At 48.1% G+C, this 144,179-nt stretch overlaps 2 protein-coding genes across 3 annotated transcripts; both read right to left on the reverse strand.

Moving 5' to 3' along the window:
* Positions 1-7,819: 7,819 nt before the first annotated feature.
* On the reverse strand, positions 7,820-9,564 carry LOC140201710 (protein FAM187B-like). The gene has a single exon (XM_072266257.1). It carries the CDS (start codon positions 9,430-9,432, stop codon positions 8,209-8,211), a length of 1,224 nt encoding a protein of 407 aa, XP_072122358.1. The 5' UTR covers positions 9,433-9,564; the 3' UTR covers positions 7,820-8,208.
* A 21,950-nt stretch (positions 9,565-31,514) lies between these two features.
* On the reverse strand, positions 31,515-100,797 carry lsr (lipolysis stimulated lipoprotein receptor). Of its 2 annotated transcripts, XM_072266255.1 has the most exons (10): positions 100,661-100,797; positions 72,608-72,949; positions 59,393-59,512; positions 56,697-56,753; positions 55,609-55,755; positions 54,779-54,958; positions 47,837-47,890; positions 45,160-45,288; positions 35,712-36,388; positions 31,515-34,757 (listed from the first exon to the last, which is right to left on the reverse strand). In XM_072266255.1, exons 1-10 carry the CDS (start codon positions 100,701-100,703, stop codon positions 34,722-34,724), a joined length of 1,785 nt encoding a protein of 594 aa, XP_072122356.1. In that variant the 5' UTR covers positions 100,704-100,797; the 3' UTR covers positions 31,515-34,721. The 2 variants fall into 2 exon arrangements, with proteins under 2 accessions (XP_072122356.1, XP_072122357.1); XM_072266256.1 differs by lacking the exon at positions 56,697-56,753 and having other exon boundaries at positions 100,661-100,796.
* Between the last annotated feature and the right edge of the window lie 43,382 nt (positions 100,798-144,179).

Raw genomic sequence — 144,179 nt, forward strand, 5'->3', positions numbered from 1 at the left:
AAACACATTCTAAGGCCCTCTATTGGTTGGGGTTGACCATGCCTGTTGCGTCCTATCTCTCTACGTGATATGCAAGCCAAGGCAATACAATATGGTGAGCAAGCTGTTGAGGGGGGAATGTGTCAGAATAACAGTATTGCATATACATCTCCCATGTATTTCTTTCTTGTGTGACGAAAGAGGGTTACAACGAGTACACATAGATTAAGATGTTAACTGTCCTGTGCTGGCACCAGTGGGATCCACAGTTGATCTGCCACCTGTCTTCAGGAGAAAGAGAGCTAAGGAAGACAATGGAGCAGCATTTGGAAATGTTAATGAAGAGACAGGAGAGTTTAACGGAAGGAGACACGGTCTGAGAGCTGTCAAGATCGGCTCCTTTTTGAACCCTGAACTGTTTGAAGTGTGATGGACAAGCGATACACCAGCAGGGGGATAAAAAGGGACAGGTTCGCTAAGGCAACACACACACGACACCACGAGGTAACGAGACCCTGTAAGTGGTGCACCTCCCACAAGTCGGTGGGAGTTTTGGAGGGCTGTTCGCGGGACCAAGCCATAGACGCACAGGGTGGAAAGGTACGATCGGCAGGAACCTGGTGTGCGTCCGCCCTTGCCTGGGTGCCAGGTTCACTGCAGAGGAACGATCGAATCTGAAACAGAGGGGTCACAGTCGGTGACCTCAGAAGACATTACAAAGGGCTCGCCTGAAAGCTGACTGCGAAGAATATCGAAGGTCTGTTTGGAATCCGATTTGAATATTCATTCACTCTCTCTCTCTCTCTCTCTCTCTCTCTCTCTCTCTCCCACGGCAGTGATTACTGTGAACTGAACTGAACTCAATTGAACTGAACTTTGCGTCACTTTGAAACTGGTCATTTACCCCTAGTCGACGATAAAGCTTGATTGATCCTATTATCCTAGTTCTGTGTACATGTGTGTTTATTCATTGCTAACCTGTTGCATTTATACCCTTACTATTAGAGTACTGTGTTGCTTATTTCTTTAATAAAACTTTCTTAGTTCCAGTAATCCAGACTCCAACTGAGTGATCCATTTCTGCTGGTTTGACAAACCAGTTACGGGGAACGTAACTCTTGTATTACGAAATAAATATAAATCCTGCTCTTCCAGACCATCCTTCCCTTGTAATAACTTTGTGTAATCTGACAAATGCCTGCACTGTTATGAACAATAGATCCCTTTGTCTTACTGACATTAAGAACAAGATTGTTGTTGCAACACCACTCAACCAGCCGATCTACCTCACTCCTGTACACCTGTTCCTCACCTGATCATGTGTCTTTTAAAGGTCATCGTTGTATCTGAGGGGACCCAATATCCTGGCAATGAGGTTTACTAAGGCTATCGGGGAGAATTTAAACTAAAATTGCTGGGGGCTGGCAACTGAACTGAAGTGAGGAGGAAAGGAGGTTGACTCACAAATAGAGAAAGCTTGGAGATAGTGCGAAAGGGCGGACAGGCAGGTGATAGAGAAGGGACGCACTCAGTCTGATGGTTTGAGATGTGTCTATTTTAATGCGAGGAGTATTATGAATAAAGTGGATGAGCTTAGAGCGTGGATCAGCACTTGGAGCTATGATGTTGTGGTCTTTATGGAGACTTGGATGGCAGGGGCAGGAATGGCTACTTCAAGTGCTAGGCTTTAGATGTTTCAGAAAGGACAGGAAGGAAGGCAAAAGAGGTGGGGTCGTGGCACTGTTGATCAGAGATAGTGTCACAGCTGCAGAAAAGGAGGAAGTCACGGAGGGGCTGTCTACGAAGTCTCTGTGGGTGGAAGTTAGGAATAAGAAGGGGTCAATAGCTCTACTGGGTGTTTTTATAGACCACCCAATCGTAACAGGGACATCGAGGAGCAGATAGGGAGACAGATTCTGGAAAGGAGTAATAGTAACAGGGTTGTTGTGATGGGAGATTTTAATTTCCCAAATATTGATTACCATCTCCCTGGAGTAAGCGGTTTAGATAGCGTGGAATTTGTTAGGTGTGTTCAGAATGGTTTCTTGACGCAATATGTAGATACGTCTACGAGAGGAGAGGCTGTCCTTGTGTCAGGTCTCTCAGTGAGAGAGCATTTTGGAGATAGTGATCACAATTCTATCTCCTTTACCATAGCATTGGAAAGGAATAGGAACAGATAAATTAGGGAAACGTTTAATTGGAGTAAGGGGAAATATGAGGCTATCAGGCAGGAATTTGGAAGCAGAAATTGGAAACAGATGTTCTCAGGGAAACGTAGGAAAGAAATGTGGCAAATGTACAGGGGATATTTGTGTGGAGTTCTGCATAGGTACGTTCCAATGAGACAGGGAAAAGATGGGAGGGTACAGGAACCATGGTATACTGAGGCTGTTGTAAATCTTGTCAAGAAGAAAAGAAGAGCTTACGAAAGGTTCAGAAAACTAGGTAACGATAGAGACCTAGAACACTTATGAACATTTGAAGAAGAATACTATGATTAGGAATAGTCAGCATGGCTTTGACAAAGGCAGGTCGTTGATGGTGTGGATAGTCAGAGACTTTTTCTCAGGACTGAAATGGCTAGCGAGAGAGGGCATAGTTTTACCGTGCTTGGAAGAAGGTACAGAGGAGATATCACGGGTAAGTTTTTTACACAGAGAGTGGTGAGTGCATGGAATGAGCTGCCAGTGGCGGTGGTGGAGGCCTGGATAGGTACATGGAGCTTAGAAAAATAGAAGGCTATGGGTAACTCTAGGTAATTTCTAAGGTAAGGACATTTTCAGCACAGCTTTGTGGGCTGAAAGGCCTGTATTATGCTGTAGGTTTTCTGTGTTTCTGTGTAAGTGCCAGAACGTTTTCTGTCTGGTGGCTTGTTCCATATACCCACCATCCTCTGTGTGAAGCGCTGTACAAGATATTAGTGTGACAGCACTTGGTGTACTGTGTGCAGTTCTGGTCGCCCAGCTTTAGGAAGGATGTCATTAAGCTGGAGTGGGTGCAGGAAAGATGCACGAAGATGTTGCCAGGACTGGAGGGCTTGAGTTATAGTAGTCCCTGAATACACTGGGACTATTTTCCTGGAGTGAAGGCAGCTGAGAGGTGACTTTATAGAGATTTATAATATCATAATGGATGTATATAAGGTGGATGGTCACAGTCCCGTGGAAAGGGAGTCAAAAACCAAAGGGCATAATTCTAAGGTGAGATCAGAGAGACTTAAAAAGGAGGGACAATTTTTTCACTCAAAGAGTGAACTGTGCATGGAACAAGCTGCCAGAGAATCTAGTTGAAGCAGGTAGAATGACTTGGAGAGGTACATAGATATGAAATATTAAGAGAGATATAGGACAAACGCAGGTAGATGGGGTTAGATTGGATCAGAATCTTGGTCAGCAAAGAGCAATTGAGCCAAAGGGCTTTTTTCTCTGCTTTGTGACTCTGTCAGTGTCTGGGGAGTGAGGTGGATCGACATTGCCCTCTGGTGGCAGTGTAGATTGTGGCTCCTGGCTCCTGGTATTAATATAACCTTGCTTTTTCAGAATCAGAATCAGGTTTATTAGCACCGACACTTGTATGAGATTTGTTGTTTTTTTTTTTGTGGCAGCAGTACTCCGCAAAACATAAAAGTGTACAAGTTACAAAAATAATTAACATGCAAAATATGAATAATGAAGCAGGGCTCATGGGTTCATGGTCCATTCAAAAGTCTGATGGCAGAGGGGAAGAGGCTGTTCCTGAATTGTTGAGTGCGGGTCGACAGGCTTCTGTACCTCCTTGCTGATGATAGTAATGAAAATAGGGCATGTCCCAGATGGTGAGAGTCCATAGTGATGGGTGCTGCCTTCTTGAGTCACAATATCTTGAAGATATCCTCGATGGTGAGGAGGGCTCTGCTTCTTCTGCACTCTCTCCAAAGCTTTCCTGCAATGGCATGACCAGAACTAAATGCAATACTCCAGATGTGGCTTGACCAGAGTTATATAAAGCTGTGACATAACTTCTCGACACTCTTGATCTCATTCTGTGAGATTACAGCCGAACTGCCCGTCGCTTCAACTCCTCTTCTGTTCCATTTATCCTGCTCCCTCTGCCAGTCATCCAGCCTACACCTACACCACATGCCGGGGCAGAGAATTGCCGAGATTCCCCAACATCTGTGTAAAGTTCTGATGTGTCCCAATTATAGATGACCACTCCCTGATCTTGCAACTGTCCACTTGGTTGAGACTCTCCCACTGGGGAAAGCAGATCTTCATCTCCCCTATCCTGTCCCTTTTGGGACTGGGATGTTTCAGTAAGGTCACCATTCAGTTTACGAAACCCTGACCAATGTAGAGTTAGAGAATTATACAGCACAGGAACAGGCCCTTCAGCCCACATCCTCCATGCCGACCAAGTTGTCTACCTGAGCTTTTCCCATTTTCTCAGTTTGACCCATATCCTTCTAAACCTTTCCCATCCATGGATCGGATCAAATATATCTTAAACATTGTAATTCTACCGACATCAATCACTTCCTCTGGCAGCTTATTCCATACACACAACGCCCTCTGGGTGAAATTTCTTCCCCATTAATTCTTACCTCTCCCACCTTAAACCTGTGTCCTCATGTTTTAGACTCCCCTACCCTGGGGAAAAGACTGTGAACATTCACCTTATCAACACCCCTCATGGTTTTATAAACCTCTAAGCTCACCCCTCAGCCTCCTTCACTCCAGGAAAAACTGTCCCAGCCTGTCCAGTCTCTCCTTATAACTCAAGCCCCCCAGTCCCAGTAACATCCTCGTGAGTCTTTCCTGCACTCTCTCCAGTTTAATAACACAGAAACAGAATTAGGCCATTTGGCCAATGGAGTCTGCTGTGCCATTCCATGTCTGATGATACCTTCAAGCTGAAAGGTCTGAAGGAAGATAAGTCACCTGGACTAGGGTTCTGGAAGAGCTGGCTGAAGTAGGCATTGGTAATGATCCTTCAAGAATCTCTTGATTCTGGAATGGTTCCGGAAAACTGGAAAATTGCAAATGTCACTTCTCCAATCAGCAGGCGCCTGACACAATTACCAATGGTAGGTAATGTAGATGGTTTGGATATGATTCAATGCAGGACAACATACCACCAATCAATAGACCAATGGTAGGAACATTCTTGCTTCCACAACATTACATTTGGATTGAACAAAACACCTCAGTGTGTTCATTGTCCAAATTCCGGAAGAGTGTTCGTGTGTAACAGTAGCAGCCTCACACCTCCCAGGCTCCCTAGAATTAGATTCCAATCTGGGAATGTGTGCCAGCATCCAACACTTCGTACATAAACCCCTCAAAACTGGACTGTCTACTATTCCATTTCTCAGTATAAACTCACAATCCCCTCGATAAGATCCCAGCCTGTAACCCACTGCCGTGGATCTGTTACTCTCCATATAAACTCCCACCCCACACCTCCCCCGAACCCATGGATTAGATCTGAGACTGTAACTAACTCCTGGGGGCTATGTTATTCTATATATAACAACCCCGCCCAAGCCCTGGATTAGATCCTGCTGTTTACCCTACTTTCTGGCATCTGTTATTCTATATATAACACCCCCACCCAGCCCTGAATTAGGTCCCAGCCTGTAACCCATTCTGGAAATCTGTTATACTATATATAACCCCCCTTGAAACCCTATATTAGATTCCCTACTCCCAGGAATCTGTTACTCCATATATAAACTGCCTGAACCCTTGGATTAGATCCCAGACTGTTACTCTACATACTGAGTCACCCAGAATGTAGATGCTAATAGGAGGATTGTTACAGGGAAAAAAAACAGGATTATATTGCAGTTGAACAGGACATTGGCGAGACTGCAACTGGAGCACTATATACAGTTTTGTTCAGCCTGTTATAGAATGTATAGGATAGAACTGTACAGCACACCGGGCCGTTCGACTTATATAAAACAGCTCCACAATCAACGTAACGTTTCCCTCTGACACAACCGTGAACTCTGTTGTTTTTCTTTCATCCATGTGCCTATCTAAGAATCTCCTAAATGTCCTCAACGTATCTATATGCCTCTATCACCACGCCCGGCAGTGTGTGCCATGCACTTAACACTCCCTGTAAAAAACAATCTAACCCTGACATCTCACCTAAACTTTTCTCCACTCACTTTTCCCGATGTCCTCTGGTATTACCCACTGCCAGCTTGGAAAAAAAAGGCTCTGGCTGACCACTCTATCTGTACCTTATATAATCATATACACCTCTATCAAGTCACCTCTCACCCTCCTTCACTCCAAAGAGATTGGCCGTCACTCCCTCAATCTTTCCCCATGAGATATGTTCTCTTATGCAGGCAGCATCCTGGTAAACTGCAAAGCTCTCACATCTTTCCTAAAATGAGGTGACCAAAAATGAATACAATACTCAGTGTGGTCTCACCATTGTTTTACAGAGCTGCAGCATTCCTCTGTGCAGCTTGAACTCAATCACCACACCTCTATCAAGTTGGCTCTCATCTTTCTTCACTCCAAAAAGAAAAGCCTTAGCTTGCTCAGTCTTTCCTTTTAAGGCAGGATTTTGCAATCCAGGAAGCATCGGGGTAAAACCCCTCTGCAACCTCTCTGAGGCCTCCACACCACTCCTATAATGAGGTGACCAGAACTGAACACAATGCTCCACGTGTGGTCTAACCAGAGTTATATCGAGTTGTAACATCACCACGTGGCTCTTGAACTCAATCATCCAACTAGTGAAGACTAACGCACCACATGCCTTCTTAACCACCCGATCAGCTTGGCATGGCAATTTTGAGGGATCTATGGACGTGGACCCCAAGATCCTTCTGTTCCTTGACACAGCCAAGAATCCTGTCATTAGACTTGTAATCTGTGTTCGGCAGTACGGTAACGCCGAGGTTAGCACAATGTTTTGCAGTATAGGTGACCCGGGTTCAATTCTCGCTATTGCCTGTAAGGAGTTTGTACGTTCTCCTGATAACCACATGGATTTCCTCCCACAGTCTAAAACCTACCAGTTGGTAGGTTACTTGGTCATTGTAAATTGTCCAATGATTAGGCTAGGATTAAATTGGAGGATTGCTGAGTAATGTGGCTCGAATGGCCGGCAGAGCCTTCTTCACACTGTCTCCCAAATAATTAATTAATAAATAAATAAATAAACAAACAAACAAACAAACAAATAGAGAGATAGATCTGACCGTCTAAAGTGCATCACTTCTCACTTTTCTGGACTGAACTCTATCTGCCAATTCTCAGCCCGGCTCTGCATGCGATAAGAACAATATCATTAAACTGGAAAGAGTGCGGAGATTAACGAGAATACTGACGGGACGTGGGGGCCTTGGTTGAGAAGTTGAACAGGCTGGGTTTTTATTCAATGAAGTATAGAAGACTGAAGGATAACCTAAAGATGTTTCTACCACCACTTCCAGCAGTGTGTTCCATGCATTTACTACTCTCTCTGTGGGGAATATTGACAGGGGAAATGCACACAGTCTAAAAACTAAAAACTAGAGGGCGAAGTGAGAGCACAAAATTTACAAGGGGAAACTTCTTCACCCAGAGGGTGGTTGGTACTTGGAAATCGTTAAGGCAGATACATTAACAATGTTTAAGTCATACATGGCTGTAGGGGGAATATGGGCCAACTGCAGGCAAGTGGGATTAGTTTAGATGGGCATCTTGGTTAGCAGGGACGAGTTGGGCCAAAGCGCCTGTCTCCAAGCTGTATTACCTTAAAGGGTAAATTACCTTCTCCTGAGTTGCAAGTAGTTAATAAAAGTGTACATTCTCAATTAACCACACTCTTTAACATAAGAGAACTTTAATGAAGTGGAGAGCACTGATTAATTAAGACCATCCTGGGATAAAATTTCAATGAGAAAGTTGAACGTTGTTTGTGAAGGCAGCCACGCATTCAGTTCAGAGTGGGAACTAGGGAGCGGAGATCCGTCCCCTCGTAAGGAGCTTTTGCCCGCGTGTGTACGCGAGGAATTTTCTCATTCTGTCTGTGGGATTACTTCTCACACTCCAACAAAAAGTGTGTTTATTATCCTTGAGAGTATTGCGTGAATGGTAGAGAGCGGGGCAAGATGAGAGAGACAATAGGCTACAGGGAGGGAGGGAATCGATGCTACCGTTTTGAGGGCTGGCAGGAACTAAAACGGGCTGAATGCCCTTCTGAATTACAACCGGACAACTCGTTACGGGCGCACTGCTACCAGTGCACGACCTGGTGCCGCCGCACTTGGCTGTAGTAGATGTACAGAAAGCTCAGGAATCCGAGGAGAACGAAGGTAATCGAGACGGCAGCCAAGAAATACCAGACAGCGATCATGGCGTTGCTCTCTGCCGCCGCTCCTCTCCCGTAAGGATCTAGCACTTTCAGGTGGAAAGAAGCGGCCAGTTCACCGGACACGTAGCACCTGTACGCCCCCTCGTCGTCCTTCTGCGCTCCGGCAATGGTGTAGGTGCTGCGCCCGGTGAGCTCGTCTAAGGAATGGGCGCTCCCTCGCCTTCCAGAGAGCTCGTCCCGCGTTATGTAGACGGAGTCCTTCCGCCAGGAGACCGGCGTGAAGGCGGAGGCGCCGGGACACCTGAGGCTCGCGTTTCCGTTGACGTAGACCAGGTAAGTCTCGATAAGGAGGGTGCGGGGTAGGTCGAGCGGAACGAATCTCCGACCCGGCAGTTCCAAGCGCCTGACGTGCGCTCCGTAAGTCGATTCTGTGAGGCACGGAACCTGGCAGGGTTCCAGCGCTATCTCGGGACCCCGACTGGCCAGCTCGGGACGCCCGGCTGAATCCGAGAGTCCGCAGGGCACGGCTTGCTCCTGCCCAACGACGGGACGGGCGTAGCAGAAACCAAGGCGTCTCCTTTCCCCCGGGGCGCCGCACCGGTCGCAATCTTGCCAGGCATTCCAGACGGTGAAAAGTTTCCAGTGCTGCCCTTTTACTTCTCGGAAGGTGCTTGGTAGCGCCGGGACTCCGACGGACTTGCCCGAGAGGTGCGCCTTCTCCACATCCTGGACGTCCGCCTCGTAGTAAGCCAAGGTCTTGCCGTCCATCTGACACAAGTAGACGCCGGAGTCCCGCACAGTGGCGGGTCGTATGGAGATGTGCGGCGGGGAGAACCGGCAACGGGACTGCAGATCGCCAAAGTGTCCTCCCCTGAGCGGAACGGCCCCCGCTCCCACCAGCACCACCGCCACGGAGCCGGGCTCCGAGCTGTTGGAGTACGCCCAGGTCACCTCTCCGGGCTGGGACGGGACGTTGGGACAGATCAGAGTGGCCGGGTTGCGGCTCAGAAACGGGATTAGGCACGACCGGTTCGGGTCGCAGGAAATCGAAGAACCAGCGGACGCCGAGAGAGCACTGGTCAGAAACAGCGTGACTGGAAGGATTGGGGACACCACCAATGTGACCCAGCTCAGCCGTCTTTCCATCTCCCCAGAGTCCTAAAGCAAGAGGAGGGTGATCTGGTTCCCTACCGCATCCCCCCAAATCGCCTTCGTTACATCTCCGAGAGACGAACAATGGTCTTTTACCTCAACAATGGAAACAGTGCGTACGGTTCGACGACATCCTGGGGCAGAACTAGAGGCGGGAACATCACACTGCACGTGTCCTGAAAGGGAAAAATAGCGCTGATTTCTGACCCGGTTTTAAGACAGTCCTTTCCAAATTTGCACGTCCAAAACAAAGTACCCACGACCGAAACAATCCCTTTGACAGACCCTTGACTGGGTTACAGTCTAGGATCAACTCTATGGATTTCAAGGGGGTTATATATAAAATAACAGATCCCTTGGAGTGGGTTACAGTCTGAGATCTAATCCATTGATTCTAAGGTTTATTTGCAGGGTAGGAGTTAGTTACAGGCTAGGATCTAATCCAGTCGTTCGGGGGTTTATATATAGATTAGCAAATCCCCAAGGGCGGGTTACAAACTGGGATCTAATCCAGGGGAGGTTATTTTGTAGGCGGTTGTAATTTGTGTAAGTGTACATGATTTTCAACCACCGACATTAGAGTCGGCGTTTCACTTTAAGAGGCTGCTATGACGTGATGACGTACAGACGTAAAGGGCTTTTGCCGCGCTTTGTGTTCAATTTTTTGGAGTGCAATAAATCAGCTGTACGGTTTTTCTAAAACTAAACATGAAATAACTTATGTCGTTTTATTTGTGAAAACCTATATTGGTGACCCCGATTCCAGAGTTATTACGCATGTCGGCCAACGCAAACCTCACTAAGCCCACATGCTTCACTACAGTTTCAAAACAGGGTGTTGAGCGCCACATTCCCATAACTGGCCCGCCAGTCCGTGCCGCACGCGTAGAATGGGCCCAGAAAAGGTGGCACCGCGAGGGCTGAGTTTGCCAACATCGTACGTTGGTCGAATCGCCCCTCCTTATAGTTCTTAAATCCGATGGGGGTTGCCGCCTATGAGGCGATTACCGACGCCCTAACGAGACCAGCACTCCGATTGTTACCAGCTGTCTCAAATCCTAGAATTTCGGCACGGTCAGCCGGAAATTTATTTTTGCAAAAGTCGATCTAGTTGGGAGCTGCCATCAGGTGTCTGTGTGCTTCGGGGACCTTCCAAAAAACGGCTGTGATAACCCCGTTTTGCCCTCTTTTTCTGCACATGCTGTTGGGGCTGAAAATGCAGCATAGACTTTCCAACGAATGATGGACTCTCTATAGAATCTCTTAGCTTTTCTTTTTGTTTACCTGCATGATATACATAGGCCATTGATATAGGCGTAGAAATAGGCCATTTGGCCCATCGAGTCTCCTACATTAATTCATCATGGTTAATCCAATTGTCCTCTCAGACCCAAACTCCTGCCTTCTTCCTGTAATCCTTCTTGCCCTGACCAATCAAGAATTTCTCAACCTCTGCCTTAAATGTACATAAAGACTTGGCCTCCACAGATTCACTACTCTCTGGCGAAAGAAATTCTCCCTCATCTCCATTCTAAGAAGATGCCCCTCTATCCTGAAGTTGTGCCCCCAGGTCTAGACTCTTCCACGTCCACTCTATCAAGGCCTTTCACCATTAGATAAATTTCAATTAGGTGACCACTCATATCTCTGAATTCTAGTGAATACAGGCCAATAGCCATCAAAAGCTCTTCATATGACAAGCTATTCAATCCTAAAATCGTTTTTGTGAACTTCCTTTGAATCTTCTCCAATTTCAGCACATCCTTTCTCAGATAAGGTGTCCAAACATGCTCACAATACTCCATTTGAGGCCTCAGCAGTGCTTTACAACGTTTCAACATTACATCCATTACATCTATTATGCTTGAAATGAATGCCAACATTGAATTTGCCTTCCTCACCACAGACTCAACCTGAAAATTAACCTTAAGGGAATCCTGCACAAGGACTTCCAAGGCCCTTTGCACCTCAGTTTCTGTTTGTATTTCTTTCCATTTAGAAATTATTCAACCCTTTCATTTCTTCTACCAAAGCGCATACACTTCCTGACACTGTATTCCAGCTGCCATTTCTTTGCCCACTATCCTGATCTGTCTAGTAAGTCCTTCTGTAGCCTCCCTACTACCTGCCACTCAATTTATCTTCAGACTTTGCAACAAAACCATCAATTGCATCATCCAAATCATTGACATATAATGTAAGAAGAATCAGTCCCCGCACAGGCCCCTGTGGAACACCACTTATCAGCCGCATCCGTTCAGATAAGTCTCCCTTCATTCCCACCCTTTGCCTACTGCCAATCGGCCACTGCTTTATCCATGCTAGAATCTTTCCTGTAACACCATGGGGTCATAGCTTGTTAAGCAGCCTCGTGTGTGACAACTTGCCAAAGCATTCTGAAAATCCAAGTACACAACATCAACAGATTCTCCTTTGTCTATCCTGCTTGTTATTTCTCCAAAGAATTCCAATAGATTTGTCAGGCAAGATTTCCCCTTGTGGAAACCATACTGAGTTGGGCCTCAGTATGCTGACATGTGCAGTAACTCTGGAATTGTCCTAGGGAACCGGGGTCACCAATATAGGTTTTCACAAATAAAACGACATGTTCTGAAAAACCATCACATAGGTACTCTAGAAATTCCCTCTTCTGGAAACCAGCACCACACTGATTTTCCTAATCTGCCTACATATTGAAGTTCCCCATGACTATTGTAACACTGCCCTTTAGGCATGCATTTTCTATCTCTCATTTTAATTTGTAGCCCACAACCTTAACTCTGTTTGGGGGTCTGTATACAACTCCCATCAGGGTATTTTTACCCTTGCAGTTCCTCAGCTCTATCCACAATGTGTCAACACCATCCAACCCTATGTCATTTGTTTCTAATGATTTGGTTTCATTTTTTGCCAACAGAGCAGCGCTGCTCCCTCTGCCTTCCTGCCTGTCCTTTCGATACAACGTGTATCCTTGGACACTAAGCTCCCACCTATAATCTTTCAGGCATGATTCAGTGCTGTCTATAACATCAGACCTGCCAAACTGAAACTATGCTGCAAATTCATCTACCTTTTACCGTGTACTGTGCGCATTCAAATAGAACACCTTCAGTTTTCACCCTTTTTGATTTTGCCCATCTTTTACAATGCAACTCATCTTGTTGACTACAATTTCTCCCTATCCTTGATACACATCGCCTCCGTTTGTAAACCAGCTGCCTCATCTTCAGCACTATCATCCACCTTTCCTACAATACTTCTTGCGTTGCAATACAGGCAGCTCGGACACCACACCAGCTCAACCTTTTGATTCCTACCTCTGTCTGAGGTCTTACCAACCTCTGCCTCCACAACCTTTCCTCTAACTGTTCTGGCACTCTGGCTCCCATCCACCTACAACTCCAGTTTAAACCCCACCTTCCAGCATTAACAAACCTTCCTGTTAGGATATTTAACCCCCTCCAGTTCAGATGTAAACCGCATCGTCTGTATAGGCCCCACCTTCCAGCATTAACAAACCTTCCTGTTATAGTACTTGTCCCCCTTCAGTTCAGGTATAAACCATATCGTCTGTATAGGCCCTACCTTCCCTAAAAGAGAGCCAATGATCTGAAAATCTTATGTCTTACGCCCCCCCCCCCCGACCACACCAACTCCTTAGCTGCATATTAAACTGTATAATCTTTCTAGTTAGGCATCATTAGCACATGGAATGGGTAGCAATCCTGATATCACAACCCTGGAGTCTCTGCTCTTTAACTAGCACCTAACTCCCTGAACTCCCTATGCAGAACTTTGTTGTTCATCCCACACATGACATTAGTACCTATGTGGATCACAACTTCTGGCTATTCACTTAAGAATGGTGAGGACTCGATTCAAGATATCACAGATCCTGGCACCCGGAGGCAACATACCATCTGGGAATCCTGTTCCCGCCCAAAGAACTTCCTGCCCATTCCCCTAATTAATCACCCTGTCACCACAGCCTGCCTCTCCTCCACCCTACCCTTCTGAATCAGACTCAGCGGGATGATTATTAATGCTGCTCATTGCCTGTTTAGGTTGTCAGTCACAAACAGGAGAACATTTACAGACGCTGGAAATCCAAGCCACACACACAAAATGCTGGAGGAACTCAGCAGGCAGGCCGCATCTACAGAAAAGAGTAAACAGTCGAGGTTGCAGGCTGAGACCCTTCAACAGCACTGGAGAAAAGAGGTGAGAAGTCAGAGTAAGAAGCTGTGGGGGGGGGGGGAAGGAAGAATACAAGATCGTAGGTTGTTGGGTGAAATTGAAAGGGGGTGAAGTAAAGAGCTGGGAAGTCGATTGGTGATAAAGGGATGCAGAAGGGGGAATCTGATAGGAGAGGACAGAATGTCATGGAAGAAAGGGAAGGGGGAGGAGCACCAGAGGGAGGTGATAGACTGGTAAGGTGTTAAGGTGAGAGAGGGAAATTGGATTGTGGAATGGTGAAGGTGGGGAGGGGGGGGCGCTCATTGCCAGAAGTTCAAGAAAGTCGATGTTCATGCCTTCACCAGGTTGGAGGCTACCCAGTGAGAATATAGGGCGTTGCTCCTCCACCTAAGTCTCCACCATATCCACAATTTCGCAGTGAGCCATGCCAGACCTAATTCAACCAACTCTGGACCCATGTTATGTCCGACTAACAGCATGACTTGCATGGTCACACCTATCCTTGCTTATTGTCGGCCACGTCTGAACAGTCTATGTTCCATGCCTACACTGGTCTAACTTCCCAACTTCTACACATTGCATCTCATTTTCCACCCTGCACCCATGCAGAGCTCACGACTTCATCAACTTTGCCTCCAGTTTCACCATGCCTTCAGATTTACCGCGTAATTTCTGACACCCTTCCTTCTAAACCCTTTCACAAACCTGACAACTTACCACTGATGTCTTAGATACATCAGCATTACCCTCCACGTCTATCATCACTTCAAACAGATATCACTATTAACTTACTTTCGCCAACAATGGTACTAGAACGTACATCATCACAGCGATATTCATCTAGCACAATCACACTCCCAGCTTACAATATTAAATATAAAATATTAAAAATAGTCTAAATAGAATATTAAAAATTTACTAAATCATAATATGATCTTGAAAATGGAAGTAAGAGAGCCTCTTGAGATAACCACTGACTCACAGCTACCTGAACTATACCTCTTCCCCACCCCGTTACTTGTAAAAATGCCATTCCCTTCTCTTAATTCCTCCATCTCCACCGCATCTCTGCCCTCGATGAGACTTTTCATGCAGAACTGTCCTCCTTCTTCAAAGAATGGGCTTCCCTTAGTCCACATCAATGCCCTAACCCGTCCAACCACCCCTCCACCGACACTACTCACCAGCCTCCATGCCTTCCCCCCACCACCCACCAGGTATAGAACTCTTCTTCAGCCACCACCTAACTGCCTCCGCATCCAGCACATAATTCCCCTTAACTCCCGCCACCTCCATTGGGATCCCACCACCAAGCACATCTTTCATTTCCACCCCCCCACCACCACTATCTGCGTTCTATAGGGATATCTTCCTACGTGACTCCCTTCTCCATTCATTCCCCCCCCCACCCCAACACATCATTGCAAGCAGAACAAGTGCGACAACTGCCCCCGTTACTTGTCCCTCACTACCATTCAGGGCCCCAAACAGTCCTTCCAGGTGAGGTGACACTTCACCTGTGAGTCTGTTGGGGTCATCGACTGTATCCAGTGCTTCCAGTGAGGCCTCCTGTATATCAGTGAGATCTGAGGTACATTGGGAGACCACCAATCACCTGAGCTCTGTCGCCAAAAAAAAAGAGGCCACCCATTTTAATACCACTTCCCTTTCCAATTCCGATATGTCAGTCCATGGCCACTGTTGTGATGAGGTCACACTCAGGTTGGAGGAACAACACCTTACATTCCACCTGGATAGCCCCAACCTAATGGCACTTCTCGAACTTCCGGTCAAGCGCCCCTCCCCCCCCTTACAATTCCCCATTCACATTTCCGTCTCCCACCTTATCACCTTACCTGCCCATCAGCTCCTCCTCTGGTGCTTCCTCCCCTTTTCTTTCTTCCACGGCCTTCTCTCCTCTCCCATCACCCCCGTGCACTTCTCGGTCAGAACATCGCTCAGGGATCTCAGAAAGCTTGCGTGGCACGGCCTCTGGAAGGACATGTATGACTGGGCTGCAGCCTGTGTGGGGTGCCAGTGTTCAAATATTAACCAACACACCCAGGCGCCATTAACACTTTTTGAGGCCCCTGAGCGACGTTTTGACCACGCCAATGTGCACCTTGTTGATCCTCCCACCCCCCACCCACAGTTTCACGCACCTCATTACCATGGTTGAGGGTCATCCCTCCAGCATGAACGACCCCCGCAGACGTGGCTCGGCCATTCATCAACACCTAGTTCGTTCTATTTGGCACCCCATCTGATACTTCCTCTGAGCCCAATTCATATCAGACCTCTGGGCTGCGATGGCCTAGAACCTCGGCTTCCCATCACAGTGTACAGCACATGTGGGTTCCTGTTGACCGACACTTCGCCTCCCTTGTTTTCGTCCGCCATTATGTACGCCAGTATCCTCTTAGGCCCCCTTACAATGGTCCGTTCCGCGTTTTGGAATGAGGAGAAAAGACTTTTATCATTGTTACAAATCTGCAGGTGCTGGAAATCCGTGCAGCTGGTGGAACTCAGCAGGCCAGGCAGAAGTATTTCGGTACGTCGCCAGAAACCGGTCCACCAGGATTTGGAGGCATCCGCTACCATGCCCCTGGCGACACAACATAACCATGACACACCTCTAGACTAGCCAGAGGCACCCGCTGTTTCTCCACCCTTGGACCATAGGACCCCGAGCCGGGCAGCTCGTCCGAGCTCCGGACAGGCTCACAAATGCCGGTTTTAGTGAACTCTGGGGGCGGAGGGCAATGTGGGGTAATGTAATTTGTGGAAATGTACATAATTTACAACCACCGACTTTGAGTTGGAGTTTCACTTTAAGGGGCTGGTCTGGCGCGATGACGTAATTACGCCGAGCGGTTTTACCGCGCTTTGTGCAGAGGTTTTTTTTTGGCGTTCAATGAATGAGCTGTACTGTTATTTCCTAAATATAAAACACCTTATATTGTTTTATTTGCGAAAACCTACAATATATACAATAAAAGAGCCCCGGAACTAGGTTACAGACTAGGATCTGATCCAGGATTCAGGGGTTTATATATAGAATAAATCCCCAGGAGTGAGCTATAGGCTGGGATCTAATCTATGGATTGAAGCGTTTATCTACACAGAATAACAGATACCCAGGAATTAGTTACAGACTGGTGTCTAATCCAGTGGTTTGGGTGTTTAAATATTAAATAATAGGTCCCCAAGGGTGGGTTACAGGCTGGGATCTTATCGAGTTCAGCAGGGTTTATATAGAGAATAATATATTTCCGGGAGAGGATTACATGTTGGGATCTAATACAGGGGTTCTGGGGGTTCATATATAGGATAACAGATCTCCGGAAGTGGCTTACAGACTGGGATCACAGATCCTCAAGAGTGGGTGACAGGCTGGGATCTAATGTGGGGTTCAGGGAGATGGGTCTTATACAAAGAATAACAGATCTCCGGGAGAGGGTTACAGGATGGGATCTAATCCGGGGCTCATTTGGTTTATATATAGAATAATAGATCCCCGGGAGTGGTTTACATGCCGTGATCTAATCCATAGGTTCGGGGGTTTATCTATAGAATAACAGATCCAGGGAGTGGATCACAGACTGGGATTTCATCCCGGGGTTCAGGAGGTTTATATATAGAAGAACGGATCTCTGGGAGAGAGTTACAGGCTGGCATCTAATCCAGGGGTTCGGGGAGCGGGGGGCGTTATAGAATATTATAGATCCACGGGAGTTAGTTATAGCTGGGATCTAATCCAGAGGTTTGTGGGTTTCTATTTATAGATAAGCTAGTGGTCAGCCCGATTTCGAGGTGTCTATCTACGGAGTTTCCGATGCTGGATCGGTCCCAGACTGGAATCTAATTCTAAGGAGTCCGAACGGTGTGAGCCCTGGTATTAGGACACTGAACACTGAGGTGTTTTGTTCGGTCTAGATTAAATATTGTGGAACCAAGAATGTTCCTGAGTTTGGCGATTAGACTAAGAGTCTGTTGATTGGCGGTATCTCCTCCTGCCTCGAAACCGTCCAACCCGTTTGCACCACCTCCCAGTGACTCCAATACGACCACGGACATCCGTTGCGACCAACTGATACTTCCGCGGGTTCTGATATTCCGCAAGTGTGTTCATTTCAATCTCTCAATCTTCTACTAAAAATATTCAGCTCGGATGGACAGCTATAGTCAAAGAATCGAGACTTGACCGCCGTTCACAGGAATCAATCTGTCGCCACTCCGGGAGACCTCGCTCCCCTTCTCTTGCCACCGAACACTTGTATAAACCTCCACAGATATCCTGTTCAAAGTATCCTGACTGGTTGCGTCACCGTCCGTTACCGCAAGTCGAATGCACAGGAATTTAGGAATATCCAGGGTATGGTGGATTCAGCACAATACATCACAGGCACATCCCTCCCCCTCCCCACTGTCGGCAGAATCTACAGGAGGCACGGCCTCAACAAGCAAAGATTCCCGCCGTATGAGCCATACCTTCTTCTCGCTGCTCCGTCCAGCCAGGAAGTGCAGAAACCCGAGGTTCCACATCACCAGGCACAGCTACTTCTCTTCAGCCATTCAGTTCCTGGACCAACCAGCACAACCCCAATCACCACCTCAGTATAGCAACACTAGAACTACCTTGCACTACACTGGGCTTTTTCTGGGTCTTGTAAATTGGTGTATAATTTGTGTTTATTATATGATACAATTATAAACAATATTGTATATGTACATATTAAATAATATAAAATATAATTATATAGCTATGTTCTTCTTGTGAATATCGTGTCTCTGATTCTGTGTGACTGTAATGCTGTTGCGAGTGATCTATTCATTGCACCTGTACATACATGGACTTGACAGTAAACTTGATAATCCATGGCCTCCTCTACTCTCAAGATGAAACCACACTCAGGTTGGAGGAACAACACCTTATATTCCGTCTGGGTAGCCTCCAACCTGATGGCATGAACATTGATTTCTCCAGCTTCCGTTAATGCCCCTCCTCCCCTTCTTACCCCATCCCTTATTTATTTTTATTTCCTCCCCCTTTTTTCTTCTCTCTCTGTCCCTCTCACAATCACTTCTTGTCTGCTTTCCATCTTTCTCTGGGCTGCCGTCCCCCTTTCTTTCTCCCTAGGCCTCCCATCCCATGATCCTCCCCATTCTCCAACTCTGTATCCTTTTTGCCAATCAACTTTCCAGCTCTTAGCTTCTTCCCTCCCCCCTCCTTATCATTTCGGATCTCCCTCTCCCCCTCCCACTTTCAAATCTCTTACAATCTCTTCTTTCAGTTAGTCCTGACGAAGGGTCTCGGCCCGAAACGTCGACTGTACCTCTTCCTATGGATGTTGCCTGGCCTGCTGCGTTCCACCAGCATTTGTGTGTGTGTTGCTTGAATTTCCAGCATCTGTAGATTTTCTCGTGTTTGCGCAGTAAACTTGACGTTGACTTTTTCTGCCTACTTCATATCTTACCTGCTGCATATTATTTTTGAACGGCAAATTAGTCCTCAACACACATGAATTTCTGAAGGCATTAAAGAGGCAATTGATTTATTACTGTCACTAGTCACGTGGAGGCGCTACCATGGCATAGCTGTTAGTGCGACGCTATTACAGCTCGGGGCGCCGGAGTTCGGGGTTTCATTCCGATGCTGTAAGGACTTTCTACATTCCTTCTCGTGAACATGTGGGTTTCCTCCCACAGTGCAAACCCCGCTGGTTAGTAAGTCAAAATACTGCAGGAATTCGGCAGGTCAGTCAGCATCTATGGAAATGGATATACTGTCGGCGTTTTAAGCCGAGGCCCTTCTTTAGGATTGAAGAGGATGGAGGAAGACGCCAGAATTAAAAAGTGGCTGCCGGGGAAGGAGGGCCAGCTGGGTGACGGATGAATCCAGGCGGGTGGAAAGGTAAAGGCTGGAAAGAAAGGGATTCGAGTAGCAAGTTATTGGTCGTTGCATATTGTCCTATGATTAGGGTAGATGGTGCGACTTGTTGAGCCGCGGGCCTGTTCAACCCGGAACCTCTACATAATTACATAATGCAAACAAATGTATGTCCATAGGTACAGCGAATAGCTCCACTGATCCTTTCAAAACATCTGTGCATCAAAGGGAAAGGAGGAACAAAATAAAGTATTACAGTTACAAAGTGCATTGCAGGTACAAAGTAAGAAGCAGGAGCCACGATGAGGCAGGTTGGGAAGACAAAAGACAGAAGAGGTTCGTTTAAATCTGAAAACAGCAGGGTACCAGCTGCCCTTGAGCCTGGTGGTACGTACGTTTTTATCTTCTGACCGGTGAGAGGGAGAGAAGGGTGAGAGGCCGTGTGTGTGGGGGGGGGGGGGTGAAGTTTTTAATCATGCTGCCTGCTTTACTGAGGCAGCGAGAAGTGGAGCGAAGTCTGGTTTCCGTAATGTGTCTGGAACTCTCTGCAGTTACGTGCGGTCACGGTCGGAGCAGTTGTCGTACCATCCCGTGATGAATCTGGATGGAATGCATCTGTTAAAATTGGTGCGGGTCGACGGGGGCATACCGACTTGCGACAGACATCGTTTTCAGTGATGGTCAATAAGTTGTGCAAGACAATGGTGAGGCCGCCGCTGTGTAGTTTTGGTCACCCTATTATAGGAAAGGGTGCAGAGAAAATTTATGGAGATGCTAAGAAGGTTTGAGGGCCTGAATTAGACGCAGAGATTGGGAAGGGTAAGCGTTTATTTCTTGGAGCATAAAAGACTGTGGGGTAACCTTTTCGAGGTGAATAAAGCCGGGAGAGAGACAGACGGGGTGAATGAACAGTCTTTTCTCGGAAAATACAAATTTAAAAAACTAGAGGTTACAAGTTTAAGATGAGAGGGAAGAGGTTTAAAGGGGATCTGATGCGGTAATTTCTTGACACTGGGGGTGGTGGGTAAGTGGGTGGTGGAGAGGCCAGAGGCAGGTATACAATGACAATATTCAAAAGACAGTTGGATAAGAACGTGGTTTAGTCTGGAGACACAAGGCCAGAGGTACATGAGAGTGCGAGAGTGACAAAGAAAGAGAGTGGAGCATTGACCTATTGTGATGATGATGCATAGTCTCAATTATTAATCCTTTGCACCGTTTCAACGTCTTGATCTTTCCTTCTCCCTCCCTCTCCTTCCCCAATCGCCCCTCGATCCTTCTCTCATCTCTCTCGCTCATCCTCTCCCCTGTCCTCTTCCCTTTCGTCCCTCCCTCCTCACTTATTGCTTTTCCTCCTCTTTCCACCTTCCCCTCCCCCCATCCTTCCCCATCTTCTCCTTCTCCCCCTTTCTCTTCTTCCTCCCTCCTCTCACCACAAGGCGATTCTGCTACACATAGTTCAAATGGGAACGAGCAGCAACAGCTGGTGATCCGCTCTCCACAGCTGCTCGGTCGGGATCCAGTCCAACCCCCTCTCAAGCTTCCAGCCAGTCTGAATACCAGCCATCTTTCACCCCGCGCTGGGTCTCGAAACTCCCTGACTTTTCACAGTGCCTTTGTCTTCTCCACTTGCCTGGCTGGATTTCGCCTCAAAGCACCAATGCGGAGCAGTGGGTAGAGCTAGTGCCTCAGTGATCCAGAGACAAAGACTAGAAATTAACAGCTGGAAGGTAAGGGGGGGCGGGGGGGGGGGGAGAGAGAGAGAGAGAGAGACTCCACCAATGAGGGTCGCTCACTATGAGTGTGTGTGTGTGTGTGTGTGTTTGTGAATGTGCCTGTGTGTGTGAGTGTGCCTGTGTGTGTGTATGTGAGTGTGTGTGTGTGTGTGTGTGTGTGTGTGTGTTTGTGAATGTGCCTGTGTGTGTGTGTGAGTGTGCCTGTGTGTGTGTATGTGAGTGTGTGTGTGTGTGTGTGTGTGTGTGTGTGTGTGTTTGTGAATGTGCCTGTGTGTGTGTGTGACTGTGCCTGTGTGTGTGTGTGTGTGTGTGTGTGTGTGTGTGTGTGTGTGTGTGCGCGCTCTCCTTGAGAGCCCCAGTTTTCACAGGGAGCTCTGGTTTCCTCCCACCCACATCCCAGAGACAAAAGACGTGTAGGAGTGGTAGGTCAATTGGTTGCTGTGTATTACCCCGCCCCCGCCCCCGGTGTGTGGGTGAGGATTACAATCTGTGTGTGTGTGTGGGGGGGGGGGGAGGAGTTGTGTAGTTGACAGGAATATGGGGAGAGTGTAATGGGTTTGGGTGCAAATGAGGGACTGAGGTCAGAAGGACTTGATGGGCTGATGAGCCTACTTACGTGCTACATTACTCTATAAAATTGGACAGGCCATTTATACCTCTATTAACCCGTTCTACTTTAACTAGTTTTACATCTTCTCACCTCAGCTTCCCGACAGGAGTACACTCTGCCTTCTTCCTACTGTCTGGCATGGGGCATGTCTCCTTGAAATCTAGCAAGAGTGACTGTCTGGACCCCCGTCAGGTCCCGGCCTCATCCCCCTCTGCTTAAAGTTAACGTTGTTTATTGTCAGACGCACAAGTCCCTGTGTGCATAGGTGCAATGAAAAACTTATTTGCAGCAACATAATAGGCACAGAGTATCAGAGACACAATATTCATACGGAAAATATGAATTGCACATCAATTACAAGAAAACAGAACTGGAACAAAAAAAAAAGATCATTTTAGTGTTTTGCTATTCTTAGGTAGTGATTAGCATCACGCCAGTTGGGTCAAGAACCAAATGATTAAAGTGAAGTAGTTGTTCCCGAATCTGCTGTAGAGGGACTTCAGGCTTCTGTAAATCCTTCCCAGTGGAAGCTACGAGAAGGCATGACCCAGATGGTGGGGATCTTTGAAGATGGATATTACCTATTGAGGCAGTGCCTTATGCAGATACTCTCAATGGTGAGGACAAACGTTATAGTCATGTATTGGGCTGAGTTCACAACTCTCTGCAGCTTCTTATATTCCTGCATATTGGAGCTGCCGTACTATATCATGATTCAACCAGCCTGAACACTTTCAAAAAAAACATCTGTAGAAGTTTGTAAGGCTGTTCAGTGACAAGCCAAACTTCCTTAACCTAAATTAGGGAAAGCAGTGCAAGAGGATGGGCAGCTTGTGCTTGGTAGGGTTGAAGGGGTGTAGCTGGACAACACCTGCAGGAGAATGAAAGATGGAGGCAGAAAAAGAGAGAAGGTTTGTGAGACCCATCCTGATTCAGGGCTTCAGCTACTCTCAACAACTCCCTGCTTCCCCAACAGATGCTGCTCAATCTGTTATGTTTCCTCCAGCCGCTGGTTTGATAATCCAGTTCAAGAATCAGGAGATTATGTGTCCACTTTATGAAACTCTGGTTAGGCCACATTCCCTGTATTGAAATTCTGCTCTGGTCACCATATTACAGGAAAGTTGCGAAGGCTTTGGAGAGAGTGCAGAAGAGATTCTCCAGGATGCAGCCTGGATTTAGAGGGCATGAGCTTCTGGAAGAAGTCAGACAAACTAGGTTGTTTTCTTTGGAGCAGTGGAAAGTGAGGAGGAAATCTCACGGACTCCTAAGTGACAGAGAAAGGTTGAACAAGTTGGGTCTTTATTCTTTGGAGCGTAGAAGGTTGAGGGGGGGACTTGATAGAGGTATTTAAAATTATGAGGGGGATAGATAGAGTTGACATGGATAGGCCTTTTCCATTGAGAGTGGGGGAGATTCAAACAAGAGGACATGAGTTGAGAGTTAAAGGGCAAAAGTTTAGAGGCAACATGAGGGGGAACTTCTTTACTCAGAGAGTGGTAGCTGTGTGGAATGAGCTTCCAGCAGAAGTGGTTGAGGCAGGTTCGATGTTGTCATTTAAAGTTAAATTGGATAGCTATATGGACAGGAAAGGAATGGATGGTTATGGGCTGAGTGCAGGTCGGTGGGACTAGGTAAGGGTAAGAATTCGGCACAGACTAGAAGGGCCAAGATGGCCTGTTTCCGTGCTGTAATTGTTATATGGTTGTATGGTTTTATAAAGTTATGAGGGAATTTCCGAACTACTGGATGTTACAACTGTTAATTGCCAAACACACCTATATCTCATTTATATTTTTACATATTTTACTGTAGAATATAAAACTGTACAGGGAGCCCACCGAGTGTAAAGAGTGACGAAATTATACCAGGATTCCGGACACTGGATTTGGCTGCACTTTCAGGCCCAGAATCCAGAATCTGGCTCTGTACACAGTATTGAGTACTGGGTCGGAGTTCAGACTAATTCAGGAGTTCCAAAGTACTGGTGGGTTGTTCTTAACAGAACAGAGCTTCTGAGGTTTACAAGTTTCCAGTTTCATGTAGACAGGGTGGTGAAGAAGGCATTTAGCACACTTGCCTTCATCATCCAAGGCACAGAACAGGGGTCCCCAACCTTTTTGCATCGTGGACCGGTTTAATATTGACAATATTCTTGCGGACCGGCCGACCGGGGCTGGGGGGGGGGGGGGATGGGGGGAGTGTTCAAGTAGAGTTAAACTCACCTCAACATGTCTTTTACAGTTAGGGTTGCCAATTTTCTCACTCCCAGATAAGGAACAAAAGTAGCAGTCAAATCCTGGGAGACTTTACCCCAGGAAAGACTACCATGACCATGAAGCCTTGTGTGGGCACCTGTGTGTGCATGTGATGTGTGCATGCATGTACGTGCTGATTTTTCCCCCTCACGCATCGCTTTTGCCTTCATCTTCCCGACTATACTGTACATACATTATTTCTACTTTATATAGGCTGTGTATTTATCATATCATCCTGCTTTTACTATATGTTAATGTTATTTATTTTCGGTTTTATGTGTTATTTGGTATGATTTGTTAGGTTATTTTTTGGGTCTGGGAATGCTCAAAAACTTTTCCAATATAAATTAATGGTAATTGCTCCTTCACTTCACGCCATTTTGGCATGAAAGGTTTCATAGGAACGCTCTACCTTAGCGGAGGAAATACGGGACAAACCAGTTTAGCCCAGTATACGGGATGTCCCAGCAATACGGGACAGCTGCAACCCTATGGTCAAGTTCAACAGTGCGTGACAGGGAATGAGGAAAGGTGAAGCTGACTCATATCGTTTCCTCACGGCCTGGTAGCACATGCTTTGAGGCCCGGTACCGGTCCGCGGCCCGGTCGTTGGGGACCGCTGGCATAGAATACAGGAGTTGGGACGTCACATCACAGCTGTACAAAGATGTTGGTGAGACTGTGCTTATGTATTGTGTGTAGTTCTGGTTGCCCAGCGATAGGAAGGGTGTCATTAAGCTGGAGAGGGTGCAGGAAAGATTCATGAAGATGTTAACCTGGACCAGAGGGCTTCTGTTATAAGGAGAAGCTGGGGCTGTCTCTCCTGGAGCAACAGAGGCTGAAGAGGATCTTACAGAGCTTTTTAAAACAATGAAGGGGGTAGATAAGGTGGATGGTAAGTCTTTTCTCCCACAGGGTAGGTGAGTCTAAAACTGGAGGGTACAGGTTTAAGGTGAGAGGGGAAAGTTCTTTCTCTCCAAGAACAGGCGCTAGTTTACAATATACATTAATGATTTCAATGCAGGGATTAAAAGTAACATTAGCAAATTTGCAGATGACACAAAGCTGGGTGGCAGTGTGAAATGTCAGGAGGATGTTATGAGAATGCAGGGTGACTTGGACAGGCTGGGTGAGTGGGCAGATGCATGGTAGATGCAGTTTAATGTGGATAAATGTGAGGTTATCCACTTTGGTGGTAAGAACAGGAAGGCAGATTATTACCTAAGTGGAGTCAAGTTAGGAAAAGAGGAAGAACAACGAGATCTAGGTGTTCTTGTACATCAGTCACTGAAAGCAAGCATGCAGGTACAGCAGGCAGTGAAGAAAGCTAATGGCATGCTGGCCTTCATAACAAGGGGGTTGAGTATAGGAGCAAAGAGGTCCTCCTGCAGCTGTACAGGGCCCTGGTGAGACCACACCTGGAGTATTGTGTACAGTTTTGGTCTCCAAATTTGAGGAAGGACATTCTTACTATTGTTGGGAGTGCAGCGTAGGTTCACAAGGTTAATTCCTGCGATGGCGGGACTGTCAAAAGTTGAAAGATTGGAGCGACTGGGCTTGTATACACTGGAATTTAGAAGGATGAGAGGGGATCTGATTTAAACACATAAGATTATTAAGGGTTTGGACACGCTGGAGGCAGGAAACATGTTCCCGCTGATGGGTGAGTCCAGAACCAGAGGCCACAGTTTAAGAATAAGGTGTAGGCCATTTAGAACGGAGTTGAGGAAAAACTTTTTCACCCAGAGAGTGGTGGATGTGTGGAATGCTCTGCCCCAGAAGGCAGTGAAGGCCAAGTCTCTGGATGTTTTCAAGAAAACGATGGATAGAGCTCTTAAAGATAGTGGAATCAAAGGTTATGGGGATAAGGCAGGAACGGGGTACTGATTGTGGATGATCAGCCATGATCACAGTGAATGGCGGTGCTGGCTCGAAGGGCCAAATGGCCTACTCCTGCACCTATTGTCTATAGTGTGTATATGCAACAAGCTGCCAGAGGAAGTGGTAGAGGTGGGAGAGGAAGAGTTTAAAGCAGAGGTTCCCAACCTGGGGTACACAAACCATTTGCTTAATGGTGTTGGTCCATGGCATTTAAAAGGTTGGGAAATCCTGTTTAGAGGGATATGGGCCAAACACAGGATAATAGACATTTTGGTCAGAATGGACGAGTTGGGCCAAAATGGCCTGTTTTGAGTGCTGTAAATACTTTGTGACTTTCACTCCACCATTACTGTGTGCACACCAGCACCCTAATGCTCCCAATAATACAAATAAGTTGCTCATACTGTAAATGTGCATGAACCTCAGTTGTTTTAATCAGTTATCGCAGCCATCTATAAGTCTATTCTTGGGAGAAGCATCCTGTGGTCAATATCTGGAATCTGGGAATTGGTCTCATCGTTCGAGGTGCTTTGACAGCTCAGAACAATTATTAGGGTCCAACTGGTATTGGGCATGGTGATACCTCTCCAATGGGTCCTGGGCATGGTCCGCAGCACAAAGCAAGATCTTGGGAATAGCTTCATCAGTTCTGGTGACACTATGCATTGCTGAGGAATTCGAGCAAGACGCAGTCTGGCGCCAGGAGATTGCCCACCAGAAGTGGCACGAGCTGGCTTTTCCAGCAGGACAGGCACTCCCCAGTGCATCTCTACATGCGGTGAAATTGTTCTCCAGAGCCTCCCATGCAGCCTAGTAAAGTGTCGACCAGTGCTCACCCTCAACGGAGTTTGCATTCAATGCAACTTTCCAAGGCAGGCCGGGGACCTTCCCTCTCCAATGCATACAATCTTGGTATCTCCTAATGCAGCTCAGTCGAGGCATCTCCACTGCATCTCAGCCTTGGTGCTCAGCAATGAGACCCCCAGCTCAAGCTCACTTTCACCAACGCACATGCAGCTGCTTCATACATTGCGATGTCACTGAGGGTTTGTGGCTGCATCAGATCCTATCAATGGACCTCAGTCCTGTCTATAGGCCAGTCTCAGTGCCACCAATACAACCATGCAGCCTGCATGTAGCATGCTGTCATGCTCCCACCAATGCAGCTACCAACATTTGTAAGTATCTTTACTCATCTCAGTGTGATCACCTGCTCAGATCTTTTAACCTAAGACTGAAGCTCTTCCAAGGTAGCTCAATGTTGGCATCTCGTGCAGCTCTGAGGCCAAATGTCAAATGCAACACAGTTCCATTGCACCTCTGTCCTTCCAATAGAGTGTCTTTCCTCTCATGCAGCTGCTGGCTCAGTCCAGATCACTTTGCATCACAATGCAACACAGCCCCTTCAGTGCAGCTCTTCCAAATGCAGACCAGTTATCTGATGTTGCAGTTGAGAGCTGGTGTTCTAAATGCAGTTTGCAAATACACCTCAGCGTGCCATGTGTGGTCCATGCAATCTGGTCTCTGGAGCAGAATAGTGGCACCAATGCAGCTCAGAAAATCACCCTAATCCAGCTCTCCTGCAGCCAGTTTGATCAGTACCTTCAATGCATAAAACTCACACCAGTGCATCCAATGCTGTGCTCTCCCTTGGGCGGATCAGCAGTGGTGTACTTCGGGGACAATGGCAGTGCTCCCAGTGTAGCGTGCACCAAAGCAATTTGGTCTCTCTGATGCAGCACAGTTACACCAACACATTTGGTCCCTTCCAATGAAGCTCCCTGATGCCGCTGACGTCTGGCGTCTTCTCACCTAGGTCTGCCTTTGTCAAAGCATCCGCCCAGACACTCCAACGCATTCTGGTGTCTGGCACAGCCACTCAGGTGCGCCAATGCATGCCTGCCTCTTCCCATGTGGGACACTCAAGGCTTGCTGCTCAGATGCACCGACCTCTACCCAAGCAGTCCAGCGACACTGGTGCACTCCCACATCTCACAGTCTCTGTAATGCACTCCCCCCCCCCGTTCTTCTATTCCCATTCCCAGTACGACCCTCTCCAAACCCACCCTCTGCACCTCTCGATCCCGGGTGAAGAAGGGGCTGAAATCACATTATCTCGCACCAGCAGGCGTGCAGCAGTTCGGCCAGCGCGCCAACCGTGAAGGCCAGGATGAAGGAGCCGATCAGGGCACGGACAATGGCGAGCAGCTGGCGGATGTACCGGCGTCGGCTGCCGTCGACGACCAGTGGCTCGGGTAGCTCGAGGTGGAAGATGGCGACGCGGCGCCCGCTTACCCAGCAGCGATAGACGCCGCTATCGGAGGCGCGCACGCTGACGATGCGGTAGACCCCGCCGCCCGTGGCGTCGTCCAGGCGATGGCGGCTGCCCTTGCAGGGGTGCAGAAGCTCATGCCGGGTGAGCGGAGCGGCGTCGCGTTGCCAGGAGACGGGCGTGTACACGGAAGCGCCCGGGCAGGTCATGCGTGCCTCCTCCTGCGGCTCCAGCAGCATCGTTTCCAGGAGCAACGTGCGGGGCTCCAGCCAATCGAGGGAGGAGGAGCCGGCGTCCGTCGCTCCGGGCAAGCCCAGGCTCCGGTCCGCAGCACATGCGCGCCGGCAGGTCTCATAGCGGAGCTCCGGGCCGCGCCGGGGCAGTGCCTCACCGAGCCGCAGTTGCATGAGCCCACAGGGCAGGGCTTCCGCTTCTTCCTCCTCTTCTTCATCTTCATCGCCGGCTCCCACTAGCAGCGCGTAACAGAAGCCGAGCCGCTTGCGCTCGCCGGCGGCCCCGCAGCGGTCGCAGTCCTGCCAGGGCGCCCAGTGGGTATGCAGGTGGAGGGTGCTGAGGCCGGGCGCCAGCTGCACGCTCTGGTTGTCCAGCGGGGCCTGGTCCAGCGCCCGGTGCGAAACGTGCAGCAGCGCCGAGTCCTGCACGTCAACACGGTAGGCGGCCAGGGTGGCGGCACCCGCCTTGCACAGGTAGAGACCGGAGTCAGTGGGCCGGGCCCGCGACAGCAGCAGCACACCTCCCCGCATCGTGGCCCGGCTGCCCAGTTTGCCCAGCGGGCCCCGCACGGTGCGCAGGCCGTGCGGCCCGGCGATGGTGCGCGGCTGTGATTCCGACGACGGACTCAAGTTGAGGTACTGCCAGTGTACCGTGCCCTCCTCGGCCTCCGACGCCCCCGGGCAGTGCAGGCTTAGCGGGTTGTGCGAAAGGAAGGCCAGGGGGCAGGGTGCGCTCCCGCGGCTGGCGCCCCGGTCCCAGTTGCCCCCCGGCCCCGGGCACTCGGCCACGCCGCCGTTCCGTTCCAGCAGGTGCGGCAGGCCACCGAACAGCGCCAGCATTGCCAGCGACAGCAGCAGCGGCGCATGGCCATACATCGGGGAGGAGGGTGCACGGGCTGGGGTAGCCCTGATCACTCAGAGGTGCCCGGTGACGTCAGCGACAGCAGGGCGGGGGCACTGTGACGTCATCAACGGACTGGGTTGACGCTTCCAGGTTGCTGTTATTCCGAATTCTGCTTCTTCCTCCTCTTCTTTTTCCCAGGCTGCCACAAGAGGGCACAGGTTTAAGGTGCTGGGGAGTCGGTACAGAGATGTCAGGGGTAAGCTTTTTTACGCAGAGGGTGGTGAGTACGTGAAATGGGTTGCCGGCGACGGTGGTGGAGGCGGATGCGATAGGGTCTTTTAAAAGACTTTTGGATAGGTGAATGTAGCTTAGAAAGATAGAGGGCTATAGGTAACCCTTATGATTTCTAAGGTAGGGACATGTTCGGCACAACTTTGTGGTTGTATTGTGCTGTAGGCTTTCTATGTTTGTGTTGGCGCGTGGCCAAGTGGTTAAGGCATTCGTCTAGTGATCTGAAGATCGCTGGTTCGAGCCTTGGCTACGACAATGTGCTGTGTCCTTGAACAAGGCACTTCACCACACATTGCTCTGCGACGACACCGCCAAGCTGTATCGTGCCCTTCCCTTGGACAACATCGGTAACGTGGAGAGGGGAGACTTGCAGCATGGGCAACTGCTGGTCTTCCACACAACCCTGTCCAGGCCTGCACCCTGGAAACCTTCCAAGGCACAAATTTATGGTCTCACAAGACTAACAGATACCCATTAATTTCTATGTTTCCATGAATTCGGCGTTTCAACGGGTGTGGCGGGGGGGGGGGTCAGAGTCGCACTGTGACCCATGGTACCATGGTGACATCAACGTGGGTGAGTACCGTGACGTCAACGCTGGTGGGCAGACCTTGTCGTTGATGGGGAAGAGCTCGAGTGGTGTTGCTGCGCAGTGCAATGAGAGATTTGGGCTGCTGTCACAATGGGCTCTGTGATGACAACGGGGCAATGGGTAGATGGGTTACTCTCAGGGGTGGGGATACTTCCATGATGGCAAGGGCCAGCACTCACGGCAGCATAGATGTGCACTGGGACAGTGATACCACGTCATGGTTGAGGCTGCTGTTCTGTGGTGACATCACAGTTGGGAAAAGTGACATCACTGCAGACACGCCACCATGATACCATTAGTGGACACTCAAGTGGAGGATGTCCCTGGAGCTGGAGGACCCATCCGATTAAGGACATGGTTGAAGATCGTGGGCATGTCCAGTAGGTGGTCAAGGGTGGAGGGAATGAGAACTGCCCTGCCTGATGCACCATCCTTGGGGTTTGACACCCCTTACATGACACCATTGTTCTGGTGCACACCAATACGTGGCAGCACAGGCTCCTGGATGCGGCAAAACATTGCACTCAACATCTGCAAATCAAAGGAAACGATTGTGGACTGCAGGGAGGGGGAAGTTGGGAGAACACACACCAGCTGTCATGGAGTGGGGGTGGTGTGGGTGTGCAAGGTGAGCGGTGTCAGGTACCTGGGTGCCAATAGCTCAGACAATTTAGCCTGAGTTCATGCAAAAGGCACACCGGTAGCTCTTCTTCATTAGCTTGAGGAGATTCAGAATGTCATTAATAATCTTTGGCATAATTTATTTTTGGAATTTACAGTCATTTTAATGTCTTGGACTGTACTGCTATTGCAAAATATGACATCTAATTCTGATACTGAAGATGGCACATGGAATACTTGCCTTCATCAGCTTGGGCACAAAATAATTAAGAAAATTGGTTACGACCCAACACGCTGGCCAAGCCACAGCTCGAATACTGTGTGCATTTCTAGAGGAGTTGACTGCATCCGAAAGGAGAAGCCTGGATCACAGCACTCCACTGATGAAGAGTTGAGAGCGGAGGAGGCGGAGGGTGACCTGATACAGGTGTACACCGTATGTTGGGGGAGGGGTGTATAAGGAATCTCTTGCACTACAGCAAAGATGTCTAAAACCGATGGGCATATGCTTAGGAAGAGGGTTTAAAGAGGGATCAGAAGGGCCATAATTTTGCCCCCGAGTAGGGGATCAGAGGGGTTGGTTGAGACAATGACTTTCACAGCACTGACAAAGTATCCTGATGTGAATGAAGTGAATGGTTAAGACATACAGAATGTGAATCAAGTTTATTATCTCTGACTCAAGTTGTGAAATATTTCAATTTGTGGCAGCAGTACAGTGCAAGACAAAAATTACTACAAGTTGTAAAAATTAATAGTTCAAAAAAGGGATAGTGAGGTAGTGTTCACAGTCTTAAACACAAAATAATCTGCAGATGCTGGAGTCAAAGCAACACTCACGACACGCTGGAGGAACTCAGCAGGTCGGGCAGCATCCGTGGAAAAGAGTCCTGACGAAGTGTTCTGGCCCGAAACGTCGACTGATCTTTTCCACGGATGCTGCCCGACCTGCTGAGTCCCTCCAGCATGTTGTGAGTGTTCACAGTCTGTTTGGAAATCCGATGGTGGAGAAGAAGAAGCTGTTCCTCAATCATTGATTGTCGATCTTCGGGCTCCTTTTCCTCCTTCCCGATGATAGTAATGAGAAGAGGGCATGTCCCAGGTGGTGAGCGTACTTACTGGGGCATTGCATCTTCAAGATGTCCTTGACGGGTTGGGAGGGTAGTGCTCAAAATGGATCTGGCTGAGTCCATAAACCCCTGCAGCTACTTGTGATCCTGTGCATTGCAGCCTCCATACCAGGTGGTGATGCAACCAGTCAGAATGTTCACTGTAACATATGTAAACTTTGCAAGTCTTTGGTGACATACAAATCTTAACCTCTAAATGAAGTAGAGCCACTGGTATGCCTTCTTCGTGATTCCATCAACGTGTCTGAAACCGCTCACGCTTTCTACCGGTGACGCCTTGGTGAGGGTGGTGTGCGTTCTCCTGCCTTCCCTTTCCTGAAGCCCACCATCAATTCCTTGGTCACAGTGCACTCATGTTGCTGCAACTCCACTCGGCCAGCCAGCCGGCTTCTCCCCTGTGCACTTCCTGGTTTTGCGAACAATATTGTCATCAGCAAATTTATAGATGGCATTGGAGCTGTGCCTAGCCATGTAGTTTTGAGTGTAGAGGTTGTAGAGGAGTGGGCTAAGCATTCATGCTTGATTGTTAACAGGGAGCTGTCCCGATGAGAATGTCAAAGGTCCAGGAGCCCAAGTTTAGATTAATACTGAGTGGTGGTGTTGATTGCCGAACTGAAATCAATGAACAGCAGTTTGGCGTAGGTACTGTTGTTGTCCAGGTGATCTCAGACCAAGTGGCGAACCAGTGAGATTACATCTGCTGTAGATCTATTGTGGCAATAGACAAATTGCAGTGGGTCTGGGTCCTTGCTTAGGCAGGAATTAATTCTAGCTATGAGCAATCTCTCAAAGCGCTTAATCACAGTCGATGTGAATGCTACCGGATGATAGTTGTGAGGCAGCTTGCCCTGCTCTTGGGCACTGGTACGATTATCGCCCTTCTGAAGCAGGTGGACTGGGTCAAGCAGGGAACACAGCAGGCTTATGGCCTCACACAGCTCTGGAACAGCAAGATCTCAGGCACAGGGCAGTCCAGTACGCAGGTACTCGTCTACACCAGAGCTGCTGGTCAGAGTCCCAGGGGTTTCCCTGCATGCTTCTGCTCTCCTACAGCCACACTGCCCCCACCCCACGTCCTCACAGCCCACAAGACTACAGATCACCAGCTGATACAAACCCTCTCTTTATTTTTACCAATTCTACAATGGATCAGGAAAACCTCTTACTGTAGAAAACCAACATGAAATAAAATATATCTTTAATATACGCAGGCACTCTCCAGCGTCCAGTCACTTGATTCGACAGGTTCTGGGGGTGGGGGAGGGGGTATTCCTGATTCTACTGATGGCTCTAAATCTTATCCTCCTACCAGCTACACCCCCAACACATATACACACTGACCTTCACTGGGGGAACATGTCACACACACACACACACACACCTTCAGTGGGGTATGGGTCCCACTCATTAAAACAAACATACGCATAACACCAACACCATACGCACAACCTGAGTCAGTTCCCCTGAAGCCTACAGGCACAGAAGCCCCTCACAGCTCTGTCGGCATGACCATGACCCTGCCCCACTCCGCACACGAGCAACTCCACCTGTTGCAGGATTCCATCCCCTCTGCATTTGTGGGCCTGGGGAGATTCACACACAGCCTCGTTATAAGCCCCCACACGGTGACGGATCAGTTGGTCAGTGGACAGGGGAAGCCTCCAGCACAAGGATCAGTGCCCTAGAACTGTCCCACCCTCTCCTGGGACACTGGAGAATGCACAGGACTGCAACACACCCATCTCCATGCCCTCAGTCACAATCTCACCCTCAGAGGAACCAGCGGTAGATCTGTACATTTAAAAAAAAATTAAGTTCTTTTTCTTTCAAAAAGTTTTAAAAAACACATTTACAAAATAAAGAAACCATCAGTAATCTCACTGTGCTATACAAGTGTTTGCAATTAAACATGCGCACAGAAGTTTCCATAATGTCTCAGTCCGGAAGTTGCTGACGTACAGATGATATCTCAGGATATCACTGGCATTTGAGAATGGCCTCCAGCAATTAAATCCCTCAGAATATTGTTCCAGTGCTCTGAAGTTTCCTGGGTCGTGCCTCACCCAGAGTGGGTCACACGTCACGTAGAGTCCTCCGGGAGGGAGGGCAGGATGGTACAGTGGGTGGAGACACAACCTCAAGAGTCCAGAGATCTGGGTTTGATCCCAGCTTCCGGCACTGCCCGTGTCTGAGGAATTATCATAGGGGTAGGGGAAGGGAGGAGGGGGAGAGAGAAAAAGCTGAGGAAAGAAGTTGGTGAAGGAGAGGGAAGGGAGTGGGAGAGGTGGGAGTAAGGGTAAAAGGGAGACTGAGAAATTCAGTGGGGTTGTGAGGAAAAGATGAAAGAGAAGGGGAGAGAGAAAAAGGGAGTGTGAGAGAGGGGGAAATGGACTGGGAAAGTGGGAGTGGGAGGTGGGAATAAAAAGAGGGGAAGGGGAGAGAGGAGGGTGAAGGGAAAAGGAGAAAGGGGAGAGAAAGTAAGTAGGGAGGCGGGGGAAGGCAAATGTGGCTTGAGAAAATATCCAGTGGATCTTGTTAGACTCCAGTTTGAGGAAAGTGAAACTGATTCTTGGCAAGTACCCTTGCTGGAACTAACAGACGGCATGTTGCTGGTGACAGAAAGGGCAGGTGTGGATGGGATCCTGCTGTGTATAAAAATATTGGAGTCGAACAGAGCTGCCTGAAGCTTTAACTTGGGTTGTTCCACTTGATCTCACCCATCCACTTGCTAAACCACCAAACTCTCCCGGCTGACTGCGTCATTCTGTAAACAAACGAGGAGGATCGTTAAGCATGGCAGGTAACAAATAAACTGCCCCAACACCTCGCACACTATCAACTCTCCACTCTCCTCCTTCCTGTAGAGAGACAACAAGCCATTTAGCCTGAGTCCCTGCTGACCCTCACATACCCATCGACACTTCCTGTTTCATTCATCCTTGCATTCCTGTCAACTTCACCCCCACCCCCCTCCCAGGTTCTACGCCTCACCTGTACACACTGGGGGTGGGGGGAGGGTGGTTTAACTCACCTGTCTTTTTCGGGGGACACAGGAGGAAACTGCAGAACTTAGGAGAAACCCACTGGGTCCCAGGGAGAAGATGTAATTTCCACACACACATTCAATGCCAGAGGTTGGGATTAATCCCTATCTTTAGAGGCAAGAAGGAATGTGTGTCCCAGACCACTATGCTCCAGCACCAATCTTATCAGTAATGCTGATCCCCTACCACGTCCATAATCCCAACCCCATTCTCAAAACCACAATCTCCTTTCTACTCCCATCTCTCACTTCCTAATCCCACTACCTTCAACCACAAACCTAAATTCTAAAACCCAATGCTAAACCTTCCTCAACCCAACACCATTTCCATCACCTTTGCCAGTACCGATCCCAACACCACCCTATTCCCGACTCCAATGTCCAAACACAACTACCAATGGTCTACCCCATTCCCAACATTGAACCCATTTCATTTCCCAGACCAACTCAACTGCAAGACAACTCATTACATTTCTGAAACCCCAAGTACCAACCCTAATCCAATTCACGACCTAACTGGCAGTTTCAACCCAATTCCGTTTGCCAAGACCAATGGCCAACCCCAACCCAGTTCACAAACCTTACCAGCACCTAATGGACAACCAATCTGCCAGCTCCAACCCAAATCTAAACCCCAATCCCACACTCACCATATTCCCTCCATCCAGTCCTTACCTTTCTCAGTCTCCTCTCATTCCTTCCTCTGGCTGAGGATGTTACCGACTCAGTCTCGGTGTAGGGTGGGGGCAACAGCAGCGCCTCCTCCTCCTCCCTCGGCCTCCTCCGGTTCCCTGAGTGGGCAGTGGAGGTGCTGCCGTTATCCGAGCCCCTTCGCCCTCCTCCTCCAGCCTTCCGGCGCAGCACGTCATCCAAGAAGGGGTCACCGTGGTGGGAATACGGGGCAGAGACGCGCCCACGATCCCGTTCCCTCTCCAGCTCGGTCAGGTCGTCTCGACTCCTGCTCCTCCTGGCATAGGGTCCTCGTCGTTCGGGGGAGCGGTCCCGTGGATAGCCGCGGTAACCGCTGCCCGCCTCGCTGTCTGACTCGAGTCGTCCCCGGCCTCTCTCCCTCTCTCGGTGGTAGTCCCGGTCCCGGTCCCGGTAGTGACGATCCCGCCAGCTGATGTCGTCTAGGCTGTCCATGGAGCGAGCACGTTGGCGGTACCCGCTTCCACTGCCCCCCCACCGCTCACGATCCCGGCGGGGCGTCCAGCCGCTGGCCTCGCTTTCCTCATCCACATCACGGAGTGGCGGCAGCGCCCCCTGCCTCACCCGGCCCAGCTGCTCACGCAGATGGTCCCGGCCAGGGGCGTGGTCCTCGTGGAGGGAGGAGATCTCACTCATGGCAGAGGCTGGTGGGGAAAGGGGAGGAGAGGGAGACATGATCAGTGATTGTATCAGGGTGGTGTAGACAGAGCTTCACTCTGTGCCTGACCCCCAGAGAGTGTGATGGGACGGTGTGGAGGGAGCTTCACTCTGTGTCTGACCCTGGGAGTGTGTGATGGGACAGTATGGAGAGAGCTTCACTCTGTGCCTGACCCCCAGAGAGTGTGATGGGACGGTGTGGAGGGAGCTTCACTCTGTGTCTGATCCCGGGAGTGTGTGATGGGATGGTGTGGAGGGAGCTTCATCCTGTGTCTGACCCCGGGAGTGTGTGATGGGATGGTGTGGAGGGAGCTTCACTCTATGTCTGATCCCCAGAGTGTGTGATAAGACAATGTGGAGGGAGCTTCACTCTGTGTCTGACCCCTTTTTTTTTAAACAAAATTCTTTATTACAAATGTCGGTGCTATACAATATGTACAAAAACAGTGACTAACACATTTACTTAACTACAAATAGACAATACATGTTAAACCAATATATTACCATCTTCATCAATGATGGCATTTACACCCCGCAGAGCCCAACGGTCCCGGAACACCTCTACGGTTGCCGTGGCTGTGCGTATTCCTTTTCAATGTTCACCCGGACACGAACATACCCTCTAAATATAGCCAGGCAGTCCGCCCAGGGAGATCCTCCTGCCACCCTTTTCCAGGAGCCACGGATGGCAATTTTCGCCAGCCCCAGGAGCAAGTTGACAAGGACATCCTCATCCCTCTGTGCCCCCCTCCTTACTGGATGACCATATATGACTAGGGTGGGACTGAAATGCAACCAGAAGGCGAGAAGCAGCCCACGCAAATACGCGAAAAGGGGCGGCAGTCTCGCGCACTCCACGTACATGTGGTACACGGTCTCCTCCAGCCCGCAGAGGTGACACGCGGCTGGGAGATCCGTGTACAGACTAAAGAACTTATTGCAGGGCACCGCTTTATGCAGCACCCTCCAGCCGAGATCCCCAAGGTGCATGGGAAGCACTCCCTTGTAGAGGGACTTCCACTGGGGACCCCCCTCACCTCCAGGTGGAAAGACCGACTGCCATGGCGTGTCGGGACGGTGGACAAATGCTAGGAAGTGGAGGGTGTGGAGCAGCAGCCCATAAAGGTACCTCCTGCTTGCATCCCTGAATGGGATTGTGGGTGTCAATGAAAGACAGCTCAAGTTGTGTAGATTCGGCTCCCGGGTAAGGCTGCGGGGCCTGGGCCCGACGAGCAACTCAGCTTGAGTCGTTCCACACACCTGAGCCGCACCGACATGCGTTGAGACAGGACAAGGGTCGGCCAGGACCCCGCCCTCTGCCAGAGGAGGGGATTCCCGGCCTGAGGCAACCATGTTCCAGACTCTCAGTAGGCCCTGATAGAAGCCGGGCAGACTCCACAAAGCAGCACGGCTGACGCCCGCCGGTGGTAGCTGCATATCTTCGTGAAGACAGCAGCCCCTCCGGAGGAAGAAAGTCGACAACACGTGCCACCTGGGAGGGTGCTCAGCGTACAGGAATCTCTGCAGAGTCCTGAGGCAGAGAGCCGCCAGTCGTGTGCGTACACACACCAGCGACTGTACGCCCTCTCCTACTGGGAGACTCAGAACCGCTGCAGAGACCCAGTGTTTCCTGTTACCCCAGAAGAAGTCCACTAGCTTCCTCTGCATTCTCACGACAAAAGGGGCAGGAGAGGCCAAGGTAACCATCCGGTACCACAACATGAAGGCCACCAGCTGGTTTATGACCACCACCCTGCCTCGATAGGAAAGCACCCTGAGAAGGCCTGACCAGCGCCCCAGCCGGGCCATGACCTTTGTCTCCAGGTCCTGCCAGTTCGCCAGCCAGGTCTCCCCAGAAGGACTCAGGTAGACTCCCAGATAGAGAAGGCGTCTGGTGCTCCACTCAAAAGCTCTCATCTCCTCCGACAGGGAGTCCACCTGCCACTGGCCTACTAAGTGTCCGGAACATTTCGCCCAGTTGATCCTCGCGGAGGATGCCGCCGAGAAAACATCTTGGCACTCGCGCATCCTCCGCAGGTCACAGGGGTCTGTCAGCATGAGGAGTACGTCATCGGCGTAGGCCGAGAGGATGACCTCCATGTCCGGTTCGCGCAGAACCAGACCTGTCAGCCTTCGCCGAAGAAGGCTGAGGAATGGCTCGACACAGATCGCATACAGTTGACCGGACATGGGGCACCCTTGACGCACTCCTCTTCGGAAGGGAATAGGTGCTGTCAGTAATCCGTTAATCTTAACTAGGCACTCTGCAGCAGAGTACAGGAGCCAAACTCGGGCCACAAAGTGTGGTCCGAGCCCAAAAGCCTGTGCTCTGCCCAGTCAAATGCCTTCTCCTGGTCAAGAGAAAGAAACGCTGCCGGGGACCCAGTCTCCTGGAGCAGGTGGATCAGATCCTGTACTAGGTGGATATTGTCCTGGATGGAGCGGCCCGGGACTGTGTAAGATTGGTCAGGATGGACCACCTGTCCAATTACCGAACCCAGATGGTTGGCCATTGCCCGGGCGAAGATCTTGTAGTCCGCGCACAAGAGGGAGACTGGCCGCCAGTTCTTTAGCAGGCGGAGGTCTCCCTTCTTGGGCAGTAGGACCACAACAGCTCTTCGCCATGAGAGGGGCATTTCTCCGGTGGCCAGGCTCTCCCCTAGGACAAAGCTGTAATCATCCCCCAGGACATCCCAAAAAGCTTGATAAAACTCAACACTCAGTCCATCCAAGCCAGGGGACTTACCCCTTCGGAGTTGCCGAAAGGCAGTGGACAGCTCCTCCCGAGTCAGGGGGGCATCCAGACGCACTGCGTCCTCTGGGCTGGCCTTAGGCAAATCCTTCCAGACCTCGTTACACACCTCCGCATTTGACGGACCAGGCGAGAATACGGACCAATAGAATGAATGGACTTCATTGTTAATTTCTTCAGGGTCCGTGATGGAGGAGCCATCGGCAGCCAGCAGCTCCACTAGCTGCTTTTGAACTCCCCGCCACCTTTCCAACGAGTAGAAGAAGGGTGAGCCACGGTCCAAATCCTGCAGCATTTGGATCCGTGACCTCACGTACGTACCTCGGGACTGCTGGAGCAGCAGGTTCCTTAGTGCGTCCTTCTTCTCCTGGTATTCCTGCCACAGCTGTTGGTCTCCAGCAGTCGAACTGAGGCGGGACTCCAGGTCACGCAATGCTCTCTCAAACCGCTCAACCTCAGAGCCCCGCCTCTTTGTCGACCCCCTAGTGTACTCCCGACATAAAAACTGGATGTGGGCTTTGCCCACATCCCACCACAGCCGTAGGGAGCAGAACTCTCTCCACCTCTCCTTCCAGATGACCCAGAACGCTTGGAACGAATCCTGGAATCAGCTGTCCTCCAGCAGCCGGTTGTTAAAATGCCAGTACCCGGATCCCACCCAAGGGTGTAGTGGAATAAATTCCATCCGAACAAGGTGATGATCCGAGCACGACACTGGCCGCATGGAGGACGCCGACCCGTGGGAGACATAGGCCCGAGAGATATACATGTGGTCTATCCTGGAACCTCCCTCTCTAGTCCTTCTCGAAAAGGCGCTAGAGTCGGAGTGAAGATTCCGCCAGCTGTCCACCAAGTCAAAGGAGCCGACTAGCTCCTTTAACTTTTTTGCCGATGCTGGGTCGCGTTGGAGGCCCAAGCGGTCCTCCGCCTCGAGGGTACAATTGAAGTCTCCCCCAAGGATGATGCAGTCCCCAGGATCGATGGAGCTCAGCGGGGTGGACAGCTGACAGAATAGGCGCGTCTGCATCACACCGCGCCTCGGAGCATACACATTGATAAGATGCAATGGTACACCATCCAGGCGCACAACCAGGTGGAGCAGACAGTCGGGCACAACGTCTTGGACCCTTTCGATTTCTGGCTGGAAGGTCGGGGCCAACAGGATCACCATCCCGCTAGAGTTGGAGCTGAGGTGGCTCATGTAGACCTCGCCCTGCCACTCCAGGAGCCAAGCAGACTCGTCCCCAGGGATGGTATGGGTTTCCTGCAGGAAACTCACCGCATACCGCCCATCCCTGAGGACTGATTGTTGTGCCTGTGAAGAGGACCCCTGCTGCCGTTTACATTGAGACTAGCTATGGTAAGCTTCATGTCGGGAGTACACTAGGCCTCAGCAGCTGTGCCCATTCCGGTGAGAGCGGAGGCGCCCTCTACCACACTGGCCCGAAAGAAAGCAAGGATACTTTTTGCTTTCCGGGCTCGAGTGGTACCAACGCCACCCTGTGACCCACCATCCCCCGTAGGAGTGAGGCTGCTTCTCCCTCTGATGTCCCTTACCAGGTCATCCAGGAAAGATTTTAGTTGCCGTCTGTCGTTCCCCGACACCATATTCCTCTTCCCCTTTCCCTTCCGTCTGAGGATGACTCTCAGGGACTTCACCAGCCTCGGCATGCTGGGCCAGCATAGTGAGGCTAGTTGAGGCCGGTGCTTGGCACCCTCAGAGGTGAGAATAAAATGCTTAATTTCCTCTACAGGTATCAGTGGGGACTTCTCAGGAGGGGTGAGGATGTCCATCGTCTCACTATCGAAGGAGTCCCCCCTCCAACCCTTCACTGCAGATATATTCCCCATCGTCCTCCCCGCATGCTCCAATAGATGGCCGCGCTTGTGACCCACACTGCGCAGCGGGTACCTCGCTCTTACCTGCCCGCTCCACCGTCGCATCAGCCTCATCCACATTTGCGACAGTGGAGGGACAATCCCCAGGGACTCCCTGCAAGCCATTAATTGCTGGGGTCGACGTGCATAGAATATCGTCCTCCCCAGGGGGCAGGTATGAAGGGGAACCCGGCACTTTTGGTCCAAGGGATTCACAAGCAGCCTGGTGCTGAGAGTGAGAGAGCTTTGTCTCGTCTCCTCTTACACTATTCGATACACTTGCCTCCAGGGAGGCGCTGACTAGTAAGTCCTGGGTGGAGGCCTCCAGGGCTGTCTCATTTGTGCAAACAGGGCTATCACAAGCTTTCTGCACAACCACACCAGCTACCCCAGGACTGGTGGCTACATCTGGGGACTCAGGTTTGGAACTAACATCCGCCCGGATTCCCACCCCTTCCTGGGACTCCCCCGCATCTACATCCCCTGCCCTCTTGCGGGAACATTCCCTTCTCCTCTTCACGCCGGAGGAGCACACAGGTGCAAGATTCACCGATGGGGCGGTGCTCTCTGTTTCCATCACCCCGTCTGCTTGCGCACCTCCCCGAGCCCCATGCTCCACTTCAGGGGAAATGGGCGTGAGCTCTGCGGCCTCAGAGGCCGGCTTCTTAGGGTGTTTGGATTTCTTCTTTGCCTTCTTACTCCGCACAGACTCCACCCCGTCCCCCACCTGAACCACAGGGGGAGGAGCAGGGACCAACCCAACCGTAGGAGTAGGAACAGAGGTAGGTGCAGGGTGAGGGGCCGGGGCAGGATCAGGGGCAGGGGAAGGGTCCGTTGCAGGCGCAGGTGCACGCGCAGGAGTAGGATCAGGGGCAGAGGTAGCTGGGCCACTGGTGCCCAAAGTGGGCTCCCTCGGGTTCCAGGTGGTAGGACAGTCCCTCCGAAAGTGCCCCATCCCCCTGCACGCATGGCACCGTGGGCGCTCGGAGCTCCAATACACCTGATAATCTATCCCCTCATGCCGGACAGTAGACCGGCCCTCAAAGTTGTCCTCCCTTTACAGCTGCATGAATACCTGACGCCGGAAAGAGATTACGGTGCGGAGGGTGCGTCTCTTAAATTTGTGTCGGATGGCAGTTATTTCCGACTTTACTTGCCCTAAACGGGCCAGTGGGGGAAGCAGGTCCTCATTGGGAATGAACGGCTTAACATGACCAAGCACGATACGTTGCGTGGGGGCCGACAACAGCTCCATTGGTAAAAAGATGTTCTCTACCATGACTCCCCTGCTTAGAGCCCGGTGCACTAACTCTTCAGTCGCCAGAGAGAACACTGCCTTTCCGAACTCCTTTTCAGTGGCCAAAATACCGCCTTTCCCCACCAGGTCCTCCATGGCCTCCGCACACTTTTCTAGTGTCATTCCAGGGCGCAAAATACATTGCACCCCGCGTTCCACCTTCACTGACCGAAACAGGGCGTTGTCCGAGGCCGGGGAGGCAGACGCCCTTGCGTAACTCCCCGAAGGCCCGCGACTCCCTGGAGACTGGTCCGCCATGCTGGCGCTCTTTCCAGTCCGCGAATTTTACAGCGGTGCCAGTTAGAAGTCCTGGAGCAAGTCCAATAACTGGCTGGGAAAGTCTGCAGTCGACAGTACCTTGCTGGCTTGGCGCCAGAAATTCCAGCGCCAGGAAAGGTTCTGTCGAACTTGCAGAAACCCAGGCCGGGAGAGGTCGAAACGTCCTTTCAGATGCTCCGGCCCCTACACCGGACAAAAATCAGGAAGATAAATGAGGAGGAACGTTGCCCTGATGTTAGTGGGGGGAACGACGGCGTTCGTCTCTGGCTTTGGAGCGAACCGGCTTCCTGGCGAGTTGCCAGCGGCCGCAGCTGGGAGCTACGCAGTTAGCAGCCACCAACAAACCTAGTCCAAACTGGCAGTAAAACTCCACACCGAGCTTCCACACCAGCGCCGTCACTCACTCAGTTGTCCAAGAGACTTTTAGAGCCACCTCCAAAGTATTCCACGAACTTTATCCAGTAGTTTTCCCTCGATTTCTCCCAGCTCAGTCAGCACAGCTCCACTCTGTGTCTGACCCCGGGAGTGTGTGACGGGACAGTGTAGAGGGAGCTTCACTTCGTGTCTGACCCTGGGATTATGTTTTGGGATAGTGTGTAGGGAACTTCACGCTGTGTCTGATCCTGGGGATGTGTGATGGGACAGTGTGGAGGGAACTTCACTCTGTGTCTGACCCCGGGAGTGTGTGACGGGACAGTGTAGAGGGAGCTTCACTTCGTGTCTGACCCTGGGATTATGTTTTGGGATAGTGTGTAGGGAACTTCACGCTGTGTCTGATCCTGGGGATGTGTGATGGGACAGTGTGGAGGGAACTTCACTCTGTGTCTGATCCTGGGAGTGTGTGATGGGACAGTGTAGAGGGAGCTTCGCTTTGTGTCTGACCCTGGGATTATGTTTTGGGACAGTGTCGAGGGAGCTTCACTTTGTGTCTGACCCTGGGATTATGTTTTGGGACAGTGTCGAGGGAGCTTCACTCTGTGTCTGATCCTGGGAGTGTGCGATGGGACAGTGTCGAGGGAGCTTCACTTTTTATTTGTTCATCTCCGCTGCACTCTTTCTGTAACTGTAGCACTATATTCTGCATTCTGTTTTCCTCAATGTACTTCCCTATGGCATGATCTGTACGGATGGAATGCAAATCAAAACCTTTTCACTATAGCTCAGTACAATAAAACAGACCATGTGAAAAATGTTGTCACAGCAGGATCTAGATCAACAGGGGAAGTAGGCCAGGAAATGGGAGATGGAAATTCAACAGACGAGTGTGTGGTGTTGTAACTTGAGAAGTTAAATCAGGGCAGAATGTACACAGTGAACGGCAGGTCCTGGGGAGTGTTGTAGAATGGAGACCTCGTGGTGCAGGTACATAGCTTCCTGAGAATGGTACCACAGGTCGACAGGGTGGTAAAGAATCTGTTTGGGACGTTAGCCTTCGCTGGTCAGGGCAATGAGTACAAGAGCTGGGATGTCACGTTACAGCTGTAGAAGACATTGGTGAGACTGCATTTGTGGTATTGTGTGCAGTTCTGGTCTCCCAGCGATAGGAAGGGTGTCATTAAGCAGGAGAGGGTGCAGGAAAGATTAACCAAGATGTTACCGGGACTGGAGGGCTTGAGTTATCAGGGGAGGCTGGACAGGCTGGGGCTGTTTTCCCTGGAGTGAAGAAGGGTGGGGAGTGACCTGATAGGGGTTAATAAAACCACAGGGGCATAAATAAGGCAGATGAGCACGCATGGCCTTTATCCCTCAGGGTAGGGGAGTTTAAAACTGGGCACCGGATGAAGGTGAGAGGGGAGACATTTAAAGGGGACCTAACGGGCAAGATTTTCTACAAACAGGGTGGTGGGTGTATATAGGCATGTAAAATAAAGGGGTCGTGGGGTTCCCTATGAGACGGGGTAGGTTGCACGGGTACAGAGGGAGTGTGGGACAGAGATTTGCTCCACCCAGTGGGGTGAATGGTCTCTCTCCGCGTCTGTATGAGGTAACAAGTCCCACAACCAGTATTCCACCCCACAAGGTCCAGCAAGCAGGACTGGAGAGATCGAGTCAGGACTCAAGGCACTGATTGCGGGGAGAAACTGGGGCTTTGTTCCCTGGAGTACAGGAGATGGAGGGGTGTTCTAACAGAAGAGTATCAAACCGTGAAAGGCGCAGATAAGGTGAAAGTACAGTCTTTCTCCCCAGGGTTAGGGAGCCTAAAGCTCGCAGGCACAGATTGAAATTGAGTGGGGACAGATTTCAACTGAGGCCAATGAGTACCTGTAATAAGCTAACAAAGATGTGGGCACAGTTGGAATCAGAATCAGGTTTATATCACTGGTATGCGTCATAAGATTTGTCATTTTGTGGCAACAGTACAGTGCAAGGGAAAAGAGAACTACAAGTTACAAAACCACACCTAAACAGTGCGCAAGAGGAATAGTGAGGCAGTGTTCGTGGGTTCAAGGGACATGGGTACGTGGAGGGCAAAATGTGATGAGCTGATGGGAGGAGGAGGGAGGGGCAGTGGGAGGCATCAGCCCACATCCACCTCCCAGTCAAACACTCACCGTTCTCATACTTGCTGCTGGGATCTCCAGGCGAGCGAGGGTCGAAATGCGCCAGCTCCTTCTCCACATAGTAGAGCACCCGCATGTCGTCACTCTGTTGGTTGGCCTGGATCCGATAACCACTGCGGACTGGGGTGTGGGGGGGAGGACAGCAGATGTCAGGATGATTCCATTGGGGGGGTGGAGAAACGGCGGAGGGAGAGATGGACAGAGGGTGGGAGAGAGAACAAGCAAGCGACAAGGATGGTGGGTACAGCGGGTTAGGAAAGACGCAGTGTGGAGAAGGGACAGAATGGGGAGGGGACATGGGATGTGGACAAGTGATGGCGAAGAATAGGAGAAGGCAGAAGCGAGGACGGGGGAGAGAGGATGGATGAATGGAGAGTGGAGGGAGGGGAGAGTGGAGGGAGGGAAGAGGGGAAGGAGAGAAGAGAGGAGGGAGGTGTTAGAGAGACAGGAAGGTGTTAGAGAGAGGAGGAAGGGTGTTAGAAAGAGGAGGGAGGTGTTAAAGAGAGGAGAGAGGGTGGGGGTAGAGAGGAGGGTGGGGGTAGAGAGGAGGGTGTGGTTAGAGAGAGAGGAGAGAGGTGTCAGAGAGAGGAGGATGTGGTTAAAGAGAGAGGAGGGGGGTGGTTAGAGAGAGGAGGGAGGTGTAAGAGAGAGGAGGGTGGGGGCACAGACCCAGCTCTCAACAGCTGGCTGCTGTCGTTTTGTATCTCCTCCCACTACTTCCGTGACCAGACTCCATGATCCAGCGCTTCACGACGGCCGCAAGAACTGAGCTCTGCGCAGCCTTCTGCACGGAGCTGCTCTCTGCACCTCCCGCAGCAAATATTGCCTGTCTCCAGGCGCGCGCGCGCGCGCGCACACACACACACACACACACACACACACACACACACACACACACACACACACACACACACACACAGATTTTCTCTCTCTCTCTCTCTCTCACACACTCACTTGGGGAGGGCAGGTCAGAGGGCTGTCTTGCTGAGCTAGAAACGCAGAGGGGAACAGGTGCATCACCCAGCTGTGATGGAGGGGGACACTCTGGAATCCTCCTGTGCAGTAACCAACACTTCAGAGGAACCTATGCTGGGGTTTTGGGAATGCCCTGCTGCCCCTCCCTCTGAGCTGGGTCAGACACACAGATCTCCCTGGCTTGGGGAAGTGTCTCACAGCTGTGCTTGTGTTGGGTTTAGCTCAGAACTCAGAAACAGGGAAATGGCCACTGTGGTTTGAGTGAGGCGATCAGCCGTGGGATACTGACTTAGGGGGCAGTTTGTGTACGTGCTGAACTGGAGGGGTGGTCAGAATGGTATCACAGCAGTAGGACCAGAGTTAAGCTACCTGACCCATTGAGCTTGCTCCACCATTTGATCATGGCTGATTTATTATCCCTCTCAACCCCATCCTCCTGCCTCCTCCCCCAGCCCCTCTAACCTTGGACACCTTGACCTATCAACCTCCACCTTAAATATACCCAACGACTTGACAGCCATTTGTGGGAGTCAGTTCCACAGATTCACCACCCACTGGCTAAAGAAATTCCTCCTCATCTCTGTTGAAAAGGGATGTCCCTCTATTCTGAGCCGTTGGTGCGTAGCTGTTACAGCTCAGGGTGTTACGAGTCTGGGGTTCAGTGTCCATGCTGTCTGTAAGGAGTTTGTACGTTCTCCCCTTGAACCATGTGTGTTTCCTCTGGGTGTTCCACTGTCCTTCCACAGTCCAAAGACATACCGGTCAGTAGGTTAAGTTATCCTGTGATTAGGCTAGTGTTAAATAGTTGGGCTGCTGGGTGGTGTGTCTTATTGAGCCAGAAGGGCTTATTCCACACTGAATTTCTAAAAAAAAATGAGACCTTTATTTCCCCAGGGTCAGAGTGTTTAATACTAAGAGGTGTGTGTTTAAGGCGAGAGGGGGAAAATTCAAAGGCGATGAGTCAGGCAAGTTTTTTTATGCGGAGGGGAGAGTGTCTGGAATATGCTGTGGAGGCAGATACAGTGGAGGTGTTTTAAGAGTCGACAAGACAGACATATGAAAGTACTGAGAATGGAAGGATCTGGGTGTCATGCAGGCAGAAGGGATTAGTTTAGTTGGGAATTTGATTGATTCAGTGAGCTGAGCACAAACATTGGGTGTTGTACTGTCTGTTTTGTGTTATAGGCCACAGGTTTACGGTGAGAGTGGAAAGTTCTAATCGGAACTGGAGGGGCAATGTTTTCAGCCAGTGCTGAAGTGTGGAACATGCTGCTGGAGGAAGTGTTCCAGGCTGGTGGATTAACAACATTTTAAAAAAGCATTTGCACAGATACGGGAATAAGAAAGGTTGGAGGGACGTGGGCAAACAGGAGTAGTTTGTTTGGCCAACATGGACTGGTTGGGCAGAAAGGCCTGTTTCCAATACAGAGGCCAACATAAAACCAATCACTCCGATACACAGCCCAACGCACACGCTGCCTCACTCCAACACGCAGCCCCGCGTCCACCTCACTCCGATATCCGGGCTAAGCTAATGTAACACAAACTTATTCCGATACGTGGCCCAGCATACATACAAGCTCACTCCAGCAAGACACAATCTCACTCCAGCGTAAAAGCGGCCCCACACCAATACACAGTCCGCAGTAACGCAACCTCAATTCTATACGTGATCGGCCACATACGCACTCACCTGAACTGGCAGCGTCCTGGTCGTGGAGGAGAGGAACGCGGCTGTGGTTCCCAACTGGAGGACAACAGGTCAGAAGAGGAGAGAGTTGTCAGGGCCGCTGCGCGAGTGATGGCAGGACAAGTGAACAGCACAACCCCCAAGCGATCGTCGGCGCTCCCCAACCCCATCTCCCGCAAGCCCCTTCACCTCCTCCCCGCCCCCTCCCGAGACCCTGCACATCAGCTTTCGCGGTTCCGATGTTTCGCACAAGCGGGACAGCGAGATGCAGGCAAACGGTGCTTGGACTCTTGACAATACAAGCAACACTTGGACGCACACTTCCAGAACGGGAGCTGACCACGCTCCTGTCTGCGTCAGGGGTTCTGAGGTCAAGAGGGTTGGGAGCTTCAAGTTCCTAGAGATTGAACATTGCAAGTGGCCTGTCCTGCACCAACCACAGAGATGCCACAGCCAAGAAAACTCAGCGGCCCTTGTAGTTCCTCCGGACACTAAGGAAATTTGGCATGTCCTCGTTGACCCATAATGATTTTTATCAATACCCGATAGAAAGCATCCTCATCTGAATGCATCACAGCTTGATCTGGCAACTGCTCTGCCTGTGACAACAAGAAACTACGGAGAGTTGTGGACACAGAAACCAGCTTCCTCCCTATGGACTCCGTCTACACTTCTCACCGTCTCTGTAAAGCAGCCAGCATAATCAAGACCCCCACCCACACCAGACATTCACTCTTCTCCCCCCTCCCATCAGGCAGATGATACAAAAGCTTAAGAGGATGTACCACCAGGCTGAAGGACAGCCTCTAAACTGCTGTTATAAGTTCCCTAGTACGATAAGATGGACCCTTGACCGTACAATCTACCACATTATGATCTTGCACCTTTACCTACACCACACTTTCTCTGCAGCTGTTACACTTTATTCTGCATTCTGTTGTTGTTTTACCCTGTTCTACCACAACACACTGTGTAATGCTCTGACCTGTATGAACAGTGTGCAAGAGCAAGAAAAGTTTGTCACTGTACCTCTGTACATGTGACAATAACGAACCAATTACATTTCCCCCTTAGCACTCATCAGCCCCTCTTTCAGTCCAGATGAAGGGTCCTGACCTGAAACCATGACTGCCCATCTCCCCTCCCCAGATGCTGCCTGACCTGCTGAATTCTTCCAGCACACTGCATGTTATTTCTCTCCCTTTCCCAGTCCTGACAAAGTGCCTGTCCTAAAATGCTGAACGCTTACATGTGGTTAAACTGGAAAGTTTATGAGGATGTTGCCGAGACTAGACGGGCTGAGTTATCAGGAGGTGTTGGCCAGGCTCCGTGATTATTCCCTGGGACATACAGTGCTATAAAAAGTATTCACCATAGAACATAGAATAGTACAGCACATTACAGGCCCTTTGGCCCACAATGGTGTGCCGACCCTCAAACCCTGCCTCCCATATAACCCCCCACCTTAAATTTCTCCACCTTAGAAGTTTTCATGTGTTATTGTTTTACAACATTGAATCACAGTGGATTTAATTTGGCTTTTTTGACACTGATCAACGGAAAAAGGCTCTTTTGTCTCAAAGTGAAAACAGATCTCTACAAAGTGATTTAAATTAATTACAAATATAAAACACAAAATAACTGAATGCAGGGTATTCACTCCCCCCCCCCCCACCGGCTTTTAATATAACACACCAAATCATCACTGGTGCAGCCAACTGGTTTTAGAAGTCACATAATTAGTTAAATGAAGATCTGTTTTTGGAGACCAGTGTGCGGTCAAGGTGTTTCAATTGATTGTAGTAAAAATACACCTGTACCTGGAAGGTCCAACTGCTGGTGAGTCAGTATCCTGGCAAAAACTACACCGTGAAGACAAAAGAACACTCCAGGTGACTCCGTGAAAAGGTTATTGAAAAGCACAAGTCAGGAGATGCATACAAAAAAATTTCCAAGTCACTTAATATCCCTTGGAGCACAAAAAGTCAATCATCAGGAAATGGAAAGAATATGGCACAGCTAGAGCAGGCCATCCTCAAAAACTGAGTGACCGTGCAAGAAGGAGGCCTCCCTCACAAGTCCTCAAGAGACCTAATATAACTCTGGAGGAGTTACAAGTTTCAGTGACTGAGATGGGAGAGACTGCACATACAACAACTGTTGCCTGGGTGCTTCATCAGTCGCAGCCTTATGGGAGAGTGGCAGAGAGAAAGCCATTGTTGGGGAAAAAAAACTTGCATGAAAGCTCTGCTGGAGTTTGCCAGAAGGCACGTGGGAGACTCTGAAGTCAGCTGGAAGAAGGTTCTATGGCCATCATACTAAACACTGTTTGGTGTAAGCCAAACACTGCACATAATTAAAACCATATCATCCCGACTGTGAAGCATGGTGGTGGCTGCATCATGCTGTGGGGAAGTTTCACTGTGGCAGATCCTGGGAGGCTTGTGAAGGTAGGGGGTAAAATGAATGCAGCAAAATACAGGGAAAATCCTGGAGGAAAACCTGATGCATTTTGCTTGGGACTTGGGAGAAGATTTGTTTTCCATCAATGACTCGAAGCATAAAGCCAAAGCTACACAGGAATGGCTTAAAAACAACAAAGTTAATGTCCTGGAGTGGCCAAGTCAGAGTCCAGACCTCAATCCAATTGAGAATTTGTGGCTGAACTTGAAAAGGGCTGTTCACTCACAATCCCCATGCAATCTGACAGAGCTTGAACAGTTTTGTAAAGAAGAATGGGGAAAGATTGTAGTGGCCAGATGTGCAAAACAGATAGAGACCAATCCACAGAGACCCAAAGTGGTAGTTGCTGCCAAAAGTGCATCTACTAAATAGTGACTCGAAAGGGGTGAATACCTATGCAATCAATTATTTTGTGTTTTATTTTTGTAATTAATTTAGATCACTTTGTAGAGATCTGTTTTCACTTTGACACAAAAGAGTCTTTTTCTGTTGATCAGTGTCAAAACAGCCGAACTAAATCCACTGTGATTCAATGTTGTAAAACAATAACACATGAAAACTTCTGGGGGATGAATACTTTTTATAGGCACTGTAAGAGAATGAAGGTTAACGTTTTAGAAGTGTTTAAAACTAGGCGAGGTATAGTAAAGGGAGAAGGTAAAGTAAAGGTCTTTCCCCAATACAAAACTAAGGGGTATAGATTTAAATTGAGAGTGGAAAGATTTGAAAGAGATCTGAGGGGGCAACTTTTTCACATTGAGGGTGGTGAATACATGGATTGAGCTGCCAGAGGAAGCGGTCAAGGCAGGTAGAACAGTATTGTTTAATGATAAGAGGGTAGGGGTTTGGAGGGACCGAACACAGGAAATTGGGACTAGCTGGGTGGGTGCAATGGCCAGCATCAACTGGATGGGCCAAAGGGCCTATATCTGTGTTATATTGCTCTGATGACTCTTGCACTATCTCTTCCCTCCTCCTGGCCATCTCCCTTTACCATGTTCAGTCTCAGAGCAAAGGGTTTCAAATCTGAAACGCCCCTCCCCAACAGATGCTGCCCAACCTTCTAAATTCCTCCAGCACCTTGGGCAACTCTTTTCTCCTCCCTCCACTTTTCCCTCCTCATTCTGAAATGCAGACACTGAACATACACTTTCTAAACCACTGAGTGTCTGCAGATTCAGCCAGCTCCATTCACAGAAGCAACTCTTCTCATTATTGAGGATACCTTCAACAGGCAGTATATCAAGAAGACAGCATCCCTCGTTATCCGAACATGCCTCTTCTCATTGCTAGCCACACACTCAACATTTTACAAACAGTTTCTTTCCCTCCACTGTCCGATTTCTGAACAGTCCATCAACACTACTTTGCTATTGGTCTCTAGTACTATACTTTCTTTTAATCGTGTGGCGCATGGCCAAGTGGTTAAGGCGTCGGTCTAGTGATCTGAAGGTCGCTAGTTCGAGCCTCAACTGAGGCAGCATGTTGTGTCCTTGAGTGAGGCACTTAACCACACATTGCTCTGCGACGACACCGGTGCCAAGCTGTATCGGCCCTAGTGCCCTTCCCTTGGACAACATCGGTGGCGTGGAAAGGAGAGACTTGCAGCATGGGCAACTGCTGGTCTTTCATAAACCTTGCCCAGGCCTGCGCCCTGGAAAACCTTTCAAGGCGCAAATCCATGGACTCACGAGACTAATGGATGCCTATTTTCTATTATTTTCTTTTAATCTTACAGTAATTTGTGCCGCTACAAAACAACTAATGTCATGATGTATTCAGTGATAGTAAACCTGCTTAGTCCCAACACCCCATGTTTTTAGGCACACACACAGAATGCTGGAGGAACTCAGCAGGTCAGGCAGCATTACAGAAATGAACTATCAGTTGGCGGTTCAGGCCAAGACCCTTCTTCAGGACTGGAAAGGAAGGGGAGAAGACACCAGAATAAAAAGGAGGGGAGAGGCGACGGGCAGGAGGATAGCTAGAAAGTGATAGGTGAAGGCAGCTGGGTGGGAAACATAAAGGGCTGGAGAGGAAGGAATCTGATAGGTGAAAGGAGAGGTGGGGCAGAGATCCAAGGGGTGGTGATAGACAGACAGACAGACTGACACACTTTATTGATCCCAAGGGAAACTGGGTTTCGTTAAAGTTGCATCAACCAAGAATAGGTGAGAAGAGGCAAGAGCCCTGAGTGGACAGGGGGAGGGAGTGTTTTTTTTAAACCAGAAGGAGAAAACAGGTTGGAAGCTACCCAGACAGAATAAAATCTGTTGCTCCTCCACCCGGAGGGTTCCATGCTTTTTATCTCAGATTTGCAGCGTCTGCACTTTTCCTGTTATTGTTGACATTCTCCGTTTAATAATAACAGCCAACCTGCTTATTACAGTCAGCTGCGTGGAGCGTACTTACAGAACTTAAACTGAGCTGTGTGCGGTGAGGAATCGAGGAGTGGGTTATGAACCGAACAAACACGCTGTGAGCTCAAGGCACCAAGTCTCGGCTTGCTTTGGTGACACAGTGACACACAACGTGGGTGTTTGACTGCACTCAGAGAGCTGTTATTAAACAGGCCACACAGTAGAAGAGACAACTGAGTTTGCAAAGGCTGGGAACTGAAGCAAGAAACAATCCGCTGGAGGAACTCAGCGGGTCGAGCAGCATCTGTTGCAGAGGAACTTTGGATATTTTAGGGCAAAACCCTGTACTGGGATGGAGTGCGGAAAGACAAGATAGAATATAGAACACCACAGTAGAGGAACAGGCCCTTCGTCTCACGATGCCGTACCCAACTAACAAAAATCCTCACTGCCTACACAATGGCCATACCCCTCCATTCACTGCACATTCATGTCCCTCTTGAAGGCCTCTATCGTATCTGCCTCTACCACCACCCCAGGTAGCGCATTCCAGGCATCCCCGGCATCCCCTCCCCGCTCTCTGTGTTAAAAAAATACTTGCCCAGACAAATCCTTTAAACATTCCTCTTCTCACCTTAAATGCATGCTCCCTAGTATCAGACATTTTGGGAAAATAATACTGGCTGTCTACTCTACCTGTGCTTCTGATAATTTTATAAATCTCTATCAGGACCCCTCAGCCTCCGCTGCTCCAGAGAAAACAGCCGAACTTCTCCTGAAAGCTCATGTCCTCTAATTCAGACAATGTCTTTGTGAACAACTTGTCCACCCTCTCCAAAGCCTCCACACCCTTCCGGTAATGGGGAGATCAGGACTTCACACAATATTCCAAATATGGCCTCACTAACACTTCATATAGCTGCAATCCTTATACTCAATGACCTGACTGAAAAAGGCAAGTGTAATGCCCGAGTAAAGGTTTTACTGCCAATATTGCAGGGTATTTCCCGTAATGGTTTTTCTGTAGAAGCAGTGTGTTCTGCTGGCGGTGTTTGGGTTACCGTTAAAGATAAGGAATGCTTAGGAATGAGTGTCATCCAATCAGGAGGGTGGGACTAGAGGTTCTAGAAAACGCTGGGGCAGTGACGGACACTGAGGTGGGTCGGGCTCTTTGTTCGGCAGGAGATAGAGAAAGGAGCTTGAGAGGATTGGCCAAAGGATTCAGTCCAGCAGGAACGTGTGATCCAGTGGAGACCAAGAGGGGAACTATTACTGGGGAGCAATGAATAGATGTTACAGCATCTACATCGAAAACAACAGCTTCTGGAAGATTTGAGCACCACCATGCACATGTTACCTTTCAAGTATAATGGACCGTTGTTGTTTTTTTCATTCCTACCTTTAATAATTGTTTGCCTAAGTTAATGTTCTTAAAAAATATTTATCATTGTATGCAGTGTACGATCTGTTATTTCTTGCTGACGGGCAGTTGCCGGGGGTAGAAAATCAACAGCATTCACACAAACCGGGGTTTGGGGTGAGCGAGACATCCCAACTTCACAGATTAGGTGGGACCAGAGTCAATATACACCCTAGACGTCTGAAGCTTGAGAAAGGTGAGTCTCTTGCTGCAGAGTCCAGTGGATGTTAGCACGGGGCTATATTTCAAGAGACGTCCAGTCACAAGCATGCCATATTCCTTCTTTACCATAACTAATAATTTTACAAACTTCTATTAGGTCTCCCCTCAGCCTGTGAGGTTCCAGGAGAAATAACCAAAGTTTGTCCAAGCTCTCCTTATAGCTCATGCCCTCTAACTCGGACAGCCTCCTGGTGAACCTCTTCTGCACCCTCTTCAAAGCCTCCACCCTCTTCCTGTAACGGGGAGACCAGAACTGCATACAATATTCCAATATGCTTCGATGTAAAGCTAATCTTTATCTTTATGATCATTATTCCTTACCATGGATTTTGTGGGTAAGCTGGGATGCCCCCCCGTGTAGGAATGGCAATGGAGCCACGGATGGAGAAAGAGGTTTGGTGTTTGTCCCAGGAATGAAAGGATTGTGCAAAGTGGACCACTCGTTTGCACACGGAGCATTCGCAAAGCCGGTCACCTCACCTGAACTGGCTGCGTCAAATTCCGACCCATAGCTTCCGTCGAACTGAGTCATGGGGACCATGATGGGGTGGGGGGCGGGCACCTTCATCTGGCTCGGGTGCAAGTAGGCACTGGGGGCGTAGGAGCTCGGGGCGTAGAGGCTGGGGACTCCAGCTGTGGCTGCCTTACCAGCATGGTACACTGAGAGGGTGAAAGAGAGATTGGGTGGGATGGGAGGGGTGTGGGTAGGGAAAGGAGATGAAGGGGGGGGGGAAGGGGGGAAACGGGATGGAGAGCAGGGACAGGGCAGACAGAGAGGGGAGGCAAGACCAGGGCAGAGGGAAGGCAGGGAGTGGGAGTGGGAGAAGAGGGGTGAGGGAGGGTAAGGATGAGAGAGGATAAGAGTTGTGGGGGGAGGGGGAGGGGGAGGTGAGAGGAGGGAAAAACAATGTCAGACGACCGAACATAAATCTCCATCCCAGGGCGACAGCAACATGCCTTCAGCCCGTTAAAGCCATGCAACCATTGTGACACCATCCTCTATCCCTCCCCCACCCCCCACCCCCAGAGCTCGAGGAGGTGGGGGGAGTAAAATTCCCATTAACTCCACCCTCTGAGACCAGGTCACCTCACCTCTCACCTCCCCAACTCTACGCTTCCCACTTCATCCCCTCCCCTCTCCCTCTCCTTACCACCCTCCCTCACTCCCCGTCCCTACCCCTCTCCCTCCCCCCCCCACCAAGCCAGGCGATCCAAGCCTCATTCCCCTCCCAACCGCAGCCCCTCACCGCCAAGTTTGCCCCCCCCGCCCCCCCCAGATGGCACAGGAAGAGCCCAGAGTCGCTACTCACATGCGTAGGGGCAGCAGCACTTGTCGGGGCAGCAGGGGCAGCGGACGTAACAGCAGCAGGAGTGGGGGCAGCACTGGCACCAGCAGATGCCGATCAGGATCAGGAGCAGGATGGCCCCCAGGATCACCAGCACCACAAACAGCCAGTCTGCAGGGGCAGGGAAGGCAGGGTCACTCTCACTCGCTCAGTACCCCAACGCCAACTCCCATCGATCTCTCCCTCCGGAACCACCACCTCCCATCACCTTCCCCCTCCCCCTCCCTACCCTTCACACTCTCTCTCTCCCCCCTCCCTCCTTCATCTCCATCCATCCACCCCGCTCCCTCCTGACCCTTTCCTTTACTCCCAGATCCTGCCCACCATACCCCACCACTCTCCCTCCATTCCACTTGCCCCATGTCCGATGTAAATCTAGGGACAGGCACTGGACAAAGATCCTCACTGGCGTCAGGTCATGGACGCACGTGCGCGCACGCACACACACACACACACACACATATACACACGTGCAAATCCATCCCCCCACACACATTCATTCTCAATCCTTAGCAAACCCTTGCACTACTTATGGGTGTCACAGTGGCGCAGTGGGTAGAGCCACTGCCCAACAGCTTCAGAGGCCCTGGTTCGATCCCCGTCGCTGGCACTGTGTGTGAGTGACAGGGGAGTGTGGAGTGGGAGGTGGGAGGTGGCAGACAGAGAAAAGGAGATCATGAGTGGGTCGGGGTAACAGAGAGAGAGAGAGAGAGAGAGAGGAAGGGATGGGGGAAGAAGAGAGAGGGCACAGAACTAGATAGCTAGAGAGAGTGCAGAAGAGAGCGGAACAGAGGAAGTGAGACAGAGAGGAGAGAAAGAAGGAAAAGGGGGAGGGTACTGTTAGTCAGACACATGATTGTACAGGGAATGGAGTGATGCAGAACACATGCAGGCAGAAAAGATTTAGTTTAATTCAACTTTGTGTTCAGCACAAACACTGCAAAGAGCCAGTTGCCGAACTCTGTCCCCAGAGAGCCTGCTCCCCGTCCTGTTCTACGTCAGCTACGCTGCGTCCTCGTCCCCCACTGCCCCGCCCAGGTGAGGGTCAGTACCTGGCATGTCCCCTATCTGTACACCCGGCAAGAAGTCTGAGGCCTCTCCTGTTCTACCTGGAGAACAAAAGAGAGGAGAGCTCGGTTACCAGGAAAAGTCCACCCAACCCTGGGGCTTTCCCTCCCCTCATCCCTCAACGCCTCCCGCCTCCCAGTTCCTCGCCAGCTCCTCAGACAACCGGGCTGCAAGACCCAGAAGGCACCCACCCCCATCACCTGAGATGTCCTCTGAAGCCTGTAACTTTGACAAAGCATACCTTCACCTCCTGACATGACCTGTGTTTCCGTGATAATCTCTTAACACGTCACAGTCACATAGCCCGGGTACAGGCGCTTTGGCCCAGCAAGTTCATACTGCCTCTCAACTGTTGTCGTTCTCCCCATTCCTGTCAACTCTCTTCCCATCAAGCTACCCCTCATCCCCACACACAGAAGGGGGGATTTGAAGATGATCCCCCATGCACCTTGCACCTCTCCATTTTGGGATGGGGAAGCGAAATTGGGCCTCAGGGGGATCCCAGGGAAAATGTGCAAACCGCAGTGAGAAAGAGAGAGAGAGAAACAGACACACATACAGACACACAGTGCCGGAGGTCAGGATTGAACCCAGGTTGCCGAGGTCCGGAGAAGGCAGCTCTACCCACTGCTCACAGTCCTTATTACGAGGAGTTATTCAGCAAGGAAATAGGCCCTTAGGCCGAACGTCCATACTGACCAAGTCCCGTTTGCCTGCATTTGGCCCATATCCCTCTAAACCTTTCTTATCCACGTAGTTGTCCAAGTGTTTTACATATTGTATATATACCCACCTCTACCTCTTCCTCTTGCAGCTCGTTCCACACACCCACCACTCTCTGGATGATAAAGTTGTCCTTCAGGTCCCTTTTAAATCTTTCTCATCTCACTTTAACACTGGGTCCTCTAGTTTTAGACTCCCTTCCCCTGGGGGAAAGCGACTGTGACCGCCCATCTTATCTATGTCCCCTATGACTTTATACACGTCTATAACAGAAACTCCCAACCTTTGTAATCCTGCCACTAACCAAAGGGTCATGGACCCCGGGATGAAAACCATTGCTCTCTAACGAATCCTACGCTCCAGAAAAAAAGCCCTATCTTATCCAGTCCCTCCTAGAAACATCCTTCCTGCACCATCTCCAGCCTAATGCCATCTTCCCTATAGCTGGACGACCAGACTGTGCACAACACTCCAAGTGTGGACTCACCAATGTCTTGTACATTGTTCTGATTTTAGTACTAGATACTCTCTCTCTCAGCACTGACACTCATTTAAGTCTCTCTCCCTCACTGTCAGCAAAACCAAGAGCTGGCCATTGACCAGGAAGCAGGGCAGAGTACACACCCCTGTCTGTATCAATCGTGCTATAGTGGATAGGGCTGACAGCTTCAAATTCCCAGGGTTAAATATCACCAACAACCTTCCTGGTCCAACTTTGCCACAGATGAGACAAGAAAGCTCACTAGTGCCTTTACTTCCTCATGAACCTAAACAAATTTGATATGCCCTCATCGACCCTCACCAAAATTTGTAGATGCAAAAGCATCCTATCCGGATGCATCACAGCCTGGTACAGCAGCTGATCTGCCCGTGACCACAAGAAACTGCTGTGAGTTGTGGACACAGCTCGGCACATCACAGAAACCAGCCTCCCCTCCATGGACTCTGTCTACACTTCTGACTGCCTCAGTAAAGCAGCCAGCATAATCAAAGACCCCAGCCACCCCAGACATTCTCTCTTCTCTCCTCTCCCGTTGGGCAGGAGATACAAAAGCCTGAAAGCATGTACCACCAGGCTCAAGGACAGCTTCTAACCAGCTATTGAACTGTTAAAAAATAACTTCTTGACCTCTCAATCTGCCTCGTCGTAACCCTTGTACCTTATTGTCTGTGTTGCATTTCTCTATAACTGTAAAACTTTGTCCTGCATTGTCTTATTGCTTTTCCCTTGCACTACCTCAATGCACTCATGTGGTGAATTGATCTGTTTGAACGGCAGGCAAAGTAAGTTCTTTCTCTGTACCTCAGTACATATGACAATAATAAATCAATTCCAGTCCTCTTTTCTTTCTGCTCTACCTCAATGTATGCAGTGAGTTTTCTGGATAGCACACATAAACAAGAGATTTTCCACTATAGTGATAAACTAACTATAAATTAGTGCCTCCAGGAGGACCACATCCTTGTCATAGGGTGTGGAGGCTTGCGTGCCTCAATGACCTGGAGAGCTATGTTGGCTGGAGTCAAGGCATTATCCTTTGGCTCTTGGTAGGGTCACCCATGCCAAACAGGTCAAAGGGTAGAGGCCAGAATAAGAGTGGTCCACCGGTCCTCCAGGTTTGGGGGATCTGCTCAGGGCTAACAACCCTGACTGGTAAAACAAAATTGTTATAGAAACAGCAATGAAGAATCCTTCCACATCTGAGTGTTATGATATCCCAGCTGGGACATGCATGACTGTGAAGACCAGAAGGAAGCTACTGACTTGATGAAAGTCCTGAATACCCTCAGAGATGGAGGACCTTCTTTGCTGCCTTACAAGACCAGCAGCGTAACGGGCAGGAAGTAAGTACAAGTTAGTGGTATATCCTGGATGGGTGATCTTACATCGATGAGATTTGGTCCTGGGGGAGCCCAGGTTTTCCCTAGTGAGAGTTTCTGTGTGGAGGCCACTTACCAAGGACTAGCAGTTCAACGTAAGCCTCGTTGTTCCCCGACAAGTCTTGAAAGGCGGTCACAGTGCAGTAGTAGACCCCACTGTCTCCCCAGGCTGTCTGCTCTATGCTGAGGTCGGCATCTGAGGAGAGAACACATCAACTCAATTTTCACCAGGCACCTTCGCATCCTCGGGCATGGGTCTCAACAGTCCATCAATCCCCACCCACGACATCCTCAACGTGTCTATGCTGGACATCAGCCACTCATTTACATGGACACCATCCTATTCTCCCACTGGATCTCAGAACCAAAATCCTTATCGTGGACATAGATCATGAAGCCTGTTGTTCTGTGCTAGCGGTACAGTGCAAGACACAAAAATTACTATAAGCTGCAGAAATAAACAAACAGCGGACAAGAGGAGTTCCAGTAGACGGTTGGGTTCACAACGTTGGTGGAGCTGTGGGACAGCAAATAAGGTCATTAAAGGATAACATGGGATTTGGATCGGTCACAGGTACATGGGGGGTGGGAGTCGGGGGGGGAAGAGATGGAGTTTAATCTGAACAAGTGCGAAGTGCTGGGAGGTCAAATGTAAGGGAAAAGTACCCCGTTAACGGTGGGATCTTGGCATCCAAGCCCACGCTCCCCTGAAAGTGGCAACACAACCAAAAGGCTTTTGATGTGCTTGCCTTTCACGTGACAGTGTTGAGGGCAAGGATCAGGAACAACACACAAAGGTGCTGCAGGAACTGAGCAGGCCAGGCAGCATCTGTAGTCAGCGATTCGGGTCGTAACTCTTCATCTGGACTAAAATTTGGGAAGTTGCTTTGCCTTTACGCAAAACTTTGGCTGGGCTGTGCTTGGAGTACAGCGCGCAGTTACGGCTGCTCCATCACAGGAAGGATGTGGAGGCTTTGGAGAGGGTGCAGAAGAGGTTCCCGTGATGCTGCGTGCATTAGAGGGCGTGACTCCGGACAGACATGAGTTGTTTTCTCTGAAGTGGTAGAGGCTGAGGGGAGACCTGATAATGGTTTATTTTTTTAAACAAAATGAACTTTGTTCATCATAAAAAAAACTTGCAAGAATAAACCGTTCAATCCCTTTTCATTCCTTACATTCATTGACCATGTTTCCCATTCAATTTCATTCATCCCTATCAACGGCACTTCTACCACTCATGAGGCACTCTGGAGTGGAATACTAAAATAATAATTGAGGGGCTTGTTCCCCCAATTCAGCTCGTCCCTGTCCAGTAGGAGAAGAACACGACACTGTGCTTCTTCTCCACCAAGCTGTTACTGTGACACTGAGCTTCAGTGCACCCCTCAACACGCACTCATGCAACCAGCCTTCCTCCACAGACATCTCGACGTGTTGGCAGGCCAATGGGCGTCCTTCACTGAGCTGGTGTCCGCCTCCGTCTGTGTCCCTGCGAACGGCCCGGAGACCAGAGGGTCCCCCATCGCACGGCTGCTGGAGATGATCCGTGACACGGGCCCTTGCCTCTCTCTCCCCACATCCTTGTTGCAAACCCACAGTCTGCAAGTCGGCGAGCTACTCTCTCTTTCCCAGTAAAAGTCATCCCGCGGGCAGCGTGCTGCGGGAGTGATCTCTGGTCATGCAGGAAGGATCTGACTGGGAAGGCCCCTCTCACCACCAGCCAGGTTAGGTCTTGACACCTGATACCGGTTTATAAGATTATGAGAGCTCTCGGCAGGGTAGACAGTCAGAATCTTTTTCCCAGGGTAGAAATATTTATTTTTATTTTATTTTATTTAGAGACACAGCGCAGAATAGATTCATCCACTCCTTCAAGCTGCACTGTCAGGCAAACCCCCTACAACCCCGATTTAACCCAAACACAATCACGGGACAACTGACAATGACCAATTAACCTAACCAGTAGGTCTTTGGACTGGGGAGGAAACTGGAGCACCCAGAATCAAAGCATGCATTCCACGGGGAAGACGTACAGAACCCTTACAGAGGATGACAGGACTGAAGCCCGAACTCCGTTGCCCGGGGCTGTAATAGCGTTGTGCGAAACAGTACGCTACCCTGGCGCCCTTTCAAATACTAGGAGATGTATCCTCAAGGTGAGAGGGAGTGAGCTCAAAGGCAAGCCTCTTTTTTTGAACAAAGAGACGGGTGGGTGCCCACAATAGGCTGCCTGGCGTGGTGGAGAGTGGTGTCCAAGAAGCTTTCAGACAGGGTTAGGGATGCAGGCAGGTGGGATTTAGTTTAATTTGGCATCATGGGTCGGCACAGGCCTTGTGGGCCAAATGGCCTGTTCCTGAGCTCTGCTGTTCTCTGTCCTAGCTTCTCTACGTACCAATTGCCCCCCCCCCCCGGTTCTACCCCACACCCACACACCAGGAGGGCAATTCCCTCTCCAACCTCCCGTGTCTTTTGTCTGTGATGTGGGGGGAAGTCAGAGAACTCAGGGGAGCTTCACACACGATAAGACAGCATCTCGCCCTCAGTTTACCAGGTAATGAACTCACACCTTGTCACTCCGCACTTTCTCTGTAACACTTCATTCTGCATTCTGTCACTCTTCTCCCTCGTTCTACCTCAGTGCACTGTCATAATCTGATCTGTTTGCATGTATGTGTTTCACTGTAACTTTGGACAAGTAACAATAGAGATACACACACACACACACACACACACACTCTGACCCTGACCACACACACACACACACTGACCCCCACCCCACACACACACACACTCTGACCCTGACCACACACACACTGACCCTGACCCCACACACACATACACACACTGACCCTCACTGGGGCATGGGTTCCCCCACCATTAACCCTCACCCCACACACACACACTCACTTTCACTGGGGCATGGGTTCCACCCCCCCCCCCCCCATACACACACGTGTCTATACCCTGATCTTCACTGGGGACAGGCCCCTTCACCCACACACACTTTCACTGGAGAACAGAATATACACACACGGACTCTAATCCTCATTTAGGGACAGGTCTCACACACACAGGCCCTCACTGGGGGAGGGTGTGGTTGGGTCCCACACATAGCAACACACTGGAGGTTGGGATCGAACTCGGGTCTCCAGACCTGTGGGGTGGCGGCTCTGACTGCCATGCCAATTTGTCGCCTGGTGTACGGAAGCCAAGAAAGCGTGTGATCTGCCCACCATGAAGGGAATCAAGCAGACAGGTCAGGAAGCAGTGCTTACGTCACACAGGGTGTTTGTGAGACCACATTTGGAGCAATGCTCCTATTTCAGGAAGGCAGTTATTGTATACCGAGCAGCCCCAGAGTTTTTACAGGGTTGATATCTGGAAATAGGACAGTTGCCTTATGAATGTCAGACGAGCCAGGCTCGTATCCGTTGAGCTGAGAACAAGGGGAGGCGACTTGACTGAAACTCAAGACCCTTAGGGAGGTTGACAGAGTGCCTGTGGAGAAGATGTTTCCTCCTCAGGGAGAATTTAGAAGCTGTGGTCACTGTTTAAAAATAAGACTGAGGTAAGATGATTTTTTTTTTCTCTCAGATGGTGGTTTTGGAAATCTCAACCTCGAAGGGTGATGCAAACAGAGTCCTTTTAGCAAATAACACAAGAGTCCCAGACAAGTTAAGCATCTTTGAACCCCAGAATGGTCGTGCCAACTATCCAGGGGCAGAGGTTTATAGTAAGAGGGGGAACACGTAAAGGACATTTTAGAGAGGTGATGCCTCAAGATCTATAGTCAAGAGTCCATCACTAAGGACTTTTGCCATTTGGGACTTGGAGTATCACCAGGGAGAAGATACAGGAGCCTGACAACCCACACTTAATGTTTTAGGAACAGCTTCTCCCCCTCTGCCGTCAGATTTCTGAATGGTCCGCAAACACGGCCTTGCCAACAGTTTTGCACTGTTTAATAATTTTGTATGTTATAGCAATTTCAAGACGACTAGTCTATAAAAGCAAGGATGTAACATTGAGAATTTATAAGGTATTGGTCAGACCATGTTTGGAGTACTATGAACAGCTTTGAGCCCCATATCTAAGAAAGGACGTACTAAAGGTTTATGAGAAGGATCCCAGTGAAGAAAGGGTTAAGGTATGAGGAGTATTTGATAGCTCTTGGCCTTTGCACACCAGAGTTTATAAGAATGAAAGTGAGAGGGATCTTACTGAAATCTACCAAATATTGAAAGGCCTAGATAGAGTAGAGGTGGGGAGGATGTTTCCTATAGTGGGGGAATCTAGGACCAGAGGCCACAGCCACAGCCTCAGAACAGAGGGACATCTTGTTAGAACAGAGATAAGAAGAAATTTCCTTAGTTTGAGGGTGGTGAATACGTGGAATTCATTGCACAGACGGTTGCGGAGGGTAAATCACTGGGAAAATGTAAAGGGAGGTTGACAGATTCTTGATTAATAAGGCATCAAAGGTTACGGGGAGAAGGAAGGAGAATGGGGTTGAGTGAGATAATAAATTGGCCGTGAAAGAATAGTGGAGCAGACTCGATGGGCCAAATTGCCTAATTCCATTCCATGTCTTATGGTCTAATTTTATGTCTTTGCATTGTACTGCTGTTGTAAAACATGCGTCAGTGGTAATAAGAGTATTACTATTTTTTTTATACACTGAAAATGCTGGGTGCCTGGAATGTGCTGCCCAGGGAGGTGGTGGAGGCGATGTGATTGCATCTTTTAAGAGGCCTTTAGACAAGCACCTGAACAGGCAGGGAAGGGAGAGATACAAACCACGCAGAGTTTAAATTGGCAGGAAGCACAGCCGTCGTAGGCCAAAGGGCCTGCCCTTAAGCTTCTCTATGAATCCTGACTGGTTGCGCCATGGTCTGCTACGTTCATCTGAATGTGCAGGAATGTACGAAGCTGCAGAGAGAAGAGAATTCAGCCCAACACATCCCTCCCCACCATCAGAAGTATCTTCAGCAGGTGCCACCTCAAGAAAGCAGCATCCACCTAAGATCTCCACCATCTGGGCCATGCCATCCTCTTGCAGATCCCATCAGACAGGAGGTACAGAAGCCTGAAGTCCCACATCACCAGGTTATTGAACCAAACCGTGACACCACAGGACATACGAGCTCCGTTCACTCCGTCATTCCATCATGGCTGATTTATTATCCCCATCAAACCAATTCTCCTGCCTTCTCACTGGAACCTTTGACACCCACACTAAATCCACCTCCGCTTTAAATATACCCAAGAACTTGGTCTCTACAGCCATCTGTGGCAATGAATTCCACAGATTCACCACCGCTGGGCTAAAGAAATACCTCCTCCCCTCTGTTCTAAAGGGACATCCTTCTAGGAGGATGATGGTGCCCAGAGCCACATGACCAGCCGCTTTTCAATATGCCAGGGACACGGCCTGGAAGACCAGCACGCCTTGAGCGTGCCGCATTTTCGTGGCTCCGGAGGTGGGCAGACTCAAGGCCGCCGCCTGATGTGCCGTGGGGGACTGAAGACCGTAAGCAGCGAGCTGGCTGCTGGCTGTGTGCCCAGAGACCTGAGTTCTTTGGGCATAGAGCTTGGAAAAAGCGACGCAACAGACTTTTAACATCATAAATCAGCCAGTTGGTAACACCATAAATCAATGTCTCCCCTCTCGCTGTGAAATGGGACACCTTTTTTCCCATATTAGGGAGAGAGAGAGCCTGTGGTATGTTGAATACTGGGTGAACGAGTAGTCTTTGGGATACTGCAAGTCTATGTCTTTATTGATGCTTTGCTGCACACTTGAGTCATCAGTAGGGGGTGCTAAATAATTTTTGCTGGTGGGGCTTTGGGGTTTTAACATTTAACTGTCACTCATTCTTCGGGGCACTCCTCTGTTTTCGTGGATGTTTGTGAAGAAAAAGAATTTCAGGGTGTATATTGTATACATTTCTCTGACGTTAAATGTACCTATTGAAACCTATTCTGAGGCTATGTCCTTTGGTCTGAGACTCTCTCACTATAGAACCATCCTCTCCACATCCACTCTATCTGGGTATTTATTTGCACCACCACCAACTGCAGTCCCAAAGACCCCAGAAGCCTTCAGACTGCAAATTGCATGGCCTCTAGCTTCCGCTCCACTTCTTTCTCAAAAGAACCAACCAGTTTCCCATCACCACCACACTCCTCCGCCTGGCAGAAGTGGTCGTCACCCTCAATCATTTCTCCTTTGCTTGTCCCATTTTCTCTAGACTCAAGGGGTAGCCACGGGCACCCACATGGGCCCCAGCTATGCCTGCCTTTTTGTTGGATACGTAGAAGAATCTATGTTCCAAGCCTTCCCTGGTAATGCACCCTAACTCTTCCTTTGCTGCATTGGCAACACATTGGTGCTGCCTCATGCACCCTTGCTGAACTTGTCAATTTCATCAACTTTGCTTCCAGCTTCCACCCTGTCCTTAAATTCATTTGCTCCATTTCTGACACTTCTATCTCCTTTCTTGATCTGTCTCTGTCGACAAGCTGTCTACTGACATCTTTTATAAACCTATCAATTCCATTAATTACCTTGGTTAGACCTCTTCCCACCATGTCTCCTGTAACAACGCTATTCCCTTTTCTCAGTTGTCTCCACCGCATCTGTTCTAAGGATGACACTTTCCAGGACATCAGAAAATAGGGTTTCCACTCCTCCACCAGTGATGCTGTCCTCACCTGCACCTCCTCCACTTCCCGGACATCCACGCTCACCCCATTTTCCTTAATAGGGATAGAATTCCTCTCGTCCTAACCAACTGCCCCATGACCATCTACATCAACACATCATTCTCCACGACTTCTGCCACCTCTAAAGGGAACCTACCACTAAACACATCTTTACCTTCTCCCCACTCTCCGCTTTCTGCAGGGATCGCTCCCTCTGTGATCCCCTTGTCCATTCTCCCCTCCCCACTAATCTCCATCCTGGCACTTATCCCTGCGAGTGGTCACAGTGCTGCACCTGCCCATGCACTTTCTCCCTCACCTCCATTCAGAGCCCAAAACATTTCCTCCAGGTTCATCTGCGAATCTGCTGGGGTTGTCTTTTGTGTCCGGTGGTCCCAGTGCAGCTACTTTGGTGAGACCCATCGTAAACTTGGGGTCCCATTTATCGAGCCCTTCCTCACCATCCGCTAAAAGTAGAATTTCCCGGTGGACAACCATTTTAATTCCAATTCCCATTTCTGTTCTAGCATGTTGGCCCACGGCCTCCTCTTGTGCCATGATGAAGCCACCCACAGGGTGGAGGAAAAACACCTCATATTCCGTCTAGGTATCCTCCAACCTGATGGCATGAACATTGATTTCTCCTTCTATTAAAAAAAAACTCCTTCCTCCTTCTTCAATTCTGCACTGGCTTCTCACTTCTCACCTGCCTATCATCTTCCCTGGTTCCCCTCCTGCTTCCCCATCTCCCATGGTCCACTTTCTTCTCCTATCAGATTCCTTCCTCTCCAGCCATTGATCTTTCCCACCCATCTGGCTTCACCTATCACCTCCAGCTGTCCTCCCTCCCCTCCTTCTGCCTTCTTTATTCTGGTGTCTTCTCTGTTCCTGAAGAAGGGTTGCGGACCAAAATGTCGACTGTTTATTAATTTTCCATAGATGCTGCCTGACCTGCTGAGTTCCTCCGGCATTTTGTGCCAGCTCCTTTAAATATTAAATAGGTTTTAATGAGAATTCCCCTCATTCGTCTAGAACTCCAGCGAGTACAGGCCCAGTGTGATCAAAAGCCCCTCATGCATTAACCCCTTCATTCCCAGGATCATTCTTTTAAACCTTCTCTGGTCTCTCTCCAATGCCAATGCACATCCTTTCTGAGGGTCCAAAGCTGCTCACTATATTCCAGGTGTGGTCTGATCAATGTTTTATAAAGCCTCAGCATTACATCTGTGGTCTTGTATTCTCGTTTTCTCAAAATGAATTCTAACATTGTATTTCCTTCCTTACTATCAACTCAACCTGAAATGGCACAACTCTAATCTCGGCCTCAGTATAGCGACACTAGGACCAGCTTGCGCTGCAGTGGACTTTGTGCTTCTTTTCTGTTCTAATTGTCTTCTATTACAAAAACGATATTTTATCTCCTTGTGAATGTTATGTATCTAACGGTATATGCCTGTGATGCTGCTGCAAGTAATTTTTTCATTGCATTTGTGGACTTGTGCATCTGACAACAATCCCGACACTGAAGAGTTTTAAGCAGAGGGAAGGTCTGGTCTCGGTAAGCCAGGGGTGAATGACTCGGCGGACTTGAGACTCCAGTCAGACCTGCTGAGACATTATCAATTGAGAGAGCAGATGTACAGGGCAAATTCTTTCTCTTCCCAATTCATATCAAACGTACAGGTAAGGGAAGGATCGGCAGCTGAACCCCACCCCTCACGGATCCTGGTTTCTTCCGCCAGAGGCACGTCACGGGTAACCGGGAGTGGTAAGTTAACTGGTAATGAGTCACCACCAGTGAGCTGTCCTTACTTAGTCACAGGGCTCTTCAGCATGGTAACAGGCCCTTCGGCCCAACTGGTCCATGCTGACCACTGCATCTTCCCTGCTCATCTCAGTTGCCTGTGTTCAACCCACAACCCACCAAACCTCTCTCCTATCCAAATGCCTCTTAAATGTTGCCATTGTACCCACCTTGACCACTTCTTCTGGCAGCTCATTCCCGGTCCTCACTACCCTCTGTATAAAGAGGTTACCTCTCAGGTCTCTTTTAAACCTATCCCCTCTTTACCTTGTATCTGTGCCCTCTGGTTCTGGACTCACTAGCCTTGGGGAAAGGACTATGACCTTATCCATTCCTCTCATGGTTTTATAAACTTCCCTGAGGTCACCCTTCATTCTTCTGTGTTTCAGGGAATAAACAGCCAGTGTGAGCAAACTCTCCCTATAACTCAGGCCTCTTGTCCAGGCAGCATCCTCATAAATCTCTTCTGCACCATCTCCAGCTTGACAATGTCTTTCCCAAAACAGAGTGACTAAAACTGGACACAATACTATGGAGTTCATTCTGTACCTCTTGAAAGACAAGGACGTTGCTGGGGCTATAGGGACAGGTCAAATAGGTTGGATTTTATTCACTGGAGGCATCTTATAGTGCTATACAAAGTTATGAAGGGGATAGATACAGTAAATGCCTGCCAAGTTTTTTCTCCTCAGGTTGGGTGAGATCACAGGTTTAGGGTAGAAGGTGAAATGTCTAAGGGGAACCTGAGGGTAGTGAGAGTGTGGAACGAGCTGCCAGCTGAAGTGGTATAGACGAGGTCAATTGAAACATTTAAGAAAGGTGAGAGGTTTATGAATGAGAGGCGTATGGAGATCCAGGGGCAGGTAGATTGGACCAGGCAGAAGATCTGTCTGGCATAGACTTGACAGATGGAAAGGCCTGTCTCTGTGCTCTTTGACCTGCCTGCCACTGGAGCAGTGTGACATTATGGGATTCGTTTTGTACCTGCCTTGTGTAACTCACCCCGCTGATGCTGATAGCAGTGCTTACGACATCCCTCTCTCAGTTACAGCCTAAGTCAGTCACAAGATCTTGTTTTGGGCGCCAGTCGAAATTCGAGAGTCAGTGTCAAGGGAAAGTATTCCAAATCCTCAGGATAAACTTTAGGAGAGAGATTATTGAACTAAACAGCACAGAGTGCTTCAAGAAGAGGAGGAGGAAATTTCCACTTGTGGACGGACAGAAATCAGCCAGGACAAGAATTAGCAGACAGTTATTCATCATCTCATCGGGGATTAGGGATTGGGAACTCTCTCTGAGAAGGAGGAATGGAGAAGTATTTGGTTGCAGTCAGCTCACTTGGCATGAAGAGGTGCCACAGGGCCAGACTCACGAGTACAGTCCCCTACATTCTCCAGTTGAACATGTGCTGCTTGGCAGCCTTCTTGTTTACAAAGGCTGATTATTGGAGGAGGCTTGGGAGAAGTTGGAGATGGCTAGATAAATGCCTCACAGCTGCAGAGAGAGGCTCTCTTCCCCCTCCCCCCTCGCTGCCTCCTTCTGTCTGTCACCTCTCTCTTGCTGTGCCCCTCACTCTCTCACCATCTCTCTCTCTTGCTGTGGACTTTGCAACTTGCTCAGAAACAGGCCCTTCGGCCCAACTGGCTCATGCCAACTATCAAAGCTAGTCCCATTTCCCTGCATTTGTCCCACATCCTCCAAACCTTTCCTATCCATTAAGCATTGTAATTGTACCTGACTCTATTATTTCCTCTTGTAGATTGTTCCACATACCCATCACCCTCTACGTAAAAAAACCTACCCCTTTTAAATCTTTCCACTCTCACGTTAAACCTATTCCTCTAGATTCAAACTCCCCTACCCTGGGAAAAGACTGTGATCATCCACCTTATCTCTGTCCCTCATGGTTGTATAAAACCTCCTTTGCTCCAGGGAAAAACAGCCCCAGTCTGTCCTTACAACTCAAGCCCCCCTGTCCCGGTAACATCCTTGTGAATCTTTCCTGCACCCTCTCCAGCTTCATACGTCCTTCCTATTGCTGGGCGACCAGAACTGCACACGATACTCAGAGTGCGGTCTCACCAATGTCTTGTAGCATCCCAGCTCCTGTAGTCAGTGCCCTGACTGATGAAGGCTAGCATGTCAAACACCTTCTTCACCACCCTGTCTGTGTGTGTCACCACTCTCAGGGAACCATGTACCTGTACCCTGGGTCTCTTTGTTCCGCAGCATTCACTGTTGTATAATTTTCCCAAGAGGTATCACCTCACAACTGTCTGAGGTTAAATTTCCTCGGTTATTCCATGGCCCACTTTCTCAGTTTTATTTTATACATTTATTGAGAGATTCAGTGTGAAACAGCTCCTTACAGCCCAATGAGCCACACAGCCCAGCAACCCACCTATTTCAACACCAATCTACTCACAGGACAACTTACAATGACCGATTAACCTAGTAACTGGTACGTCTTTGGAATGTGGGAGGAAACCGGAGCACCCGGCGGAAACCCACGCACACACGGGAAGCGCGTACAAACTTCTTACAGAAAACGCTGGGACTGAACTTCTAACTCTGATTTCCCGAGCTGTAATAGGGTCACATTAGTCGCTATGCCAGCGTCCCATTTGAACTGTCCGTTTCTCCTCCATTTCTACCCCGATAACAGAACATTTATAACTCACGTTCTATCCCCTGATTGACCCAGTGTCTTACCAAACCACCGCATCCACCCCAACTCAGTGGGACAACTCTTAGATGCAGTAGTGACAAACCGATCGTACACTGAAAACTTTGATTGGCATGAGGCATATCTTGCTGCCCCTCAATTCCTTAAACCCCACCCATAATAAAAAGATACACAAGGATTATCTTTAATGCCAAAGTAAATACTTTGGGCAAGAAACCAGAGGTCCATGAGCCTGTCCTCATGAGAGGGGATCAGAGGTGGAGAGGGTCATTAGCTTTAAATTCCTTGGCATTAACATATCAGAGGATCTGTCCTGCGACCAGCACTTAAGCCTGATTTATACTTCTGCGTCAACTCGATGCCATAACCTACGCAAGTGACCTACGCGCGTTGTGAGCATTTATACTTGTGCATTGGTGTGTCTGCGTTGCTCTGCAATTCGCGCATGTCACGCATGCGCACACACCTGCCTGTGCAAGGCTTCATGGTCATGGTAGTCTTTCTCGGGGTAAACAAGAAGCAAGCGTCTTTTTTCGTAAAAGCGAAATGTGTCCCCATAATTTCGGAGGTCTGTAAAGCTTTATGGAAAGCATTGCAGCCAGAGTTCCTTCCCTGCCCTTCAGTCGCCCAACGGGAAGCTATTGCAGCGTAGGATGACATGCGATGCTACCAAGCAGACCAATCACAGCTGTTGCGTTCTGCGTTGCCGTGACGCGCAGTTACATTTTGGGAGAGGTGCACATCAGGCCCCGGCGTAGGGATCCGCGTTGGCTCTGCGTAGGGCTTGCAGCGACGCTGTACTTACAGCTTCGAGCTAACATAGAAGTATAAACCAGGCTTTAAGTGTCATCATAAAGAAGGTACGACAGTGCTTCAACTTTCTTAGATGTGGCATGTCACCAACACTTCTACAGATGCACAGTGAAGGGTATCTGGACTGGTAGCGTCACAGTATGGTATGGAAACACCGATGCCCAGGAATGGAATAGCCTACAGGAAGTGGTAGATACAGTCCAGTCCATCACAGGCAAAACCCTCCCCACCATTGAACACATTTACACGGAGCACTGCCACAAGAAAGCGGCATCTGTCATCGAAGACACCCGCCATCCAAGGCCGTGTCCTCTTCTTGCTACTGCCATTGGGCAGAAAGTACAGGAGCCTTAGGTCCCACACCACCAGCCTACAACCATCAGGCTCCTGAACCAGCGTGGATAACTTCATTCACCTGAACTCTGAGTTGACTCAACAACCTAACGACCAACTTCGAAGAACTCTTTACAACTCCCGCAGTCAGTGTTACTTTTAATTGTGCAGTCTGCTTTCTTTCACACATTATCTGTCAGTCTTGATCTGTTTATGTATAGATTTTGTAAATTCTATTGAATTGATTTTTTTCCCTGTAAATCACTGAAAGAAGATAAATTACAAGACAGTGCATGGTAACATATCTATACTTTAATAATAAATTTACTTTGAGCTCTGAAACTGTTTTTCACAGAGGGCAGTGAATCGGCGGAATTCTCTGCCCAGGGAAGCAGTCGAGGCTGCTCCATTAAATAATTTTAAAATACAGTCAGATAGATTTTTGCTAAGCAGGGGAGTTAAGGGTTGTAGGGAAAAGGCAGGTAGGTGGAACCGAGTCAATGGCCAGATCAGCCAAATTACTTCGAACTTTGCACACCGTCTTGAGAGCTCTGACTTTGACTCTTGCCTTACAGATGTTTCTGCAGTGAGGGGACTGGTATATAAAGAGGCAGAGGGGGAAGGGGGTGAAATCACTCCAGAGAAACATTGTATCATTTCTTAATGCATGTATGTATTTCTAAATGACAATAAAAGAGGACTGAGTGTTCTCATAATCTAAAATAGTCTCCCCTACCACCCCCCATTTTCAACACCTCCTGTGTAAGTCAGGTTAACCGCCACTGTCGGTTTCCCCGTGACTACTTGGGTTTCCACAGGGTGCTTTGGTTTCCTCCCATATTCCAAAGAGTTAGTAAGATAGCTGGTCACATGGGTGTAATTTGGCAGTGTGGGCTTGTTAGGCTGAAAAGGCCTGTTACTCTACTTTCTCTCTAAAATAAAAAACTCACCGCCTGTGATGGTGATCTTCCTGCCCTGGTAGTAGTTGTCCAATGTAACGGATTTGCCCTGCTTGGAGGCCACAATCCTCACAGTGCGAGAGGCATCGGGGCAGTCCACGTATGGGTTGTAGTTGGGGTCGGCCTGCTGCAGCTGGTCGTTGACCTGGTTGGCAGTACTGCTGGGGTTAAAAGCATCTGCCAACCGGTTCCGGCAGAACGACTTGTACTTCCAGTAAACGGTGGGCGCCTGAGTAGCTGAGGTATCGTACTGGCACTTCAGTACCACTGGCTGGAAGAGGAGCGCCACCTCCCACGGGTCCGGAGTCGTCACCTGGATCGCTGCAGAGAGGCCTGGGAGCAAGGGAGAGGGAGAACAGAATCAGAGACGGCATTAAATGAGATCACAGCCGTTCTGGCCATGGTCTCAGCTTCACTAACCTGCCTTTTCCCCAGAATCTTTAATTCCCCTGCAAAATAAATCTGCCTCACTATGTCTGAAATATAATTACTGAGGTTGCCACTGCTGCTTCCTTAGGCAGAGAATTCCACAAATTCATCACTCTCTTGGGGGGAAAAGTATTTTCCCCTCATCTCCATCCTAAATCTATTCCCTGAATCTTGAGGCAAGGTCTGAAAAGAGTGTTTCATGTCTGTATTCACCATGGAGGAGGCCACAGAAGCTCAATCAGGGCAAATGACAGTGATGTCCTGAAACACGTACAGATTATGAAAGCAAGAGGTACAGGCAGTCTTGGGAATGCACAAAGTAGGACAAATCCCCAGGGCCTAGCTAAGTGTATCCTCTGAATTTGTGGGAACCAAGGGGGAAATGTCAGAGATTTGAAAACATATGAAGATATAGGAGTAGGAGTTGGCCATCTGCCCTGACGAGCCTGTTCCACCATTCAATAAGATCATGGCTGATTGGACTATTGACCCAGCTCCAGCTACCTGCCTTTTCCCCAGAACCTGTAATTCCCTTGCTATGTAAAAATCCAACTGTGGATTAAATAAATTTAATTAGGTAGCCTCTACTGCGTTCCCTCAAACAAATTACTGATGTATATTGTGAACAGCTGTGGGGCCAGTATCGACCCGTGGCCCTCCGCTTAACACTGACCGCCAACCTGAGATCCACTTACACCATGTATTTAATATAAACTCAGTGGCCACTTTATGAGGTACACGGTACGTTAATGCAAATATCTAATCGGCCTATCACGTGGCAGCAACTCAATGTATAAAAGCACGCATACACGGTCAAGAGGTTCAGTTGTCATTCAGACCAAACATCAGAATGAGGATGAAATGTAATCCCAGTGACTTTCACCGTGGACAGGGTGCACCGTGGCCATATCGAGTGGTTTGACTATCTCAGAAATGGCAAATTCTCTTGGGATTTTCATGCAAATAAAGTTTACAAAGAATGGCGTGAAAAACGAAACAAAAACATTCAGTGAATGCAGTTCTGTGGGCAAGAATGCAGAGACCCTGGATAAAAAACCTGCTAGCCTCTGCTAGAAAGCTTAAACTTCCTTTGAAGTTCAACTTTCAGCAGGAGAACAACCCAAGGCACACTGCCAGAGTAACTATGGAGTGGCTTCAAATGAAGAAAATTGATGTTCTTGAGTGGCCCAGGGTCCTGACCTGAACCGAATTGAACATCAAGACTGCTCTCCACTGCCCTGAGAGAGGTCAGAGGAGAATGGCCAGACTGGTTCAAACTGACAGGAAGGTGACAATAATCAAATAAGCACGCATTCGAACATGGTGTGCAGAAGAGCATCTCTGAATGCACAACACGTTGAACCTTGTTGTGGATAGGCTACGGTAGCAGGAGACCATGAACAAACACTTAGTGGCCACTTTATTAGGTACTGCCACTTTATTGAGTGTATCTAATGAGACAGCCTCTAGTGCTTCCCTTGCCATAAAATTCCACAGATTCATTATGCTCTGGGAAAAGCAATTTCAAAGCTCAAAGTACCTCAAAGCCCAGAAAAAGTATTAAGCCCCAAACCCTTTGTTCACATAAATGAGTATGACAACCAGGGATTTTCACCAATTTAACTAAGATTTTTTATTTGTGAATCATACTCTCCTTTTTTTTAAACCACAGAAGAGCGCAAAAAAAAAATCAGGAAAAATTGTAAAGCATGAGAAACTAAAAATTCTAATCCTGAATTTTTTCAAAATTCAGAAGTATTCATCCCCCTTTGCCCAGTATTTATTTGAACCACCTCTTGCAACTATTACAACCAGTACTCGTTTTGCACAATGTGATGGAGCAAGATTTGCCTCCCTGCAAAATTGCTCAAGCTGTGCCAGGTTAGTTGGGGAGCGGGCAGTGGAGAGCAGTCTTGATGTTCAATTCAGTTCAGGTCAGGACCCTGGGCCACTCAAGGACATCAATTTTCTTCATTTGAAGCCACTCCATGGTTACTCTGGCAGTGTGACTTGGGTTGTTCTCCTGCTGAAAGATGAACTTCAAAGGAAGTTTAAGCTTTCTAGCAGAGGCTAGCAGGTTTTTTATCCAGGATCTCTCTCTGCTTAGCAGCATTCATCTTCCCATCAATCCTGACCAGATTTCCAGTCCTTGCTGTTGAAAAGCATCCCCATAGCATGATGCAGCCGCCAACCAAACTTTACAGTAGGGATCGTGTTACCTGGCTGATGAGCGGTGTTAGAATTGCACCACATTGTTGGGGCCAAAAAGTTCCACTTCAGTCACATCGGACCACAAGACCGTCTTCTACATCTTTATAGCATCTTGTAAGTGACACTTTGCAAAGCCTTTACTAGCAAGTATATGCCTTTTTTTTAAAACCAGGACTTCTTTCTTGCCACTCTTCCATAAATACACTTCTTGTGCAAACCTTGGAGATTGCGGAGCCATAAACTTTTTATGTTTAGTGGGACAGCCTGACCTAGGCAGTGTATCCGTGACTTCATATTTTTTCCAGTTTTTCCATGATGGACTGCACAGAACCTTTAAGATGGTATTGGACCCATCCTCAGATTTGTGCTTCTCTATAATCAATTCCGACTTGTCTTTTTTTTTGGCGTGTGCCTGCGAGTCTGTGCGTGTGCACGTGTGATGATGTCTTTTTCATGGCTTTTTACAAGGCGCAGAGTGAGAGAGACTGACTGTGAGGTGTGCCACTCCTCACACAGACATTTTCGCAGTATTTTCCCTTAATTTTACGAGGTCGAGTTGCGATCTCAACACTCAACCTGGCACGGATGGAAAGCATACCCGGGAGCGGACCGGACTAGTTTCGAACCCGGGAACCTCCATTCCCGGGTCCGGCGCCGATGTCGTTGCACCACCAGCCGCGCCCCCCACCCCCCCGACTTTTAAATGCACTTTTGTTTTCACCTTGGTTAGGTCTGTCGAATCTACCATACTGTTGGACCTTACAGAGAGAGCGGGTATTTATTCTTATGAATTCATTGAAAACAGGTGATCTTCAATTTTTCTACATCAACAATTTGGGTGAGTTGGTAAGGTAATACAACATACTGCACTGGAGGAAAGAGTGTAATAATTACAAAGGGGATGAATACTTTTTCAGCCTCAACAATTTTGGTTTTTAATTTTTAGTAAATTGTTGACAGGTTTTGGAATCTTTCTTTTAAATTGATGTGATGCACAATGTTTTGTAGATTAGCTCAAACAAATCCTACTTCAATGTATGTTAAATTCAGATAAAAAGAGACAGTAAAACGTGAAAATAGTTGCAGGGGTTGAATACTTTTCCAAGGTACTGTATATGCTACAATATACCACCCTGAGATTCTTTCTCTTGCACTTACAGGGAAAAACACTATAGATAAACAAAGACTGACAAACAACTAATCTGCAGAAGACAAACTGCAAATAACAGCGAGAACATGAGTTGTAAAGAGTCTTTGAAAATTCAGAGTAGTTGTGAATGAAATTATCCCTACTGATGCAGGAGTCTGATGATTCTAAGATAATAACTGTCTCTGAACCTAGAGGTGTGGGACCTAAGGCTTCTGTACATCCTGACCGATGAAATTTGCGAGAAGAGGCCGTGGGCTGGATGGTGGGGTTCTTTGATGATGGATGCTGCTGCATTGTGGAAGCTCTCAATGGTGGGGAGAGCTTTGCCTGTGATGGGCCGGGCTGTATTCACTACTTCCTGCAGACTTTTCGGTTCCCGGGTATCGGAGTTTCCATGTCCGGCCGTGACGCACCAGTCAGAATTCTCTCCACTGTGCAACGATAGAAGTTTGCTAAGGTTTTAGGTGACATGCTGAACCTTCACAAACTTCTCAGAAAGCAGAGGTGAAACCATGCCTTCTTTATGATCCCAGTATATATTAACGCCAAGGAATTTGATATTACTGCATTCAGTGTATTATGCTCCAGATTGTCTTTATAATCATCTACACACCTGATTAACTTTACTACTGTGGTGGTATTCCTTTCAGCGGGATTGAGAGCTTTTAAAAGTGTTCCAAGAAACTATTGAAAAGTCTCATGTTGACAATAATTTAACCCATCAAACATTTCAGCATTTCCAGCTGATGTAGGAGGAGGCAATTCCAGCTCAAGGAGCCTCTGTCAGCTCACAGGACAACTCTTAGTCCATGAGCCAGGACCCCAAATTTGGGCCACCGGTACCATCTGGGGAGAAAAATTCTTATCGTGATTTTTGGCAAGGTAACAACCCCTAGTGCTAGAAAATATGTGATAGCATTGCAGTGGTGATAGCCTTCTGTGAGGGGGACTGTGAGTTGCACCTCCATGCTATAAGAACCAAGATCCCATGGTGCTTTGTCTATGATAAGATGAATTATGCCAGGTACCTGTCCCCTTACTTTGCTCAGATGATGGACCTCCCAGAGAAGAATCCCTCTGTGTATGAGGCCTTCAAGACAGGCCAATTCTCAGTGCAGCTGTCAAGTAACAACCCCTTTGGGCAGATCCCTGTGGACCAGGCTATTGAAGCCACAGTGAACAAAGACACACAGACTCCTGGAGGCACATCACGGTTCAGCCTGCATGCTGGAGCTATCAAGCGTTACTACATAACAGCTGGGCACCGCAGTGCATTCCTGGGACAGTTAAGGGAGATGGTGCAAGGCAACAAATCAGAGCTTTGTCATGCGGAGCTACAGCGGCCAAGAATCCAGAAAGATGAGGAAGCAGTTTTAGCAGTGATTCAAAAAAGGTGAAATCGAAAGTCATCAACTCCCACTATGCAAGGACTGCTTAATAAAAATATGCACAGCGAGCCAACTACCAGGCTGGTATATGGAGAAGATGTTTGGAGAAGAACCCACAAGTGCCAAGCCCTGTTGGCAGAGGATGGAGGATGGAAGATGGAGAGAGAAGAGGAAGATGAACCGTAAACACAAAATAATTTGCAGACGCTGGGGTCAAAGCAACACTCACAACATGCTGGAGGAACCCAGCAGGTCGGGCAGCATCCGTGGAAAAGATCGGTCGACGTTTCGGGCCGGAACCCTTCGTCAGGACTGAAGAGGGAAGGGGCAGAGGCCCTATAAAGAAGGTGGGGGGAGGGTGGGAAGGAGAAGGCTGGTAGGTTCTAGGTGAAAAACCAGTAAGGGGAAAGATAAAGGGGTGGGGGAGGGGAAGCAGGAAGGTGATAGGCAGGAAAGGCGAAGAAGGAATAGGGGAAACACAATGGGTAGTAGAAGGGGGCGGAACCATGAGGGAGGTGATAGGCAGCTGGGGGAGGGGGCAGAGTGAAATAGGGATAGGGGAAGGAAGGGGGAGGGAATTACCGGAAGTTGGAGAATTCTATGTTCATACCAAGGGGCTGGAGACTACCCAGACGGTATATGAGGTGTTGCTCCTGAGTTTAGCCTCATCATGGCAGTAGAGGAGGCCATGTATGGACATATCCGAATGGGAATGGGAAGCAGAGTTGAAGTGGGTGGCAACCGGGAGATCCTGTCTGTTGTGGTGGACGGAGCGGAGGTGCTCGATGAAGCGGTCCCCCAATCTGCGTCGGGTTTCACCGATGTAGAGGAGGTCTCACCGGGAGCACCGGATGCAACAGATGACCCCAACAGACTCACAAGTGAAGTGTTGCCTCACCTGGAAGGACTGTTTGGGGCCCTGAATGGTGGCAAGAGAGGAGGCGTAGGGACAGGTGTAGCACTTACGCTTACAGGGATAAGTGCCGGGCGGGATATCCGTGGGGAGGGACGTGTGGATCAGAGAGTCACAGAGAGACTGATCCCTGTGGAAAGCGGAGAGGGGTGGAGAGGGAAAGATGTGCTTAGTGGTGGTGTCCTGTTGAAGGTGGCGGAAGTTGCGGAGGATAATGTGCTGGATCCGGAGGCTGGTGGGGTGGTAGGTGAGGACAAGGGGAACTCTGTCCCTGTTGTGGTGGTGGGAGGATGGGGTGAGGGCCGAAGTGCGGGAAATGGAGGAGATGCGGGTGAGGGCATCATTGATGATGGCAGAAGGGAAACCACGATCCTTAAAGGAGGAGGACATTTGAGATGTCCTGGAACGGAAAACCTCATCCTCGGAGCAGATGCGGCGGAGACGGAAGAACTGGGAATAGGGAATAGCATTTTTGCATGTGGCGGGGTGGGAAGAGGTAGAGTTGAGGTAGTTATGAGAGTCAATGGGCTTGTAGAAGATGTCAGTGGACAGTCTGTCTCCAGAGATGGAGACTGAGATCGAGAAAGGGGAGAGAAGTGTCCGAGATAGACCAAGTGAATTTGAGGGCTGGGTGGAAGTTTGAAGTAAAGTCGATGAAATTGACGAGCTCAGTATGGGTGCAGGAAGCAGCACCAATGTAGTCGTCAATGTAGTGAAGGAAAAGTTAGGGGGCAGTACCAGAATAGGTTTGGAGCACAGACTGTTCCACATAACCAACGAAGAGGCAGGCATAGTTGGGGCCCTACCACATAACCAACGAACAGTTGAACCAGCTGAACAGTTGGTGGTGCACTGGATGGAAGGCCGGCCAGCACCCGATGCCATCCTGGACCTACTGGCCTGTAACTGTCCAAAAAAAATGTTCACTCCTAAGATGTATGTGTGTTGCAAATGGCCTCAGGTGTACTGACGTATGTAGACTGACAGACTGTGAGAACCAGGCATCCACCTCAGAGAGTGTGGAAAGTTCAGATGAAGATGTGGAAGAGGTGGAAGACTTGGAAAATTATTATGATGATTAATAGGTTTTGAAAGTATGGAAAACGAAGTATGGAAAGCAGTTTTTGATTAAATATATTCATTTTACAACCAAATGGGGCCTAGGTTATGGCTGTGTGGAACCCTACATTTGAATTATTGTACTGTAATTCTATATGCTATGACAAAAGCTTAAGATTGTTTTGATTTGATACAACAATATGGAAAATACCGTGATGTTGATAAGACTCCAGAAATCTCTCCAAATAAGGTTTTTTACCTTTTGGAGGGGAGGGTGGGGTAACATTTTCTGCTGTACTGATGTTAATATGGAATATATACAACAAGTGATCACTTATTTGAAGTAATAAAGCTACCACTGGTGCAATGCTATCACATATTTTCTAACTCTAGAGATTTATACCTTGCCAAAAATCACTGTGAGCATTATTCCCCTCAGATGGTACCGACCAACCCTACTGGCTCACGGACTTTCTGTTTCCCTGAACGTTGCCCTGTAACCTACTCTCCCCACTCAACTGACCCAGGTTTACCACTGACAAACACCCAGTGGCCACGTTATTCAGTACACCTGCCCATTTTAAGAGACTCCTGGATAGGCACATGGAGCTTAGAACAATAGAGGGCTATGGGTAACCCTAGGTAATTTCTAAGGTAAGGGCATGTTCAGCACAGCTTTGTGGGCCGAAGGACCTGTATTGTGCTGCAGGTTTTGTATGTTTCTATTAATCAAATATCTTATCAGCCAGTCATGTGGCAGCAACTCAATGCATAAAAGCATGCAGACATGACCAAGAGGTTTGGTTGTTGTTCAGTCCAAACATGAGAATGGGGAAGAAATGGGATCTTCGTGACTTTGACAATGATTGTTGGTGACTGATGGCTTGAGTATCTCAAAACTGCTTTTCTCTGGGGATTTTCACACACAACAGTCTCTACAGCAAGGGTTCCCAACCTTTTTTATGCCATGGACCAATACCGTGAAGCAAGCAATACAATAGACCCCAAGTTAGGAACCCCTGCTCCAGAATTTACAGAAAATGGTGCGAAAAACAAAAAACATCCAGTGACCACCAGTTCTGTGGGCAAAAACGCCTTGCCTGAGGTGAATGACTGACAGGAAGGCAACAGTAACTCAAATAAGCACTCACTACAACAGTGGTGTGCAGAAGAGAATCTCCAAACACACAATATGTCGAAGCTTGAGGTGGATGGCCTACAGGAGCAGAAGACCATGGACATCTACACAGTGGTCACTTCACTGGGTGTAGGAGAAACCCCAACAGCACTGAGTGCAGTGTTGTGTTCTGAATCAGTGACTTTCAGATTAAAACAGTGTCACTTCAGTGTATATTGTGACAGTAACTGAATATTGGGTCATTTTACACTGACTGTGGGTCTTCAGGCTCCTGTACCTCCTCTCTGATGGCAGCAATGAGAAGAGACCATGTCCCAGATGGTCGGGCTTACCCAGATCTCACTTTTTTAGATACCTACAGATTAGAAACTTTTTAATTACTGCTTCTCCTAATTTTCCACACTCATATCCAATGGATACTTTGGAAAAAATTTTAGATCTAAATCTCTCTCAGAAAAGTGTTGTAGCAATTATTTATAATATAATTATGAATTTATGTCCTGATGTTTCCAATAAAATTAAAGCTGATTGGGAAAGAGAACTTTAAGATTATTATACCGATTGAAAAATGGGAAAAAATTCTTCAATTGGTTAATTCATCCTCTATATGTGCTAAACATGTGTTGATACAGTTTAAAGTAGTGCACAAGGCTCATATGTCCAAAGATAAACTATCTCGTTATTATTCTCATATTAATCCAATATGTGATAGATGTCATTTCGAGATAGCTTCTTTAACTCACATGTTTTGGTCATGTCCTTTGTTGGAAAAATATTGGAAAGATATTTTTGACATTATTTCAATGGTTTTGAATACAGACTTACAACCTCACCCAATTTCTGCTATCTTTGGATTACCAATGATAGATTCAAATTATTTAACCTCTTCAGCACATAGGATGATTGCATTTCTTACTTTAATGGCTAGAAGATCCATATTGCTGAATTGGAAAGAGATTAACCCTCCTACTGTATTTCACTGGTTTTCACAAACTATGTTGTGTTTGAATTTGGAAAAAAATTAGAAGTGTGGTTTATGACCCTTCCATTAAATTTGAAAAAACTTGGAGGCCATTTATTCAGCATTTTCATTCGATGTAATCTGACCATTTCCAAACTTATTTTACTTCTCTGTACTGTTGGTTGAGAGGAATGGAGTCGTCGACACTAAGGTTTTCTTCTCTACCATTTTTACTTTGTTAGAATTGCCCAAGTCTTTTTAGTTTAGTTGACTAATTCTGTTTAGTTTAGTTTTTTCTTTTTTTTTCTTTTCATGATTTTTCTCCAGCTTTTTTTTGTCCTGTATTATTCATTGTTACCCTACACGACTGGGAGTTTTGTCAATTTATACTATTTGGTTTTATAATTACTCATTTTAAGTATAACAATGTATTTCCAACAATTTGTATTATTGTTATGTTATGTTTATATTTTATGAAACTAATAAAAAGATTGGAAAAGAAAGAAGGAACAGATGGTCGGGGTCCTTTGCGATGGGCACTGCCTTCTTGAGGTGCCAGCTTTTGAAGTCATTCTCAACTCTGGGGAGGCTGAATGACCTAACTCTCCTCCTATAGCTTGTCCTATGGTTAAAAACAAAAGTGGACATGTCATGGCCAAGAAAGCTCACCGTCCAATGCCTCTACTTCCTCAGGAGGCTGAAGAAATTAGGAATATCCTTGTTCAATTTGACCAAAGTTTATTGATGCACTATAGAAAACATCCTACTAGATAGAAACATAGAAAATAGGTGCAGGAGTAGGCCATTCAGCCCTTCGAGCCTGCACCACCATTCAGTAAGATCATGGCTGATCATCCAACTCAGAACCCCGCCCCAGCCTTCCCTCCATACCCTCTGATCCCCGTAGCCACAAGGGCCATATCTAACTCCCTCTTAAATATAGCCAATGAACTGGCCTCAACTGTTTCCTGTGGCAGAGAATTCCACAGATTCACCACTCTCTGTGTGAAGCAGTTTTTCCTAATCTCGGTCCTAAAAGGCTTCCCCTTTATCCTCAAACTGTGACCTCTCGTTCTGGACTTCCCCAACATCGGGAACAATCTTCCTGCATCAAGCCTGTCCAATCCCTTTAGGATTTTATACGTTTCAATCAGATCCCCCCCCTCAATCTTCTAAATTCCAACGAGTACAAGCCCAGTTCATCCAGTCTTTCTTCATATGAAAGTCCTGCCATCCCAGGAATCAATCTGGTGAACCTTCTTTGTACTCCCTCTATGGCAAGGATGTCTTTCCTCAGATTAGGGGACCAAAACTGCATACAATACTCCAGGTGTGGTCTCACCAAGGCCTAGTACAACTGCAGTAGTACCTCCCTGCTCCTGTACTCGAAACCTCTCGCTATAAATGCCAGCATACCATTCGCCTTTTTCACCGCCTGCTGTACCTGCATGCCCACTTTCAATGACTGGTGTATAATGACACACAGGTCTCGTTGCACCTCCCCTTTTCCTAATCGGCCACCATTCAGATAATAATCTGTTTTCCTATTTTTGCCACCAAAGTGGATAACTTCACATTTATCCACATTAAATTGCATCTGCCATGAATTTGCCCACTCACCCAACCTATCCAAATCACCCTGCATCCTCTTAGCATCCTCCTCACAGCTAACACTGCCGCCCAGCTTCGTGTCATCTGCAAACTTGGAGATGCTGCATTTAATTCCCTCATCCAAGTCATTAATATATATTGTAAACAACTGGGGTCCCAGCACTGAGCCTTGCGGTACCCCACTAGTCACGACCTGCCATTCTGAAAAGGTCCCGTTTATTCCCACTCTTTGCTTCCTGTCTGCTAACCCATTCTCTATCCACATCAATACCTTACCCCCAATACCGTGTGCTTTAAGTTTGCACACTAATCTCCTGTGTGGGACCTTGTCAAAAGCCTTTTGAAAATCCAAATATACCACATCCACTGGTTCTCTCCTATCCACTCTACTAGTTACATCCTCAAAAAATTCTATGAGATTCGTCAGACATGATTTTCCTTTCACAAATCCATGCTGACTTTGTCCGATGATTTCACCGCTTTCCTATCACATCGTTGATAACTGACTCCAGCAGTTTCCCCACCACTGACGTTAGGCTAACCGGTCTACAATTCCCCGGTTTCTCTCTCCCTCCATTTTTAAAAAGTGGGGTTTTTGTGGGGTAATTGGAGCCACCCTCCAATCCTCAGGAACTAGTCCAGAATCTAACGAGTTTTGAAAAATTATCACTAATGCATCCACTATTTCTTGGGCTACTTCCTTAAGCACTCTGGGATGCAGACCATCTGGCCCTGGGGATTTATCTGACTTTAATTCCTTCAATTTACCCAACACCATTTCCCTACTAACATGTATTTCCCTCAGTTCCTCCATCTCACTGGACCCTCTGTCCCCTACTATTTCTGGAAGATTATTTATGTCTCCTTAGTGAAGACAGAACCAAAGTAATTATTCAATTGGTCTGCCATGTCCTTGCTCCCCATAATCAATTCACCTGTTTCTGTCTGTAGGGGACCTACATTTGTCTTTACTAGTCTTTTCCTTTTTACATATCTATAAAAGCTTTTACAGTCAGTTTTTATGTTCCCTGCCAGTTTTCTCTCATAATCTTTTTTCCCGTTCCTAATTAAGCCCTTTGCCCTCCTCTGCTGAACTCTGAATTTCTCCCAGTCCTCAGGTGAGCCACTTTTTCTGGCTAATTTAGATGCTTCTTCTTTGGAATTGATACTATCCCTAATTTCTCTTGTCAGCCATGGGTGCACTACCTTCCTTGATTTATTCTTTTGCCAAACTGGGATGAACAATTGTTGTAGTTCATCCATGCAATCCTTAAATGCTTGCCATTGCATATCCACTGTCAATCCTTTAAGTGTCATTTGCCAGTCTCTTAGCTAATTCACGTCTCATACCTTCAAAGTTACCCCTCTTTAAGTTCAGAACCTTTGTTTCTGAATTAACTATGTCACTCTCCATCTTAATGAAGAATTCCACCATATTATGGTCACTCTTACCCAAGGGGCCTCTCACGACAAGATTACTAATTAACCCTTCTTCATTGCTCAAAACCCAGTCCAGAATAGCCTGCTCTCCAGTTGGTTCCTCGACATGTTGGTTCAAAAAACCATCCCGCATACAGTCCAAGAAATCCTCTTCCTCAGCACCTTTACCAATTTGGTTCACCCAATCTACATGTAGATTGAAGTCACCCATTATAACTGCTGTTCCTTTATTGCACACATTTCTAATTTCCTGTTTAATACCATCTCCGACCTCACTACTACTGTTAGGTGGCCTTATAACTTCTGACAATTCTGACATCAGGCAGTGAACTTGTAGAACCGCCAGGGAGATGAGAAAGGTTCTCTCCCTGATGTCAGGTCCAAATTCACTCGCCGGCTGAGCTCGAAGAAATAAACGGGTGGAAAGATAAGTAACAATCTTTTTGTACTGTCGTTATTTGATTCAGCATATTTACGTTTACACTTTCTGCCCCCAGAGTTAAAATGTCTAATACCAGAAGGCATGCATTTAATGTGGGAAGAAGGGGCATTCAAAGGAGATGTGTGGGGTAAGTTTTTTTATACTTATACGGAGTGGCAGGTACCTGGAATGTGCTGCCAAGGGTGGTGTTGAAGGTAGATATGAAAGAGGTGTTTAAGAAACTCCTTGGCAAAAGGATTTGCAAATAGTGGAGGGATTCTCCCCATTCTCAAGAAGAGCAGATGAGCTACCTCAACAACTATTGTCCAGTGGCACTCACAGCTACTGTGATGCAGTGCTTTGAGAGTTTGGACATGGCTAGGATCATCTCCTGCCTAAGCAAGGACCTGAACCCACTGCAGTTTGCCTATCGCCACAATAGGTCTACAGGGGATGCAATCTCACTGGCTCTCCACCTGGCCTTGGATCACTTGGACAATAGTAATACTTATGTCAGACTGCTGTTTATTGATCACATTTCAGCATTCAGCACAATCATATTCTCAGTTCCAATCAAAAGCTCCAATTACTGGGCTTCTATACCTCCCTCTGCAACTGGATCCTTGACTTCCTCGCCAGGAGGCCAGTCAGTGCAGCTCGGACACAACACCTCCTCCACGCTGACGATCAACACTGCTACCCCTCAGAAATGCTGAGTTCCTCCAGCATTTCCCATGAGCTGCTCCTCAAGGATGTGTGATTAGCCCACTTTTCCACTGTCTCTACACCCATGAATCTGTGGCTAGGCACAGCTCAAATGCCATTTATTATTGTGCCAACGACACAACCACTTATGGCAGAATTTCAGATGCGGATGAGAAGACGTACAGGTGCAAGACGGATCAGCTGGCTGTGGTGTTGCAACAGCAAACTTGCACCCAACAGCTGCGACCACGGAACTGACTGTGGACTTCAAGGGGGGGAAGTTGAGGGAACACACAGTCCTCACTGAGGGATCAGCAGTGAGCAGTTTCAAGTTCCTGGGTGGCAACATCTCTGAAGATCTATGCTGATGCAATTACAAAGAAGGCGCGAGCATGCTAACTTATCACGGTCTGGTATGGAGGGGCCACTGCACAGGATTGGGGAAAAAAGCTGCAGAAAGTTGTAAACTCAGCCAGCTCCCCAGCATCAAAGAAACCTTCAAAAGGCAATGCCTCAAAGAAGTAGTACCCATCATTATTAAAGACACCCATCATCCAGGACATGCCCCCTTCTCATTGCTATCATCAAGGTGGAGGTACAGGAGCCTAAAGACACACATTCAACATTTCAGGGACAGCTTCTTCCCCTCTGCCACCAGATTTCTGAATGGACAATGAACCCACGAACACTTCCTCAGTATTTTTTTCTCACTTTTATTTATATATATATATATATATATATATAAGTAAAATAAGGAGTACAAATATACGCGTGTGTGTATATATATATATACATATACACACACACACATACATATACACACACACACACACATATACACACACACACACACATACATATACATACACACACATACACACACATATACATACACACACATACACACACACATACACACACACATATACATATATATATATATATATCACACACTGCCTCTGCTTATTGCAATTTACAGTTTTCACTACTACAACAAATTTCACTACATACACCAGCTATATTGCACCTGATTCTGAATAGGAACATTGTGTAGCAGAAGGGGTTAATTTAATCTGGCTTTTAATTAGAAGTTTAATTAGTTAATTAGAAGGGCAAGTTCTAAATTGGTGGACGTCCTTTGATCTCTCTCCGAGGCAATCACACTCTCTCTTATGCATAGGGGACTCTCAGAGCAATTTTCTGATGTTAATCCAACCCTCCCATTTGGCACTTTCCACATCAGAGTCAAGTTAGCAGGGTGGAGCAAGTGTGGATTGCAGACAGTCTTAAAAATAGTGACTCAGAATGCTGAAACTTGCCCGGCAGAGTCACAAGACCAGGCAAAGACATTCCTGGCATCGTTATCACCCAGGGAATTGTCAGAAAAATAAAAACATCAGCCGGAGGAGCAAACAGTGCTATGTGGCGTGTCACAGAAAACCAAAACACACGTACAGTAAGTCAGCGGGAAGGCAGGTACATTCTTTCTTGAATAGGGAGACCAGTACTCAAACAACAGCACAGAAGCAGGCCCTTCAGCCCATCATGTCAGTGCTGGCCACAGTCTTACCAGTTCCAACAGCTAGAGAGTCCCAGTGGGTCGAGCAGCATCTGTGGGAGGGATGGAATCGTTGACGCTTCAGGTTGAGTCGCCACATCAGGACCAAGCATCCATCAGGACCTGAAGTGTTGACAATTCTTCACTCTACCACCATCCCCCCGCCCCCCCCCCAAACCGCAAGCAGATGGTGTTCAGCCCTCTGAGTTCCTCCAGCAGATTGCTTGCTGCTCCAGATTCCGGGATCTACAGTCCCTTGTGCCTCCAACTAATCCTATTTGCCTGCAGACAGACCCTCCGTTCCTGCCTGTGTCTGAATGCTTCTTAAACATTGCAATCATTATGGATCCATGGTCTCATCAAGTAAGACAACAGGGAAACAGGCCATTCAGCCCAGCTCATCCATGCTGACCTGAGCTTCACCATAGATACTGCCTGACTTGCTGAGATTCTCCAGCATTTTGTGTGTGTTACTCTGTTAATTCCTCTCATAATCTTCTATTTATTCTCCCCTGAGCCTCTGCTGCTCCAGAGAAAAGAACGGAAGTTTGCCCAATCTCTACTATCACATGCCCAGTGAACAACTTCTGCATCTTCTCCAAAGCCTCCAACCCTTCCTGGGGCAACCAGAATTGCATGCAATCCTCCAGGTGTAGCCTGACCAAAGTTTTACACAGCCGCAATGTGAATTCCTTTCTCTTGTACTCAACGCCCTAAGCATGCCATACGCCTTCTTTACCATAACTGATCATTTCATAAACTTCCATCAGGTCTCCCTTCACCCTCCAGCGCTCCAGAGAAAATGACCCAAGTTTGTCCAACCTCTCTTACAGCTCAGGCCCTCTAATCCAGGCAGCATTCTGGTGAACTTCTTCTGCACCCTCTCCAAAGCCTTCACCCCCTTCCTATAATGGGGTCAACCATAAACGCACAAAATACTCTCTATATTGTCGAACATCCACCTAAAATCTGTCCATTTTAAAAGTCAATGTACAACAATAAAACTCCAGTGATCGGATATCTTTTCAGCCACTAAACTTTCGATTCGATGCTCCTTGCTTGGGAGTAATGTGTAGGGTCCTGCTCACCCTGTTTACAGGGAGGACATCATTAATGTGGAATAGGTGCAGGGAAGATTTATGAGGGAGATACCAGGGTTTAAGGGTCTGAGTTACAGGGAGAGATGGGCAGGCTGCAATGTTATTCCTTGGAATGTATGAGACTGAGGGGACGGTCTGAAGGACAGAGATAGGGTGAATGAGCACAACTTGTTTCCCTGGGGTTGGAGAATCAGGAATTAGAGGGCGCAGGTTTAAGGTGAGAGGGGAGAGATATACAAGGGATTGGAGGGGCTTTTTTTTTCCATGCAGAGGGTCGTGGGTGTTTGGATCGAGCTGCCAGAGGAACTGGAGGAGGTTGGCCAAACATGGGCAAATGGGACAGGCTTGGTGCTCCTCAGGAGGCTAAAGAAATTTGATGCATTGTGACTTAGAACATAGAATAGTACAACATAGTACAGGCCCTTCGGCCCACAATGTTGTGCCGATCCTCAAACCCTGCCTCCCATATAAGCCCCCATCTTAAATTCCTCCATGTACCTGTCTAGTAGTCTCTTAAACTTCACTAGTGTATCTGCCTCCACCACTGACTCAGGCAGTGCATTCCACGCACCAACCACTCTCAGAGTAAAAAACCTTCCTCTAATATCCCCCTTGAACTTCCCACCCCTTACCTTAAAGCCATGTCCTCTTGTATTGAGCAGTGGTGCCCTGGGAAAGAGGCACTGGCTATCCACTCTATCTATTCCTCTTATTATCTTGTACACCTCTATCATGTCTCCTCTCATCCTCCTTCTCTCCAAACAGTAAAGCCCTAGCTCCCTTAATCTCTGATCATAATGCATACTTTCTAAACCAGGCAGCATCCTGGTAAATCTCCTCTGTACCCTTTCCAATGCTTCCACATCCTTCCTATAGTGAGGTGACCAGAACTGGACACAGTACTCCAAGTGTGGCCTAACTAGGGTTTTATAGAGCTGCATCATTACATCGCGCCTCTTAAACTCTACCCCTCGGCTTATGAAAGCTAACACCCCATAAGCTTTCTTAACTACCCTATCCACCTGTGAGGCAACTTTCAGGGATCTGTGGACATGTACCCCGAGATCCCTCTGCTCCTCCACACTACCAAGTATCCTGCCATTTACTTTGTACTCTGCCTTGGAGTTTGTCCTTCCAAAGTGTACCACCTCACACTTCTCTGGGTTGAACTCCATCTGCCACTTCTCAGCCCACTTCTGCATCCTATCAATGTCTCTCTGCAATCTTTGACAATCCTGTACACTATCTACAACACCACCAAACTTTGCGTCGTCTGCAAACTTGCCAACCCTCTTGGTGCTCTGCCCGTGATCTCAAAAAACTGTGGAAGCAGCTCGGTGCACCATGGAAACTCGGCCCCCTTCCATGGACTCTGTCAACACTTCCCACTGCCGCAGTAAAACAGCCAGCATAATCAAAGATCCCACCCACCTCAGACATTCCCTCTTCTCACCCTTTCCCATTCGGCAGAAGATACAAAAGCCTGAAAGCAAGTGCCACCAGGTTCAAGAACAGCTTCTGCCCCACTGTTATAACACTCCTGAATGGACCTCCTTGACTTTACAACCTACCTCATGATGATCTTGCACACTGTTGTGAATTGAACCCAGGTCAACTATACTGTAAAGCATTGTGCTAACCACTAAGCTACCGTGCCATCCCAAGATAGATACTTTATCAATCCCGGAGGAAATGACAGTGTCACAGTAGCATTACAAGTGTAGAGACATAAATATTAGAAGAGAAGTAGAAAGAACAAAAAGTAAGTTACCACAATCAGTCTAACCGGGGGCGGGGGGGGGGGGGTCATCACTTCCCCAGTTACAGGTTGACTGATTATAGAGCCTAATAGCCGAGGGTAAGAATGACCTCATATAACACCCTGTGGAGCAGCACAGTTGTCTTCGTCTATTACTAAAAGTGCTCCTCTGTTCAGCCAAGGCCACATGCAGAGGGCGAGAAACATTATCCGGAATTGCTATGATTTTCTGTAGGGACCTTTGTTCCACAAACATCCACTTGTAATACTTCTGTGACACTGCAATTTCCTTTGGGATCAATAACGTATCCACCAACCGTGGGACAGCATGGTAGCGTAGTTTGCCTCCTATAACAAAGCCATTTAATTGGTGCCATTGGCCCAGCACACCACCACATAGAAGATTGCAATGCTCCAGCTGTGACCTAACCAGGTATCTCCTCAGCCTGTGAAAACACCCCATATGTGCCCAACCTCTCCTGGCAGCTCATACCCTCTAACAGTCAAGGCAGCGAGTAGAAGAGTTTGGAAGTTATATCACAGCTTTATAAACAAAGTCACACCAACCACAAACTGTTCCAGCTGCTACCATCCAGGAAACAGTACCACAGCATAAAAGCCAGGACCAACAGGCACCGGGGACAGCTTCTTCCACCAGGCCATCAGAATGATTAATTTATGCTGATACAATTGTATTTCTGTGCTATACTGACTGTCCTGTTGTAGATACTATTAATTACAAATTACGATAAATTGCACATTTAGACAGAGACGTAACATAAAGATTTTTACTCATGTATGTGAAGGATGTGAGTAAAAAATGTCAATTCAATTCAAACCTTCACTCAGGTGGCATCCTGGTAAAATCTGTGCACCTTCTCCAAAGCTCCCACACCCTGCCTGTAATGGGACGACCAGAACAATGGTCCATGCAGCCTGATGAAAGTCACCTACAGCTACACATAACTTCCTGACTCATGCATTCAACATCTTGACAAATAAAGGCAAGTATTGTGTATATAAGAGTCAGTAAGTCATGGGAGCGGTGTGAGGGAAAATTAAACATCTAACTAAACTAATTCCTTCTGCCTGTTCAGCGTTCATGTTCCTCCGTTCCCTGCACATTCATGTGCCTGTCTGTTACAACCTCGCCTCTCAGGGAGTAACTCAGAGGAGTCAGGCCACAACAGGAATTACACAGAAGATATTTACTAAGTTAAAGCTAAGGTAAAGGGAAGCAGGGTGGCATGTGGTGTGGTGTGGTAGTGCTGACTGCAGAATGGGGAAGGGGGAGAGTGTGGGCATGGGAGTGGCCTTGTTTTTAAGCAGTCCCCAGCCAGAGCCAGCAATGGAAGGATATACAGGTGCCCCAGGGAACTGCACCACAGATTAGAGGAAACACAGGCCGGGCTCTGAGGCAACCTAAAGCTGCCCCAATAATGCTTACAGAATGTTTGATAAAGGATGTAGGGCGTGAGTAGACTTGGGCAAGGCACTTGCGGCCTTGAAAGGGCATCTGCTAGCACACTGTCCCTTCCACAGATGTGGCAAGGCTTCAGGTCATGCCCCTGCAGGAATAGACTCCACCGCATCAAACACTGGTTAGAATTCCTCATGCTTGTGAAAGTCTGTGCAAAAACGTACTGAACCATCTGATTTAGCAACCGAAAGACAAGGGGAACTCCAGGGACTTGAGCTGGGTTCAGCTACGCCATGTTCCAACATATAATTTACTTCCTTACGCCAATGCTGGTGCTTAGCAGGGTTTATTTACCTCGTATGGACGTTGTTTGACAGGGGCCGCCTTAGCCCACATCAATGTCATGCTGAAATGCATTAGATGGACCATCAGAGAGGGCCAAATTCTGATTGATTACCTGAACAACGTCAGAGCACTCAGGAAGGTCCAATTCAGCCAGGATTTTAGAATTTGGCAACCTACCCCTTCAGAAATAGCACCAACATTTCCCTCACCACCTGCAGATGGAGACTTCAGCACAGCCACAGGCTTAACCTGTGCAGACACTGTGTGCTTCCGGTCATTGTAAGGTTTCAAAAGTTTCACGTAGTCTTTACCGAGTAGTCAGCGGACCCACTCTGCGATCCATCACATACGGCCCGCTGTACTGAGCCTGGAAGGCAGAGCCGGGCAGTGGCGGTAAGAAAGCACTCGGTCCCCTGGAGAAAACCCTGTGTTTAGCCTTCCTATCGTACCAAGTTTTCACCTTTTCCTGAGTTGCCTTCAAGCTTTCTCTAGTCATCTCACGTGTCCTATTGAAGGCTGATTTATACTTGTGCGCCAAATGTACGCGGTAGGTACTGTGTACCTTATGCTGTAGGGTGACATGCACCTCCCGAAAAATGTAACTCGCGCATCACAGCGACGCAGACCGCAACAACTGTGATTGGTCCGCTTGGTAGCATCGCATTTCCGGTTGCTTCTCCGCCACATCTGTACACTGATGCGAAATAAATGGTTGGAGACGATGAACCAAATTGTCAAATCTACCTGCCAACATCCGAAAATATTTGAAATACATTTCCTCGTCCATGTCTCTCACAAGGAAACTCAACACAGTGGCATAGAAACCCCGCCGCCAACTAGCGTTTTGGTGGTGAATAGCAGAGCGACGCAGACACAACTATGCATGCTCGCTACAGCGTAGGGCTATGCAAAAGTATAAATCAGGCCTACGGTGTAGGCTACGGCATAGCAAGTATAAATCAGCCTTGAGCCTAAGGTGAAAGATACATAATCTGACAGGTGAGTAGAAGGTTCATCAGCCAGCCATTTCTCGTTCAATAGTTTCAAAGGCCCTCTCAGAGTGTGGCCACACATGAGCTCAGCTGGGCTGAAACAGGGGGATTCCTGAGTCAACTCCATCAGAAGGGGAATGCCATCACCCCAAAATCCCTCTCAAACCCCTTGCAGTAGGCTCGCAACATTGACTTGAGGCTTTAGTTAAATCTTCCGAGCGCCCGCTGAGATTCTGGATAGTAAGTGGGTCGAGGTACGATGCTAGATGGATATTTGCGTTACCACTTGGGAGAGGGGGTGAGACGTAAAAGTTGACCCTTAGTCAGACTGGACAACCTTCAGTCAGCTAAATTCAGTCAGAGTTTTGGAAATGGTGGAAGTTGTAATTTTACACAACGGGACAGCTTCAGGACATCGAGCAGCTGCACACATAAATGGTCAGCAAATACTGACATGGGGAAAAATTCCTTCAGAAGACTCCCCAATGGCAGGGATAGGGTGTCGGGGAGCCTGTGACAGGGATCTTTTGATTAGGCTTTCAGCAACCTGACACACGTGGCATGACCTACAGTACTGTGCTAACTCAGGCCTCACTGCAGGCCAGAGGAAATGCCTAAGCACAGGAGCTTTCCTTGTGCCTAAATGACCAGCAAGGCCACAACCATGATCCAAAGGCATTATGTCAGGCCAGTAAACATCAGGAACAATTTGATAAACACTATTCCATGGACATTCTTGGAGGAGTCCACTTTCTCCCTAACACTCCACTGCTAATGAAACAGCCACAGGAGGCCTCTGTAATTGCTTCCACTGAGATCACCTCTTCAAACAGAGGAGACAGAAGGGTCTCTTTTCTGTACAAGCACTGGCTGCTCACGAGAGGGAAGCCCTTGGTCAAACCCTGTTAGATCTACATCACCTTTGGCCATAAAGGTGTCACAAAGGGCAATATCAGACCTCTTGCCTTTGCTTTGATCTTTTTTAGACGTTGCACAAGGAGTAACACAATCAGGAAAGCCGTCTGGGAAAGCCAGTTCAAACTCATCTGAGCCCTCCAGCACCACAGGATTGGAGGTTGCCCAGGAGTAGGTAGCATTCCACCACAGGCTTCACAGATTTCTGCTTCTTATTAAGAACTGAACATTTAGCAATTGGATGACTGGGCTTCTGGTAGAAACACACAGTGTCAGCTGTGGCATTCTCAGATGTAAAATCTTAGCTAAGGGTGAGACAGGGGGTAGTGGTTTTAAAGATTGCACCTGATGGGATAAGCCTTTACCTGTAAACTTGACTTGTTGCTTGTGGGTTAAGACTCAAGCCTGATTTATACTTCTGCATCAACTGGACGCTGTAACCTACGCAAGCAGCCTACGCACATTGTGAGCATTTATACTCGTGAGTTGGTGTGTCCGCGTCGCTCTGCAATTCGGGCACGTTGCGCATGCACACACACCTGCCCACGCAAGGCTTTGTGGTCATGGTAGTCTTTCTCGGGGTAAACAAGTTTAAAGCAAGCATCTTTTTTTGTAAAAGGAAAATGTCCCCTCCATAATTTCGGAGGTCTGTAAAGCTTTATGGAAAGCATTGCAGCCAGAGTTCCTTCCCTGCCCTTCAGTCGCCCAATGGGAAGCTATTGCAGCGTAGAAGGAAATGCGATGCTACCAAGCAGACCAATCACAATTGTTGCAGTCTGTGTTGCCGCGACTCGTAGTTACATTTTGCGAGAGGTGCACGTCAGGCTCTAGCGTAGGGATCCGCGTCGGCCCTGCGTAGGGTTTCCAGCGACGCAGTACTTACGGCATCGAGCTGACGCAGAAGTATAAATCAGGCTATACTCATCTCTCAGTATGACAGCTTACTCAAGGGTTAATGCCTTTTGATCATCAAGTAAACAGATACAACATTAGGCAGATAGCTCTTAAATTCCTCAAGCTGACCAAGTTGTTCTTTAGTTTCTGCTTGTTGAGCTAAACACCACTGATCAAACAGTTCCTTTTTCTCTCTGGCAAACTCAACATATGCTTGCTTGTCAAGGTTACAATAACGCCTAAAGCACTGGTGATAAACCTCAAGAATAACTTGTAAGATTTCAACGTAGCCGCCTTGACCTCATCATAATCCAAGCTCTTTTCAATACTTATAGCAGAATAGGCTTCCCGGGCCTTACTTTTCAAAACACTCTGTAAAAGCAGAGTCCAGACATATTCGGGGCGATTTGAAGTTGGAGCCACCCATTCAAAATGAGACGTCTCGACATCCTTCCCTCCAAATGGTGGAACTAACTTAATACAGCTACCCACATCAAATACAGAAGGATCAGACCTGTACGCCTTCTGAAACTCTTAACTCCTTAAGGAAACACTCACGTTCTAAATGCAGTTGCTGTTCCCGTAACAACTGTTCCTTGGGCCTGTCCTATAACTTCTCTTGTAGTGCCACCTCCTTTAGCCTCAACTCAATGGCAGCCTCTGACAAAGGGGTAGGTTTGGGCACAGGTGGGTATTGAACTAACCTCAAAAACCCCAGTGTCTAACACTTCCCTGTTGACCATTTTTCACTACCTCTATTTTGTAATGAGGAGCCAGCTGCAAAAGTTGACCTTTTGTAAAACAGCTCAAGCAGCTCCACAGAATAGACAATAGACAATAGGTGCAGGAGTAGGCCATTCAGCCCTTCGAGCCAGCACCACCATTCACTGTGATCATGGCTGATCATCCACAATCAGTACCCTTTTCCTGCCTTCTCCCCAGATCCCTTCACTCCGCTATCTTTAAGAGCTCGATCTAACTCTTTCTTGAAAGAATCCAGAGAATTGGCCTCCACTGCCTTCTGAGGCAGAGCATTCCACAGAACCACAACCCTCTGTGTGAAAAAGTTTTTCCTCAACTCCGTTCTAAATTGTCTACCCCTTATTCTTAAACAGTAGGTTCTTTAATAAACTCTTCAAGAGATGCCGTATCTGAAAAGCTTTCCTACACTACATTAAAGTATTGACCAAGTACAGAGGTCAGCACAAACGTACAAATGGGGCGTTTAACACAAAACAACACTAACTGAGTGTGTTGGCACACAAAGTGCAAAATGAGTATGGCCATTGAGTGCTAATCTAAATGATACACAACCAGTGCAGATGTAAACAAACATACAAATGAGCAACCCCCACCACCGCCCCCCCACCACGATACTTGGCTAGCCTTTGCTCTACCCTACCTATCTTCTGAGGTGTACCGGGCAAAAGGCAACTTTAAAAGCAAAACTTCAGGAAGCTTAGGCCATCAGGGTCATGGTCATGCAGTACAGAAAGGCTTACCCACATCCCCCCCACCCCACCACCAGAGAACAAGTCTCTAACCAGGATAAACTCAAAAACAATAAGGGAAGAATAATAAAGAAATGAACTGTAGGAGAACTGATTTATCAATCCAGCTGAAACACTCTCCTAGCTAACAGGGGTATTCATGCACTAATTAACATACTAGTGCTCAAACAACCATACTGAAACGGTGGTGTCAAGAAAACAATCTCTCCCTCAATGTTGCAAAAACAAAGGAGCTGGTTGTGAACTACAGGAGGAACGGTGACAGGCTGATGCCTATTGGTATCAATGGATCTGGGGTTGAGAGGGTAAACAGCTTTAAGTTCCTCAGCATACACATCACCAAGGATCTCACATGGTCTGTACATACCGGCTGTGTGGTGAAAAAAGCACAATAGCGCCTCTTTCATCTCAGACGGTTGAAGAAGTTTGGTATGGGTCCCTAAACCCCAAGGACTTTCTACAGCGGAACAATTGAGAGCATCCTGACTGGTATGGGAACTGTACTTCAATCGCAGGACTCTGCAGAGAGTGGTGTGGATAGCCCAGCACATCTGTAGACGTGAATTTCCCACTGTTCAGGACATTTACAGAGAGAGGTGCAAAACAAAAAGGGCCTAAAGGATCACTGGGGACCCGAGTCACCCCAACCACAAACTGTTCCAGCTGCTACCATCCGGGAAACAGTATCGCAGCATAAAAGCCAGGACCAACAGGCTCTGAGACAGCTTCTTCCACCAGGCCATCAGACTGATTAACTCACACTGATACAATTGTATTTCTAAGCTATATTGACTGTTCTGTTGTACATACTACTTATTACAAATTACTAGAAGTTGCATATTGCACATTTAGACGGAGACACAACGTAAAGATTTTTACTCCTCGTCTATGTGAAGGATGTAAGAAATAAAGTCAATTCAATTCAACTCAACCAGCAGCAATAGTACCAAAAGGGAAATAAATGTCAAAGCAACCACACACCACAAAACAACATAACAAAAGGCCTGTAAAAGATCTCAGGGCAAACACAACATCCTTCAAAATAAAAAAAAAATTGGACAAGTTCCCATTATGTTACAACCTGGGCTCTCAAGAAGTACCACAAAGGAGTCAGGCCACAACAGATATTACAAACAAAACATATTTTTACTAAGCTAAAGTTAAGGTAAAGGGAAATAGGGCGATGTGTGGTGTGGTGTGGTGGTGCAGGCTGCAGAACAGGAGAGGAAGAGGGGGAGTGGGAAGCAGTCTTGTTTTTAAACAGCCCCCAGCAGGCGCCGGCAATGGAAGGTTAATTGCAGGTGACCCAGGGAACTACAACACAGGTTAAAGAGGAAAGACAGGTGATGCAACACTATCGAAGAGCTTCAAATGCCTCTATCATACCTTCACCAACCCTGGTAGCAGATTCCAGCATCCACCGCTCTCTGTGTAAAAGAAAAACTAGCCCCTACATCTCCTTTAAACCTTCCACTCCCCGCCCATCTTAAATGCATGCCCTGTAGTATTAAACATTTTGACCATGGGGTAAACTCTATGCCTCTCATCATCTGATAAAATTCTATTTGTACTTAAGGAAGTCAGTTTAAAAAAAAAGAACCCGTTCATTTGGTCATGAAATTCACCATGGAGTTAGTTACGGAGAACAGCTCTGAACTCTGGGGTTGAATAGGTTAGGACTTTATTCCTGGAGCGCAGGAGAATGAGGTGCACAAAGTTCTGACGGATAGAGGTCGGGTGAATGCATGCTGGCTTTCTCCCCTCAGTTTGGATGAGACTAGGACTAGAGATCATAAGTAAATGAGACGAGGCAGAAGATCAGGCAAGCATGGACCAGATGGGCCAAAGGGCCTGAGAGTCCTATACTATTCTATGACTAACATGGTGAGGTATGTGAGCAAAACTGTACCGAGTACTTCAGATAGGGTCACCTGACTTGCATAATAATGTCCTCACTTATATGGTCAAATACCTTTGCAGTAATTTTCCAAGTTACAGCCTCTGCTCTCAGATGAGAGCTGTAAGTTCAACCAGGGCCAGAGAGCTCTGCACACTCTAATCTTTTTGTTTAGATAATTCACAGCACAATTTCACATTAAACGGAAGCCAGAACAGTGACCGTTACAAGAATCTGTAGAGGCCAGCCCTCCCGCCCTCTAGCTCCGCAACCTCCCCTGACACTCTCCCTTCAGATTCTCTCATTCTACTTATCCTACCCTCGTCCACCAGCTCCTCCCTCCATCCTTTTCTGTCATGCACTCCCTCCAGAATCTTGCCTCTCCCTCACTTTCAGATTCAGGTTTATTATCACCGGCACGTGACGTGAAATTTGTTCTCCCCCCTTGCACCGTTAACTCCCTCCCTCAGAGCCTCACCAACTTCCCACCTCACTCCACCACATCTCTCCCTCCTCCTCCCTCCATAGTCTCCCACTCCCAATTCCGTCTTTACCCTGCTCCCCTCCGTCCCAACCCTACCCTCTTCCACGTCCTTACTCCAACACCCCACATTGCACTCTCAAAAAACTCACTCCTGCCCTCAATCACTACTCCCTCTTCCTTACTCCTTTTAACTAATTATTTCTCCCCATTTCCCCTTTCTTCCCATCTCCTTGCCTTTTTACCCTGTTGACCTCATACCCCAAACACCTCCAGCTCCCGCTCGCTGTCCCCCACTCTCCTGCCTCTTGCCCCTCTCCATCTCCCATCCACCTCTTGCCAGCTTCTTGCCCCACCTCTTGCAAACCTCTCCCTCTATTCCCACCTCCTGTTGCCTTCTCCCTCACACCCACCTCCTGCCCCAACTCTTGACACCACATTCCCCTATCCCACCTTTTGCCCTCCCACTCAACATCTCCCTCTATTTGCCACTTACTGCCAGCCCCATCTCCCTCAGCTCCTTGACTATTCTTCCCCACCTCTTCACCTCTCTCGCTCCCCACCCCATCTCCACATCTTGACTCTTCTCTCCCTTCTTGCTCCACTTTCTCCCGCCCCGATCTCCCCATCCTCCCACACCAACACTTGCTCCCTTGTCCTCCTGCATATATCGTCCCACTCTCTCACCCTTCAACACCTCTTGTCCCACTGTCTCTCACCAGACCTGTTCCCCCACTCTCTCCACCTTGTGCCTTCTCTCTCACTCCAACTCACTCTCCCATCTCTTGCCCACTCCCTCCTCCTCTTGTCCTCTCTCTCACACCCCCCACCTCTCGACTCACCCTCTCCGCCCCCGTGTCTCATCCCACTCCCCCTCTCACTCTGCCCCCACACCTCGTCCCCCTCTCACTCTGCCTCCGCGCCCCATCCCCTTCTCACTCCCCCCACGCCCTGTCCCCCTCTCCCCCTCTCTCTCCCCCCGCACCCCATCCCCCTCTCTCTATCCTCCCGCGCCTCGTCCCTCTCTCTGTCCCCCACCTCTCGTCCCTCTCTCTCTCTATCTATCCCCCCACCTCTCGTCCCTCTCTCTCTCTATCTATCCCCCACCTCTCGTCCCTCTCTCTCTCTCTATCTATCCCCCACCTCTCATCCCTCTCTCTCTCTGTCGCCCACCTCTCGTCCCTCACTCACTCTCTGTCGGCCACCTCTTGTCCCACTTTCAATCTCCCCATCTTGTACCCTCTCCCTACTCTCCTGCACCCTCTACCTCTTCAGCCTCTCTCCCACTTCTCCCATCCTTTTGCGCCATCTTTCCTACCTATTTCCCACACTCCCCCTTCCCTCTCTCCAGCACCCCTTAATCCTCTCTCCCTCCTTCCCCTTGTCACGTTCCCCCTCACTCTTCCCACTCTCTTTCACACACCTTCTACCTCGCCTTTCCTCGCCCCATTCCCCATCTGCCCCCTTCTTCCCTCCTGCTTTCCGCTTTCATCTCTCCCTCCCTCTCCTATTTCTCCCTTCCCCTCCTTCCCTCCCTCTCACCTTTCCTCCCATTCCCCCTTCTTTTTCGTTCCCCTACGCTCTCCCCTACCCCTTTAGTTCCCCTCTCCCTTCCTCTCTGCCTCCCTCCCCTCCCCCCACCCTTTCAGTTCCTGCGAGGAACGCCGCTTTCCTGTCGCTCTGAGTTTCTTCTCGTGTCCCTTTGGGGAGTTGGTGTCTACCGGCTTCTTCCGAGCTCCCACCTACCTGCCAGCCCGAGGAGAGCGGCTACGACCAGCCGCAGTCCCATTTCCGTCTGCCTGTATCTCTCTCTCTCCCTGTATGTGTGTGTGTGGGTGCCTCTCCGAGCCGAGAACGAAACCCACAGTCACCTGGAACCCGCACCTGGCTCCAGCCACCCAGCCCAGGTAGGGAGGGAGAGGCGTGCATCTGCCTCCAGAGTTATGTCCCAGCCCCTCTTCTTCTCCAGCCCTCACCTTGCTCCGCTATTTCTGTCGTGCTCCCCTCTTCCTCAACCCCTCATCAGCTCCCCCTTCCCCACATCCAACTGTTGATGCGCCCTCAATTTTCCGAGCACCCCTTGTCGGGTGCGATGGAACAATCCCAGGGCTGGGACGGGAACCTGGACTCGGAATTGTTTTGTCACTAACGAAACCTCCCTCCCTCCTTCCCTCTCTCACTCCCCGCCTCCTTTCACCCTGGTAGTTTCTCCCAACGGCCCGGGAGGTGTATTTGTGTGTAAATGTTTGCATTTGCCAGTTGAACAATACACGCCTCTCGCAATCCAACTTCCTGCCCATCCAATCACTCGCTTCCGTTAAACATTAAACAGGCCGCTCAAAGTCCTTCGAGGCAACTGACCCACTGCTTTCTGACCCCGTCCCGGTGACTAAAACTGGGAAAAGCAAGGGGGTGGGGAGAGGATCGTTCAGACCACTAAACCCGTGCAATCTCACCTACTACCCATTTAGATTCATAGTCATAGAAACAGGCTCTTCGGCCCGTCTAATCCATGCCGAACTATTAATCTGCCCAAACACGAGGAAATCTGATGCTGGAAATTCAAGCAACACACTTCGTTAGTCCTGACGAAAGGTCTCGGCCCGAACCGTCGACTGTGGCTTCTTCCTATAGATGCTGCCTGGCCTGCTACGTTCACCAGCATTTTGTGTATGTTGCTTTTTAATCTACCCAACCCATAACCACGTAAATAACCAAATTTCTCTTAAATGTTCAAATTGAACCCACATCCACCTACACCAGCCTCTGAATAAAGATGTTCTCCTTAAACATTTCAACTTTCACCCTTAACCCATGACCTCTAGTTCTAATCTCACCCAACCTCAGTGTAAGAAGCCTGTTTGCATTTACCCTATTTCTACCCCCGATAATTGTGAATACCTCTATCGAATTGCCCTTCATTCTCCTGCGCTCCAGGGAATAAACTCCTAACCTATTCAAACTTTCCCTAGAATTCATTTTTGTGCTCCTTTGCAGCTTTGTTTTAGAACCAGAATCAGGTTTATTATCGCTGACGTTATGTATGTCATGAAATCATTAACTTGCCTTCTCCCTGCATTATTTGACACCCTTACCAATCAAGAACCTATCAACTTCTGCTTTAAATATGCCCAATGACATGGCCTCCACAACTGTCTGTGACCGTGAATTTCACAGTATCACCATCCACTGGCTAAAGACGCATTTTCCTCATCTCTATTCTAAAGGGATATCCTATTCTAAGGCTGTGCCCTCTGGTCCTACACTTCCCGCTATTGAAAACACCCTCTCCATGTCCACTCTGTTTAGGCTTTTCAATGTTTGATAGGTTTCAATGAGATCCCTCCATATTTTTCTACCTAAACTCCGGGGAGTACAGGCCCAGAGCCATCAAACACTTCTCATACATTAACCTTTTCATTCCTGGGACAATTCTTGTGAACCTCCTCTGGACCCTCTCCAATGTTGACACTTCTTTCTTGAGTATGGGGTCAAAACTGTTCACGATACTCCATGTGGTCTGACCAATGCCTTATAAAGCCTTAGCATTAACTTGTTGCTTTTATGGTCTAGTCCTCTTGAAATGAATGCAAACATTGCATTTGCCTTCCTTACCACCAGCTCAACCTGCAAGTTAACCTTTAGGGAATCTTGCACAAGGACTCCTAACTCCCTTTGCACCTCTGATTTCTGAATTCACTCCTCTTTTAGAAAATTGTCCATACCTTTATTTCTTGCACCAAAGTGCATTTCAGCAGCTGTACTTCATTAGGAGTTTGAAGAGATCTGGCATGTCAACGAATACACTCAAAAACTTCTATAGATGTACTGTGGAGAGCATTCTGACGGGCTGCATCATAGTTAGTGTTGGTGTCAGAGTCCTATTGAACGTCAGAGTGAGAATATAAAAGGGGCTGCTTTGGGTAAATCCAGTCTTTTATTGGCAGCTTAGATATGGTAAGTGTTGCCATCTGAGGTGTAAACTCAATAGCAAATGAAAGGAATGTAAAGTCAAGTGGAGTGCCCATTGTTGGAGAGGCCATTGTCGGAGCGGCCAGTGTTGGAGTGTGCCAGTGTTGAAGTGGCCATTGTCGGAGCGGCCATTGTCGGAGTGGCCAGTGTTGGAGTGGCCAGTGTTGGAGTGGCCATTGTCGGAGTTGCCAGTGTTGGAGTTGCCAGTGTTGGAATGTGCCAGTGTTGGAGTGTGCCAGTGTTGGAGCATGCCAGTAAGTATAGGGAGTTAAAAAAGAGGCTGAAGAGAAGGACCTGCAAGGTAGTGATCACTCCCAGTGCCACAGGCTAATGCAGGTAGGACTGGGGTGATAGCACAGATGGATGAGTGGCTGAGGAGATGGTACAGGGAGCAGGGTTTCAAGTTCTTGGATCATTTGAACATTTTCTCGGGAAGGGTGACCTGTACAGGAAGGACGGGTTGCACCTGAACTAGAGGGGAACCAACATCCTGGCCAGGAGGTTTACTAATGCTACTTGGGAGGGCTTTGCAGGAGACTGGGAACCGAAGACCAGGTCAGGAAGTGAAGGATCAGGCAGGAATGTAGATGTCAGGGAAAATATTGAAGGCAAAATCAAAGTAACAGGTATTGCAGGTCGGATAGTTTGAACGGTGTATATTTTAATGCTGGGAGTATTATAGGTGAAGGTGATGAACTTGAGCATGGATCAGTACATGGAACTATGATGTTGTGGCCATTTTAGGGATTTGGTTGAGAGAGGAGCAGGAATGGGTAATTAATGTACCAGGTTATCAAAGTTTTAGAAAAGATAGAGAAGGAGGTAAATGGTGGTGGTGGGGGGGGGCGGGGTGGAAGAGTTGTACTGCTAATCAGGGACAATATCACAGCTGAACTCAGGAGAAACATAATGAAGGGTCCACGCAAACACGAGGAAATCTGCAGATGCTGGAATTTCAAGCAAGCAGGATCTCCCAGTGGTCACACATTTTAATTCCACGTCCCATTCCCATTCTGATATGTCTATCCACGGCCTCCTCTACTGTCAAGATGAAGCCACACTCAGGTTGGAGGAACAACACCTTATATTCCATCTGGGTAGCCTCCAACCTGATGGTATGAACATTGACTTCTCTAACTTCCGTTAATGCCCTACCTCCCCCTTGTACCCCATCCGTTATTTATTTTATATATATTCTTTTTCTCTCTCTCCTTTTTCTCCCTCTGTCCCTCTCACTATACTCCTTGCCCATCCTCTGGGCTTCCCCCCTCCCCCTTTCTTTCTCCCTAGGCCTCCTGTCCCACGGTCCTCTCATATCCCTTTTGCCAATCAACTGTCCAGCTCTTGGCTCCATCCCTCCCTCTCCTGTCTTCTCCTATCATTTCGGATCTCCCCCTCCCCCTCGCACTTTCAAATCTCTTACTATCTCTTCTTTCAGTTAGTCCTGATGAAGGGTCTTGGCCCAAAACGTCGACTGTACCTCTTCCTCGAGATGCTGCCTGGCCTGCTGCGTTCACCAGCAACTTTTATGAAGGGTAGAACTCAAGAATATTACAGACCCCCCCAAACAGCCATTCAGATATTGAGCAACAGAGATGTAAACAGATTAAGGAACTGTGTGAAAATAATAGGGTTTTGCCATGAGGGATTTCAACTTCCCTAAGATAAACTGGGACCTTCTTAGTACAAGGGGTTTGGATGGGGCAGAATTTGTTAACTGTACACAGGAGGGTTTCTTAAATCAATATTTGGATGCTCCAATGAGAGGAGAGGCTGTACTGGACCTGGTGATGGGTGATGAGCCTTTTCAGGTGACTTACCTTTCAGTGGGTGAGCAGTTAGTGAACAGTGACCACAACTTCTTAACTTTCAGGGTAGCTCTTGATAAGGATAGTTATGGTCTTTGCTGGAGAGCCTTAAATTAGAGTAGGGCAAATTAGGCAGCAACTGAGAAGAGTTCATTGTGAACACCTTTTCTCTGGCAAGTCCACATCAGACATGTGTTTAAAGATCAATTGCACAGAGTACAGGAAAGACAGGGCTAAAAGAAAAGATGGGATGGAAAGATAACAGAACCTTGGATATCCAGAGAGGTGATAAATTTAGTCAAGGAGAAGAAGGAAAAGTATGTAAAGCTTCGGAAGTTGGGATCAAATAGAGCACATGAGGAATATAAAGAAGCCAGAAACGAACTGAAGAATGGAATTAGGAAAACCTGAAGGGACCATGAAAAAGTCCTTGGCAAGTAGGAGTAAGGTGAATCCAAAGGCTTTCTATGCATACATCAAGAGCAAGATGATAACCAGGGAGATGGTGGGACCACTCAAGGATGAAGGATTTGCTTGGGTGCAGAGAACATGAGTGAGGTACTTAATGAATACTTTCATTCAGTATTTACCAAGGAAAAAAGTATGGAGGAGCAGGAGATCAATGCTGAATGTATAAATATGTTAGGGCATTTAGAAATCAGAGGAGGAAGTGTTGAATCTCTTAATAAGTATCAGGGTTGATAAGTCCCCAGGGCCTGCTGAGATTTACTCCCAGTTATTGAAGGAGACACAAGGCAAGATTGCTGGGGCCTTGACCTCTCTAGGCACAGGCAAGGTCCCTGAGTACTGTCGAGTGGCTAATGTTGTACCTCTATTTCAGAAGGGAACAAGGAAAAACCCTGGAAACTATAGACTGGTTTTTAAATTGCTGGAGAAGATATATAAGTATTTGTAAACCCATGGATTAGGAAGAGGCAGCATGGCAGAGGTTTTTGACAAGGTGATAAGAGAGATTGCTGAAGGTAGAGCAGTGGATGTTGTCTACATGGATTTTAGTAAAACATTTGACAGGTCCCTAATGGAAGGCTAATCAATAGGATTAGGATGCATCCAGTCCATGGCAACTTGGCTAGTTGGATTCAGAGCTGGCTTGCGCACAGAAGACAGAGGGTAGTGGTCAAAGGCAATCTTTCTTCGAAGGTGTGCACGCACACACATCTTTTGCTACTAGCGTGCACAGGAATTTAAACTGAGCACAAAAGATTGTCACCTTCTACCTCGATGGCATGTTAAGAATATTTCACGAGCGTGCACAAGCATATTTCCTTTTCTGGTTTCTGCTGCAGACAGTGTCGACAACTTGGAGTTTGTGATGGTTTGTTTGCAAATTTTAGAACTGGCTTATTTATACCCTTTTTATTGAAGAACTTATTCAGTACACACATGTTGTTGTCGCTAGGCAAAAAATCATATAGCACAAGATTTTTGCACACACTGGTCATTACAAATTAGAGGGAACATTGTTTGAAGGGACTTATTCGAGCTGGAAGTCTGTAACTAGAGGTCTTCCACAAGGATCTGTGCTGGGACCTCTGCCGTTTGTAAATGGGGGGGAGGGAACATCAACTCAGGCCATGAGAGACCTGCGTCGGGCATTTTCATGCCTTACAAGGCGCAGATTGGAAGCCTATGTGGGGCGCCACTCTTTGCACAGACTAGAGCAATGTGTAATTAAGTGCCTTGCTCAAGGACACAAACATGCTGCTGCAGCTGAGGCTCGAACTAGCGACCTTGAGATAACTAGATGAATGCCTTAACCACTTGGCCACGGGCCCAACACTAAATGACCAAGATGAAAATGTAGATGGGTTGGTTAGTAAGCTTACAAAGATTGGTGGAGTTGTGGATAGTGAAGAAGACGGACAGAATACAGCGTTATATAGATGAGTTGCAGTTATAGGCAGAGAAATGGCAGATGGAGTTTAACCCAGATAAATGTGATGTGTTGCACCTTGGTAGGGCAAATGCAAGGAGACAGTACAAGATCCTCAGTGTTGTTGAGCAGAGAGATCTTGGGGTCCATATTCATAGCTCCTTGAAAGTGGCTACACGGGTCGATAGGGTGGTTAAGAAGGGTTATGGTATTCTTGCTTTTATTAGTTGTGGCATTGAGTTCAAAAATCAAGAGAGTATATGTCACAACTTTATAGAACTCTGGTTAAGCCACCTCTGAGCATTGCATACAGTTCTGGTCACCCCGCTGTAGGAAAGATGTTGAGGTTTTGGAAAGCATACAGAAGCGGTTTACCAGGATGCTGCCTGGTTCCAAGGGTATGTGTTATCATAAGAGGTTGGACAAACTTGGGTTGCTTTCTCTGGAGCGGCAGAGGCTGAGGGGAGATCTGACAGAGGTTTATAAGATTATGAAAGGCATAAATAGAGTAGACAGGGAGTATCTGTTTCCCAGGGTAGAAACGTCTAATACCAGAGGGCGTGCATTGGAGGTGAGAGGGTGCAGGTTCAATTGGGATGTTTTTTTGCTAAGAGGTGGTTGCCTCGAATATGCTACGTGGTATGGCAGTAGAGGCAAACACATGAGAGGCTTTTAGATAGGCAGATGGAGGGATATGGACATTGTGTAGGTAGGAGGGATGGTTTATTTCTGGGGTATTTTTGATTTAGTTCTTCGCTGGTTCAGCACAACGTTGTGGGCCAAAGGGCCTATTTCCATTATACTGCTCTGTGTTCTGTTTGTGACGTTAATGATGGATGCTGCCTTCTTGAGGCATTGCCTTTGAAGATGTCCGTGATGATGGGAAGGGTTCTGCCTGTGATGGGGCCATCTGAGTCTACAACCCTCTACACTCTCTTGTGATCCTGGGCATTGGAGTCTCCTTACCAGACGGTGATAGGGCCGGCCAGAATGCTCTCCACGGAACATCTGGAGATATTTGCTAGAGCCTTTGGTGACATACCAAATCTCCTCAAACTAATCTCCATACTAATGAAGTATAGCCGCTGTTACGCCTTCTTCGTGATCGTTTCAATGTTTTGTCCCAGGTTAGGTCCTCTCAGATGTTGGTGGTGCATGGAAACGGTGAGCAAATAAAGCGGCAGAGGTCTCAAGTTCAAGTTCAATTTTATTGTCATCTGACAGTGTTGATATATAACCAAACACAACAATGTTCCTCTGGACTATGGTGCACCCAAAAAAACATATATCACACACAGCACATAAACCAAAATACTACCATAAATAAGTTAATAAAATATAATTCAGAAGCATGTCGTGTGTAGCACAGGCAAACAGGACACAGTAGGGTTGTTGAATCAGACAGCTCCATCTCATCTACACCCTTCCCCACCATCAAGGACATTTTTGAAAAGCAGTTCCTCAACAGGGCAGGATCCGTCAACACTCAGGACATATCCTCATTTCTACCATCAGGGAGGAGTTACAGGAGCCTGAAGGCCCACACTCAATGTCTTAGGAACAGCCTCTGCCATCGGATTTCTCAATGGTCCAGAAACTCATGAACGCTACTTTTTGCTATTTCTCTTTTGCATTATTTTTATAACTTACAGTAATTATGCCTTGCACTGTACTGCTGCCGCAAAACAACACATTTCACAACATACAGTGACAATAAATCTGATTCTGACGTAGGTGAGTTTCTGTGCTGCATCATGACTATATAATCATGGCCTAGAAGTGGACATGGAGAGGATGTTTACGTTTATAGGATTGTCCAAGATCCAAGGCATTGTTAAATTGGTTTATTATTGTCATGCATTCCAAGGTGCAGTGTAAAGCTAGTCTTGCATACCATCCATACAGATCAATTCACTACATTGTGCATCGGGGTAAAAGGAAGGGTACATCGCATCCAGAGTTTCCCCGGTTAGCAGACGATTTCCCTCCACGCCTCTCTGACGTAGTGGGGAGCTGCGTACGAGGCAAGTTGCAGCAGTGGTTTGCCATTGCCCTCTGAGTTTCCAAAGAGATCACCAGCTCGTAACCCAGCACGGATGGAAAGTGTGCAGGACTGGATTCGAACTCGCGACCTTTCATCCCAAAGTCTGGCACTGATGCCACTATGCCACCAGTCGGGTCATCAGGGTAGTACAAGGTAAAATAACAGAATGCAGAATAAAGTGTTACAGCTACACAGGAAGTGCAGTGCAGGCAGATGGTAAATTGAACTTTAAAGTAAAGTTCAAAGTAAAGTACAGTACTATATACTACATTGAGCTTCATTAAGGACACGACCCACCCAGCCAACACACTTTTTGTCCCTCTTCCCTCCGGGAGAAGGCTCAGGAGTTTGAAGACTCGTACGGCCAGATTTGGGAACAGCTTCTTTCCAACTGAGATAAGACTGCTGAACGGATCCTGACCCGGATCTGGGCCGTACCCTCCAAATATCCAGACCTGCCTCTCGGTTTTTTTGCACTACCTTACTTTCCCTTTTCTATTTTCTATTTTTGATTTATAATTTAAATTTTTACTATTTACTATCGATTTGTACTCCAGGGAGCACGAAGCATAGAAGAAAATATCGCTGTGATGATTGTATGCTCTAGTGTCAATTGTTTGGCGACAATAAAGTAAATTAATTTGCAGGTATTTACAGGAAAATGAAAAAATACAATAGAGTTTTTGAAGAAAACTAAAACTATAAAAAAGTTTGAAATAGTTTAAAAAGTTATTAAAAAAACTATGAATAAAATTTTTAAAAACCTGAACTATAAAAAACAAAGACCTACAAACATACAAGGTGTAAAAGAGGAAAAATCATCAACAATAATTTTTTTTTAAATTACACCAAGAACATGAGTTGTGCTGACATGGAAAGTGAGCCAATAGGTTGTAGAATCAGTTCAGTGCTGAGCTGGTTCAGGAGCCTGATCGTTGGGGTGTAATAACTGTTCTTCAGCATGTTGATGTGAGTCCTATGGAGAGAAGAGAGCATGGCTCGGATGGTGGGGTCCTTGGTGATGGATGCTGTTTTCTTGTGGCAGCATACCATGTCAACGTGCAAGATGGAAGGTTCACAACCAGGTAGACTGTGAGGTCGAGAGTCCCCCTATAGTACAAGAAATCTTATAGCAGTGGGGTGGAAGCTCTGCTTGAGCCTGATGATAAGTGGTTTCAGGCTTTTGTATCATCTACCTGATGGTAGTGGTGAAGAGAGAATGTCTGGGGTGGGAGGGGGCTTTGATTACACTGGCTGCTTTACCGAGGCAATGAGAAATATAGACAGGTTCCATGGAGGAGAGGCTGGTTTCATTGATGTGCTGAGCTGTATTCACAACTCTCTGCAGTTTCCTGCTGTCTCAGGCAGAGCAGTTTCTGCACCGGATGGGATTCTGTCTATGATAAAAGTTGGTGAGGGCAGGAAGGGACATCCCATATTTCAAAGATTCAAAGTGCATTTATTATCAAATATTGTATAAATAATACAACCTTGAGATTTGTCTACTTACGGGCAGCCGCAAAGCTAGGAACCTGAAAGAACCCAATTTAAAAAAATAAGACCAACCCCCTCCCCCAATTCCGTGCCCACAGAGAAAGAAAAAAAAACACAAAATAGATCATGCAAACAATAGAAACAAGCAACAACAACAGCATTCCGACCCAAAGTGAGTCCTTGGAACCAAATCCCTGGAGCAGCCTGGAGTAGGCCCAGTTGGTATTCATATTGGTGGGGCAAATTGTGCCAAAGTTCGCGGTCATGAAGCACAGCAGCCGGGGGCAGTCTCACAGTCTTAGCGTCGCGGAGAGAGGAGGTCCTGTACCATCTGGGCCGGTGCTTAGATTGTCTGAATCTTGCGCTAGGACCCGGCCCCGCCGCGGTGAACCGCTCCAGGCCAGGATTTCACTGCCAGAGAAGCCACTCTCGACCTCTCCAGACTGGCTCAGTGCCCAGAGTGATCCAACCTCACCCAACACCCTGCCTTCTCATCTCTCTGGGTTGGCATTTAGATTGTCCAAACAGCGGATTGTACCTCGCATCAGGACCCGGACCTCGCTGTGGTGAATCACACCTGGCCGAGGGCACACTGCCCAGCAATTTGCTTCGGACCTCAATTTCGCTGCCAAAGAAGCCTTTGTCAACCTCTCTCAATTCGTTCGGTGCATGGAACGATCCTCCCTCGCACCTGGGCCAACGGGACAGTCTTTGGAATTCCTCTGTCTTCTCCCCTCCAAATCGTACACTCCAATCAGCACGGCTTCAGCTGCAAGTGCGTCCATTTTGCAGCGCACCAGCAGGGCACATCTCGCGAATTCGCTTTGCCTTCGCTCTTCAATGTTTGCAGTGGTAGTTTACTACAATTTACTTCCAAAAAAAAGTGTTATTAATAATGTCTTTAATCAAATTACTTTGCTTTTGAACCACGAGTAAGTGGCTGCACAGCTTCACAGATGCCACCTTAAAGCAGAAGTTAATCACCTGAGGAAGCAGAGGCACTGGGGAGCTTTCTCAGTCATGGCGTCAATGTGGTTGGGCCAGGACGGGCTATTGTTAACCGTCACTCCTAGCAACTTCGAGCTGTCAACCCTCTCGACCTCAGCACCTTTGATGTAGACGAGAGCATATGCAACTCCCCGCAGCCCCCCCCCACCTTCCTGAAGTCAAAGCTCATTTGTTTTGCTGAGATTGTCATGATATCATGTCACGGAGCTCCGTATCTTCTTCCTGGGCTCTGACATCATTATTTGAGATACAGACCACTATGGTGGTGTCATCTGCAAACTTGTAGATAGAGTTAGTGAGGAATCTGGCCATGCAGTCATGAGTGTACAGGAAGCAGAGTAGGGGCCGAGGGTACCATAGGACCATAAGAGACAGAAGTAGACTGAGGCCATTTGGCCCATCGAGTCTGCTCCACCATTCAATCATGGCTGATCCTCTTTTCCCCTCCTCTGCCTCAACTCCCCAGCCTTCTCCCCATAATCTTTGATGCCGTAGCCAATCGAGAACCTATCAATCTCTGCCTTAAATATACCCAATGATTTGACCTCCACAGCTACCTGTGGTAACAAATTCCACAAATTCACTACCCTCTGGCTAAAATTCACGTCCCTCTATCCTGAGGCTGTGCCTTCTTGTCCTAGACTTCTCCACCATGGGAAACATCTTTTCCACATCTACTCTGTTTAGGCCTTTCAACATTCGAAAGGTTTCAATGAGATTCCCCCCCCCCGCCCCCATCCTTCTGAAATCCAGCGAGTACAGACCCAGAGCCCCCAAACGTTCCTCATAAGATAACCCTTTCATTCCTGGAATCATTCTTATGAACCTCCTCTGAACCTTCTCCAATGTCAGCCAATCTTTTCTTAGATGAGGAGCCCAAAATTGTTCACAATACTCAAGGTGCGGCTTCATCAGTACCTGATAAAGTCTCAGCATCCCATCCCTGCTCTTGTCTAGACCTCTTGAAATTAATGCTAACATTGCATTTGCCTTTATCACCATTGACTCTGCCTGCAAACTAACCTTTAGGCTGTTCTGACCAAGGACTCTCAAGTCCCTTTGCATCTCAGATTTTTGGATTTTCTCCCCATTTAGAAAATAGTCTGCACATTTATTTTTACTACCAAAGTGCATGACCATGCATTTTTCAACACTGTATTTCATTTGCCACTTTCTTGCCTATCCTCCAAATCTGTCTAAGTCCTTCTGCAGCCTACCTGTTTCCTCAACACTACCTACCCTTCCACCAGTCTTCATAATATCTGCAAACTTGGCAACAAAGCCATCTATTCCATCATCTTATTCATTGATATACAGCATATCTATCCTACATGTAATTTCCTCAAAGAATTCCAACAGGTTCTTCACACAAGATTTTCCCTGAAGGAAACCATGCTGACTTTGTCCTATCTTGTCCTGTGTCACCAAGTACTCCATTACCTCAGACTTAACAATTGACTCCAACATCTTCCCAACCACTGAGGTCAGGCTAACCAGTCTATAATTTCCTTTCCGTCGCCTCTCTCCTTTCTTAAAGGGTGGAGTGCCATTTGCAATTTTCCAGTCCTCTGGCACCATGCCAGAGTCCAACAATTTTTGAAAGATCATTACTAATGCTTCCATAATCTCTTCCACTACCTCTTTCAGAATCCTGGGGTGCAGTTCATCTGGTCCGGGTGATTATATGTACCCTTAGGTCTTTCAGCTTTTTGAGCACCTTGTCCCTTGTAATAGTAACTGCACTCACTTCCGTTCCCTCGCACCCTGCAACATCTGACACACTGCTAGTGTCTTCCATAGTGAAGATTGGTGAAAAATACTCATTTAGCTCATCTGCCATCACTTTGGCCCCCATTATTATTTCTTTGGCCTCGTTTTCTAGCGGTCCTATATCCAATCTCATCTCTCTTTTATTTTTACATACTTGAAAAAGCTTTTACTATCCATTTCGATATTTTTTGCTAATTTGCTTTAATATTTCATCTTTTCCATCCTGATGACTCCTTTAAGTTGCTCTCTGTAGGTTTTTAAAGCTTCCCAATCCTTTATCTTCCCACTAATTTTTGCTTTGTGTATGCCCTCTCTTTTGCTTTTACATTGCCATTGACTTCCCTTGTCAGCTACGATTGTACTATTTTGTCATTTGAGTATTTCTTCATTTTTGGAATACATCTATCCTGCACCTTCCTCATTTTTTCCTGAAACTCACACCATTTACGCTCTGCTGTCATTCCTGTCGGCATCTCCTTCCAATTTACTTTGGCTATCTCCTTTCTCATACCACTGTGGTGACCCACTTTCTGGCACCCACGAACCGGCTCACAACAGCGCGCGCAGGCAGAGGTCCGGCCCCAAAAAGGGCACCAGGCCATCTTCACCAGCTACATTTGGTGACCCCGACGGCCCAAACGATATTTGGGCCAGAGATGACCGACGAAGCATCTGTTCACGCAGTTTCATTACAACTGCCAGGATTTTGGCTGCTGAGACCCCGTCCGTGGTTGGAAAAGGCAGAAGCACAATTCCACATTCGGTAGATAACCTCAGAGTCCACTCGTTACTACTACATGCTGAGCTCTCTCGACCAAGAGACTGCTGCACAAGTTGAGGAGCTTATACAGTCACCCCCGGAGAACAGCAAATACGCAGCATTCAAAGCCCTGCTCATAAGGACTTTTGGACTCTCACGGCGTGAACGAGCACGCCGCTTAATGCACCTGGATGGTTTGGAAGACAGGCCGCCATCAGCATTAATGAACGAAATGCTGGCCCTGGCTGATGGACACAAACCCAGCCTCATGTTCGAGCAGGCGTTCCTAGAGCAACTGCCCGAGGACATATGCCTGCTGCTGTCCGACACAGATTTCAGCGACCCCCGGGAGGTGGTGGCCCGAGCAGGATGTGTTGTGGAATGCCAAGAAGGAGAGAGGGGCGCCCGTCGCACAGATCACCAAGCTGCGTACCCAACGACAGACCAGACCAGGCCCGGCAGCAGAGCCCAACAAACAATGGTGCTTCTACCACCAGCGGTGGGGCACAGAGGCCCGCTGCTGTAGACCACCCTGCAAATTCCTGGGAAACGCCAAGGCCCAGCTGCCGCTGATGGCTACGGCGGCTGGCCATCAGGACAGCCTCCTGTATGTCTGGGACAAGCAGTCGGGACGCCGATTTTTGGTCGACACCAGAGCGGAGACCAGCGTTTTACCTCCAATGAGCTACAACACCACACAACTGCCTAACACCCACAGTCAAATGGACTAGTGGAGCGTTTTCACCGTCACCTGAAGTCGGCTCTCATGGCCCGCCTGGAGGGTCCTAACTGGGTGGACAAACTTCCCTGGGCCCTGCTCGGAATCCGCACGGCGCCCAAAGAGGATCTGCACACCTCGTCGGCCGAGTTGGTGTACGGCGCACCCCTGGTCGTCCCAGGAGAGTTCATATCAGCCCCAAGGGGGCAAGAGGAAGAACCCACAGCAGTCCTGGACAGACTACGGGAGAGGCTCGGTAACCTGGCCCCCATCCCCACTTCACAGCACGGACAGAGCCTGACCTGCGTACCCAAAGACCTGCAGAACTGTAAGTTTCTTTTTGTACGACGGGGCGGACACCGGGCACCGCTACAGCGGCCCTACGAGGGACCGTTTAAGGTGATCAGGAACAACGGGTCCACGTTCGTGCTGGACATTGCGGGGAGAGAGGAGGTTTTCACGGTGGACCGACTCTTTCTTTCTTTTTAAATCATTTTATTAAATAAGCACACAGAAGGTAAGCCATATAGGCACTAATACACTGTTAGAATATAATATATTACAGGAAATATTAATACAGAAAAAAATAATACAAGCAGCGCAATTTAAACATAAAATAACAAGGTAATATAATAGTATTCTAATTTTTATATATATCAATAGAAAAAGAAAAAAAAAACCAAAAAAAAACCCACCATGCAACTAAACTAAAAGCAAAGCAAAGCAATGGGCTAACTAGGAAACAAGTAGAGTTAAAGTGCTTAAAATCACGTCCTCAAACCCGACCTCCATTAAAAACAGTTAAAAAAAACAAGAAGGGAATATAAATATGGACCGAGAGAAAAAAAAATTACATTAAATGAAAATGTTGAATAAAAGATCTCCAGGTCTGATCGAACTTAACTGAAGAATCATAAAGATTACTTCTAACTTTCTCCAAATTTAAACATAATATCGTCTGGGAAAACCAAAAAAACGTAGTTGGACCATTAGTCTCTTTCCAATGTTGTAAAATACATCTTTTCGCCATTAAAGTAAGAAATGCAATCATTCTACGGGCTGAAGGGGAAAGATTACTGGAACTTTTAGGTAATCCAAAGATAGCAGTAATAGGATGAGGAGAGATATCTATATTCAATACCTTTGAGATAATATTAAAAATGTCTCTCCAAAAAGTTTCCAGAGTAGGACAGGACCAAAACATATGAGTTAAAGAGGCTATCTGCCCCTGACATCTATCACAAAAAGGATTAATATGAGAATAGAAATGAGCTAATTTATCTTTGGACATATGTGCTCTATGGACAACTTTAAATTGAATTAGGGAATGTTTAGCACAGATAGAGGAAGTATTGACTAGTTGTAAAATCTGCACCCAGTCATCCGCCGAAATAATAAAACCCAATTCTTGTTCCCAATCTGACCTAATTTTGTCAAATGGAGCTTTCCTAAGTTTCATAATAATATTATAAATAATAGCCATTGCACCTTTCTGACATGGATTAAGATTAATTATAGTATCTAGAATATATGTAGGAGGGAGCATTGGAAAGGAAGAAAGTATAGTACTTAGGAAATTTCTAACTTGGAGATATCTAAAAAAAATGTATTCTTGGTAAACTATATTTATTAGATAATTGTTCAAAAGACATAAGGGAACCATCTAAAAATAAATCCAAAAAACTGTGAAATACCCTTAGTCTTCCAAATTTGAAAAGCACGATCCGTGGAGGGAGGAAAAAATGTTACCTAAAATGGGGATGGCTAGCCCAAATTGGTTAAGGTCAAAAAATTTTTTGAATTGAAACCAAATATGTAAGGTATATTTAACTATTGGGTTACAGACCTGTTTATAGCGTTTCAAATCAAAAGGAAGAGAAGAACCTAAAGTAGAGCCAAGTGCATAACCTTGAGCAGATTGTAATTCCAATGCTACCCATTTAGGAATGGATAGTGTATCCTGGTCAAGTAACTAAAATTTCATATGTCGAATATTAATTGCCCACGGTGGACTGACTCAAACCGGCCCATGTGGACTTGGCGCAGCCGGTCCAGGCTCAGGCACCGTGGCGCAGGGGCAGACCTCCTAAACAGAGGCCGATCCAGACTGTGGACATTAGGGTAGGTATCGCCGGTTCTGGGGGGGGGGGGTTATGTGGCGACCCACTTTCTGGCACCCACGAACCAGCTCACAACAGCGCGCGCAGGCAGAGGGCCGGCCCCAAAAAGGGCGCCAGGCCATCTTCACCAGCTACACCACTGTAATTTCCTTTACTCCACTGAAATACTGCTACATCAGGCTTTACTTTCTCCCTATCAGATTTCAATTTGAACTCATTCATATTGAGATTACTGCCTCTTAAGGGTTCTTTTACTTTAAGCTCCCTAATCATCTCTGGTTCATTACATAGCACTCAATCCAGTATAGCTGTCCCCAAGTAGGCTCAATGGCAAACTGCTCTCATAGGCATTCAACAAAGTCACTCCACTGAGATCCATTTCCAACCTGATTTTCCCAATTGAACTGCATGTTGAAATCTTCCATAACTATCATAACATTGTCCTTTTGACACACCTTTTCTATTCATGTTATAATCTGTGGTCCACATCCCAGCTACTGCTGGGAGGCCTGCATATAACTGCCATCTGGGTCCCTTTACCCTTGCAGTTTCTTAACTCAACCCGCGAGGATTCAACATCTTCCAATCCCATGTCACATTTTTCTACTGATTTGATGCCATTCTTTACCAGCAGAGCCATGCCACCCCCTCTGCCTACCTTCCTATCCCTTTGAACGTGTAACCTTGGACATTCAGCTCCCAACTACAACCATCCTTCAGTCATGATTCAGTGATTGCCACATCATACCCAATGATCTGTCAAAGTGGAACAAGATCATTCACCTTATTCCTTATACTCTGTGCATTGAGATACAACACTTTGAGTACTGTATTTGCTCAGCTGTTTCGATTCTGCATCCTTAATGCACTGATACTCACCCTGCTAGCTGCAATTATGTCCTATCATCTGCCTGCCCTTCCTGACAGTCGGAATGCACACATCAAAGTTGCTGGTGAACGCAGCAGGCCAGGCAGCATTTCTAAGAAGAGGTGCAGTCGACGTTTCAGGCCGAGACCCTTCGTCAGGACTAACTGAAGGAAGAGTGAGTAAGGGATTTGAAAGTTGGAGGGGGAGGGGGAGATCCAAAATGATAGGAGAAGACAGGAGGGGGAGGGATGGAGCCAAGAGCTGGACAGGTGATAGGCAAAAGGGGATACGAGAGGATCATGGGGCAGGAGGTCCGAGAAGAAAGACAGGGGGGGGGGGGTCCCAGAGGATGGGCAAGAGTTATATTCTGAGGGACAGAGGGAGAAAAAGGAGAGTGAGAGAAAGAATGTGTGCATAAAAATAAGTAACAGATGGGGTACGAGGGGGAGGTGGGGCCTAGCGGAAGTTAGAGAAGTCGATGTTCATGCCATCAGGTTGGAGGCTACCCAGACGGAATATAAGGTGTTGTTCCTCCAACCTGAGTGTGGCTTCATCTTTACAGTAGAGGAGGCCGTGGATAGACATGTCAGAATGGGAATGGGATGTGGAATTAAAATGTGTGGCCACTGGGAGATCCTGCTTTCTCTGGTGGACAGAGCGCAGGTGTTCAGCAAAGCGGTCTCCCAGTCTGCGTCGGGTCTCGCCAATATATAAAAGGCCACATCGGGAGCACCGGACGCAGTATATCACCCCAGTGGACTCACAGGTGAAGTGTTGCCTCACCTGAAAGGACTGTTTGGGGCCCTGAATGGTGGTAAGGGAGGAAGTGTAAGGGCATGTGTAGCACTTGTTCCGCTTACACGGATAAGTGCCAGGAGGAAGATCAGTGGGGAGGGATGGGGGGGACGAATGGACAAGGGAGTTGTGTAGGGAGTGATCCCTGCGGAATGCAGACCGAGGTGGGGAGGGGAAGATGTGCTTAGTGGTGGGATCCCGTTGGAGGTGGCGGAAGTTACGGAGAATAATATGTTGGACCCGGAGGCTGGTGGGGTGGTAGATGAGGACCAGGGGAACCCTATTCCTAGTGGGGTGGCGGGAGGATGGAGTGAGAGCAGATGTACGTGAAATGGGGGAGATGCATTTAAGAGCAGAGTTGATAGTGGAGGAAGGGAAGCCCCTTTCTTTAAAAAAGGAAGACATCTCCCTTGTCCTAGAATGAAAAGTCTCATCCTGAGAGCAGATGCGGCGGAGACGGAGGAATTGCGAGAAGGGGATGGTGTTTTTGCAAGAGACAGGGTGAGAAGAGGAATAGTCCAGATAGCTGTGAGAGTCAGTAGGCTTATAGTAGACATCAGTGGATAAGCTGTCTCCAGAGACAGAGACAGAAAGATCTAGAAAGGGGAGGGAGGTGTCAGAAATGGACCAGGTAAACTTGAGGGCAGGGTGAAAGTTGGAGGCAAAGTTAATAAAGTCAACGAGTTCTGCATGCGTGCAGGAAGCAGCACCAATGCAGTCGTCGATGTAGCGAAGGAAAAGTGGGGGAGAGATACCAGGATAGGCAAGGAACATAGATTGTTCCACAAACCCAACAAAAAGGCAGGCATAGCTAGGACCCATACGGGTGCCCATAGCTACACCTTTAGTTTGGAGGAAGTGGGAGGAGCCAAAGGAGAAATTATTAAGAGTAAGGACTAATTCCGCTAGACGGAGCAGAGTGGTGGTAGAGGGGAACTGATTAGGTCTGGAATCCAAAAAGAAGCGTAGAGCTTTGAGACCTTCCTGATGGGGGATGGAAGTATATAAGGACTGGACATCCATGGTGAAAATAAAGCAGTGAGGGCCAGGGAACTTAAAATCATCGAAAAGTTTAAGAGCGTGAGAAGTGTCACGTAACGTTTCAGGCCGAGACCCTTCGTCAGGACTAACTGAAGGAAAAGTGAGTAAGGGATTTGAAAGTTGGAGGGGGAGGGGGAGATCCAAAATGATAGGAGAAGACAGGAGGGGGAGGGATGGAGCCAAGAGCTGGACAGGTGATTGGCAAAAGGGGATACGAGAGGATCATGGGACAGGAGGTCCGGGAAGAAAGACAAGGGGGGGGGGGAACCCAGAGGATGGGCAAGGGGTATATTCAGAGGGACGGAGGGAGTAAAAGGAGAGTGAGAGAAAGAATGTGTGCATAAAAATAAGTAACAGATGGGGTACGAGGGGGAGGAAACGTTTCAGGCCGAGACCCTTCGTCAGGACTAACTGACTGCACCTCTTTCTGGAGATGCTGCCTGGCCTGTTGCGTTCACCAGCAACTTTGATGTGTGTTGCTTGAATTTCCAGCATCTGCAGAATTCCTGTTGTTTGCGTTTAAATTCACTACTGCGAAGCCTCTTCCGGTGATGCCTACACCGAAGAAGTTTAGATCCTCTCTTCGACGGGAGTTCAGTGAAACCATCTCTCACTGCTCCCCATCTGTAATTTCTTCGACTCTTCAACTTTTTGACCACACTTTGACTCAGACTCGCTATCACAGCCATATATCCTTTCTTGGAACGTGCCTCCATCGCCAACTTACTCCAGTTGGCTTTAGGATTCGTTTCCAAGCCTCTCAATTTGGACCTTCTGAGGATCCCAGGTACTCACATTTTATTGACTCTGCCTCTCGCCGCTTCTCCCGTCAAGCTCTGAAGGCGAGTCTCTCCGCCATGAGGAGGTACTTGTGTCCCTATCCCAGACCCTTCCACACCTTCGGGACACTTTCTTCGCCGTCTGTAATGGTCCTACCCGTTATTTCATCCTCCGTCGGATTCACGCCTGCAATCGCCGTTTTTTTGACTTTGTCATGTTAGGCAAAGATCGCAAGATCCTACATCTACGGACTCCAGAGCCTGCCGGCCCCGACGCTAGCAGGCATGAACTTCAGATTGCCTCTGCCATTGATCTCGCCGGCTCCAACACCTCAGGGCATATTCAAAACCCGGACTCCAGCAACGACCATGGACACATTCAAAATGATTGCGCAACCACCAACTGCGACTCCAGCCTTGAACTCCAGGCCGGGTCTTTATGTGCTGCTGTTGTGACTCCCGTCTCCCCTTCCCCCACCAATACTCTGCAACCCCGTCTCCTTCAGATCCCACCATCAGCTCCTGGGTCCTCAGAGGCTCCATCTTCCTCTCACCCCAACCCTCCCCTCTCCATTGACACCCCCAGCCTCCCCCCTCCCCTCTCTGATCCCAGCTCTCATCCGTGCCGGGTCTTTACCATCCCCTCCGACCTTCAACTGTCGGAGGCAGAGCGCTCTGTCCTCAGTAAGGGCCTCACCTTTGTCCCCCATCGCCCACACCTCAGCGAGTTCCGCGTTCACCATGATGCGGAACTCTTCTTCCGCCGTCTCCGTCTCCGAGCCTACTTCTTCGGCAAGGACTCTTCCACCCCCACCGATGACCCCTTCTCCCGTCTTCAACCCTCCTCTTCTTCATGGACACCCCGCTCTGGTCTTCTGCCTGCTCTGGATCTCTTTATTGCTAGCTGCCGACGGGCATCAACCGTCTCGACTTCACCGCACCTTGTCCCCATTCCAACCTCACTCCTTCCGAACGCTCTGCTCTCCACTCCCTCCGCACTAATCCTAACCTTATTATTAAACCCGCCGATAAGGAGGGTGCTGTTGTAGTCAGGCGTACTGACCTCTACCTTGCCGAGGCACAGCGACAACTCGCGGATACCTCCTCTTATTTACCCCTCGATCGTGACCCCACTAAGGAGCACCAGGCCATTGTCTCCCACACCATCACCGACTTTATCCGTTCAGGGGATCTCCCATCCACTGCTACCAACCTTATAGTTCCCACACCCCGCACTTCCCGTTTCTACCTCCTACCCAAGATCCACAAACCTGCCTGTCCTGGCCGACCTATTGTCTCAGCTTGCTCCTGCCCCACCGAACTCATTTCTGCATACCTCGACACTGTTTTATCACCCCTTGTTCAATCCCTTCCAACCTATGTTCGTGACACTTCTCACGCTCTTAAACTTTTCGATGATTTTAAGTTCCCTGGCCCTCACCGCTTTATTTTCACCATGGATGTCCAGTCCTTATATACTTCCATTCCCCATCAGGAAGGTCTCAAAGCTTCTTTTTGGATTCCAGACCTAATCAGTTCCCCTCTACCACCACTCTGCTCCGTCTAGCGGAATTAGTCCTTACTCTTAATAATTTCTCCTTTGGCTCCTCCCACTTCCTCCAAACTAAAGGTGTAGCTATGGGCACCCGTGTGGGTCCTAGCTATGCCTGCCTTTTTGTTGGGTTTGTGGAACAATCTATGTTCCGTGCCTATTCTGGTATCTGTCCCCCACTTTTCCTTCGCTACATCGACGACTGCATTGGCGCTGCTTCCTGCACGCATGCAGAACTCGTTGACTTTATTAACTCTGCCTCCAACTTTCACCCTGCCCTCAAGTTTACCTGGTCCATTTCCGACACCTCCCTCCCCTTTCTAGATCTTTCTGTCTCTGTCTCTGGAGACAGCTTATCCACTGATGTCTACTATAAGCCTACTGACTCTCACAGCTATCTGGACTATTCCTCTTCTCACCCTGTCTCTTGCAAAAACGCCATCCCCTTCTCGCAATTCCTCCGTCTCCACCGCATCTGCTCTCAGGATGAGGCTTTTCATTCTAGGACGAGGGAGATGTCTTCCTTTTTTAAAGAAAGGGGCTTCCCTTCCTCCACTATCAACTCCGCTCTTAAATGCATCTCCCCCATTTCACGTACATCTGCTCCCACTCCATCCTCCCGCCACCCCACTAGGAATAGGGTTCCCCTGGTCCTCACCTACCACCCCACCAGCCTCCGGGTCCAACATATTATTCTCCGTAACTTCCGCCACCTCCAATGGGATCCCACCACTAAACACATCTTCCCCTCCCCCCCTCTCTCTGCATTCCGCAGGGATCGCTCCCTACACAACTCCCTTGTCCATTCGTCCCCCCCCATCCCTCCCCACTGATCTCCCTCCTGGCACTTATCCGTGTAAGCGGAACAAGTGCTACACATGCCCTTACACTTCCTCCCTTACCACCATTCAGGGCCCCAAACAGTCCTTTCAGGTGAGGCAACACTTCACCTGTGAGTCGACTGGGGTGATATACTGCGTCCGGTGCTCCCGATGTGGCCTTTTATATATTGGCGAGACCCGATGCAGACTGGGAGACCGCTTTGCTGAACATCTACGCTCTGTCTGCCGGAGAAAGCAGGATCTCCCAGTGGCCACACATTTTAATTCCACATCCCATTCTCATTCTGACATGTCTATCCACGACCTCCTCTACTGTAAAGATGAAGCCACACTCAGGTTGGAGGAACAACACCTTATATTCCGTCTGGGTAGCCTCCAACCTGATGGCATGAACATCGACTTCTCTAATTTCCGCTAGGCCCCACCTCCCCCTCGTACCCCATCTGTTACTTATTTTTATGCACACATTCTTTCTCTCACTCTCCTTTTTCTCCCTCTGTCCCTCTGAATATGCCTCTTGCCCATCCTCTGGGTCCCCCCCCCTTGTCTTTCTTCTCGGACCTCCTGTCCCATGATCCTCTCGTATCCCTTTTGCCAATCACCCCTCCAGCTCTTGGCTCCATCCCTCCCCCTCCTGTCTTCTCCTATCATTTTGGATCTCCCCCTCCCCCTCCAACTTTCAAATCCCTTACTCACTCTTCCTTCAGTTAGTCCTGACGAAGGGTCTCGGCCTGAAACGTCGACTGCACCTCTTCCTAGAGATGCTGCCTGGCCTGCTGCGTTCACCAGCAACTTTGATGTGTGTTGCTTGAATTTCCAGCATCTGCAGAATTCCTGTTGTTTGAGTCGGAATGCACGCTGCTTTTGCTTTTTTACCATCCGTCCTATCCTGAGTCCCTTCACTCCAGTTCCCACGCCCCTGCAAAATTAGCTTAAACCCTCCCAACAGCTCTAATGAACCTACCCACGAGAATATTGGCTACCCTCGGGTTTAGGTGCAACCCGTCACTTTTGAACAACCCATGGAGTACCAGTGTTTAGAGTCGTCCTGGTGGGGGTGTTGTCTGTCCTTCCTAACTACTGTCTGTTGGTCAGGAAGTCAAGGAACCAGTTGAAAACACAAACTCGAGAAAATCTGCAGATGCTGGAAATTCAAGCAACACACACACAAATACTGGTGAATGCAGCAGGCCAGGCAGCATCTCTAGGAAAAAGTACAGTCGACCTTTCGGGCCGAGACCCTTCGTCAGGACTAACTGAAGGAAGAGCTAGTAAGAGATCCACTTTCAAATCTCTTACTAGCTCTTCCTTCAGTTAGTCCTGACGAAGGGTCTCGGCCCAAAATGTCGACTGTACCTCTTCCTAGAGATGCTGCCTGGCCTGCTGCGTTCACCAGCAACTCTGATGTGTGTAGCTTGAACCAGTTGAAAAGGAAGGTTTTGAGTCACAGATCTAGGAGCTCGGAGATGAGCCTGCTTGGAACTATGGTAATGAAGGTGAACTGTAGTCAATAAACAATTGTCTAACATAGATTCCTTTACTGACCAGATGCTCTGGAGTTGAGTGTACAGCCAGGGAGTTGATGTCTACCGGCGACCCATTTCTACAGTGGGAGTGACAGAGTTTCAGAATACAGAAATGTTCTTTTAAAACTGAGATGAGGAGGAATTTCTTCAGCTGAAGGGTGTTGGATCTGTGGAATCCTTTACCACAGAGGGTGGTGGAGGCCATTATTGGGTACATTGAAGGCAGCGATTGATAGGTTCTTTATTGGTAAGGGAGTTAAGAGTTATGGGGAGAAGGTGGGAGAATGAGGATGTGGAGACATGGGGAGACATCAGGGCAGCGATAAACATAGACAGGTTCCATGGAGGGGTCACTGGTTTCACATGCATCAGACATGTGGAGGGTGTTTAAAGATCAGTTGTACAGAGTACAGGAAAGGCGTGTCCCTGTTTGAAGGAAGGGTGGGAATGGAAATGTGAGAGAATTTTGGATGTCCAGAGAGTTGATGAATTTAGTCAAGAAGACAAAGGTAAAGTATGTAAAGCTTCAGAAGTTGGGATCAAACAAAGCACATGAGGAGTATAAAGAAGCCAGAAAAGAACTAAGGAAAGGAATTAGGAATTAACGGATCCTGATCTGGATCTAGGCCGTACCCTCCAAATATTCAGACCTGCCTCTCGGTTTTTTTTTTTGCACTATCTTACTTTCCATTTTCTATTTATGATTTATAATTTAAATTTTTAATATTTACTAATTTTTACTATTTTTAATATTTAATATTTGTAATCCAGGGAGCGGAAAGCACAGAATCAAATATCGCTGTGATGATTGTACATTCTAGTATCAATTGTTTGGCGGCAATAAAGTATAAGGTATGAAAAGTCCTTGGCAAGTAGGATTAAGGTGAATCCCAGCACTCTATACATACATCAAGAGCAAGAGGATAACTAGGGAGAGGATGGGACCACTCAAGGATAAAGTGGGGAACATTTTCTTGGATGCAGAGAATGTGAGTGAGGTACTTAATGAGAACTTTGCTTCAGTATTTGACCAAGGAAAAGCATATGGAGGACCAGGAGATCAGTGCTGAGTATATCAATGTATTAGGGTATTTCGAGTAAGTGTTAGGCCTCCTAGTGAGTATTAAGGTGGATAAGTCCCCGGGGCCTGATAGGATTTAAGCCTGGTTATTTAAAGAGGTCAGGGACATGATTGCTGGATCCTTGACCAGTATCTTCATGTCCTCTCTAGCCACAGGTGAGGTCCCAGAGGATTGGTGAGTGGCTAATGTTGTACCTCTGTTTAGATTATGAAGACACGTAGTCCTCTTTTATTGTCATTTAGTAATGCATGCATTAAGAACTGATACAATATTTCCTGCGGTGTGATATCACAGGACAGACCATGACTGAAAAAACTGACAAAACCATGTAATTATAACATATAGTTACAACAGTGCAACAATACTATAACTTGATGAAGAAGTTCATGAGCACAGTAAAGTTCAAAGTCTCTCAAATGTCCACATCTCATGCAGACGGGAGAAGGAAGAAAAACTCTCCCTGCCATGCCCGACCACAGTCCGACTCTGAGTCATCCGAAAGCTTCGAGCTCTGATCAGCTCTCCGACACCGAGTACCGAGCGCCATCTCTGTCCGAACCATTCAACCTCCTTCTCGGTTGCCAAAAGCAGGGACAGCTGGGGATTTTGAGGCCTACCCTCCGAAAGATTCCCGACTACGCAGTAACGACAACAGCGGATGAGCATTTCAGACATTTCTCCAGATGTTCCTCTGTGCTTTCATGTCCATTCTCCATCAAATCAGAATTGTCCACGGCTGCTATTTAACAGATACGATATCATTTTTCACCGGAGGGCTGCGCACACGCAGGTGCGCCGCCATATTCTCTTCCTGCTACTCCTGCTATTTAAGAAGAGAACAAGGGAAAATCCAGGGAACTATAGACTAATGAGTCTCACGTCAGTTGTAGGGAAAATTGATGGAGAAAATTCTTAAGGATAGGATATATGAGCATTTGGAAACACATGGCCTAATTGAGAAGACCCATCACCACTTTGTGGGTGGCATGTTTTGCCTTACAACTTAATTGAGTTTTTTGACAAGATGACGAGAGAGATTGATGAGAGTAGAACAGTGGATGTGGTGTACATGGATTTTAGTAAAGGGTATTTGACAAAGTCCCTCATGGGAGGCTAATCCAGAAGATGAAGATGCAGGGGGTCTGCAGCGAATTGGCTGTTTGGATTCAGAACTGGCTCGTGCATAGAAGACAGACGGTAGTGGTCAAAGGGGCATATTCCAGTTGGAGGTCTGTAATTAGGGATCTGTGTTGGCACCTCTGCTGTTTGTGAAGAATATAAATGACCTGACTGAAAATCTAGACAGTGGGTTAGTAAATATGCAGATGATACCAGGATTGGTGGAGTTGTGGATAGCGTAGAAGACTGGCAAAGAATACAGCATGATATAGATCAGTTGCAAATATAGGATGACAAATGGCAGATGGAGTTTAACCCAGAATTATATGAGGTACGGCACCTCGGGAAGGGGACAGTACAGTAAGGGCAAGTTCCTTAACGGTGTTGCTGAGCAGAGAGATCTTGGGATCCAAATTCATAGCTCTTTGAAAGTGGCTACACAGGTTGACAGGCTGGTTAAGAAGGCTTATGGAATGCTCACATGAGAAAATCTGCTGAAAATCCAAGCAACACACCCCAAAATGCTGAAGGATCTCAGCAGTCCAGGCAACACCCTAAGGGAAAGAATAAGCGATTGATGCTTCAGGCTGAGACCCTTCATCAGGTGAATTCCTCCAGCATTTTGTGTGTGTTATTACGGAATGCTCACCTTTATTAGTGGAAATATTGAGTTCAAAGGTCAGGAGGTTATGTTGCAACTTTATAAAACTCTGGTTAGGCCACATCTGGAGTATTCCTTATAGTTCTGGTCACTCCACTGTAGGAAGGATATTGAGGCTTTGGACAGGGTGCAGAAGAGGGTTCTCAGGATACTATCTAGTCTAGAGGGCATGTGCTATCATGAGAGGCTGGATAAACTTGGGTTGTTTTCTCTGGAGCGCCAGAGACTGAGGGAGGGGGGTATCTGATACAGATTTACAAGATTAAAAGAGGCATAGATAGAGTGGACAGGGAGTATCCATTTCCCAAGGTTGAAATGCCTAATATCAGAGGGCATGCATTGAAGGTGAGAGGGGTTAGATTCAAGAGGGATGTGAGGGGTAAGTTTTTTACTCGGAGAGTCATGGATGTCGGGAATGCTCTGTCCAATATGGTGGTAGAGGCAAATACAGTAGATGTTTAGATCGACACATGGATATGAGGAGATGGAGGGGTTTGGACAAGGTGTAGGTGGGAGGAATTACTGTTTGGGTGTTTTTGATTTGCATTTTAGCTGGTATGGCACAACATTGTGGGCCGAATGGCCTGTTTCCGTGTTGTAATCTTCTATGTTCTAAAAAAATCGGTCATGATCGAATGGCTATACAGATGATGGGCTGAATGACCAAATTCTGTTGATAGATCTTGTGGTTTTATGGAGACACAATAGACTGCAGATGCTATAGAATCTGCAGCAACCTCTATGCACGGGAGGAATTCAGTGGGTCAGGCAACGTTTTGTGGAGGGAAATAGGCAGACAATGTTTCAGGTCAAGACTCTTTATCTGGTCCAACTCTTCCAGTGATTTCTGTTTTGATCTTATGGTCCGAAGTTAAAGTCGAGTTTATTGTCAGATACACAAGTCCACATGGGCACAGGTGCAATGATAAACTTACTCACAGCAGCATCACAGCACAGAGCATCAGATAAGCAAGCAAACGTCATAAGAAGTGCATAAATTAAACATAAATTGTACAATATCTTTACAAGAATAAACAAAATTAGAACAAAACATAGTTCATTGGAGTGTGACGTGGCTCCAGTGTTGTTACACAGCCAGCTGGTTCAGGAACCGAATGGTTGAAGGGAAGTAGCTGTTCCCGAACCTGGCGGTGTGGGACTTCAGGCTTCTGTTCCTCCTGTAGATAATACTGATGGTGGGCAGGGACGTGACCGTCATGTACTGGGCTGAGTCCACTGCTCTCTGCAGCTTCTTACATTCCTGTGCATTCAGACTGCCACATCAGACAGTGATGCAACCAGTCAGGACACTTTCAACAGGACACCTGCAGAAGTTTGTTAAAATGTTCAGTGACAAGACAAACTTTCTTAAACTCCTAAGGGAGTAAAGCAGCTGGCATGCTTTCCTCATGTCAAACCCTGGTTAAAAAAATGATTTCTGCACAAGGTTCCCCTCTGGTGGAATCTGTTTGAAATCTGTAGTGCAGCCTAAGCAGTGTTTTGTACAGGAATGATCGCTCAGTACTTCATACATAATGAGTCTGGGTCCCAATGAGAAACCCAGAAGCTGCCCTGGATTAATTACGGTTCCAGGTGCCAGTTCATGTAATTTAAGTAACATCCTGTCGGGCCATCTATTTATATGAAGAAAACTGTGTAATTTTATATTCAGCCTGCCAAGGATAAATTAGGAATCAAATGTCACTCAAATCTGGCTAATTAACTTGTTGTAGGAGGGGAATCTGGGACTGTATTTACTAGAGTTTGGAGCAGATCTCATAGCGGGAAGCGGGGAGGGTGATTCCCACCACTGAGGAATCAGGGACCCAGGGGTCACAGTCTCCAAACAACGACAGAATCATCCAGTATTACAGCACAGAAACAGGCCCTTCAGCCCCACTCATCTGTGCTGACCACCATGTCCACCAAGCTAGTCCATTTGCCCACATCTTAACTCATCTGCCTCTGCATCCAACAGATCTTCCTCTGCAACTTCCACCGTCTCCAAAGGGATACTACCACCAAACATACACTTACCTCCCCACACCCCTTCGCTTTCTACAGGGGTCACTCCCTCCATGATTCCCTTGTCCACTTGTCCCTCCCCACTGATCTCCCTTCCAGCACTTCTCCCTGCAGGCAGCCAAAGTGCTACACCTACCCATTCATCTCCTCCCTCACCTCCATTCAGGGCCCCAAACAGTCCTTCCAGTTGAGGCGACACTTCACCTGCGAATCTGCTGGGGTCGCCTACTGTATCCGGTGCTCCCGATGTGGGCTCCTCTACATTGGTGAGACCCGTCGTAAATTGGAGGGCTGCTTCATTGAGCACCTGTGCTCTATACACCAAAAGCGGAACCTCCCGGTGGCCGAACATCTTAATCCCGATTCCCATTCCCATTCCAATATGTTGGTCCACGGCCTCCTCTTGTGCCAAGGCCACCCTCAGGGTGGACGAGCAACATCTTACATCCCATCTGGGTAGCCTCAATCTGATGACACAAGTATTAATTTCTCTACTGCTACTACTACGTCGACTCAGGCCTAGGGTGCTGGCGTCGGGCACAAAGACCGCAGGTGAAATGGAATTACTCCTTCCAGTAAAAAAAAATTCCCTCCCCTTCCCTCTTCTATCCCCCAATCTGGCTTCCTACCTCTTATTCGCCTATTACCTCACCCTGGGTTCCCTCCTCCCTCCCTTTCTCCTATGGTCCACTCTCCTTTCCTATTAGATTCCTTTATCTCCAGCCCTTTACCTTTCCCACCCACCCGCCTTCATTATCACCTTCTAGCTGCCTTCCTTCCTACCCCCCCCCCCCCCACCGCTTCACCTTTTAATTCTGGCATCTTCCCCCTTCCTTTCCAGTCCCGCAGAAGGGTCTCGGCCTGAAATAGGCCTCAAATGTACTGCCAAGGTTGTTGCTGGAGGCAGGTATGATAAAGCTGCTTAAACGGCTGTTAGATAGAGACATGCACGTGTAGAAAGTGCAGGGATTTGGCTTTGTGTTGTCGGAAGGCATTAGTTCAGTTAAGTGTTTAATTACTAGTTTACTTGGCACAACACCATGGATCGAAAGGCTTGTTCCTGTGTTCTATTGTTCTTTGTTCTATCCCTCTAAACTTTTTCTGTCTGTGTACCTGTCCAAGTACTTTTTAAATATTGTATATATACCTGACTCAACCACTTCCTCTGGCAGCTCATTCCATATATGGAACAACCCCCTTTTCAGGGGTAAAAAAAGTTGCCCCTCAGGTCCCTTTTAAATCTCTCCCCTCTCACCTTAAATCTATGTCCCCTGGTTTCTAGTTCCTTTTCCCAGGGAAAAATCTGTGCGTATTCACCCTATCTATGACCTCCCCCCGCCCCCCATGATCTTCTATACCTCTGTAAGGTCTCCAATGCTCCAAGGGATAAAGTCTCAGCCTGCCCAACCTCTCCCTATAAAGCTCATGCCCTTGAGTGCTGGCAACATTCCCATAAATCTTCTCTACATTCTTCTCAGACTGAATGATGCCTTTTTATATAATAGGGTAACCAAAACTGTACATGTCATGTTTGGTCTCACCAACATCTTGTATAACTTCAGCATAACATCCCAACTGCTGTACTCAGTGCCCTGAGATAATGTGTCAAATGGGCCATTTGTCCCACTGAGTTCATGGTGACATTTCTCAACTCCAGTCCCATTAGTCTGCATACCCTACTTGCCTATTTAAGTGTATAACAGGCTCTTAATCTTTGTATATCTAATTTCAGCACCTTCTCTGGCAACTGAGTTCCAGAAATGACCACTCTCTGTGTTAAAGACATACCTCTCAGATCCTCTTTTAAAACTCCTACCTTTTACCTCAAACTTTTGTGATCTCGAATATTTGTGTAGGTGGTCATAGTGTTGCTGTACTGAGTTGGTGACCAGCGTTGTTCCAGTTGGTCCAGGAACCGAAAGGTTGTTCCTGAACCTGGTGAGGTGGGACTTCGAAGTTCAAAATTAAAAGTAAATTTATTATCAATGTACATGTATGTCAGCATATGCTAACTTGAAATTAATTTCCCTGCAGGCTTTCACAGTAGAACAGAGAAATATAATAGAATCAATGAAAAGCTTCATGCAAAGAGTGACAAACCATTGATGTGTAATAGCACACAAACTGCAAAGAAAATAAATAAATGCACAAATAAGTAAATAATTTAGTAATTAAGTGTAATAATGCATTAATAGTTGTTGGTATGGGACTTCAGGCTTCTGTAATTCCTGCCCAATAGGAACAGGGAGATGGCATGGCTCGGATGGTGGGGATCTTTGATGATGGATGTTGCCTCCTGTAGGTGAGGAGGGATGAGACCATGATGTATTGGGCTAAGTCCACTACTCTCTGCAGATTCTTATGTTCCTGCATCACACCCTACTAGACCGTGATGCAACCACTCAGGATACCTTCAACAGGACGCCTGTAGAAGTTTGAGATCTGGAATGAAATGCTTGAGGGAGTGGTGGAGGTAGAGACCCTGAGAAGATAGAGATTTAATGAGAGTTAATAGGATTAGTGTGGGTATAAACAAGAGGTAGAATGGAGATGATGGGCCAAAAGTCCTGTTCCTGTCCTCTGTGTTGATGTGGCAATCAGTTTAAGATGAAATGGGTGCTGAATCTCGGGAACTCTCAAACAACTGGCAGTCCCATTTCCAAATCCACTGCAATCTTCAACAACATCTTATCTCTTCTCCTTCCCTCCCCTGCAGCCCTCTCTGTCTCTGTGACATTCTCTCTGGCCACTACACCACTCCCCAACTCTGTGACTCCCTTCCGCCCCTACTTCCCTCTCCGTCTCTGTAACCACAACCTGCCCCTACAATCCTCCCTGTCTCTATAACCACAACTGGCCCCTACACCTTCCCATCTATGTAATAACCCTCCCTTTCCCTTACACCCCTCCCAGTCTCTGTAACTCCCTCTGATCACTGCACCCCTCCCCATCTACGTAAACCCCTCCTAACCTAACACTGCTCCCTGTCTCTGTAGCTCTCTCTGCTTGCTGCAGTAAACAGCACATTGTTCAATATGGCTCAGAGGACTGATGGAATTCTTGGCAAGGTCAGATTCAGGCAGTATGGGGAGAGAGCAGGTATATGGTCTTAAAGTAATCCTTTTGAATGCTATTTTTCTAGATTATAAAAATTTAATTCCAATGATGGCAGCATTGATGTGTACAAATCTGCTTGAGGCTAGGATTAATTTAACACAGCAATGACTTTTTAAAGGCACAGACTCACTCAGTTTTGTACTTGACCTCTACAAGGACACTGTATCTGCCAAGGTGCTTCAAAGTCAAGTTTATTGTCAGAGACATAAGTCCATCTGTGCACAGGTGCAATTTAAAAACTTACTTGCAGCAGAACCCCAGGCACACAACATCAGATACACAACATTCACAAGAAAATCATAAACAGAAATTATAGTTTTTATGAGAAAGGACACAACTAGAACAAAAAAAAAGGCACTTTTAGTGAAAAGTGATCTAAGTGATTGTAGTGTTACAATACTGAGGTAGTGATTAGGGGTGTGCTGGCTGGTCAGGTGCTGAACATTTGAAGGGAAGTAGCTGTTCCTGAACCGGGTGATGTCGGACTTCAGGCTTCTGTACCTCCTGCCCGATGGGAGCTGAGAAAACGGCATGGTCCAGCTGGGATGTTGCTTCCTAGACAGTGTCTCCTGTCGATACTGCTAATGGTGCCAGTGACGTTGGGTGGACTATCCTACTCTCTGCAGCTTGTTTTCCCCCCTTTCCCCCGGGGGGGGGGTTGAGATCTGGAAGAAATGCCTAAAGAAATGGTGGATGCAGAGACTCTCGCAAGGCAGAGTCCTAATGAGGGGTAAAAGGGATTAGTCTTGGCAGATACAAAGGGTGAGACATCAGTGAAGGGAAATAAACATTCAACCTGTCTGGCCGAGACCCTATCAATCTTTCTTTTAATATCTTATTTTCAAGATCTTCAAAACAGAACAATGAAATCAACAAGAACATACCAGATCAGACATGTATAAAAATGAAATAAGCAAAAAAAAAGAGACATAACATTAGAGGGATGCCTATTGTACAAAGTTCTCAAAAATATTAAACATTAAATCTCAAATGAGGGCCGTGAGAAATCAGCTGGGGGGAAATTGCTCATCTGCCCCCGGCCTCGTCCAGGTAGGCAAGAAATGGATCCCAGATAGCCGAAAATTTTTTAATTGAATTGGTTCTCAAGAACCTAAGTTTCTCCATCTGTATGACTGAGATCATATCAGCCATCCATCTCCGAAAGGAAAGGGGAGAAGGTGATTTCCATTCCCTCAAGGTAAGTCTTTGTCTGGCCGAGACCCTAAAGTCAACTATTTGCTTCCCTCCATACCTGACCTGTTGAGTTCCTCCAGCACTGTGCGTATGTTTTGCATAGAAGATAATTAGATAATTCCCATTGACAAGAGAACAGCAATCCCGGGTAGAGGGAGCATTCTGGGAATGTCTGCCAGGGAGGGTGGGTGGAAGGGGCATAGGAAGATGGAATGATAGCTGATGGTACATCAACCAATGGATCAGCAATGGGAACTCAGAGACTATCAAGAGGCTGGGATAGGAGGTGGGGATTGTGCAAGAGTGTAGGAGGACGGAGGGGGTCTCAGAGACAGGAAGGGGTGTGGGGCCGGAAGGGGTCACAGGGATGAGGAGAGGTGCAGGAGAGATGAGGAGAGGCAGAGGGGAAAGAGGGGGGATCACAGATGGGGAGAGATGTAGAGGCCAAAAGGGTTCACAGAGACAGGGAGGGGTGTAGGGGCTGGAAGAGGTCACTGAGAATAGGAAACTAGGGGTCGAAGGCAGTCACACAGATGGGAAGGGGTTAGGGACGAAGGGGTTGTAGAGATGTGGTGGGGTGTAGGGGTCAGAGGAGGTTACAGAGACAGAAGGGAATGTAGGGGTTGGAGGGGATTACAGGGACGATAAGAACTCGTTGAAGACTGCGGTGAGACTTGGAAGCAAAGCTGCCAGATTCAGGGAGAGCATCAGGCCGTTTCTCTGCGGGGACCTGACCGTGAAGTCAACTGATTTTAAAGGTGTTTATTGATGCCGTGACAAAGCAGATGTGGAGGTCAGGTTGGGGGATGGGGAGGGGAGGGGAGAGGGGAGGGGAGGGGAGAGGGGAGAGGAGAGGGTAGGGGAGAGAGGGGAGAGGGGGAGAGGCGGAGAGGGGGAGAAGGGGAGCGGGGAGAGTGGGGAGAGGGGGAAGCGTCAAAAAGGAGCAAGGGGAGATCTATTCAGATAAAGGATGTGAGAGAGAAAGAGCAAGGGGAGATCTATTCAGATAAAGGGTGTGAGAGAGAAAGAGTAAGGATGTGTCGGGGACGGAGAGGGATGGAGATAGAAAGAGAGTGACAGAGGGAGCGGGGAGGCAGGGGGAATGAATGAGAGGCAGGAAGAGTGAGGAGGATTGAAGAAAGAGGGTCGAAGGGGGAAGGAGTGAAAGAGAGGGAGAGACAGAGGCTGCGAGGTAGAGAGAGTGCGAAGCGGGAAGGGTGAGGAAGGGAGGGAGAGATAAGATGGGCAGGAGAGAGGGAGGGAGCGGGGGCGGGCGATAGAGTGTCTCTGTGCTCATTATAAATTACCCAAGGCCTTTTAAAAATTACTGAGTTATAATCAAAACACAAACATTATATAAGTAAGTTTCCCTTTCTGATTTAACAGTTGCATTCACCGGAGAGAGAGAGAGAGAGAGAGAGAGAGAGAGAGAGAGAGAGATTATAGATGGGATTTCAAACTGACAAGGCTCTCTCGCCCTTTAAACAAACTATTTCTTTCAGTTCGTTTTGCTGCTTTGTCAGAATTCGGAGGTGGATCGTTCCTGTCCCGGCGCAGGGAAGAACGCTGTTTCATTCACTGAGATTTAATACATGGTTATATTTAAACTGCTTGACCCTCGGCTCGCTGATTTCTGCTGACGCTGTTATAACGTTACATCATATACTGCACTGCGGTCAATGCAATCTCTGCGTTCTCCGGCAGCCCCGCGCTTCCAATTCAGCGGAAGATCCCATGGTCAGCGGCAAGGAAAAAGGTCGCCAGCAGCCCCGGGAAATCCAGTTTACCAGCAGCTCCAAGCTTACCAACAAAGTCCAGCACAGCAGCAGTTCTGGAATCCCCGCTCATTAGCAGCCCTGCAGGAACCAGCTTACCCGTCAGTTCTCGCTCACCGTCAGCCCCGGGATGCATTTCAACCAGCAGGTCTCCCGTCACTAGCAGCTCTGCTGGAACGAGATCACAAACAGAGAGGTCCTAGCGTACCGGCAGTCCTCCAGGAACCTGAGGTCATGACCTTCCAGTTTACCAACAGGCCCCAGCTCATCCAGAGGAGCCAGGTCACCTGCAATCCTTATCGGGTCGGGGTCACCAGCAGGTCCCAGCTCACCGGCGGGCCCAGCAGGAATCAACTCACCAGTACCTCCACAAGCGTCAGCCCACCCGCTGAGAGGACGGTACAGCGGGTAGAACCGCTGTCTCCCAGCCCAGCCCCAGCGACAGAGGTTCGACCCTGACCTCCGGCTGGCGTGTGTGTTACATGTTCTCCCTCCTCCGCCCCCCGTGGGTTTCCCCCGCGCATGTTGCTTCCCTTTTACATCTAAAACAAAAGACATGAGGGGTGGGAGGGCTAATCGGCCGCTCTAAATTCCCACAGATTACGTGGGCGAGCTCCCTACAGCTGACGGAGAGGATACGGCGGTAGTCATGTTATTTGAAGAGGGAGCTGCCTGCACGGGTGGGAGAGTAAAGAATTTTATTCCGGCAAGAGGGCTGATTACAGATAACTTCGAAAGGAGGCCAAGCAGGGACTGAACAGCTGAACTCCCGAGGGAAAGCGAGAGTGACTGACCTCAGCATCAAGACAATCTTTTTGACCTGCAGCGTGCACGAGGAGCCCAGATCACGGGTGTCGAGGTCGACTTTATTGCGAGACGCACAATCACAGGTGTTCGCAGGTGCAATGAAAAGCGAGCCTGCAGCAGCGACGCAGTATCCGACAGGCAGCATTCAGAAGAACCAGAATCAAGTTTATTTTCACTTACTTAGATGCCGTGAAATTTGTTGGGCAGCAGAACAGTGCACGACATTAAAATTACAATAAACTGAAATAATAAATAAATAAAGAATGCAAAAGAGGGAAAAAATGAGGTAGTGCCCATCGGTTTATTTTCAGTTCAGAAATCTGATGTCGGAGAGGAAGAAGCTGTTCCTGAATCATTGAGTGTGGGTCTTCAGGAGTGTACGTCCTCCTTGATGGTAGTAACGAGAAGAGGGTATGTTCCGGGTGGTGAGGATCCTTTGTGAATGGGTGCCACCTTCTTGAGTCTCCGTTCTTTGAGAATGTCCTTGATGGTGGGGAGGTTTGTGTCCGCGATGGGGAGGGCTGGGTCTTTAACTTTCCGCAGTCACTTTCGATCCTGTGCATTGGAACATCCATACCATTCAGAATGCTCTCCGCTGTACTTAAATTAAACGCAGAAGTTATGTAAGGTATACATAATCCGAACAAAAAAACAGCCCGAAGTCAAAGTGGTCCTAGTGTTGCTGTACTGAAACAGTGAATACAGGACTGAAGGTGTTATATTTGAATGTGCGCAATATCCGAAATAAGGTAGATGAACTTGCAGCACAGCTGCAGATCGGCAAGTCTGATGTTCTAGGCATCACTGAATCATGGCTGAGAGAAGATTATAGCTGGGAGCTTTATATACAAGGATACACATTGTGTCAAAAGGACCGGCAGGAAGGCAGAGGGAGCAGCGTTGTTCTCTTGGTTAAAGAGATGAAATCAAGTCATTAGAAAGAGGTGACATGGGATCGGAGGTCATTGTGGACAGACCTAAGGAAATTCAAGGGTAAAAAGACCTTGATGGGAGTTGCATACAGAACTCCAAACAGCAGTAAGGATGTGGCCTACAAATTACAGCGGGAGATAGAAGATACATGCCAAAAGGGCAACGGGGACTTCAATTTACAGGTAGATTGGGAAAATCAGGTTGGTGCTGGATTCCAGGAGGGGGACTTTCTAGAATGCCTATGAGGTGGCTTTTTCAAGCAGAACATGGTTGAGCCCACTAAGGGATCAGCTATTTTGGATTGGGTGTTGTGCAACCGGAATTGATTAGAGAGCTTAAGGTAAAAGAACCCTTAGGGGAAAGTGATCATAGTATGATCAAATTTACCCTGAAATTTGAGAAGGAGAAGCCAAAGGAATATGTACAGTGGAGTAAAGGGAATTACAGAGGCATGAGAGAGAAGTGGTCAGAATTGATTGGAAAAGAACACTGGCAGGGATGATGGTACAGCAGAAATGGCTGGAATTTCTGGAAGCAATTCAAAAGGTACAGGATTTATACATCCCAAATAGGAAGAAGTATTTTTAAAGGAAGGATGACACAAGCATGACTAGCAAGAGAAACCAAAGGGGTGGGGGGCATATAATAAAGCAAAAAATAGTGGGAAATTGGATGATTGGGAAGCTTTTAAAAACCAACAGAATGCAACTAAAAAGTCACGAAGAAACTAAAGATGGAATATGAAAGTAAGCTAGATAATATACTAAAGAGGATACCAACAGTTTCTTCAGATACATAAAGTGTAAAAGAGAGGTGAGAGTGGATACCAGACCACTGGAAAATTATGCTGGAGAGGTAGTAATGGAGGCCAGTGAAATGGCCGACAAACTGAATAAGCATTTTGCATCAGTTTTCACGGTGGAAGACACTAGCAGTATGGTGAAAGTTCCAGGAATCAGGGGTGATGAGGTGTGAGAAATTATCATTTCTAGGGAGAAAGTTCTTGGGAAATTGAAAGGTCTGAAGTCACCTGGACTATATGGTGTACACTGAAGAGTTCTGAAACAGGTGGCTGAAGAAAATGTGGAGGCATTAGAAATGATCTTTCAAGAATCACTCGATCCTGGAATGGTTCCCGAAGACTAGAAAACTGCAAATGTCACTTCACCCTTCAAGGAGAGAGGCAGAAGAAAGGAAATTATAGGCCAGTTAATCTGACCTCTGTGGTTGGGGTGATGTTGGAGTCGATTATTAAGGATGTATAGAGGCACATGATAATGTAGGCCATAGTCAGCATGGTTTCCTCAAGGGAAAATCTTGCCTAACAAATGTGTTGGAATTCTTTGAAGAAATAACAAGCAGGATAGACAGAGTCCTTGTGCAGGATTCCCTGAAGGTTAATTTGCAGTTTGAGTCTGTGGCAAGGAAGGCAAATACAATGTTAGCATTCATTTCATGAGGACTAGAATATAAAAACAAGGATGTAATGTTGAGATTTCTTAAAGCTCTTGTGAATCTCACTTGGAGAATTATGAGCTGTTTTGGGCCTCTTATCTTTGAAAGGATGTGCTGAGAAGGTTCACAGAAATGACTCCATGATTGAATGGCTTGTCATAAGAAGAGTGTTTGATGGCTCTGGGACTGTATTCATGAGAATTCAGAAGAATGAGGGGTGACCTAATTGAAACCTATTGAAAGGTGAAAGGCCTTGATAGAGTAGATGTGGAGAGGATGTTTTCTATGGTGGGATAGTCAAAGACCAGAGGACACAGCCTTAGAATAGAGGGGCATCCTTTTAGAATGAAGATGAGGAGGAATTTTTTTTAGCCAGAAAGTAGTGAATATGTAGAATTCTTTTCCAAAGACAGCTGTAGGGGCCAAGTCTTTATGCATATTTAAGGCAGAGTTTGATAGATTCTTGATTGGTCAAGGTCTGAAGAGATATGGGGAGAAGGCAGGAGATTGGGGCTGAAAGGAAAATTGGATTATCCATGATGAAATGGTGGAGCAAACTCAGTGGACCAAATGGCCTAATTCTGCTCCTATGATCTTATGATTAGGCAGATCGGTTTTTGAACCAAATGGTTGAAGGGAAGAAGCTGTTCATGATGCTGGAAGTGTTGGACACCAGGCTTCTGTACCTTCTGCTCAATGGGAGCTGCAAGAAATGGCATGGTCCAGATAGTGGATGATCGTTGATGAGAGACGTTGCCTTCTTGAGGCAGCACCTCCTGTACATACTATTGATGGTGGGGAGGGATGTGCCCGTGAAGTACTGGGCTGAGTCCACTACTCTGCAGTTTAAAGTAGTCGGAGTCAGGAACACAAAGGAAGATGGTTGATGATCAAACATCCCAGTCCCACGATATCACTGCAGGAGATCCTCAGGAAGATGTCCTGGGGCCAAGCAGCTTCAGCTCAGAAGGTCGAAAGGTCAGAAATAGACAAGTTCGTTAATTACTGCACAATTTCCAGTCCCTTCCACACATCCTCAGCCAATGAGGCAGCCCATCATGTAGCAAGATCCTAATAATGTCTAATCATGGCTGATCAGTGAAGAGTATCATTCACCCCACTGAAGCACACTGGAGACCCACTCAAGAAGGTTGAAGCATTTCCTCCTGGCTTTCATTGATGATCCCATCATCCAGTTTCCACCATTAAAATCTTTGAGTGTGTGTGTGTCACCATTGATCAGGAACTCAAATGGACTGACCACAGAAAGATGGTAGCTATAGTTGTGGGTCAGAGGCCAGGGGTCCAACTCAGCTCCTGACACCCCAAGCCCTTTTCCCCATCTACAGGTCCAAAGTGTGATGGAACAATTCCCACTTGCCTAGGTGGAGTCCATGCACTCCCCATCCACCACATTACCTTTCCCCCATCTACAAGTCTGGAGTGATATGGGACATTCCCAGTTGCCTGTGCACTCCACATCCACAGCATTACCTGTTCCCCCATTTACAGGTTAGAGGTGTAACGGAACATGCCCCACTTGCCTGGGTGAAGTTAGTCCATGCAATCCACATCCGCCATGTTACCTTTCCCTTACCTATAAGTCAGGAGTATGATGAGACCTTCCCCATTTGCCTGTGGGACTGTGGCTCCACTAAGTCTTGAGGTTCAGAACACCATTGGGACAGAGCAACCTATTCGATTGGCACTCCACATATCCCCTCTAAACTACATAGTGCAGTGAGGTAGAAGATGATAAAACAATAATGTTGCCTGTGTAATATATCAGTAATATTTGAGTAATATTGTAAAGATATTGTTTGATGAAGCATTCTTTATTGTTTACATAATGCATTGTGGTTATCTGTAAAAAAACATAAATGCCATATGTCATTGCACCACCATGTAATATGTGTGTGCTTCCCTTAAAATAAAGAATGAAGTTAGACTCTTATTTCCATGTTTTCTTTTAATTAGTTTTATATTTTGGAGTTACAGAACATAACAGCAGTGACAAGGTATTTTTAAAACAAACTTGAGATGAATGAAGTGCAGCAGGATGTTCGAGTTTTAAAAAAAGTGCAGCGAGAAACAGCCGAGTTAAGAATAAAAAACACTACAGCACTTTTTTCCCTTTGAAGCAGCACATTTTCTTCACAAAAGGAAAGATGGTAGAGTAAACGAAAAACCAAAAAAAGGAAGAATTCATGATTTCATCAACAGAGAGTACCAGGTGATAATAATCATATAAAAGAGCAGAAATGGCTGGCTACATTGGAACAATTGATGTGTTTGATTACATAGCAGAGAACAGTAATTTGTATACTGAACATACTGAGCAATATTTTAAAGCAAATAGAAAAACCTATGAGAAGCAAGTGCCAATTTTGCTGAGTGCATTGGGTCTAAAGGCTTAGTTTGCTTAGAAGTTTAACTGCTCCAACAGCCAGAATTAGCTTTGTTGATATCATGAAAGTAATTCAGGAACATTTAAAATTGAAACCATTGTTGACTGCAGAACACTTTAAGTTTCATAAGCAGAATCAAAAGGAAGGGGATTCCACACATGACTGAATTGAAGAAGTTGTTTGAGCATTTTAAATTTGGTAATGGGCTTAATGATGCACTGAGAGATCATTTAGTTTGTGGAATCTTACATGAAAGCATTCAAAAAAGGCTCCTAAATGAAGCACAACTCAGATTTAAAAGAGCAGTTGAAATTGCTGTTTCAATGGAAACAGCAGACAGAGATGCAACTGAGTTGCAGTCAGGAATAAAAGTGAGAATGAACAAAATTGCAATGGCTAAACTGAACTCTGCCTGGCTGAGCAAATTATGTCATTGTTGAGGTAAGGGCTCACATACACCGATGCAGGTTTAAAGGTGAAACTTGCAGAAAATGCAACACAGTATGACGCATATAAAGAGTTCATTAGACAAAAATAAATAGACTTCACAGGGAAGAGAGAAAAAATATAAAATCTCATGTTGCAGTTTCAAAAAGAGCACTAATCTGCATGCTGTTCATGAAAAATCTAATAATGATGATAATGATACAGGACTGGGTAACTTTGAGATTTACGATGTGAAAACTAACATTGGACAAGCAATAAGGCTTACACAGAAGCGAATGGCAAATTAACTCTGTACTGAAAGTAGATCAATATCCTCTGACCAGGATAGACAATTTCTTTGCAAACATTTCTGGAGGAAAACACTTCAGCATAGTGGACTTAGTGAGACCTACATACAGATGGAGATGGAAGAAGACGAGAGAGTGAGTGGTGCGCGAGAGAGAGAGAGAGAGTGGCGCGCGCGAGAGAGAGAGACAGAGAGTGGCGCGCGCGAGAGAGAGAGACAGAGAGTGGCGCGCGCGAGAGAGACAGAGAGTGGCGCACGAGAGAGAGAGTGGCGCGCGCGAGAGAGGGAGCGAGTGGCGCGCGCGAGAGAGGGAGAGAGTGGCGCGCGCGAGAGAGGGAGAGAGTGGCGCGCGCGCGAGAGGGAGAGAGTGGCGCGCGCGAGAGAGGGAGAGAGTGGCGCGCGCGAGAGAGGGAGAGAGTGGCGCGCGAGAGAGAGGGAGAGAGTGGCGCGCGAGAGAGAGGGAGAGAGTGGCGCGCGAGAGAGGGAGAGAGTGGCGCGCGCACGAGAGAGAGAGAGGCGCGCGCGTAAGAGAGAGAGAGAGTGGCGCGCGCGAGAAAGGGAGAGAGTGGCGCGCGAGAGAGGGAGAGAGTGGCGCGCGAAAGAGGGAGAGAGTGGCGCGCGAGAGAGGGAGAGAGTGGCGCGCGCACGAGAGAGAGAGAGAGGCGCGCGCGAGAGAGAGAGACAGAGAGTGGCGCGCGCGAGTGAGAGAGACAGAGAGTGGCGCGCGCGAGAGAGACAGAGAGAGGCGTGCGAGAGAGAGAGGCGTGCGAGAGAGGCGCGCGAGAGAGAGTGGCGCGCGCGAGAGAGTGAGTGGCGCGCGCGAAGGAGACAGAGAGTGGCGCGCGCGAAGGAGACAGAGAGTGGCGCGTGAGAGAGAGAGAGAGTGGCGCGCGAGAGAGAGGGAGAGAGTGGCGCGCGAGAGAGAGGGAGAGAGAGAGAGAGTGGCGCGCGCGAGAGAGAGAGAGAGTGGCGCGCGTGAGAGAGAGTGGCGCGCGCGCGAGAGAGAGAGTGTGGCGCGCGCGCGAGAGAGAGAGAGAGTGGCGCGCGCGAGAGAGAGAGAGAGTGGCGCGCGAGAGAGAGAGAGAGTGGCGCGCGAGAGAGAGAGAGAGTGGCGCGCGAGAGAGAGAGAGAGTGGTGCGCGAGAGAAACAGAGAGTGGCGCGCGAGAGAAACAGATAGTGGCGCGCGAGAGAAACAGAGAGTGGCGCGCGAGAGAGAGAGAGTGGCGCGCGAGAGAGAGAGAGTGGCGCGCGAGAGAGAGAGAGAGAGAGTGACGCGCGAGAGAGAGAGGCGCGCGAGAGAGAGAGAGAGAGTGGCGCGCGAGAGAGAGAGTGGTGCGCGAGAGAGAGAGAGTGGCGCGCGAGAGAGAGAGAGTGGCGCGCGAGAGAGAGAGAGAGTGGCGCGCGCGAGCGAGAGAGAGAGTGGTGCGCGCGAGAGAGTGGCACGCGCGAGAGAGTGGCGCGCGCGAGAGAGAGAGACAGAGAGTGGCGCGCGCGAGTGAGAGAGACAGAGAGTGGCGCGCGCGAGAGAGACAGAGAGAGGCGTGCGAGAGAGAGAGGCGTGCGAGAGAGGCGCGTGAGAGAGTGAGTGGCGCGCGAGAGAGAGACAGAGAGTGGCGCGCGAGAGAGAGTGAGTGGCGCACGAGAGAGAGACAGAGAGTGGCGCGCGCGAGAGAGACAGAGAGTGGCGCGCGCGAGGGAGACAGAGAGTGGCGCGCGCGAGGGAGAGAGAGAGGGGCGCGCGAGAGAGAGAGGGGCGCGCGAGAGAGAGAGGGGCGCGCGAGAGAGAGAGGGGCGCGCGAGAGAGAGAGGGGCGCGAGAGAGAGAGTGAGTGGCGCGCGAGAGAGTGTGGCGCGCGAGAGAGTGTGGCGCGCGCGAGACTGAGAGAGAGAGAGACAGAGTGGCGTGCGCGAGAGAGACAGAGAGTGGCGCGCACGAGAGAGAGAGGCGCGCGAGACAGGCGCGCGAGACAGAGGCGCGCGAGACAGAGGCGCGCCCGAGACAGAGGCTCGTCCGAGAGAGGGGCGCGCCCGACAGAGAGGGGCGCGCGAGAGAGAGAGAGGGGCGCGCGAGAGAGAGGGGCGCGAGAGAGAGAGTGAGTGGCGCGCGAGAGAGACAGAGAGTGGCGCGCGAGAGAGACAGAGAGTGGCGCGCGCGAGAGACAGAGAGTGGCGCGCGCGAGAGAGACAGAGAGTGGCGCGTGCGAGAGAGACAGAGAGTGGCGCGCGCGAGAGAGAGGCGTGCGAGAGAGGCGTGCGCGAGAGAGTGAGTGGCGCGCGAGAGTGAGTGGCGCGCGAGAGAGAGACAGAGAGTGGGGCGCGCGAGGGAGACAGAGTGGCACGCGAGAGAGTGTGAGTGGCGCGCGAGAGAGAGTGGCGCGCGAGAGAGAGTGAGTGGCGCGCGAGAGAGAGACAGAGAGTGGCGCGCGAGAGAGAGACAGAGAGTGGCGCGCGCGAGAGAGACAGAGTGGCGAATGTGAGAGAGGCGTGCGAGAGAGGCGCGCACGAGAGAGAGGCGCGCGAGAGAGAGTGAGTCGCGCGCGCGAGGGAGACAGAGAGTGGCGCGCGCGAAGGAGACAGAGAGTGGCGCGTGAGAGAGAGAGAGAGTGGCGCGCGCGAGAGGGAGAGAGAGAGAGAGTGGCGCGCGTGAGAGAGAGTGGCGCGCGCGCGAGAGAGAGAGTGTGGCGCGCGCGAGAGAGAGAGACAGAGTGGCGCGCGCGAGAGAGAGAGACAGAGTGGCGCGCGAGAGAAACAGAGATTGGCGCGCGAGAGAGAGAGAGAGAGTGGCGCGCGAGAGAAACAGATAGTGGCGCGCGAGAGAAACAGAGAGTGGCGCGCGAGAGAGAGAGAGTGGCGCGAGAGAGAGAGAGAGAGAGTGGCGCGCGAGAGAGAGAGGCGCGCGAGAGAGAGAGGCGCGCGAGAGAGAGAGGCGCGCGAGAGAGGCGCGCGAGAGAGAGAGAGAGAGTGG

This window comes from Mobula birostris, chromosome 8 (assembly GCF_030028105.1).
Source record: "Mobula birostris isolate sMobBir1 chromosome 8, sMobBir1.hap1, whole genome shotgun sequence".
In the NCBI taxonomy this organism is placed as follows: Eukaryota; Metazoa; Chordata; class Chondrichthyes; order Myliobatiformes; family Myliobatidae; genus Mobula; species Mobula birostris.

What these genes read in the sequence shown, in the direction of transcription:
- LOC140201710 (XM_072266257.1), bottom strand. Translation starts at nt 9,432, where the DNA reads ATGGAAAGACGGCTGAGCTGGGTCACATTGGTGGTGTCCCCAATCCTT.
- lsr (XM_072266255.1), bottom strand. Translation starts at nt 100,703, where the DNA reads ATGGGACTGCGGCTGGTCGTAGCCGCTCTCCTCGGGCTGGCAG. An exon ending in GAAGATCACCATCACAGGCG is followed by an intron (nt 59,513 to 72,607) that starts GTGAGTTTTTTA and finishes TTCTCTCCTCAG; the next exon opens with ATGCCGACCTCAGCATAGAG. An exon ending in ATTTGACGCAGCCAGTTCAG is followed by an intron (nt 47,891 to 54,778) that starts GTGAGGTGACCG and finishes GTTGTCCTCCAG; the next exon opens with TTGGGAACCACAGCCGCGTT.